This window comes from Zingiber officinale, chromosome 1B, assembly GCF_018446385.1.
Source record: "Zingiber officinale cultivar Zhangliang chromosome 1B, Zo_v1.1, whole genome shotgun sequence".
Classification (NCBI taxonomy): Eukaryota; Viridiplantae; Streptophyta; class Magnoliopsida; order Zingiberales; family Zingiberaceae; genus Zingiber; species Zingiber officinale.
The window spans coordinates 169,150,615-169,294,793 of NC_055986.1; the positions used below are offsets into that span (position 1 = coordinate 169,150,615).

The 144,179-nt window shown below is 39.0% G+C and overlaps 6 protein-coding genes and 2 pseudogenes across 13 annotated transcripts; 4 read left to right on the forward strand and 4 right to left on the reverse strand.

Annotated features, from left to right (window-relative positions):
• The first annotated feature begins 5,162 nt into the window (after positions 1–5,162).
• On the forward strand, positions 5,163–40,955 carry LOC122045005 (annotated as a pseudogene).
• A 2,979-nt stretch (positions 40,956–43,934) lies between these two features.
• On the reverse strand, positions 43,935–50,086 carry LOC121991310. Of its 3 annotated transcripts, XM_042545338.1 has the most exons (8): positions 49,990–50,086; positions 47,600–49,306; positions 47,231–47,476; positions 45,457–45,537; positions 44,989–45,127; positions 44,465–44,895; positions 44,211–44,302; positions 43,935–44,085 (listed from the first exon to the last, which is right to left on the reverse strand). In XM_042545338.1, exons 2-7 carry the CDS (start codon positions 48,854–48,856, stop codon positions 44,246–44,248), a joined length of 2,211 nt encoding a protein of 736 aa, XP_042401272.1. In that variant the 5' UTR covers positions 48,857–49,306; positions 49,990–50,086; the 3' UTR covers positions 43,935–44,085; positions 44,211–44,245. The 3 variants fall into 3 exon arrangements, with proteins under 3 accessions (XP_042401272.1, XP_042401260.1, XP_042401266.1); XM_042545326.1 differs by lacking the exon at positions 43,935–44,085 and having other exon boundaries at positions 44,125–44,302; XM_042545332.1 differs by lacking the exon at positions 43,935–44,085 and having other exon boundaries at positions 44,125–44,302; positions 49,960–50,084.
• A 3,071-nt stretch (positions 50,087–53,157) lies between these two features.
• LOC121991333 lies at positions 53,158–62,759 on the forward strand. Of its 5 annotated transcripts, none has more exons than XM_042545347.1 (7): positions 53,158–53,454; positions 56,533–56,614; positions 57,142–57,386; positions 58,422–58,568; positions 61,342–61,377; positions 61,883–61,913; positions 62,015–62,759. In XM_042545347.1, exons 1-7 carry the CDS (start codon positions 53,422–53,424, stop codon positions 62,548–62,550), a joined length of 1,110 nt encoding a protein of 369 aa, XP_042401281.1. In that variant the 5' UTR covers positions 53,158–53,421; the 3' UTR covers positions 62,551–62,759. The 5 variants fall into 5 exon arrangements, with proteins under 5 accessions (XP_042401281.1, XP_042401286.1, XP_042401290.1 ...); XM_042545352.1 differs by having other exon boundaries at positions 62,018–62,759; XM_042545356.1 differs by lacking the exon at positions 61,342–61,377.
• A 2,080-nt stretch (positions 62,760–64,839) lies between these two features.
• Positions 64,840–68,819, forward strand: LOC121991367. The gene is made up of 6 exons (XM_042545380.1): positions 64,840–64,958; positions 66,460–66,731; positions 66,830–66,936; positions 67,056–67,188; positions 67,470–67,664; positions 68,320–68,819. Exons 2-6 carry the CDS (start codon positions 66,474–66,476, stop codon positions 68,608–68,610), a joined length of 984 nt encoding a protein of 327 aa, XP_042401314.1. The 5' UTR covers positions 64,840–64,958; positions 66,460–66,473; the 3' UTR covers positions 68,611–68,819.
• Positions 68,820–70,286: 1,467 nt separating this feature from the next.
• On the forward strand, positions 70,287–71,358 carry LOC121991388 (non-specific lipid transfer protein GPI-anchored 1-like). Its single transcript, XM_042545399.1, has 3 exons — positions 70,287–70,746; positions 70,958–71,017; positions 71,090–71,358. The coding sequence occupies exons 1-3, from the start codon at positions 70,407–70,409 to the stop codon at positions 71,236–71,238; spliced, it is 549 nt and encodes a 182-aa protein (XP_042401333.1). The 5' UTR covers positions 70,287–70,406; the 3' UTR covers positions 71,239–71,358.
• On the reverse strand, positions 71,310–77,664 carry LOC121991377 (CBS domain-containing protein CBSCBSPB5-like). The gene is made up of 14 exons (XM_042545389.1): positions 77,287–77,664; positions 75,417–75,585; positions 75,200–75,332; positions 74,946–75,116; positions 74,729–74,807; positions 74,497–74,610; positions 74,352–74,418; positions 73,816–73,921; positions 73,679–73,737; positions 72,566–72,669; positions 72,351–72,487; positions 72,190–72,275; positions 72,015–72,104; positions 71,310–71,808 (listed from the first exon to the last, which is right to left on the reverse strand). The coding sequence occupies exons 1-14, from the start codon at positions 77,412–77,414 to the stop codon at positions 71,620–71,622; spliced, it is 1,632 nt and encodes a 543-aa protein (XP_042401323.1). The 5' UTR covers positions 77,415–77,664; the 3' UTR covers positions 71,310–71,619.
• Positions 77,665–135,608: 57,944 nt separating this feature from the next.
• Positions 135,609–139,524, reverse strand: LOC121991397 (C-type lectin receptor-like tyrosine-protein kinase At1g52310). 2 transcript variants are annotated; one of them, XM_042545413.1, is made up of 4 exons: positions 139,246–139,524; positions 137,957–138,382; positions 137,126–137,696; positions 135,609–136,375 (listed from the first exon to the last, which is right to left on the reverse strand). In XM_042545413.1, exons 1-4 carry the CDS (start codon positions 139,355–139,357, stop codon positions 135,796–135,798), a joined length of 1,689 nt encoding a protein of 562 aa, XP_042401347.1. In that variant the 5' UTR covers positions 139,358–139,524; the 3' UTR covers positions 135,609–135,795. The 2 variants fall into 2 exon arrangements, with proteins under 2 accessions (XP_042401347.1, XP_042401342.1); XM_042545408.1 differs by having other exon boundaries at positions 137,126–137,699.
• Positions 139,525–139,732: 208 nt separating this feature from the next.
• Positions 139,733–140,581, reverse strand: LOC121991413 (annotated as a pseudogene).
• Positions 140,582–144,179: the final 3,598 nt, after the last annotated feature.

A 144,179-nucleotide genomic window follows, 5' to 3' on the forward strand; every position in this document is an offset into this window, starting at 1 on the left:
TTCGCAGGTCTGATAGAGTACGTCGTCAGCCTGAGAGGACCAGGATGACATTATGCTCGTTGAGAATAAGTCTACCTCCTATCAAGAAGCTGTGATGAGACCAGATTCTGAGAAATGGCTAGAGGCCATGAGATCCGAGATGGAATCCATGTACACCAACCAAGTATGGACTTTGGTTGATCCACCTGAAGGCGTCAAGCCCATTGGGTGCAAGTGGGGCTTTAAGAGAAAGACTGACATGGATGGATTTATCTATAAGGGTCGTTTGGTAGCTAAAAGTTTCAAACAAAATTCATGGTATTGACTATGATGAAACTTTTTTCTCCAGTAGCGATGTTTAAGTCCATTCGGATCATGTTTGCTATTGCAGCATACCACGATTATGAGATCTGACAGATGGATGTCAAAACCACGTTTCTGAATAGAAACTTGCTCGAGGATGTGTACATGACACAACCTGAGGGTTTTGTAGATCCACAACATACTGGCAGAGTATGCAAGCTGCATAAGTTCATTTATGGACTAAAACAAGTTTCTCGGAGCTAGAATCTTCGATTCAATGATGCGATCAAATAGTTTGATTTCATCAAGAATGAAGATGAACCATGTGTCTACAAGAAGGTTGTTGGGAACACAGTTGTCTTCCTTGTATTATATGTGAATGACATACTACTCATTGGAAATGACATCCATTTGCTGTAGTCTGTAAAGATTTGGCTGGGGAATTGTTTCTCAATGAAGGACTTAGATGAAGCCGCCTGTATTCTAGGCATAAAGATCTATAGAGATAGATCTAAGAGATTGTTTGGCCTAAGTCAAAGTACATATATTGACATGGTATTACTATGACCTAAGTCAAAGTCCCTCTTCTAGAGAGGAGAGAGACCGCATGGATAAGATCCCTTATGCTTCAATCATAGGATCTATCATGTACATCATGCTATGTACTCATCCTGATATTTCGTATGCTTTGAGCATTACGAGCAGATACCGGTCAGATCCAGGTGAAAGTCACTTGATAGCGGTCAAGAATATTCTTAAGTACTTGAGAAAGACTAAAGAATATTTCTTGATATATGGAGGCGATGACAAGCTAGCTGTAAAGGGTTACAGTGATGCCAGCTTTCAAACTGACCAGGATGATTATAGATCGCAGTCTGGGTTCGTGTTTTGCTTGAATGGTGGTGCTGTGAGCTGGAAGAGTTCGAAGCAGGACACAGTTGCTGATTCTACAACAGAGGCCGAGTATATTGCTGCATCAGAAGCAGCAAAGGAGGTAGTTTGGATCCGCAAGTTCATTACTGAGCTTGGGGTGGTTCCTAGCATAGCCGATCCTATAGAGCTCTATTGTGACAACAATGGAGCAATTGCACAGGCTAAGGAACCTCGCTCACACCAGTGGACCAAACACATACTACGGCGCTTCCATCTCATTCGAGAGATCATCGATAGAGGAGATGTGAAGATTTGCAGAGTACCTATAGAGGCTAACATAGCTGATCCCTTGACCAAGGCTTTGGCACAGAGAAAGCATGGTGGTCACACTAGGTCATTGGGCCTTAGAGCCTACACTGATTGACACTAGTACTAGTGGGAGATTGTTAGTTAGAACCCTAGAGACAATTATATGATGATTGTTGTATGGACTCGATGTATCATATTCCTATATATTTATAAGGCATTTTCTTTATGGTTATTATACTTACTTGTATTGGTGTCAAATAACTAAGTATAATAGCATAATTGAGTTGAAGGTTCTTATCTATATCAATCGATTGGTTGAATCGATAGTGAGATGATATAGAGAACATTACTCTTAATCATTTCTAGTCAAGTATTAACATTCAGAGACAATATTAATGCGACGAGACTAGCATGTAGGTCAACTCGATGACTTGATCTCACAAGTCATGGATATAGAGATATCAAGTTGACACATGGGTATACATTGGAGAATGTATGCTGAATGACCCGCCATGATAAAATATCATAGATCGTTATATGAGTGTCATATACTTTCTCATGTGACTATTAGTATGACTATTAGTCCTTGGACTTGAAGTCACCATGGTTCCCTACATAAGGAGTTACATACTTTGGCTTCGTCAAACGTCACCCGTAACTGGGTGGACTATAAAGGCGATTACTGGGTATATAACAAATTATGCGGAGGGATGTGAGTGATGTAGATCAGATCTATCCCTCTTATATGACGGGAGTGACATCATTATTCTTGATAGAATGAGACCGCTAAGTGTATGACCATGCCCAAGTGAGTCAATATGAGATATTGAGTTCATTTGATTAGAGTGAGTCAACTTGGAGTTCAAGATATAGATTGATTAGAAGATGACACGGTCTATGCCTCAAATTGATCAATCTAGATGTCAAGGATAGAAGGACATTGTCACATATTGTGAGGGTCACAATTAGTAGTCACAAGGTGATGTTGGATCTCAACATTCTTGTAACTTGGGTAGTAATGATGTGTTGCTAGAGACCGCTCATTTCTTATGTTTCTAAATGGGTTTAGGAACATTGTCAACATTACAAGAACCTATAGGGTCACACACAATGGGCAATTAGATGGAGAATATGTTCATATGATGAACCAAGAGGATTAGGTTCATGTGATGAACCAAATTGAATTAAGAGTAATCCAAATTAGACTAATTGAGTTGGACTCAACTTGATTCATGTGTTGAATGAGTCTAATTTAGATTATGACTCATTAAATCAATTTAGTTTAACGAATAGAGATTCATTAAATTAAATTGGCTTGAATCAATGGTTAGATTTGATCAACCATGAGAGAATTTAAATTAAGTTTGACTTGACTTGAGAGAGAAGATGAAGAGTCAAGTTTGACTTGACCAAATGCCATGTCATTGTGACTTGGCATAGGGCCGGCCAATGATAATGTGTCACATCATCAAGGCAACTTCATGGTATGCCACCTCATGAGGGAAACCAAGAGTCTTGACTCTTGAGATTCCATGGAGGTTACAAACCTCATTGAAGTGGTCGGCCACTTTTAGTGATGGAATGAATTGATTTTCATTCAAAGCATCATCTTCTTCCTCCTCTCTTCTTTTTTGCTCTCCCTCTCATCCTTGCCGAGACTCCTTGGGGTGTTAGCACACTTTAAGGTTTCCTCTCCATCTCTTGTTCGTGTGGATACTTCTAGAGGTGTGTACACTTGAACACACTTGAGATCCAAAAAACCTTGGACGAGCGGGATTTGCGAAGGCTTCGCTTCAAAGGTATACTCACTTTCTTGTAGATCTAGTGTAGATCTAGGATAGGAAACATGCACATGTAAATTTTTATGTCTTCGCACGGATCCGTGGCAAGACTTCGAGGTTTCCGCAACACAAAAAACGGTTTTTGCGGCCCAAAAGTCCCAACACACGAGACATGGTTTGTAGCATAACAATTATACATATATATAATTCGTTCGAACTCGTTCACGCCTAATGTGATTTTTTTTATTTTTTTTTTAATGTTTTAGTTATGTCAATAAGATTTTGCTTTTAGATTTAGGGATTGGATCATAGTATTAAAAACAAAAAAGCTCTAAAATCGAAAACATATTTGAGATTTGCATGGTAAGGTCCTCAGGAATATATCCGAAGTGGACCCGGCCCAGGCATGTAACCGGGTCAATGGGCCAATTACCTGTTGACCCGGTTAGCGGGCCTAAACCGTAACTGACCCGGCTGGGGGCTAGGCTGGTTACAGTTCACGGATAAATTAACCGGAACCGCTGATTCAGTTGAACCAAAACTTAACTCATTGTTCAATTTTTTTTTAATATATATTGTTTTTCAATTATATATATATATATATATATATATATATATATATATATATATATATATATATATATAGGTGTCTGGAATTAATCCATGTGCGCGTGTGTGAATTGGTCTAGGCACCTGGAATGAATCCAAATGCTCGGACTCCCTTAGTATTTTTTTTTATTTTATTTTGGGATATATTATATGTATTTAGGATTCAAAATTTTAAGATTTAGAAGTTGAGTTATAATGAATTTGAATCAATAAGACTTTTCTTCTAGAATTCAAGCTTCCCTCTTGGTTTATAGTATTTCAAATTAAAAATTTTAGATGCTCACAGGATATATTATATGTATTTAGAGTTTAAGATTTTAAAATTTAAGGATTGGGTTATAACAGATTTAAGTTAATAAGATTTTCCTCTAGGGTTTTGATTTTCTTCTTGGATTATAGTGTTCAAGATAAATAATTTTACTTATAAGGTATAATATATGTATTTAGGATGTCTTAAAAAAATATTTTTAAAAATTTCAAAAAAAGTTTTAAAAAATTTAAAAAATAGTGTCGGAGCGTAGGATTAAACCAAAACTAGAAAAACCAATATATCTATAATTGTTAGTTATATTTTTAATAATTAAGTTTTTGTTTTCATTAGGGGTGAGTCAGATTTAGGTTGGTGAGTTCGGATTAGCAGATTGACGAGTTGGAACATCATAATCCAAATCCGACTTGATTAATATTTTGGATCAAATTGTTCAACCCAAATTCGACCCGTTTATTTGTATTTGTTTCAAATCAGACCCAAAATGACCTATTTATAAAAATATATTCATCTTTACTCGAACTTAATCCGAAATTGACCCGAAATGACTCATTTTATAAAATCATGCTTATTTTTAACTCAAACTCAACCAGAATTTAATTTGAAAATATTTATAAATGGATTCGCGGATTATAATTGGGTCATTTCAAGTGATCCGAACCCGACTCATTTATTAATCGTGTCAATCAAGTCAACCCGAACATGATCCAAATCCAATAAGACATGACCCTAATTTGATTTTTTCGTGTTGGTTTAGATCATATTTTCATATCGGGTAATAAATTACCACCCCTAATTTTCATATATCAAAAGGAGAGTCATAGAGTAAATAATAATAATTTATAAGTTATTAATTCAATTAAGAGAATTTTATTAGTTAATTTATAAAATTTTAAGTTTTAAAATATAATAATAATTTTGAAGTGTGGTAAATCATGATGAACCATGTATGAACTATGAATCGATGATTTTAAGCCGTGAATCGTAATTATCTTGAACAATTAAGATTAAGGATCTATCTCCTAACTACCGTCGAATCGATGGTTTCAGATCGTCAAACTGTCAATGGTGGAATTATAGTTATTCACCTTTATAAAATTTTAAATTAAAAAAAATATTTTAGATGGTTATGAATTGTGTGGCGCAAGTGTATATGATATAAATTACAGTTTGATAAATTCAATTTTATCCCAAAAAAAATATACTCTATCAAATCACATGTATCTGAAATTTCAGGAAAAAAATCAATGTTATTGAGAAAAAATTGGAAAGAAATCCTTGAGACAAACCCTAAAATAAGACTATAAAATCTGTGCCTTATCTCCTGAGTCCATGTGTTTGTCTTTTTAAATAATAATTAAATAATGGACAAATATTTATTTACTAGTTCATGTGTTTGTTTTTTTAAATAATAATTAAAATTGTTGACCGATTACGAAGTTGAATTAAAATAATCAGTTTTTTCTTTAAAAGAAGACATAATTAAAATAATTTGTTTCTTTAATTTTGATTCTTTCGATCTGATAAATGGATTGCTGATTTATTTTCTGAAACAAAAAATTTCTTTATGAATACAGTTTGACAAATTAAATTTTATCAAAAAAAAAAATCTATGAAATCACAGTATCTGAAATTTGAGGAAAAAAAATTAGGATTATTGAGAAAAGTTTGGAAACAAAAAATTTCTATATGAATATAAATTAAATTTTATCAAAAAAAATTCTATGAAATCACACACCAGAGTATCTGAAATTTGAGGAAAAAAATAACAATTATTGAGAAATATTTGGAAAGAAATCATGAGAAAACAGATTATAAAATCCGGTCGTTATCGGCGCCACATGATCATCAACATCTCTATTAGATTTTCCTCCCGTGGCTGGCGGCGGCGGCGGCTGGGTTGATCTCCCACTGGATGTCTTCTCCCTCATCTTCTCCAAACTCTCCCTTCCTCAATTTCTCCGCTCGGCCGCCGTCTGTGTTTCGTGGTCGGCTGCCGTCCGCGATCTGTCCACGCGCGGCAGATGCTTTAAGTTCCGCGGGCAGAGCCCCTGGCTCGTGCTTAACCACAATCCCCGCGATGACCCATCTGCCGTCACCTTCTACGCTTTCGACGAGCGAAGGATGTACACCATCCCCGTTCCGGATCCTCCCATAATCGACCGACTCTTCCTCGGCTCTGCTCACGGTCGGATCATCACGATCGACGTCCGCCTTCAAGTGCAACTGCTGAACCCGATCACCGGCCTGCAGATCGACCTCCCTCGCCTCTTCTCCTCCGAGGGCATCAACCCCATCCGCGACACTGCAGGGCGCCTACTCGGCTTTGCGATTCCGAAATCAGTGAACGAAGAAGAGCAGGTACGGCGCGGAATTAGTTCTATCCGTGGCAACTGGATTTTATATCAGTGTCATCTGAAAGCAACCCTATCTGCTGATCCATCGCTCGGAGATGGCTACACCGTCGCGCTCATCCAATACCCTATCTGCAGGTAAGGTGCTTCTAAGACTAGAAGCGAAGGACTTGGGAGACTTCACCGTATTCTTGGACGGCCGCAACCCAATTTGCGTTTCTGCCTGTGATTTTCCACTGTTAGCACCTAATTCTATATATTTTACAGATGACGATATAATTCGAGATCCAATACTCTCTGCCTGCCATCACGGATTGTTTCACATAAGATATTTGCAAGGGTATTCTACCTACGCTTTTCCTATAACTTGGGCACGTCTATATTGGCAGCCTCCTTCAAGCTCCATTAATTAGTCAGTTGCTTATGTAGGTAGTGTTTGATGTTATAAACATTTGTATGCAGTGTCTTTCTTTTTTAAAAAAATATATGGTGTTTGAATGTATGATTTTGTATTTTTTTTTTAATCATTAAGTTTCCTTATCTCCTAGTTTTCATCCTATTCACCAGTATCCATCAGAGAATTGGATATTTATTTTCATATTCATTCATGATCAAATATCTTATATATTAATAGTTTTTTTTTTCATTCCAGTAAACCGTTGCTCATTCAATAAATAATTGTGAAGGCCAACCATCATCCTAGTGTTGATTTAAAAACAAAATGTAGTGCCAACTACTTAATCTAATATTTCATAAAGAAAATATATCTTAAAAAACTTAATTAGTAATACTTTCCAAATTTGAGAAAAATATACATTTGAGTTTGGTTAATAAATTATTAATTAATTTCCTTGGGAATAATTAAATTAACTCCGTTAATGTTTCAGCTCACATCTCTTTAATTATCCGTCAAAAAAATGAAAATAAAATAATTACAATTCCGAATAAAAATTCTATCCCCACTTGCTATTGCAATGGGACCCACAGCTTATCACAGCGGGGGAGTTTTTAATTCTGATCATTAAATTTTATTTTTTCTGGGGCCGTGTTGAACATAAAATAAATCCCTTTACCGTTCTAATAATGTCATTATGAAAATTAAGATTTTTAATATTCCGCTCATTAATTGGATTAATTTTTTTATTTAATTTTTTTTGTTATTATTTTAATAAATTTGGCACATCAATAGGGTACTATAATTTAATATTTTGATTAGGAGTATAAACGAATCGAATCGAACCGAATATGAAAAAAAAAATCTAAGATTTGAATTCAGCTCGAATTAATAATATTCGAATTCGAACTCAATTCGAAGTTCGAAAAGTTTAAAATTTTTCGCTCGAATTCGGTTCGAAATAGAATTTGGATTCGAGTTCGATTTCTACAGATTCAAATATGTTCGTGAACTATTCGAACTATTTCTAAAAAAGAAGTATTTGAAATGTCCGAAATTTATTTATTTAATATATAATTATATTAATAAAATATTAAGACTCACGAGCGGCTTGTCAACTATTGAATTAAATAATTTGAGCTCGAGTTTAGCTTGAAAAAAAATTCGAACATGTTTGAGTTCTGCTCGAAATTCGATAAGTTCGAATACGAATCAAATATTTATTAAGCCGGCTCGAAAAGCTTGTAAATCGGCATGATTCGTTTAATCCCTTAATTTTGACAACAGATACCCAATATTATTTAGGATGAGATGAAAATTCCAGTATTTTCAGCCTGATCCTCAGTCTTATCAGATTCATCAGCAGGACAGGTATAATTCATTTGTAGGATTCGGGTATGGGAATACACAACAAGGGATTTCTAAGTGGCCTCAACATTATCAGTCATATATTCAGCATCAGCCTGAGCAGGATTTTAGGGAGCAGTCACAACTATTTTGTCAACATCAAGAAACTCAATTCAAGCCAAGAACACATTCATCGACACAGTTACAGTTGCTATCAGATCAACTTACTGCATCAATTTCTGAGGAGATGGATTGTAGAGTTTGTGATATTCCTAACTTTTATTTAGCTACTCTACTTGACTCTTCTAGTTTTTTACATCGCGATGTTGTAGTTGATTCTAATGATATTATTGTTGATGATGTTCTGGTTCCAGATATTCTTGATGTTGCAGGTGTTATTTTTGATGATGGAAGTGTAGGGGAGACCCAAGAATCGCTTCCTTCGATTATTCTACCACCAGTTGAGTCTACTGCTATTTTACTTAGTGACGATGGAAGTGTAGGGGAAACTCAAGAATCACTTCCGTTGATTGAACCTGATCCAGAGCCAGATCTTTTACCTGATCAAGATGATGCTACATTCACTGTTTTTGAACCTCTAGGTACCTATCAGGATGGTAAGGATGATATTTCTTCTGAATTTTTAGGAAATACCATGGAGGTAATTCATTTTGATTGTAGTGGATGTGATATGTCTTTAGATTCATGCTCTGTTGATTTTGTTATTATTTCTAGTCTATCTGACACAGCATGCGTGCAGGATTTGCATCCTCTTTTTATTTCACAGGAATTTTTCAGATATTTCATTTGCAGTAAATCATTCAAGGATGCATGCTACCATTTGAGGAAAGCCCTAACACTATATGCAATAATGAAGCTTCTGGAGTGGACACTCCAACTGAACCATCTTCGGCCACCGGAGAAAATTTATGAGGAGTCAAAGGTGGAGGGAGCGATCTTCACTTCACCTACATTCATTCCACTTCCAGAATGGCTTCTGGAACTGAATCGACTCCGACCACCAGAATTTCAGGGGAGTCTGTTCCATCTCATTTCTTCTTTTCCTTTTTGCTTGTATATATTTGTTTGCGTTATTCTCTTTTTCTTGATAGTTCATTTTTAGTTTATCTAGTCAGGGTTTTCATAATAAATTCCCTATGCACTCTTTTTATCATCTTAGAAATTGTGAAAGTTAGTTAAATTTGATTGTCAAATTTGATGATTTATTGTCATGATTGGATTCTTGGATTACATGTGATTACAACTTGATAATGGATTTCATGTTGGTAGATTGAGATGATAATTTTTGATATACCTAGTGAGGACATTTTTGAGCCTATTATTCCTATTGATGTGTGATGCACTTGTGGTTAATGCTACTCTATAACTTGCTTAATTCTTTCAAGACCACATTATCATAGATTTGCATGAGTTTTATGAAGGCTATCTCACTTTCTTTTATCCATGCCTTTTGTTATCACATGCTTCTTGAATAAATTCATATCATTCGTCATTTTATTCTTTTCTTCCTTCCATTTATTTCCCCCATTTACTTCCTTTTATTCTTTTTTGGGATGTGGATATCTTGGATGTTACATGATGAGTATTTTGCCCGGGACGGTCAAAAGTTTAAGTGTGGGGGAGAGAAATAGCTTAGTAGAATTTAAGAGAGGCATAGGTGAACCATGCTTGATCACCATAGGTAAACCATGCTTTGTATCTTTTATTGAGATATTGATGATGTTGTATAATGTTACATAACATGTTGAGAAAAAAAAAAGGAAAAAAAACAAATCAGAAAAAAAAAAGAAAAAAGCAAATCTAAAAAAAAAAAAAGGAAAAAACCAGAAGTGAAAAAAAAAGTGAAAAAAGAAAAAAAAATTGAAAAAAAAAAGAGTTTTAACATGTTTGCCCTTTTATATTTGTGTGTGGTAGAACTTTATAGAGAGACAATCTTTATTGTAGCAATATTTAGATTTTATTGTATATCATGAGTAGTGATTTTTATTGGAAAGCTATAGTAGAGGTTGTCTACATGTTTATTGGAGTTGTGAAAAATGTTGACATGTGTCATTTTTATTCATTTGTAGTAGAATTTTTGTGAGTGACAATTTTTACTTTAGCAATATTATTATATTAGTGAAAGACGGTAGAATTTTGTGAGTAACAATCTTTATTGTAGCAAAATTTGGATTTTATTATAGATGATGAGTGATTGTTTATTGAAAAGCTATTGTAGAGATTGTTCACATTTTTATTGAGTTGTGAAAAGCTAGCTTGGGAGTTTGGATGAGATATATTTTTGGCATTATTTTCTTGTACTCATCTATGTAACATTCCAATATATTCATGTCTTCCACCAATAACTTACTTTATCTTCTTCATCTCTTTTCTTATACTATCATTTGCTTGATTCATGTTTCCCTTAGATTTCAATAATGCCTTCATTATTTTATTGTGCACTCTTATGTTTATAGTGGTGGAGATTAGAAGAAAATCAAGCTTATGGTAGTGCATTTATCATGAGTAGCTTGAGTAAGCTCCACTATTACATGTATATGAGAAAAGAGCCACAAACACTTTCCTTGTGAGGTTATTTTGTTATCATTCTCAATTTATTGATTATGAATTGAAGTTATCATGTTTGTTAATCGATGTATGAATTGAATCCATGAATGCTTTGGTCATTTGAATTTGACAATCCTAGATAATTTCTTTTCACTATTTTCTATGTATGATTAAGAATTATTAAGGGAATGCATTTTAGTTATCTTTCTTGTTTTATTTACTTTCTCGAGACGAGCAAGAATAAGTGTGGGGGAGTTGATAACTAGTATTTTGATGCATTATTTTGGCTCTTATACTTAGCATTTTTACCCTCTCGTATGCTTAATTCCGCATTTATATCATGTTTTATGAGTTGAGATTTATTTGGAGCGTTGATATAATTTTTCCTATATTTTTTGGTATTTTATTTAAAAGATGCATCTTGTTTTGCAGGGGAGTAATTTGGGCCGTTGATCGGGATCAAATAATCCAAGGGCTCATGTTATTCCAAGTTGAATCAAGAAGAGCCAAATCCAATCAAACCCAATCCAAAAGCTTCAATCCAAACCCAATCTTAAAGCCCACTTTTAAAAGCCCAATTATATTTATCTTATTGGATCCGGATCTTCTCATTAATCCAAACCCAAAACCCAAAACCCCATTCCTTCCCCAAACCCAATCCATTAAGAAATTTCCCTTACCTCACGCACGACACAGTAGCCCCTCGCTCGGCTCGCGTTTTCCTCTTCCAGCGGCTAGGGCACACCAGCCACCTCTCCTTCCTTTCTTCTCTCCGGCCGGCGGCACCACTTCTTCTCTTCACCGCCGCCGGCCGGTCCTCCACATCCTTTCCCTCTTCTTGGCGTCTGCATCGGCTAGGGCACGCGAGTCCGACCCCCTTTCCTCCTTCTCCCGATCGAAGACGACGAAGCTGACGGCGACGATTTCCGGCGGATCTTCAGCAGCGACGATCACAGGGCTTCATCAGAGTGGTTACTCCTGTGGGTTCTTCATCCATCTCGCATCCTAGTCAGGATTCCTGCCGGACACGGTGAAGAAGGTGGTGACTCACCGACGGGCAGCGAGCTTTGGTTCTTCTCCGACATCACTCCATTCCCTGCTCCTTCGTATTCCTCATCCACCTCGCATCCCCTGTTGAGTGAGTTCTGCCCGACACGGTGGAAAAGGCAGTGGCTTACCAGCGGAGATTCAAGTTCGGTTCTTTCCTAGCATTCATCACATTCCTTGATTTCCAGCCGGAGCTCAAGGTCTCTGCCGGAAACGGTGAAGAAGGCAGCGATTTAGGGTTCCAGCAGCACATATTTCCCCTTCGCCGGAGAATTTCCAGCCGGACTTCTTCCAAGCTCTGATACCACACAACTCGTACCTGCTGGACACGGTGAAGATGGAAGCGTAGGGTTGACAGTTCTTGCAAGTTTTCCTTCATTTCCAACAGCTTTCCAAGGAGAGGTTTCTTCGAGGATTTCGCGCTTCCACCGTCGCGAATTGTAGTTCCGACCAGCAAAGTCAGCCATCCACCGGATCCAGGATATTTCCGAGTGACAGCGGTCTTCTTCCTCGGTGATTCTGTAGTGATAGACAGAGTACTTTGTGCGTGTTTGACTGTGGAGAAGTGGATTGGTTAATTAGGATTTACTTGCTTTGTTTCGTTAATTCTGTTGAATTTACTTAATTACTGTCTTGTTGCTTCATTTATGCTTGTTTGTGTTCTTTGTTATGTTTTCATGTTAGTTCTGTTGATGATTATGCTTGTGTCGTAGTGTGACAATGCGATGTAAGTATGTTCTTCAATGGTTAGATAGAATTGTAGGTTAGTTTTAGTTATGCTTGTTTTACTATCTGTTATGCTTGTTTGTTATGCCTGTAGAAGGTGCAGCTTGTAGCGTAGAGTGACACTGCGCTATAGGTTCATCTTTGCTGGTTAGTTAGGATTTCAATTATTGCATTAGGTTTAGAGAACAAAACCCCCAAACAAACCCCTTGGTTCGATCTTGTCTGAAAACAAACGTCCTATCATTGTTTCCACGTGAGAGACGACCCGGTCCTCTACTATACTACCTTAGTGTAGGTTAAGGGGTTCGGTAGATTAGAAATGAATTAATTTGATTTACGAGTGTGACAGATTCGCTTATCAATGTGCCTGGGCCCAAAGGGAATAAGGAGAAGGAGGGCAGTTTGGTCATTTGATTGGAGTAGGGTTTTTGTTTTAAGAGGCGCACTGTTCATCATCCAAGGGGGAGGCTTCGTGCTTTGTTTTTTCCGCCGCTACCGAGCAGAGAGACGGGGAGTTGCTGCCTCTGCCTAGTTCGCTACCGACCCCGCTCACGACACTACTCCTCCTCCACTTCTCCGACGACGGCCACCCTTGGCCGGCGAGATTGCCTCCTCTCTGCTCTCCCTCTCCTCTCGCAGGCAGACGCGACTGTGGAGGGTCGCGATCCACCCCGCTCCTCCCTGACAGGTTCGTCTTCTCTCTACTGCTGGGCATGCCGACGGGGCCGGGGGGGAGTGTTGTCGCCACTCATCGAGTCGACGCTGCCAGGGTCGTCCACGCTGTCATGTTGCCTCCCACCTCCGACACCGCCACTGCCTCTCTCCTTCACGCGCCTCACCGGTGACGCCAGCGACCGCCGCCTCCTCTCTCTCATTCACGTAGATGGCCAACGAGGCGAGCAACAACCACCTCCCTCTCCACGCGACCGCTGCTGCCGCCACCATAGACCGAAGAAAAGGCTTCTTCTTGGTCCCTCGCCGCAGCTGCCGGAGAGATCCGTCGGCGACGATCGTCTTTGGGCCCTCTCCTCTTTTCTGCGCGCTGATGCCACTACGCCATCTTCCTTGTCGCCTCTCTCCCTCGCGCGCGGCGCTGCCCTCCTCCCGCGGACCACTATGTTGTCTCCCTCGACCAGCTCTGCCACATCTAGCGGCCGCCGCCGAGTCCAGCGACCACTGCCGACACTTCTATTGGCCATTGCCACTCTCCGATGCCACCTACAGCGACAGTCATCAGTCGATCCAGGACCACCACTGATCTCACAGCTGTTGTCATCCTCCGATCCACGCCGACGGGTGCTTTTGGTACTGTGCTGGCCTGCGAGCCACCGCTGTATTTCGGCCTATGTGTTGTTATGGTGTGTCCGGCCTGCGTGCCGATATTATATCCCGGCCTGCGTGCCAGTGTCATTTCTCGGCCGACGTGTCGCTATTAGCTTTCGATCGGCCTGTTGTTTGCTGAATCTAGGTCACGCTCGACTCCCGGCGGGCAGATCTAGCTCCTCAGATGACACATTCATCTATCCTTTAGGGTCTGACGACTCGATCAGCAGTGTGACTAGCTCACCGATCTATCCGAGGGCGTCCCCGGGGCCATGGTACATCATCGTACTCGTCCTACATTTATTTCATTGTTCTGCTATTATTCGATTGCTTATATATTCGTGGGACCCGCTTTGAGCATCGGGGTATCAGGGACCGGGGCAACCCGGTCACTGGTTACAGGTAGCATTGACCGGAGGTCTTCCGATGACTTGGTCAACACAGAAGACAGCTCACCATCCGGGTTATGGAGATGCGGTCAACATACCAGACACGTCATACCGACAGTTCCATCTTCTTAGATCCCGACAGGATCACTTTGCATTCGTCTGTCAAAGCGACTAATCCAATGTCTAATCCTAGTGATCTCCTACCATTATAATCTTCTCCTTTTTGGATACCTTTTGAAGGTGAAAAAACCTCTTACAATAAGTTCTTATAAGAACATAACAACCTAGGGCGGTGTTGGGACATTCCGGGAGCTAGAGGAGGGTGAATAGTTCGCTCGCTTCGTCGATGATAATCTTTTGCAGTGGAAATACTCGAAGCAAGCTCTCAATGATAACACAAAGAATTTACTTAATATCCACCTCAAGAAAATGTGTCTAATCCAAAGATTCACACACGACATGCAAAATACTCCTTATCGGAACAATCCGGAGGTGGAGAAACCTTGTACAAGACTCTCAATACAATAAGAAGAAGATAGAAGCAAATACAAATGAAATCTTACAAGATTTACAATAATGATGCTTTCTTCTTATTTGGAAACGCCTCTTGATATTTGGAAATACAGCAACACTTTGCTCCAAGACATTCAAGAACCAACGGTGGGAATTGGAGAAGAAGTGGAGTGAAGAGTTATTACGTTTGAACTTCGTTGTCACCTTTATATCTGTGCTTCTAGGGTTCCTAATCGATTGGGTCTGCTCCCAATTGATTGCCACGTCAAATCCGCGCGATCCCAATCGTCCAAAACTCGTAACCTGTGTAATGTGTTGGTGTAATCGACTTAGTTTTATTGGTACGATCATGGTTTTGATGTGTGTGTCAAAGAGTTTAAGTTAGACTTTCATATGTGTTTGAGTCATGCAGAACTTGGTGAAACACATGAGGAATTTGGTACGGCCAAGTTTGGGAAGCTCATCCAAAGACTCAGATCCTTGAGTCGGAGAAGGATGGTGTGGAAGACATCCAAGGGGCCGTCAGACGAAGAGCAACGGAGAGAAGCCGAAGAAAGCGGATTTCAAAACAACATGAAGGATGGTACAGAGAGAAGCCACGGACTCGGGTGCATCTAAAGGACGAAGACACATTACTCTTCTCTCGGACTCGGGTGCATCTAAAGGACGAAGACACATTACTTCTAGTCTATAGACTCCCAAAGTAATGTGACATGCATTTCTATAAAAGTACCTCGATTATCTTTCGTATCCTATTATTTCTCTTTAAATGGATCATTCTCATGCTTCATCCCACAGGCACGTGAAAAGTACTTATCACTGAAGAAAAGCACAAGAGCAGATGTAGCAACAGTCTTAGAAGATGTACAATATAATTATGTATATATTTATATTTGTTGCAAATGTTTTCCTTTTGAGTGGATTAAGGTAACACTTTTATTTACGTTGCAGGAGCTTCACAGTGCTAGATCTTCGTTTGAGCAAGCTAGTTTTAATCTGGTATATCTAACTATTTACATTTTTTTTTACAAAATTCTCATAGTCAGAAAGTTCTACTCTGCCTTGTTACAAATGCATGGTGTCATATCGTGTTTCCTTATTATCGCTAGGTTACTGCTACTTCTAACGCAGAGGCAAAGAAGAGATGAGTTTTTGGAGGCTGTTAGTGGAACTATGGATGCCCATCTTCGTTACTTCAAACAAGTAATGCATTATTTCTCTGTTGGATTTTCATCATTTTCACAAATGATTTCTCTTACATTCATTTTAGGGATATGAGCTACTTCACCAGATGGAACCATACATCCACCAGGTAGATCTATAAGATTACATTCTGAATTTGTAGTCATGATTTTCCCTATTTGCTGCTCATGTTGCCGTGCATTATAGCTTCAGATTCTATTATGAGAATCATTTATTATTGTACATCTACTCCAGTGCTGGAGCAAATTCATTCACACGTCTCATCATTTCATAGGAACTGCTTGTTTGCCCGTCTCAAAACATATTGTTGAATCATGTTAGGATGCCTTTGAAGTGTTTTATGCCTTTTTCCATGACATCTGACACTGGAATTTCAGTACCTGCCAATGGGTTTAAATAATGACATCTGTGAAAATAAAATCTTTATTGATCATGTCATTCACCATTAAACTGCTGGTTCTCGTTGTTACTTATATGTGAATCTTCTTGCCTGTTTTTTTTAGTTCACATTTATGGGCTTGCAACTCCATGTTTAAGTAATCCATTAGACAAGGTTATCTCTCAAAGCGTTCGTCAAACTGATGAGGTGACTGGAAGAGAAGATACTTTGTTCTTGACAGTCGAGGCATGTTATACTATTATTGCAAGCAATGGAACAGATCAACTGTATGTTCATTTATTTTGTATAATTGGTTCGAATCTCGGTAAAATCAAGATAAATATCTTCTTTATGTATTAGTCATTATTCCAAAGGTTAGTAGTCGTCCGTGATTTACCTCCTTTATGTTGATCTTGGGACGGATTGACGGAGACGCTGGGGACGAACGTATTCACCTTTTATCATAATTTATGTTGTATAATTACTAAAAACAGTAGTCATATTATTATCTTTGCACCTAACTTTCCTACTGTTCTCTGCTTTGGTCTTGCACATTTTGTGTGCTTCATGCTTTTAGGGAAGTAACCATTGTACCTTGAGAAGTCACAACTTGTCAGATCATGGTTCTGGGTTACTGATTCATTGGTTTTCTTCTCATCATCAAGGCGGAGTACATGATGAGAAGTCTGTTGCATGCCATACCGTCAACCTGCTAACTTCAACAATAAAAGTTGATACAGACCAGTCAAACCTTCGCTTCTGCTTCAGGATCATTTCTCCAACAAAGAATTACACATTGCAAGTAGAATCTTAGGCAACTACTTGTTGGTGCAGCGGAGGCCGGCAAGAGGGGGGTGAATTGCTAAAAACACAAAATAAAAATACCCTCCTCGGATTTTAACTCAGAAAAATAATAGTAAAATAATAACAATTAAATTAACAGAAGTAAAAAGAAACTCCGCAATTAACCTGGTTACAACCAAGGAGGTTGTTAATCCAGGGCGATGAAAAAGCGCACTAGAAGAATCTCCTTAGCTGAAGGCGGAGAAGCCTTTTACACACTAACGGCTCAGAACTATTGCTAGGAATTAAGTACAGAGTTGATTGTCAAAGTTGTTTTTGAATTCCTAGCTCCAGGGGCCTTTTTATAGCTCCTGGAAAGTCTATCCCGAGGGTCCAAGGCGCCTCCAACAAGGTTTAAGGCGCCTCCAGCTTGGTCAGCGGATAAAACTTTATCCGCAGCGCAAACGGTCAAAACAGACTGTTGAAGGCGCCTTGAACAGGCTTAAAGGCGCCTTCAAGCTACAGTAACTTTCTGCTACAGTAATTTCCAGCCACTTTTGACTCCTTTTCTTCTTCGCTTTGTCTTCCGAAGCTCCGTTCTTTTGGGTGATTGCGGCCAACCGGAATAGGGCTCACCCGAACCCAATTCCCGGCCTTTTCCTCGAGCAGCCTTCCGTCCCGGCTTAACGTCCCTCGAACGCCGCGCACGCTCTTCACGCCCATCGAAGTACTCTTCCGCAGCTCTCTCGTCCTTCGGACGCACCGAGCCCGTCGGCTCCCTTCCCGTGCCGTCCTTCTCGCTAGCTGCGTCTTCCGCTCGACTTCCTGTGTTCCTAAGCTCTTGCACACTCAGACACAGGGATCAAACACAACAGGACCTAACTAACTTGGTTGATCACATTAAAACTACCACGGGGTCCAACAATCTCCCCCTTTTTGATGTGCATCAACTCAAGTTCAAGTTAGGATTAAAATAGACATACAGAGTAATTTTAAAGAAAAAATTACTAAACTAACAAGTTAAGCATAATTTTTGCAATTCGTAAAATTGCAACACTTTTTATAAAAATAATAATATAAATTTTAAATTTTTCTAACTCCCCCTAAACTTGTACTTTTCTCTCCCCCTTTGATCACAGCAAAAATGGGGTCCTAATTAGAGGGAACGTTTAAAAAAAAATCTAAGTTAAAAGACTTTTTGAAAAAATCCAAGTAAATGAACTTTTAGAATTTTCCAGAAGAATATTTAAAAAAAATTCTAATGATTTTCCAAAAAAAATTCAAGTCAAAAAGAAAATTAAGTCTTTAGAATTTTTCAAGAAAAAATATTTCTAAAAATGAATTTATAAACAAAATTTTCAAAAATGTTTGATTAAATTTTCAAAGCATTATTTAATTCTAATTTTAAAATACTTTTTCAGAAAGTTAATTAAACCTTTCATTTCAATATTTCAGCTTCCAGGTCGTGGCGAGGCACTAGGCCTTCTTGGTTATTGGAGCAACAACCACTTCCTTGACAAAGCTTTATAAAGAAATTTACTGTTTAATTTTCTTCTCTGAAAGCGCTAAGTTTAATATTTCAACTAAGATCAGATATTATGATTTTTAGATTTCCATTTTAACTTCTCATAAGTTCTTAATTCATAGTGTTTTAGAATTATGGCAAAAAATATTGAGCTGGCAAAAAATCTTGAGCTTGCAAAAAATTATACATTTTCTATTGTTAGTTTGTCAAAATCTTTTAATTGACAAATTGTGTCTTTTAACTCAATATTCTTTAATAGTTTTTCAGTTTTTAATTTAAAATATTCTTTCGACGAAATAATTTGTAATTCACGAAAACCTTTCGGCAATATTTCAATTGAAGCAATTAATTTGCCAGGAGGTGGAGACCATACCTGACTTACCTTGTCGGTGGTTGATTCTTCTCCTGTCGAGTTGTTTTCGTCTTCTAATGTTTCTCCCCCTTCATCGATGCTCATTTGTGATGAGCATTCTAGGTCTTCAAGTTGGAGTTCGGTTACTGGTTCTGTCTCGGCACTTACCTCAGTTTCGGACTCTTCTGACATCGGATCAGTGTCCATCGAGGAGTCGGATTCAACTTCAATTTGTTCTTCGTGGAGTTTTAAGAACTTTTCCCAAAGTTCTTTTGCGCTATTGTACTCTCCGACTTTGTCGAGATCTTCATTTGGTATTGTGGTTAGAAGATGAAATTCAGCTCGTGCATTTGCCATAAACTCGTCACGTTGGTTCTCGTTCCAGAGGTATTTCTCGAGCACTTCTCCGTTTGCTTTCTTTGGTGCTTCATAACCAGATTTCATTATTAGATAAATAGAAAAATCAGAGTTAAGGTATACCTCCATCTTTTGCTTCCATGAAGCAAATTCCCCCTCGAATGCAGGTGGGTAGTCACTGTTTCCGGCCATCGTTTTGATCGTTGTGCGTCAGTCGGCGGTTAGTCCTTCTTAGCAGTCTGGCTCTGATACCAATTGTTGGTGCAGCGGAGGCCGGCAAGAGGGGGGTGAATTGCTAAAAACACAAAATAAAAATACCCTCCTCGGATTTCAACTCAGAAAAGCAATAGTAAAATAATAACAATTAAATTAACAGAAGTAAAAAGAAACTCCGCAATTAACCTGGTTACAACCAAGGAGGTTGTTAATCCAGGGCGATGAAAAAGCGCACTAGAAGAATCTCCTTTGCTGAAGGCGGAGAAGCCTTTTACACACTAACGGCTCAGAACTATTGCTAGGAATTAAGTACAGAGTTGATTGTCAAAGTTGTTTTTGAATTCCTAGCTCCAGGGGCCTTTTTATAGCTCCTGGAAAGTCTATCCCGAGGGTCCAAGGTGCCTCCAACAAGGTTTAAGGCGCCTCCAGCTCGGTTAGCGGATAAAACTTTATCCGCAGCGCAAACGGTCAAAATAGACTGTTGAAGGCGCCTTGAACAGGCTTGAAGGCGCCTTCAAGCTTGTTTAAGGCGCCTTCAAGCTTGTATTTCCAGCCGCTTTTGACTCCTTTTCTTCTTCGCTTTGGCTTCCGAAGCTCCGTTCTTTTGGGTGATTGCGGCCAACCGGAATAGGGCTCACCCGAACCCAATTCTCGGCCTTCTCCTCGAACAGCCTTCCGTCCCGGCTTAACGTCCCTCGAACGCCGCGCACGCTCTTCACGCCTACCGGAGTACTCTTCCGCAGCTCTCTCGTCCTTCGGACGCACCGAGCCCGTCGGCTCCCTTCCCGTGCCGTCCTTCTCGCTAGCTGCGTCTTCCGCTCGACTTCCTGTGTTCCTAAGCTCCTGCACACTCAGACACAGGGATCAAACACAGCAGGACCTAACTAACTTGGTTGATCACATCAAAACTACCACGAAGTCCAACACTACTAAGCCTCAACTCATTGTTCTAACTTATTTTTTTGTGTGACATATAGTACATGCCTATAGCAAAGGGAGCATATTATTTGTGCTTGTTCCAAATGAACTAGTCTGTTGTTTTTGAAGTTAATTTGTAGGCAGCCTACATAAAAGTTAATACATTGATAGTTTTTAAGCTGTCTACATCAGAGTTAATACATTAATAGTTTTTAAGACACTGACAGCAAAGTTATTACATCAATATCACATTATTTTGTCGTTTTTGGTTGATGCAGGCAGAGAGTGTTATGGATCAGATGAATTGGATTGAAAAAATAATCGGTGCCATTGCTTCTCTGCTGAGCTCTCAGTCACCTGAACAGGTAGGCGATGAAGCATTTTTTATCCTTGCATGTATGCCGAGTGACGGTCACTTGATTTTTCCTTTTTGTTGGTTGGAAAATTTCAGTGTCTCACAAATCTATCAAGTGGTTAGATATCTTAAAATTAAAGATAAATTCTATAAAATCGTAGTTAGATCTGTTATGTTATATGAAGTTGAATGTTGGACTATGACTTGAGCACGAGCACATGAGCAGAAGATGAGAGTTGCAGAGATGAGGATGTTAAGATGAATGTATGGACATACGAAGATGGACAAAATAAGAAATGAGAGCATTAGAGAGAAAGTCGGAGTTGCATCTATTGAGGAAAAACTCCGAGAGACACGTTTAAGATGGTACGGACATGTACTTAGACGATCAATAAATGTTCCAGTTAGACAATGTGAAACTATGATAAACATGCATATCAAACGAGGAAGGGGAAGACCAAAAAAGACTTGGTTAACAACAATAAAACAAGATAAAATTTATTTAAATATAGATGATGATATAATAGGAGATAGAGCTCAATGACGTAAAAGGATTCATACAGCCGACCCCACCTTGTAAGAAAAGACTTAATTGTTGTTGTTATTGTTGTTGCACAAACCTATCAAGTGGTGGGAATTGTAGAGCACCTAGTGAAATTAGCTCGTTCAGCAGCTCAACTGATCTTGAACAGTTTGTAAATGAATATTCATCAATTCAAAAGACCAGTTTTAGTGTCCCTCAGACTGTTCTATCAGAAGCTTACAGCAACATAAGTTCAACTTGAAGCATGATAAACCAATTGATGCACTACAGAAAGTGTGTGGTAACAACATGTGTGCTGATTGTGGTGCTGCTGAGCCTGATTGGGCATCCCTGAACCTTGGAGTTCTTCTTTGCATTGAGTGTTCTGGTGTTCACCGAAATCTTGTCGTGCATATATCGAAGGTAAGTCTTGGATCGATGTCAAGTTAGCATACAAAAGTTCTGTCTAGAATTCAAAGTTAGACTACTTGCTAATTTGCATGGAATTATCTTAAGCTAAAATCTCTTCTCTGACTTTAGTTGTTTTGTGAAATTTAAATTACTATTTCCTGTTGAATGATCCTTAGTTGTTGAAGCCTGAACAAGTGTTCCCTACCTTAAAAGATGAGTTTATTCAAATCAGACATGTACAGAATGCTTGTAATTAGGGCAGTCTCAGTCATACTGATGAGAAATAATTGAAGCTTATGCTGATGAAGCTTGCACCTCTATTCAGACTGGAAAAACTACAATTTAACCTTCTGGGAATTTTCCTTTAGATAGAAGAGTGCAAGGTTTTAGATACCTTAGTGTATTGAGTACACTGGATATTTTACTAATCTGAGCAACAACTGAGAGGTGGACCATCCTTAAATTATGGTTCTTTTTTAGATTTAGCTTATGTTGAAAGATTTGGGTTAAAGGTTGATCATGTATAGTAGTGTTTGTGATCAGTTGTATTTTCATTTATTGGGATAATTTTAGAACATATAAAATTGCTATTGCAGGTGAGATCTCTAACACTTGATGTTAGAGTGTGGGATCGTTCTGTTAATAATCTCTTTCGATCACTGGGTAACACATTTGCAAACTCCATCTGGGAAAAATCTTTACCATCAACAACTAATGGCAACTTAGAGGATGTCTCTAGGTAATGATAATGAAGTCCTGGATTGCAAATGTTTTTTTTTCCCTGCAGTTTTGGTTGTTATTAACTTTTTTTATTCAGCTTTTGTTTGCTTAACAAAACTCAAGAGCATTCCTCTATGAACAAGCCTAAACATTCAGATCCAATTACATGAAAGAAAAGTTCATTCAGGCAAAGGTATGATGCGGTCTATCTCTATTCTATTATTTTTGCACATGTTTATGGATACATCAACTGGAAGAAGGCTTTGTGCTTTACCTTTTTGCATATGTTTAGGAAACATTTTTCTTCATGAACTTCAATCTGCTAAGGTTTATTTGGACATGTTAACTAATGTTATGTACTTGAGTGTTAGTTATTTTTGGCACGTCATAGATTTTCGTTATGATAATAGGACTGTGATTTCTTTTTTATTTGGGATATAATTGCCAACATTTATCACATGAAGCAACTAAATATGCGAACTCCTATTTAATGGATATATGAAAAAGGTTTTGACAATAGGATAAGATATTTTGACTTGGTTTGGTTCTGAGACTTTTATGTTGCATTCTATTGTTTGTTATATAGGAAAAGCTGAAAGTTTTCACATTTTTGCTTGTCATTGCACTTGAAAAAGTTGAACATGGTGTTTCACTAATACCTTGATTGCCGGACAATGTTGAATGTTGTATTTTAATTGTTACTCTAGATAGAAAAGTTCGTTTTTCATTAAATTTTAAAAATGAATTCCAAGAATTGTTTGGAGAAACAGGATCCTTTGGCCAGTAGACATTATTACTAGGGATATCTCCATGACAATCTTGCTTTGTAGATACTACTGAGATGTGAATACTTTTTGTTAAAATTATTAGCTGTGGCAAGATGTTGTTTTCATATTCATTTTGTATTTCTAGATTGGTTTCAATATCATCTTTTTGTTCAATTTTGTTACCCTCAAATTCTGAGGTCTGCATGCATGTATTTTGATTTAGAATCATCTACTATTTTTTACAGTGGCCAGTTTTTTAACATAGAAAGTTTCAGACAGATGGCATCACATTTATTTGATTTCAAATCTCCATTTTCCAATTCGTGTTTCAGGAACTTGTAGTGAGAGGGGAAAAAAAAATATCTAATAGAATACTGATACATCTTTTCTCTCACCAGTATGCAGATAAATTCTTTGTTCAAAAAACAATAGGAGATCAGCTTTCAGTCACACAACAAATGTGGGATACTGTCTGTGCTAATGACAAGAAAACAGTCAATCAACAATAACATATTGTGGCTTAGATGCAGATGTGCATGTTTTTTATGGTCTGACATCAGCAAATACATCTTTAACACTCACAAAAGCTATGCTTCTGCAAAATCAGACAACTGCCATGGAAGATCATAGTTCTAGCTGCTTATTAAGTGATACCTTGCATAAATCTTCTACTATGAATTCTATTGACTCAGCAGGCAATAGTGACAACATCTATGAATTGGATGAATGCTTTGAAGGCTTCACTCTACTTCATCTTGCATGCCTAACTTCAGATATGGGCATGGTAGAGCTCCTACTGCAGTATGGTGCAAATGTTAATTCCACTGATGTGAGAAGGACACCACTTCACCATTGTATTCTTATAGGCAGACATTCATCAGCCAAACCTGACAAGGTGAGTTGTCCTATTCATATACTTTTGAGTTCATGACAACATCTTATTTGAAATAAGACTTATTGTAATTATTTTTCAGATATTTATTATTTTCCATTTTTTACAGACTAAAGAAACTACTAGTGCATGTCTTCTCATCATCAAATTTGGTATAATTTTCATACTAAAATGGTGTAATTTCAACACCAAACACTATTTCAACTCCAACCCATCAACACCATATCACTCCTTAGAATATTCTATTATTCTTATTAATTTTTTTATATGATAATTATTATATTTAAAATTAATACTTCTTAATATTTAATATTTTAATTTTTTTAAAATTCAATATACAACTAATATATATATATATATATATATATATATATATATATATATATATATTATTTTTAATTTTATTATATAATTACTCAGGCATAAATATATTTTAAAAACATTATAAAATCACACACAATTAGGATAAAATATTTTACTATTTTATATTTAATACAAACAAGAATACTTAATTGAAAATACAATATTACAAGACTTTAACTTTCAGAATTACTATATTGTTCCCATAAATGCTCAATTAATGCATTTCGAAGGGCAATATGTGCTTCTTTGTCTTTGATTTGTCTGTATCGAGCTAGAAACTCTTCAAATCGAGTACCATCATCTACTGCGGGTTCAACATCTGGAGTCGGCACCTCAAAGTGTTCCACGATTGGTGCATTTAAATCACGTTCATCTTCAATTATCATATTATGCATAATAATACATGATGTCAGTATATCATGTAAAATATTTTTCTACCAAAAACATGAAGGTCCTGCAACAATTGCAAAGCGTGATTGGAGCACGCCAAATGCTCGCTCAACATCATTTCTACACGCTTCTTGCTTCATTGCAAATAATTTATTCTTTCGACCTTGTGGAGCATGAATCGTTTGAACAAGTGTTGACCATTTTGGATATATACCATCAGCTAAATAGTAACTCATATTGTACTCTTTTTCTTGAATGACATAACGAGTAGGAATTGTAATACCTGCAGCAAGATTAGCAAAAAGATGAGAAGGCTAAAGTACATTAATATCATTGTTCGATCCTGGCAACCCAAAATACGCATGCCAAATCCACAGATCATAATCGACTACAGCATCTAGAATAATTGTTGGCTTTTCACTACGACCAGAATATTGTCCTGCCCAAACTGTTGGACAATTTTGCCATCTCCAATGCATGCAATCTAGGCTACCTAACATACCTGGAAAACCCCGTAGCTCACCAATATGAAGTAGCCTAGCAACATCGTGAGCATTTGGAGATCGTAGGTACTGCCCTCCAAAAACTTCATCAACAGCATGACAAAATCATTTCACACTTTCAATAGCAGTTGATTCCCCTATTTTAATGTACTCATCAGTAGCATCTGCTGGTACACCGTACACCAATATCCGAAATGCGGCTGTTATTTTTTGCAAGCGTGACAAACCAAGTCTTCCAAGCCCATATCTCTTTGTATAAAATAGTTGTCATGATTAGTAACAACATCACAGATACGCATAAATAAATTCCGTCCCATTCTGAATCTTCTTCAAAACATTGCATCATTATACAATGCATTTTCGGCGAAATAATCATTGAATAGATTACGATCAGTAGCTTCACGATTACGATTGATCATCTTATGACCAGGAATTGAGCCTCGATGCATGCTTTTGTTGCTTTCTTCATTGAGATAATTCAAGATAATTTGATTATTGGTAGAAATCACCTGAGCGATCAGTTGTTGCCTTGCACCAAAACTTTCTGCATAGTTATCATCATCAAAGCTCGAAGATGATAAATTGTTATCCATTTTCTGAGATAATTGAATGGATGAGGTACATGTTGCTTTTGGGGTATGTATTTATAATGTATGTTATAAACACATTTGGACAAATATGCACAGATGACGTGACACAACGATGACAACATCGGGACAAGTTTAGCAGGCGACGTGATCGGCCATTGAACACACATTTTTGTGTGCCAAGATGATGTGACCTAACAATGAACACATTTGGACAAATATGCACAGATGACGTGACACAATAATGACAACATCGAGACAAGTTTGGCAGGCGACGTGACCGGGCATTGAACACACATTTTTGTGTGCCCAAATGACGTGACCTAACAATGAACACATTTGGACAAATATGCACAGATGATGTGACACAACAATGACAACATCGGGACAAGTTTGGCAGGCGACATGACTGGGCATTGAACACACATTTTTGTGTGCCCAGATGACGTGATACAAAAATGACAACATCGGGACAAGTTTAGCAGGCTACGTGACCAGGCATTGAACACACATTTTTGTGTGCCCAGATGACGTGACCTAACAATGAACACATTTGGACAAATATGCACAGATGACGTGACACAACAATGACAACATCGGGACAAGTTTGGCAGGCGACGTGACCGAGCATTGAACACATATTTTTTGTGTGCACAGATGACGTGACCTAACAATGAACACATTTGGACAAATATGCACAGATGACGTGACATAACAATGACAACATCGGGACAAGTTTAGCAGGCGACATGACCGGGCATTGAACACACATTTTTGTGTGTCCAGATGATGTGACCTAACAATGAACACATTTGGACAACCTTGCACAGATGACGTGACACAACAATGACAACATCGGGACAAGTTTAGCAGGCGACGTGACATGACACTGAATCAAAATTTGCATAATTTTATATTCACATTTTTTCACTATATAATAGCTTACCAGATATTGGTATAACACATTGTATGTCAACAATATTTGTGAGAGTTTCTCTTCTACTAAAATGAGTGCAACCCCCCGACAAGCTTCATACTCATTTGAAGAAGATAAACACTTATGTCATGTTTACCTTCATATTTCACAAAATCCAATCATTGGGATCAACCAATCGAAGGATCAATTCTGAGCAAGAGTTGAGAAAGAGTTTCATGCAGATCCAAATTTTGTGCATCATAGCCGACCGCCAAGATCTTTGCAAAAAAGAATGCTTCTTATGCTAAGTGCAGTATCCAAAATGAAAGGTTGCATTCGACAAATTGAACATCTCAATCCTAGTGGAGCATCGGAACAAGATATTGTAAGTTACTATGCTCATATTTATTTTAGACTATCTAAACTTTAAAATCTAAGCCTAAATTTATTAATACATATCATTGTCTTCATAACTGATGTTTAATTATTTTCTTGCAGTTAACTTGTGCCAAAATATTATTTGCAGAAGACCCAAAATACACAAAGGGTTTCAAATTTGACCATGTCTGGAATATTCTCAAAGACATTGAAAAATTTAGCACTGACACTATGAATACTGCATCTGATCCGGTGGTAAGAACAGGGGGCCCGTTCGGTGAGGTCAACGCCACGTGGAAGTCAAAGCGGCAGTTGTCCGTCCGGAAAGGACCGGGCCTGACCGGACGGCCGACCGGCCGTCCGGTGGATTCGAACGTCAGGAGGGATGGGTCCGATCGGCTGTCCGACCGGACGATGTTCGGCTGATGGTTAAAGGCGCCCTATCGAAATTAGGGTTCCGGCGTTCATTGGAAAAGGTCGCAGGGCCGAGCGGACTGTACGCTCGGCCAAAGCCATAAAGTAACACTGCTAATAGTCTCCACAAAGCACGTGGTGGGGGACCTCCCCAAGTAAACCACCGCATATGTCCGGCCGGATGTTAAGGGAGCTGTCCGCCCGGACGATAGATCTGGAGCAAAGGGGAAAAGGACAAAGGAGGTTTTTTTCTGACAGCAGGTATGTTTCACGTGTAGGCCATGCTCCAAATCTTGTGACAGGGGATTCCGATGTCCCATCGAGGACATGCTGAGACTGTAGCAGTATGGGTTAGGGAAACTCACTAACAAGCCCTTACTGAGGTATGGGCCATGGACACGTGTGTAGGATCGAAAAGAATTTAGATATCTCCACAATAGCATGATATTGTCCACTTTGGGCCAAAGCCCTCATGGTTTTGCTCTTGGGCTCTCCCCAAAAGGCCTCATACCAATGGAGATATCTTTTCTCTTATAAACCCATGATCTTTCCCATGTATTTCCAATATGGGACTATGTTTGCAACCTTGCAACCCCAACAATCCCCCCCTCAAACAAAGGATCATGGGCTTCCCACGTCCGATCCTCGACCCACCAGGTCTTCCTGCCCCTCGGTCTACTCGACCTACTAAGACTTCCTGCCCCTCGGTCTACCCGACCTACTAGGACTTCCTTGCCTAGCCACAACTAGGACTTCCTGCCCCTCGGTCCACCCGACCTACTAGGACTTCCTGCCTGGTGTCTGGTCCTCTTGATCCGAACATAGGAGCCCCCACTTTCTTTGTTCGAGGTCAATATTGTACTCACATGGTTCAATCAGACCATAGCTCTTGTGCACAGTCGGCGGTTAAACCTTCTGGCAGTCCGGGCTCTGATACCACTTGTAGGATCGAAAAGAATTTAGATATCTCCACAATAGCATGATATTGTCCACTTTGGGCCAAAGCCCTCATGGTTTTGCTCTTGGGCTCTCCCCAAAAGGCCTCATACCAATGGAGATATCTTTTCTCTTATAAACCCATGATCTTTTCCATGTATTTCCAATATGGGACTATATTTGCAACCTTGCAACCCCAACAACGTGTACACCCCGGTAGGTGTGCACTCACTTCTTCACTGCCCTATATAAAGGCCCTCATTCTTCGCCGGAGGTACGCATTCTAGGAGTCTTGGAGCCACTTTCTTTCTGTTGAGCTTCGCCTGACTTGAGCGTCGGAGGGTCGCCACTGGGAACCCCTTCCTGGCCCGACTTCTGTGCAGGTTCGCCGGAGCTTCGGAGGCCTACGCCATCGACTAGGGGAGCGCGCCACGTGCCTAGCGTCTGTTGATTCAGCATTCGGACAGGATCAATTTGGCGCCGTCTGTGGGAACGCTCCTGCATCCGAACGGGAACAATGGACGATGCTGGACGACAACACACGGTGACGCTCTCGACGGAGGAGCTAGACGCTCTGATCGAGATAAGGGCCGCCAAGCTTGTGGAGCAAAAATAGAAAACCACAGCCAAGCGGCCGGAGCAGCAAGCAACGTCTGCTTCTGGGGGCCGAGCGGAAGCACCTCAAGCCACCGTTGCATTTCATCGAGCCCTATTCCGCACTCCAGAAGCCGCAGCAGCTCATAGAGATCGGGGATCTTCTTCGGACGAAATGCCTAGACGAGATGCCAGAAAAGGGAAAGCCCTCCGAGCGGACGCATCGCCCGAGAGGATCAATCGCCAATTTTCGGAGGCTATTCTACGAGATCCTCTGCCGAAGCACTACGTCGCTCCGACGATCGGGGAGTATAATGGGACAACTGACCCAGATGATCATCTGGGTAAGTTTGATAACACAGCTACGCTCCATCAATACACAGATGGAGTAAAATGCCGAGTTTTTCTTACCACTCTCTCGGGATCGGCTCAACGGTGGTTTCGGAGGTTGCCGGACGGATCCATCACAAGCTTCAAGGAGTTCCGAACGGCTTTCCTCCACCATTTTGCAAGTAGTCAACGCTACCAGAAAACAAGTCTGAGCCTGTTCGCCATCAAGCAAGAAGCCCGTGAATCGCTCCGAGCTTACATTCAGCGGTTCAACAAAGTGGCGATGGACATTCCAACGGCCACCTCGGAAACCATGATGAATGCCTTTACACAAGGCCTAGTGGATGGGGATTTCTTCCGATCGCTCATCCGAAAGCCGCCCCGAGACTATGATCACATGCTACACCGGGCGAACGAATATATCAACGTGGAAGAAGCGCAAGCGGCCAGGAAAAAAGAAACTCCAACCGAGCGGGCTCCCCCTGCCGAGCGGAAACAGCACGCCGCTTATCAGCCGCCTAGAGGACCAAGGGCCGAAGCAATCCGATCCCCCCACGCCAGATCCCATGTGCAAGAGGTAGCTGCCGCCTGGCCCAAGCCAAAGAAGAGATGGACCCCGATGTTCTGCTCCTTCCACCGGACGGATACGCACAACACAAGGGATTGTCGAAGTCTTCCCTTCGTGACTCATCCCGTGCCCCGGAATGCCGGGCGACGGTCTCCCTCAGTCGACAGGAGACAGAGAACTCATGAAGCCGATCGGACACGAGCTGATAGGCCACAGCAGCAACAGACTCCCGATCGGCATCGTTCCCCAAGGCAGGAGAATCGCTGAGCGTCCAGAGAACGGTCTCGACCGTCCGCTCGAGAAGAGGAAAATAGAAGCAATACTTCCCGAGGCGAGATTAACCTTATTGCTGGCGGGCCGACCGGAGGAGACTCCAACCGAGCTAGAAAGGCGAGCGTCCGGCAGCTCCATATTCATGCAGTCGGCTGTAGCCGAGAACGAGCGGAAGGACCCGAAATTAGTTTCGGGCCCGGGGACTTGGAAGGAGTTGAAATGCCCCACGACGACGCTCTACTCATCAAAGCGGTAATAGCTAACTACACTATTCACCGCGTATTCATTTGACACAGGAAGCTCGGTCAACATCATATTTAAGAAGGTGTTCGATCAACTACAAATGGACCGAGCCGAGCTGTTACCCATGACAACTCCGCTCTATGGGTTTACGGGTAACGAAGTTCAGCCGGTCGGACAGATCCGGCTGGCTACCTCGCTGGGAGAAGAACCGCTCAGGAGGACAAGGACAATAAACTTCGTGGTGGTCGACTCTCCCTCGTCCTACAATGTCATTCTGGGACGACCGGCACTCAGTGAATTCCGAGCGATCGTCTCAACCTTCCACCAGAAGATCAAGTTCCCCGTGGAGGACAAAGTGGGAGAAGTACGGGGAGATCAACTAGCAGCTCGGCGATGCTACATCGAGATGATCCGAGCAGAGGCCAATTTCGCTCGGAAGGCGCCCCGGGTCGAGGTAAACGCCATCACCGAAAAGCCACCCTCTTTAATTTATGAAGAAAAAGAGGAAGTGCAGATTCACCCAACCCGATCAGAGGCCACAACCTTTATAGCGTCCGATCTGGAGGAGAAACAGAAAGAAGAACTGATCCAATGCCTCCGAAGAAATCACGATGTCTTCGTTTGGTCGACACATGAGCTGCCCGGAATTTTGCCGAGCATAGCGCAGCACGAGCTACATGTCCAACCGGACGCACGGCCAGTAAAGCAAAGAAAAAGGGACTTCAGCGCCGAGCAGAATTCCATCATCCGAGCGGAGGTTGAAAAACTTCTGGAGGCCGGCCATATACGCGAGGTGCAGTTCCCGAGCTGGTTGGCTAACGTAGTATTAGTCTCCAAGCCAGGCAACAAGTGGAGAGTGTGCATAGATTTTCGGGATCTCAACAAAGCTTGCCCGAAAGATTTTTATCCTCTGCCCCGGATAGATCAGCTGGTGGACTCTACGGCCGGCTGCGAATTAATCTGTATGCTCGACGCCTACCAGGGCTATCACCAAGTGCCGCTCGCCCGTGAAGATCAAGAAAAGGTCAGCTTCGTGACGGCCGACGGCACTTATTGCTATAATGTAATGTCATTCGGATTGAAGAATGCGGGGGCCACATATCAGCGCTTGATGAATAAAGTATTCAGAGAGCATATCGGACGGAATCTAGAAGTTTATGTGGATGACATTCTCATTAAGTCCATCCGAGCGGCCGATCTCTTCAAAGACATGGAAGAAACCTTCTGAGCGCTGCGCAAATATGGAGTCAAGCTAAATCCCCAGAAGTGCCTGTTCGGAGCAAAAGGAGGGCGCTTTCTGGGGTACATAGTGACCGAACGGGGAATCGAAGCAAATTCCAGCAAGGTGAAAGCTCTACAAGATATGCCGCCTCCAAGAAATACAAGGGAGGTGCAGCGTTTGACCGGTCGGATAACCGCTCTGTCCAGGTTCATCTCCAAAACCGTCGACCGGAGCCTTCCTTTTTTCAAGATCTTACGCAAAGCTACGAAATTTCACTGGGACGAAGAATGCGACCAGGCGTTCGACGATTTGAAGGCATATTTGAACTCTCTCCCGATATTAGCCAAGCCGACTGTGGGTGAGCCGCTTCATATGTACTTGTCTTCAACCGAGCATGCAATCGGCTCAGCTTTAGTGAGGTCGAGCGGAGAAGAGCCTGTTTATTTCCTTAGTCACATTTTAAAAGATGCTAAATCCCGCTACACTGGGCTCGAGAAGCTGGCTTTCGCTCTGATCCTTGCCGCTCGGCGCCTTCGTCCATACTTCCTGGCGCATACCATCATTGTCAAAACCAATAGCCCTCTCGGACGTGTTCTACTAAATCCAGAGGCATCTGGACGGCTCATCAAATGGACGACGGAGTTAAGTGAATTTGATATCCAATACTAGCCCCACTCGGCGATCAAAGCGCAATCCTTGGCCGATTTTGTGACTGAGGTGCAAAGGTCGGAGCCGGAAGCTATGTGGAGAATATATGTGGATGGGTCGTCCACTCGGCTCGGAAGCGGGATTGGAATATTGTTACTCTCCCCTCAAGAAGAGAAGATGCACTTATCCGTCCGGCTGGATTATAAAGCTACCAACAATGAAGCAGAGTATGGGGCCCTCATAGCCGGCTTGCAGGCAGCTCGGCATGTGGTCCACTCGGATTCTCAGTTGGCCGCTCAGCAGCTCTCTGGTACCTTCGAAATCAATAGTGCTCGGCTCAAGCTCTACGCTGAAGCCTTCGAGAAGCTCAAAGCTGACTTTAGAGAAGTTATTGTCCAGAAGATACCTAGAGCAGAAAATCAAGCAGCCGATGAGTTAGCCAAACTCGCGAGCTCAGTAACGCCGGTCACCATTCAGCAATCAATTGAAAAAGTACTGTTGGTGGCGCACGTCGACCGGATGGAAGGCCTCACATTTCCATACGACTGGCGGAGACCCATCATAGAGTTCCTCCGCTCGGGAGCCACACCGTCCGATCGGAATGAAGCCCAGCTGCTAAGGAGAAGAGCCGGTCGGTTTACACTCATCGGCGATCAGCTTTACAAAAAGGCTTTCTCACGCCCACTGTTGAAATGCGTGAGCTCGGAAGACGCGGCTTACATCCTCCAAGAAGTACATCAAGGATCATGTGGAGGACATCCGGGCGGACGGTCACTAGCTAAGAAGATCCTGCTAGCCGGATACTTTTGGCCGACCTTACAAGCAGACGCCGCTTGAACAGTATCTACGTGCCTTTCGTGCCAGAAGTACCATAACTTCTCCCACCGACCGGCCGAGGAAATGAAGACATCAACCGTGTCATGTCCGTTCGATCAATGGGGAATGGATATTGTCGGTCCATTTCCGATGGCAACCGGGCAGAGGAAATTTTTGCTAGTGGCGGTCGATTATTTTTCCAAGTGGGTGGAGGCTGAGCCGCTGGCAAAGATCACCGAACAGATGGTCAAAAAATTCATCTGACAACACATCATCTGTCGGTTCGGCATCCCTCACCGATTGGTTTCCGACAATGGGCGGCAATTCACAGGGAAGGTGCTAGAGGATTGGTGCAAAAGGTACGGCATCGAGCAACACTTCACGTCCGTGGCTTATCCCCAAAGCAACGGTCAAGCCGAAGTAGCCAATCGGGAAATTCTTCGTATTCTGCGCGCTCGGCTCGACCATTTGGGAGGAAATTGGCCGGATGAAGTGCCGGGCGTCTTATGGGCCATCCGAACGACTCAGAAGGAAGGGACAGGCGTCACACCGTTCCATTTGGTGTATGGCGGCGAGGCGGTTATTCCGGTTGAAGTCGGCGTCGAGTCTGTCCGAATCCAGAGCTATGATGATGACAACGCCGAACGGAGGAACATGAAGCTGGATTTGGTCGACGAAGAGCGAGCCAAGGCGTCCGTTCGGTTAATGGCGTATCGGCAGCGGATGAAGCAAAATTACAACGGCCGTGTAATCCCCAAATCATTCCAGGTTGGTGATCTTGTCTGGAAGAAGGTCAAGCCGGTCGGCGACGTCGGCAAACTGGAGGCACCGTGGGCAGGCCCCTTCAAGGTTATTGAAAAACTCCGATCGGGCGCACATTATTTGGAGGATGAAGACGGGCGGCAGCTGGATCGACCGTGGAGTGCGAATCATCTCCAGCCTTATCGAGTGGGGTGAAAGGTGCACGAATGTAAATCATTTTTGTATATATTAGTCGCCCATGTCCTTGTAATGCAGGAAGCAAAATTAATGCAAAGGATGGCCAATGGAATCTCCGATCGGCAGCGTCAAAATTAACCTGGAATACCGTCAAGCTCCGACGTTAAATATCGAGAGACGAGCCGGCGTCTATAAACCCTCCGAGCGGAAGACCGTCGAGCTCCGACGTTAAATATCGAGAGACGAGCCGGCGTCTATAAACCCTCCGAGCGAAAGACCGTCGAGCTCTGACGTTAAATATCGAGAGACGAGCCGGCGTCTATAAACCCTCCGAGCGGAAGACCGTCGAGCTCCGACGTTAAAAATCGAGAGACGAGCCGACGTCTATAAACCCTCCGAGCGGAAGACCGTCGAGCTCTGATGTTAAAAATCGAGAGACGAGCCAGCGTCTATAAACCCTCCAAGCGGAAGACCGTCGAGCTCCGACGCTAAATATCGAGAGACGAGCCGGCGTCTATAAACCCTCCGAGCGGAAAACCGTCGAGCTCCGACTGCAAGTGTCCAAGTTCATCGCCAATATTGTTCGACCGACTCTACGTTCCGCTCGGCTCAATGTCCCAAGGTTCTTGTCGGCTTATAGCGAGCGATCCTTGCTAGCAAAGCGGAATGTTACGCGTCCGGAATATTTGCCCGAGCAGAAGGGCATGGCCAAGTACTTCACAAGAATGCCTTTCGAATGCCAGAGGTGTGATAATAGGTGAGTGGGCAACACACATATTAATTAGCAAAAGGACAAAGTGCAAAAAGATAGAGTGCGCGAAAGGAAAGCATTGCATTAAAAATAAAATCTCAGGCCGGGCGGCCTAAGTACAAAAGGGACCATATTTAGCCGAGTGGCCAAATTACAAAAATTACTCGATATAATCGTAGAGGGTCCTGGGAATGTTATCTAGGAGCGCCACCTGATCGCCGGCCGGAATATTGGTGGACTCCGGAAGAAGGCCCTTCGACTTCAGATAGGTCATAGTGGCGGTCATGGCCAAGGCTGAGTACATCCGCTCGCAAATTTTCTCCGAGAATTCGGGCGATCGGATGTAGCTCTGTCGCAGAACCGACTCGGCTCGGCTTCTTGATATTCTTTGAAAGCCGCCTGGGAGCCTGTGAGGGCCTCGTTCGATTCTTAAGCTTTTCCGCGTCGGCCGAGCGGCTCCTCCGTCAACTCTTTTATCTTCAGCTCCGAGCCCCGAGCCTCAACGTTCTTCTTCTCCGGATGGAGATAGTTGTATTCTTCCGAGTGGTGGCCTGGTTATTTTTGTGTCAAGCGACTTGACTTGTCGCCGACTCGGCCAAGGCGTGGGCATGGTCGGTCGTCTTCTTCTGCTCGACCGTTTGCTTGAGCTCCTTTTGCAGCTCGGAATAGGAAGGGCCTTGAGAGCCGGACGTGCGGCCTTCAGTTGCCGTAGCTCTTCATCCACCAAGGCCAAGCGGTTGGAAACCGCAATTTCCTCCACCCATCTCTGGCAAAAGAAAATTATAGCTGTTAGCGGTCGATCGGAAAAAATGAACACCAAAGTTTGTAGATTACAGACTTACCCCTATGGCCTGCTGCATATGGCTGTTAGCCAAATTTACGAGGGGTATCAGCGCAGTGCGGGCCCGAGCATCGGCCCACATCTCAGCTAGGGGCCCTTTCAAGGTGATGGTGTGCTCGGGCGCAGATGGACGGTCGGCCTCTGGAATCAGCTCTTCAGTCGGAAGATGAAGAGTGACCCGAATCGTGCGGCCATGACCGGGGGTCGTCTGACCGGCGGTCGGGAGGGGATCAGAAGCCGGCGTAGAAAACTGGGAATGAATGGTCGAGCGCTGGGCTGAATGGTGAGCGGGCGGAAGGGTGCTGATTGGAATAGCCTCCACTGGAGCAGCTGGCTCGTCCCAATTCGAAGGCGTCCGGTCGGACGAGATGGTTTCGGTCTCTGGCGCCTTGCCCCGAGCAGTTGCAGTGACCCGCTCGGACGGTTGGACCGCGGAGGTTGCCGACCGTAGGGGAGTCTCCACTCGATGCCTCTTTTGTAAGGGCTGCTCCTCCTCCCGAGCGGAACCTTCCTCGGGGGCAGTTAGCTCTCCAGGAGGAGTAGCTCCGCTGGCCACGTTTTGCTGAGAAGCGGGAGCGGTCGACTCAGCCTGAGTCCCGCTCTCCCCTTCGTGAGATCCGACCGGCTGGATACCCAAAGCTTCAATTTCTCTGGCCGCCGCGGCTTCCAGAGCGGCCGCCTTCCTCTTCAAAACACCGGCCATGACCGAATCCATAACGATGTCCGCTGCAAAGAAAGGAAAAGAAATCAGTTAGAAATCAAAGCAAATGCCCAACCAAAGTTCTTACCGAAGCCGGCCGGAAGAGGGGTCCGTATAGGACTCAGCCCGAAGATGTACATCACTCCCTCGTGGAGAAGTTTGTTGATGTCAAGTCGCAGACCGGCCAGTATGTTTGCAGCGTGGAGGTAGTCCGGTCGGGTCTTGAACTTCTTCAACTCGGGAGTGGGGGGCAGACTGACTTGCCACTGGGTCAGGAAGTTTGCCTGATTGGGCATACGGATGTAGAAAAAATAATCCTTCCAATGTTTATTGGAAGTAGGAAGTTTGTTGAAAAAGACCAAGCCGGGCCGAGCTTGGAACATGAAGGTGCCCGGCTCGGCTTGCTTGGGGTAATAGAAATAAAAGAAGACCTCCGGTCGGAGGGGGATGTTGTGAATCTTGAACAAAACGACAACACCGCAAAGGAGACGGAAGGTATTGGGTACTAAACTACCGAGCGGCACACCGAAAAAATTACAGACATCTATGATGAAAGGATGTACTGGAAAACGAAGACCGGCGGTAAACTGGTCTCGGAAGACACAGAAAGCTCCGCGCGGCGGCCTGTGAGGCCGAGCGGAAGGACCAGCTAAACGAATTTCGAAATCCTCTGGGATTTCAAAATTGTCGGTCAAAATATCGAAGTCCCGCTGTTCGAATCGGGACTGCATGGTGGTGTACCATGGGCCGAGCGACTGATCGGCGGGATTAGAAGAACTAGCCATGGGCCGATCGAAAGGAATCAAAAGGCAAAAAGGCAGGAGGAAAACAACAGCAAACGAAAGGAGGTTTCAAGGATCGAAACTGAGGAAGAAATGCGGAGTAAACACCGGAAAGGGATCGCGAAAAAGGCGCCGGAGAGCGTCGGAGAGCAGAAACAGGATCGCCGGAGCTCCAAAGCGCAGGGGGCAATGGGTGGAATCGCGGAGACAAATGAGGAAGAGAAGGAAAAACGAAGAATTTATAGGGTGAGGGTCGGGCGGCCTCCACGGTTGGATCCAGGTGACGGGAATCAAAGCATGCATCGGGCCGTCCATTTCGAATCGCTTCGATCACATCAAAACACCATGTCACCGCTGCCGTGCGCAGATGGCATTGCTCCACGTGGCATTCAATCATTCGGAGCATTTAATGAAAGCATGATCAACCTTAATGTCGAAGATTGGCGCAAAACACGAGGAGATCCGGTGAATGCCATCGTTGACTCGCTTAAGGCTGTCTCTATGGTTGGCCGAGCGGAGGAGCCGTTCGGCCAGATTCGTAGTCCAGTCAGTCGGACAATTCGCCTCCTTCGACTAGACTTGAAGGGGAGGCAAGTGATCCGGTGGTAAGAACAGGGGGCCCGTTCGGTGAGGTCAACGCCACGTGGAAGTCAAAGCGGCAGTTGTCCGTCCGGAAAGGACCGGGCCTGACCGGACGGCCGACTGACCGTCCGGTGGATTCGAACGTCAGGAGGGATGGGTCCGATCGGCTGTCCGACCGGACGATGTTCGGCTGATGGTTAAAGGCGCCCTATCGAAATTAGGGTTCCGGCGCTCATTGGAAAAGGTCGCAGGGCCGAGCGGACTGTACGCTCGGCCAAAGCCATAAGGTAACACTGCTAATAGTCTCCACAAAGCACGTGGTGGGGGAACCACCGCATATGTCCGGCCGGATGTTAAGGGAGCTGTCCGCCCGGACGATAGATCTGGAGCAAAGGGGAAAAGGACAAAGGAGGTCTTTTTCTGACAGCAGGTATGTTTCACGTGTAGGCCATGCTCCAAATCTTGTGACAGGGGATTCCGATGTCCCATCGAGGACATGCTGAGACTGTAGCAGTATGGGTTAGGGAAGCTCACTGACAAGCCCTTACTGAGGTATGGGTCATGGACACGTGTACACCCCGGTAGGTGTGCACTCACTTCTTCACTGCCCTATATAAAGGCCCTCATTCTTCGCCGGAGGTACGCATTCTAGGAGTCTTGGAGCCACTTTCTTTCTGTTGAGCTTCGCCTGACTTGAGCGTCGGAGGGTCGCCGCCGGGAACCCCTTCCCGACCCGACTTCTGTGCAGGTTCGCCGGAGCTTCGGAGGCCTACGCCATCGACTAGGGGAGCGCGCCACGTGCCTAGCGTCCGTTGATTCAGCATTCGGACAGGATCAGTATCCATGGAATCGCGACAACAAAATGCATGCTAGTTCATCTGAACAACAATTCTTCGAGGAAGCATTTCATACACCTTCATCTCCTTGTGTGTCTGTTTTTGATCTTAATATCACTGATTCAGATAGCGGTGCTACTTCTAATAAACGCCCTCCAAAGGTGAAAAAAGCAAAAATGAAGAAAAAGAATGATGAACAAATTGCAAAGGTAATTAATATTAATGTTCAACTCGTTGAGGCAATGAATGCAAGTACTGCTACTACTACAAAAATGGCAGATACTATGCTTTACAAGGAAGAAACCAAAATTTTATTCAAAGATTTGAACTCGATCTCTAACCCGATGATGTGTGAATATATTCGCAATGAGCACATTAGAATTATGCAAAAGAGAATGCAAGTACAAGGATCTCATTCAGTTGCACATCAAGAAGAAGGATCTCAAACATCTCTAATACAGGGAGAAGGATCACAACTTAATCAATATCAAGGTGAAGATCAAGAATCTCATAATCCTACGAATATTTTCAGGCAATTTCATAATTATTTTAGTGGAATGGGGAGTGATCTTCCTGAATATTAGTATTATAATATTATTAAAGTAATTTTAAGTTTATGTATGCTTTATTAGTATCGTTTGTTCCATATACTTGTTTGTTAAGCTTAGTTATTCATATTTTTAAGTTTGTATTAGTAATATTTTAATTTAATGTCATTACTATCTTTATTTTGTATGTCAATGTAATGGGTAATGTATTTTATATTTATGCATATAAATTTTTTTAATATTTTATTGTATTATGTTTATGAAATTAGCGATAATTTATACATGTAATTATAATTAAAATATATTAAATAAAATTAAAATAATAATTTTAATAAATTAAATATTTACAAATATACATAATAAAATTTAAATATGCTATTAAATACACTTAATTTAAATTTATAATAAATAATAATTACATTTAATTATACTATAAATAAAGATAAAGAAAATAATAATTATTAATTAATTACATTTGATTTTATAATAATATAATAAAATTCAAAAAAATAAATCTCTCCATCACCAAATATGGTGATGTGAATAGTGCAACACCTTATCACCATATTTCGGATGAGATTTGGTATATGGGTCGGAGCAATTTGGTGTTAAATTTACACCAAATTTGGTGTTTTGGTAATGGGTTGGAGATGCCCTAAGTATAAAATCTTGGGAGCTAGGTTTGTTCCGAGCTCCATGTTTGGATGGTTTATGACCATCTGGATAAAAGACAGTGCAACAACAATTAGTCTGTACAACACAATAAGATCTAGTGCCAAATTCTTTGTAACTATTCAACGTGTTTATTGTTCTTTTAGTATTTTGTATTTGGGGATACATGCCCAACATTAAAAATGACCTGTTTTGATTAATTGCCAAACATATTGCTGGCATTAGATTGCCAACCAAACAACTTTTCAGGAAATTGTTACCATTTTCAAAATTGCAATGGTGCAGTACTATGTTATTCAGACTCGGGCATGAGTATGAGACTACTACAAAAGTAGAGTAAGAACCCAAATTATTAAAACACATCAGTAGAGTATTAAACAATCCTCAAGAAGCTCATTGCTTATGGTTTGAAGTGATTCTTTTTTGTCTTTATCTTCACTAGGCAATAAGAACACAGTGGTAATTTACACGACAAATTAGTGAATTCCTTTGTTAAAAATATTGAGACTGAATCTATATCCATCTTAGGAGAATTTTGGGAATTCCTTTTAACTATGCATAATGTCTGCACCATGTTTTCCTAATTCCAAGGTCACTTTCTTTCTCTGCATTTTCTCACCAATGACTGGTCTGAGTTCCAGAAATATGTTCTAATAAGATGTGATATTGTATTATTTTCTTAACTTGGATACATCGGAATACCTCAGCTGCATGTGTTAGACCTACATATAGTGCCTCTGTTTGCTATTACTGATTCTTATAGAGGAAAAAAATTGGCTTTATATTTCGTTCGTCTGGCTAATAGTCTTATTAAAATGCAGGGGAGCTGACCCAAACGTGACAGATGAAGATGATAAAATTGCCCTTCAGTTTGCACTTGAGGGTGGAAACATTGATGACGATAAGATATTTGTTCTCTTAGAGGGCCCTTACAGATAGCAAAGATACGTGCCCGAGCTGTTAGAATCACAAACTCAGATCTTTCTTCGATTGTTTCTGATTACAGGGAACAAGCAATTGCAATCTGCAATGTAAGGTATTTCTTTAAATATTGCAGCTAAATCATCCCTCAGAGTGGATCAGATGGATTATTCCTCATACCAATAGATGCTTGCACATCCTTTGTTCACCCCCTGGTCTTCATGGTAGGGCTCCCACAATGCCCTATGTTTGCCTATTTATTCAGGTTGGTAGTGCGCGTATTTGAATGGATGATGTCGTTTTTTGTACTGTCTTTCTTCATGTTTGTTGTTGATTAACTTTTCCATTCGCCCTTGTTAAAAAATTTAAAAAAATGTATTTGTTGATCCTCCTCAATATTGGCTATCATTTTGACTGATGGGCTTTGTAGATATGGATTTGTTCTATGGAAAGTTTTTAGTTTGGAAGTCCAAATTGCTATCACTGTGGTTCATACTTTCTCAAAGTTGGCAACTGTCTTATTTAGCACTATAGTAAAATTTAAGTTAATTTGATTTATTTCTTTTGTATTTTTTTTCTCTTTAAGTAGGAGACATAATGAAGGGGAGCCTTGAAGTAACGGTAAAATTATTATTTTATGATCAAAAGATCACGGGTTTGAATCTTGAAAATAATTTCTTGTAAAAAACAAGGTAAAACTATGTACAATGAATATTTTTCCGAGACCTCGCATAGCGGAAGATTTGTGCATCGGTCTATCTTTTTTTTTTTTCTTTTTTAAGTAGGAGACGGAATATATTTCTACTTGCATTTTTCTTTAGTAAGAAAAGGCTACCAATATATTTGAGATCTAATGTTCTTTTTCTGATATTGTCTATAATCACATGAAAGAATGCATAAATAATTTTTTATAAAAAGTAGGATAAAATTACATACAATGAATTCTTTCTTGGGACCTCAAATAATGGAAGCTTCGTGTACTGGTCCATTTTTTTTTTTTTTAAAGTAGGAGACAGAATATATTTCTGATTGCATTCTTCTTTAGTAAGAAAAGGCTGCCAATATATTTGAGATCTAATGGTTCTTTTTCTGATATTGTCTACAATCACATGAAAGAATGCTTAAATATTCTTGATAGACCTTCTTCGCCTTAGTAAGCGTTTGTTTATTATGGTCGGAGAAGGTGAAAGAAACCACAAGAATATTCATCTGAGTGCTTAAGCTTTGATTTGTACATGGAATTTCCTCCATTTTGTTTAAATAAAAAAGTTTGACCCTATTGAATTAACTTGTTTGAAGGATAGTGATCCTGTTCGAGAGTGAGTAGACGGACGCTGAGGAGGTGGTGCTCACGTTGACTAGGCGTTGACTGAAGACAACGTGAATCTCCAACGAGCTAAGCCTGCAACCACAGAATCGTTAGTACCGAGCCAGGGAGGGCTTCCCCGGCGATGACCCTTCGACGCTCATGTCAGTCACCAGTAGCAAATGAATGAAGTAGAGAAGAAAGGAACAACAGCGTGACTGTAACTACAGTAGTAAAAATATACCTCCGATAAAGCTTTGGGGCTTTTTATATAGAGCTCACAGGAGGCGTGTGCACGCTTCCCGAGGTGTGTACGTTTCCCAAAACATACCTAGAAAGGTCGTGTTAGAAAAACGTATCTGACGTCATACCTTAACAACTTGAGCATATCCCTGACGTGATAGTGGAAGCTTCCACCGTATAATTCTGTCTCACCATGTCACCGACCATGCCGCCTGTCGATGACACTGGTCCCTAGGAAGATATTGCCAACTGCTCCCTTTGTCTATTATTGGGTTGAGCGGGAGACCTGCCGTCCGGGTGATGCAACGTCTGGGCCAGGCGTCCGCTCGGTCAATGAGCTGTTGCTGGCTCCACCCTGCGGGCGAGGGAGTCTTGCCTGTCAGGTCGAGGCTGCGTCCACTGCCTAGCTGAGCGGGATGACCGCTCGACCTTCGTCTCTCCCTGCTTTGAGCTTTATGAGCGTCAGAAACTCGGTGCCTAATCGAGCCATCGGAGTGTCAAACCGGCTACTCTTCTTGATCGGGGAGGTAGTTCACGTTGACCACTTTAACCTCCTATCGAGCAGGTCCCTCCTAACTACCGGATCAGATAGCATTGCTCTAGTATATGTTCTTCCTTTGGTAGCATTATATAATATATTCTAAATCTCAAACAATAAATCATTGATTGCTTGATATATCATTCTTCACAAGGTGTGATATTTGAGAATTCTATTTATTTAAAACCTTCTCTTTTTTTTTTTTTTTTGATTAATTGCTTAAACGACCACCTAACCGTTACATCGTAACCCCGAGGACAACGGATGAGGAAAATATCTAAAAACAATAACTTGATTATTAATGAGTTAAAACAATAATGAAATTTATCAACATCACGTCATAAATATTGAAATATACACTTATATCAATGGGAGGGAAATTTTCAAGTATTTTTTATTATCAGAAAAGAATATTTGTCTTTTTTTTTCCAACAGACATTAGGAAAACCTTATCTAGTATATTTTGATTTAATAAATAAAAAATAATATATTACATAAGGCCGCAACACTTCTTATTTATCATGATTTAAAAAAATGAAATTAGAGATGGATTGGCGCCAAACTATGCTTTTTTTTTTTTGAAAAAAAAATATAATTTCGATGGATCAATACGTAATAAATTTAAAATAATTTTCTTCTCTTTATTTCCTTACCTAAATTTCTCTCAAAAAGTGTTTTTTACTCGCCCATTTTGTCAAGGATTGATTCATTGAGTGTTTAAATATTAAAGTTAAGTGGTTTTTTTTTACTTAGAGAAAAAAAAGGAAAAGAATTTATCGGTTTCTTTATTCCATTTGATAGGAAGGAAGAATTTTCAAAGGGTAATAATTTAATGTCATTTAAAATTTTAATTAATGTCTAAATTTTTTTATTTTACCTGATATGATATTTATTTATTTGTATAATTGCCACTGATATCTAACCGAAATATAGAAGAATTTGAAATCGACAGGTCAAGAACATTGATGAGCGTAGACAAAATATTCTTCGATTTGTTCCTCCAGTTTTACGATTCGGAAGTCTTTGCCTTTGATGAAGTAACAAGGCGAAGCTCAAATGAACTGTTAAGAAAGAGCAGGAATAAGACGAACAGCTGAGAATTTTGAAGATTAATTACAAATTTATTTGTTAGGTAACGAAAAATATGTACAAGTAGCATTAGAGAAGAAAGGTGAGTGATATGTACAATTTGTGGGGGCACAAATGAGCCCTGTGCCCCAGTCAATTGCTCAAGTCGAAGTACTTTGGATCGGCAGGGAAGTGGTGCTCCACCCGCAACTGAAACAAGAAATTCGATCGAAACATCGGTCAGAAACCGATCTAACCAAGCCATGACAAAATATAGCATTTCTAGTGTTTTGAGGTTCAAATAACTAGAGATGTAGTAGAATGCAGCAGTTATAGAGCAAATATAACATGCACCATTTTCTTAGTTCATACCTTGCCCTCATCTGTATCTGAGTGCCGTTGTGGAAACACAACCCGGAGATCATTGTACAAGTAGAAACGACGCCCTTCCATTGCGTCAGCTTGTGTTTCGGGAACAGAGTCAGGGTTAGATTTGCACCTGTTCAATGACCTGGTTGATTTCTTAGTAGCAGGGCATAGAAACCGCAGATGAAGCGCGTAACGGAGAGCACCAGCGGAGTTATCGTTGATCTTTGAAGAGATATGAACAGACTTTTTGCTAGCTAGGGGGCAAAGATCTATCTTAGAGCTATCATCTTCAGCTGTTCTAGGATTTATAGTATAACTAAAATCATTTGGAAATCCACGACGGTCATCTGGGGGGAAAAGCTGTGAGTTTTTTCTTCCTTCTGGTGGATTAGCAGTTGGGTCGTAACTATCAATATCATCTTTGCTCCTGCAACCTGAAAGGCAAAAGAAGTATTGATCTTAGCATTCAATTCTACATCTTTTCATCTATGAAACAACGAAGGTAAACTTAAGTGGATGAACTCTACCGTAACACTCTCTCTGGCTATTGTCATTGGATTTCAGTTCAGTTGTAGAAGCAACTTTTGAGTCTTGTTCCTCAATACCTTTCGCTGAGTTATTTGGGGATCCATGAGATGCCAGAGTAGCCTTCTGGCGTAAGAAGGTCTGTTTCAAATCCATAAACAAAGGCTAAGTACATCACTAATAATTTTGCTGTAAAAATTAACTGCAGATCAACATATTAACCAAAGGAACCGTGTTAATACATTGTCAAAATGCCTAAAGCCTAAATTAGCTAACTATTTTTTGACAGAAAAACATAAAATTAAAAAAAAAAAAACAATGGCAAATAGTTGAGAGTTACAATCATCTTCTTGTTCCTAATTTACTGAAATAACGTGTCATGACACCATGGGAATGAGTCAAAACAAATAATAGTAAAAGGCAACGTCGAAGTGAAAGTAAGAATTGTTAACATGAGCTGATCTTCGTACCTTTGTATTTGGCGGCATGTCACTCAAATCATAATTGCATAAAAACGTGTGCAGTGGGGTCATCTCAGGATTGCTAAGAAGCTGTTAAAAACACATATCAGGAATCCAGTTGCAAGAAAAATAACAATCTTTTCTTTTCAGATAGTAAATTATCAATATTGGTCTTGGATGGGCACAAGCACACTGCTGGTGGAGCAGCAAAAGCAGCAACAAAGAATATTTATGAGAGAAATCAATGCCTACAAATACTAACATAAGGCTGGCCAGTCAACTTTTACTTGTGAGAAAAAACTCCTCAAAAAGCATATTTCAAGATGAATATGCAATATCAGGGTCAATATAAGTTTGTCTTTTTTTTTTTAACAATTAGATCAACTATTTTGATTGCTTGAGCATGAGTACCAATATATCCATTTTTCATTTAATCTCATAAAATTATCTATATCAGCACATCAGCACAATACTCTGGCAGAGTTGGAGTAATGTTCCACCCTATTTTTCATAATAGGGGAAGGGAAAGGCAGAACCTTTGCCTTATCTATTATCAATCTAATAGACAGTATTAACTCTGTTGGGGATACAATCAAACTCTTACATCGGAAAGATATAGAAAAGATCATAAATTTAAAAAGATGTAAGATGTTTCCATTGACATGAGACCTTTTGGGTAGAGCCTAAAAATAAAGTCATGAGGGTTTAGGTCCAAAGTGGACAATATCGTGTGTGGAGATATGTGAATATCTTTTCGGTCACAACAAATGGTATCAAAACCATGGTCCGGACCAAATGTCATATGGGGTGACCTTAAACGAAGTTGATGGGGAGCCTAGAATAGGTTAGGGTGACTTGATGCTCGCGGGGAGACCCGACGCAATCAGAGTGACCCGATGTTCGCAGAGAGGCCCGAGTAGGTCAAGAGTGACCGAATGTTTGCAAGGAAAGCCTGAAGCAGGTCAAGGTGACCATGCTCGTGGGGAGGCCCGAAGCAGGTCAAGAATGACCGGATGCTCACGGGGAGGCCCGGATCATGAGTGTAATGGTGCTCCTTTGTTTGAGGGGAGGATTGTTCGGGATACAATCAAAGTCCCACATTGAAAAGATATGGAAAAGATCATGAGTTTAAAAGGATGCAAGATATATCCATTGGAACGAGGCCTTTTAGATAGAGCTCTAAAAACAAAGTCATGAGGACTTAAGGTCCAAAGTGGACAATATACTTTCCACAATGAATATCCTTTTGGTCACAACATTAACTACCATTTTGTTTTTACCGTAAACGTTTTGCTAGTTATCAAATTAAACAACATTTCAAAGTAGGACCAAATTGACAATGATGGGTCAGTAGATAATATACTAGAATTGTATATTTATCCAGCTTGACAAATTGAAATCGAAAAGCGCAATCATAGAGTAAAGTGTAGTTAAAAAAATTTAAAGGGTAAAGAGAAAAGTTCCCATAACCTTTGTCCCACCAGGTATGCCCAGGATGAGAACCTCCAGCATTTTTTTTTTCATACCTCAGTTGCACCGATTCATGAATGAATAGGAACTATGATTATACAATTATGCCCTTGAAGTAGTAATTTATATCAAAAGCCTATTTCCATATTGCAAACAGCATACCATATGACTGAAAAAACAAGTATGTTTGCATAAATGATACCAAGCCAATCTTTTATGTTGGTAATAGAAGTAGACTCAACATCATATCAAGTTTAACAGACCTAACTTACTTGAACATCAACAATAATTTTAATTCTAGGAAATCCAATACCAGTTGTAAGCAGCCTTTCATCGGAATGCGCAACCGACTTTTGACAACTCCAGAGTCATTGCTCAAACTTCTAGTCAATTTTGGGCCTCTACCCTTATTAGATGACAAGGTGCCAGCAATATCAATTGATGCATAGTACAATAATGATATATCATCAACACTGGTCACTGAGAAAGGAAGTTTCTGAGACTTTGGTGAAAAGGTACCACCAGTTACATTTAGCACAGCCAGAAAACCATCAAAGGCCTGTCAATATTTAGAAGCAAAAAGGCAAATGGTCAAATGCAATAACAATGTGCTCTATATGTGAACCTTAGAAAGCTCTAGCATATGGCATCAGCTGAATGAAGTAGAAATCGGATCTAGTACCTGACAGACTTTTCCAGATGAGAATCGACCAGATAAGAGAGACTCTTCAAATGACCCAACCAAAGACCTCCTCAAATGAGGCACAGTTGAGCCTCTAACATGATTCGTGCAGTGGGTTACAAGAATGGACTGTGGATCATCATCTAAGCTCTTATGGCCCCTGCAAACAGGAGAAAATGTATCCATTTCATCATGCAATATACTAGGTTTCTCAAATATATTGTGCATCTTAGAACCAATCTCTTCATGTGGGAACATTATTTTGGTTTCATTTACACAATTTGATCCTTGAATAGCCTTTGAATCGAAGAAGTTACTTTCCATGCCCTTTTTTATGTGCCTTTGTACTTCCTTAATTCTCATTCTTTCAGACAATCTAGGACCCAGAGGAGATAAGGAAATTGGTGTTGAATTAACCTTCTCTGGAGAAATAGCTAATGCACCAGTGGAAAGTCTTAGCTTATTCCTATGATTACTAGGATTAACCTCCCATATATGATGAGAATGAGAAAAAGGTTCCTTGTCAAGGACAGGTCCATCAGTGAAAAGATTGCTCCTCGATGTACTACTATCTGAAGTATTTGGAAGATCAGAATTTCTTGAGAAGGGACAGTCTGAAATAAGTTGAGAAACCCCAACATTTAATTTCGTAAGATCTTGTGAGGGCAAGAGACTATAATCCCTAATAAATTCACATGCTTGAGAATCAACAGAATCAATATCTAGCAAATCACCATGGAATTGTGTCCTAAGCACACTGCTCAGAGGAGACAACAACCGCTTGCGTGGTTGGGATCCTTGGGAATAGATTGAAATGTTTAAATTTATAGAAGAATGGTGACTTTGGTCCACAGTCACATTCTCAAACCCACTAGCAGAGGAACTCAACTGGCTTGATTCAAAGCCAACCACCCTAAATGCAGGTTTCTGGACAACATGACGGATATTAGGTAATAACCTATCATTTGAATCATTGGACTCGATCTTCAAGCCTTGAATGTCTGCAGCTTCAATGATAGCATTTTTGTATTCAAACATCCAATTTGTTTTTTCTGGATCTTCCAAGATGGATTTCCTCCGAATATTGCTAGGTGAAGATGAAAATTCTCCGACATCATCATAATTTGTGCTTTCTGCATGTACTCCATCCAAATTGCAGTTGCAAAAACTAATACAGTGAGGTGGGGTTGACTCAAATGCATTTGCCAATCTCCTACCTTCATCGGCCTCTTCTAACTGTACTTGAGGCAAGCCCATTGAAGTAACTAATAAGGTCAAAGCCTACTTCCACTACCTTCTGCCCTTGTTTCCCTTGTGCAATTTTGAAACTCAATAATATCTCCAGATAGTAGCATGATTCTTCCTCCAGTCATAAAATTTAATCCATTTTCCTTGTGCCTTTCTGAACTAATCTAATTCCACAATGTTACCAGGCGAAAGCAAGATCATTCGGCACTGAAAAATAATCTTAGACCTCACCTCAGCTAGTCAGGGATAGCTAAATTACTGTATACATAATGCCTAGGCTGCAATAAGTTAGCACGCACCATCTCCAACTTAGTGCCAACGATAATGAAGTCCATGCAGAATTAGCAAGTAAAACTTGCAAAAGACTTGTTAATTCGAGGGAATCAAGAAAGGAAAACTGACTTAAAGTCAGCAACAAGATGTGCTGATGAGCATCTATACAAGATTGCAACTGATACCCTGAAAGGTAAAAGAAAGAGAAATGGATCATCAAAGAGTACATAGATAAAAGAATCATGTTAAAAAAATGCAACGGAGGAGAATATATACGCATGAAATAATTGAGGGGAAAAAGTTTTTTTGCCTTAAGTTTTACTACACCTACTCCGAAAAAAATACGAATACTGAGATTTTGGTACCAAAGATAGGAACCAAATGATCTGATAATTCTCGATATATTCTTTTAAATCAAATAGTAAAGAGTGAAAACGCGTGAACAGTGCAAAAGATGAAAAAAAAAATCCTCAATAAAAATGAAATTTTGCCAAAAAAAAAAACAAAAATATGAGGAAAGAAGAAACAAACTTCACTTCAAAGCAAGAACAGAAACTGAACAAAAAAATGTCAAAAAACTAAAAACCTCATGAATGCCAAATAGCAGCTTCTTACATACTCCAAATACGTAAAAAAAAACGACGAAGAGGAACAATTGCAAAATACAAGGCGATGAAACCATCTTGTATAAATCAAACAGGTGCCTTTCACGGCACACATTCCCTCTCCCTCAATCCCACGCCATGTCCGACACAGAAGCATAAACTGAGCCGACGATCGGTAAAAGGAATAACGCTAAAATTCAGAGATCAAAACAAAAAAAAAAAAAATCCAGAAACCTAGCGGTCAGAGACGGATTCTGCTCTCACCACCAAAAGCCCGATTCAATCACGAGAAAGCAGATTAAATTCCTCATCCAAAGAAGCCCCAAACCAATTTCTCTCTCTCTCTTCCATTCTTCCCTATTATCGCGCACAAATATATATATATAATTTCACGAAATTACCAATGTACCCTCGTGAGTAATTATATTAATTGGTCGATATAATTAGATAATTATCTTAATATTCTAATAAATGATAAAAAAAGTAATACATTTATCGCCCGGCGTACACTTTACTTGTTCGTTCACCTTCCATATGATTGGTGACGTCGGTCGCTCAATCTGGGCCCTGTAAAAGATCCAGGCCACAGAAGCGTCCGATACGAATGGGTAAGAGTTTGGGTTACGATTTAGCCAGTTCATTAGACCGCTAATCCTTGCTGCGTTGCTAATTCGCACGGATTTAATGAAAGCTAGTCGTTTCCTTTACCTTCCCTGCCATTGGTACCGTCGCTTGCGTAAAGGCTGGGCCCACTCCAAGATCCAGCCCACAGACAGACACGTCCGAGACGTCGCGAAAACAAGCAACGCTAGCGGAAAAGATGCGGCATCCGGCCGGTTCAGTAGACCGAAAACACATTGGACCGGGACCATTAACCGTTACTCTCGTGACCTTCACCATCCCTGCGATTGGCCGCGCCGCTTGCATATTTACGTGGGCCCCACTCAGAAATCAGAGGCCGCGGACGATCGGACACTGATGGGTAACGAACGATGGTGCGCATAAAAGATGCGTAGCCGGCTTCTCCACGCTTCGTCATCCGCCACGGACAATTATTCTAGAATATGTTTTTGAAAAATTATTTATCTAAAATAATTTCTGAGAGAAGCTTTTACCTGAGCAAATATATTATTATTATTTTTAATTTTTTTTTTACCATAATTTGTTTAGCAGTTTCACATAATGATGGAAATCAACGTGTTAGCGTACAATTTGCCTTCCCCTTCCATGAGTTCCGTGACCTAATCCCACTTTTATTTTATTATGACAGGAAATTAATCACTTCTAATTATTTATATGTGAGATAATTTCTTTTAAAAAACTATTAAAAATAGCACATTACTTGTAATTGTGACTTAAAATAACTTTTTGCTTTCTTTTCTACCGTTGTAATTAAAATTATTCTAAAATAATTAAATTTTAATTTAAATTATAGTAAAAATTAATTACACTCCGTCTATCTCTGAGATATATAAAGAAAAATAAATTATAAAATTAATTTATAATCGATCCTCAAGTAAATAAATTTTTTATCCGAGAACATGTAATTTATTCAAATTACTCTGAGATCGTATAACTTTAATCAAAGGTATTTATGCTCTTTATTTTATAAATATTTAAATACAAATCAATAACCTACTAGTAGTAAAGAATAATGGCATGACATGGTTTCCTAAGAAAGTTATTATTAATAATCTTCCAAAAGGTGTTCAAGTTTCATTAAATAAAGACATAAATAATATTTATATTTTATTAAATATCCTTTTTAAGGCTAACATATATGTTTTACTACGAGTGACAATTAGGATCAATTTGGATGGGTAGATTGATAGGTTAGAATATTAAAATTTAAATTCAATTTAATTAATATTTTGAGTTAAATTATTGGATCTACACTTAATTTGTTTATCTATATTTAACCAGATTTTGACCTAAAATAAATTATAACTCGAATCCAATCCGAATACGATCGACCTAACTTGAAATGATCTATTTATAAAAATATGTTCATCTTAACTTGAACTCAATTCGAACCCGACCTCAAAAGACTCATTTTATAAAAATATGTTTATTTTAACTTGAACTTAATCAGAATCTGATTCGAACCCGAGTCCAAAATATTTATAAATGGCTTCGTGGATTGTAATCAGATCATTTCAAGTTAACTCGAAATTGATCCGTTTATTAATCGTATCAATCAGGTCAATCCAAACCTAATCTAAATCTAATAAGACCCGACCCTAATCTATTTTTTACATATTCAGTTCGGATCGTGTTTTCATATCGATCAAAAATTGTCACCCCTATATTTTATTATTTAAAATTATTATTCAAATTACATTTTATTAATGAAGGGAAATGTAATGATGAGAAAATATAAATAAAATCATCAAGATTTGCATGCAGCCCCCATTGGCAAACTTAACTATGCATGCACTCCCTAGCTATTGGAAAAAATCTTTGTTTTCACTCTCTAGTCTAATATGCTTACCTATTGTCCCTGATATTTTAAGTATAAAAAATCTAAAAATGAGTATAAATCTTCTTAAATTCAGTATATTAAACTAGAATCTAGTATATTTTCTATCAAATTGAGTATAATTTTTTTCGACCTCAATTGGATGGAAAATATACTAGATTTTCTTTAAATGATACTCAATTAGATGAAAAATATACTAGATTTTCTTTAAATGGTACTCAATTAGATGGAAAATATACTAGATTTTCTTTAAATGATACTCAATTGGATGAAAAATATACTAGATTTTTTTTCAAATGGTACTGAATTTAGGAGAAATTATATTAAATAGGAAAAAAGTCGTACTCAATTTAATAAAAAAATATACTCAATTCTAGTTTAAAATACTGAATTTAATAGGAATTATACTCATTTTTAGACTATTTATACCTAAAAAATATGAAAGACAATTTTAATAGAAAATATACTAGATTTTCTTTAAATGATACTCAATTGGATAGAAAATATACTATATTTTCTTTAAATGATACTTAATTGGATATAAAATATACTAGATTTTTTTTACGTGTTGAATTTAGGAGGAATTATATTAAAACAGGAAAAAATATGTTCAATTTAATAGAAAATATACTCGATTCTAATCTAAAGTGTTGAATTTAAAAGGAATTATATTCATTTTTGGACATTTTGTACTTAAAAAAAAATGAGGGGCAATTAGATCATAATATTTACATGAGGAAGTTGAAGCAAATAAAACTTTATATGCAAAGAGTGAAAATAAAATTTTTTATGAATGAAGATTATATGCAAAATTCAAATTATGATTCAAGATTTTTCCCTACTTTACTCTTCTTTTTTTAAATGTACCCAAATTATAAAAAGAGTAAAGTGGAGAAGAACTGCTAAACCTTTGGGGCGGTTTGAAATCTACCCCCGATTTACTAGTTGAACCGGAAGATGTAACCCGGTCCATTTTCTCTTTCCCCACGGCAGTTGCTTGTTGCTTTTCCGGCGACGAACTCCCAAATCCCCCAACTGCAAAGTGGAAATCCTTCGCCTTCTCCTTCCTAATCTCTACCTCCCCTCTGTTCCCCAGAGCAAGTGAGAGATCTGTCGGGGGAAAGGAGGCAAAACCAGCTTCGAGGAGGCGGAAACATTAGTCCCCTTCGGCGAGCATCAACTATGCGAAGGATGCGGCGCTTGCGCGCCATATATCCATGGCTGCGTGCACCGCACTTAATTTTTTGCAGGTTCTCCAATGATCTCATCTTGATTTTTCATCTTCAAATGGGGAGTTTTATTTACTATTTCATTTTATTTAACTCCAAACTTCAACTTTTTTTGTCGCTCTCTGTTGGTTAGTTTCGGCATTTCCTTTGTTTTACTAGCATGACAACTTGAGATGGCTTGCGATTAGTTTGGAACTCACATTCTACAGAAATTGAACTGGCAAAGAGAGCAAACTGTCTTAAGGACTCCCCGAAGTTCAAGATGTCTTTTTATTTATTGTCGGATATCATAATACTTTGTTGTATTATTGTTATTTATTAGCTGTAAGTAGGTGTCAGTATCAAAATAACTTTGATTTTTGTAGTGCTTATAATTATTTGATTTCATCATTTTGTGTTAGTCTTAGCCACATGGATCTTACCACTGAACTTTATCCAATATTATATCATGCGATCTTTAGATATCTAAAACTACTTTCTACTATATTAGCTTATGTTTTCTTTTGTCTTTCATCATTATTTACATATTTATTCTAAATAGTTAAAAAACTCATCTATTTGTAAAATCTATTGATCATTTTTGAACATGTTTATACCATCTAGACATATTTTTGTTTATTTTATCATCTATTTGAGATACACAATTATAGCCTTGTAGTGTTTCAATGATATGAAACGCCTGATTGGTTATTTGTCTAAACTAGGCAATCTTTTCCCAATACCAATAAGGAAATTACTCACTAAATCTTTACCTTTAAGCTAACCGTAATTAATGATTCTCCAATCTCAAAAGGCCAATCTTAGGAAATCACGATTGACTCCTACTTTGATAATGGTATAGCATGGGAATTAGGCAAATGAGAAATGGTTTAATCACTACACCCAAATTGGGGAGGAGTGCAAGTGTTTGTATCACCTCATCAAGAGGTGGTATTAGTAATCTCTTTCCTTCCATGGGATGAAGGCATTTGGTTGATATTTCCATTATTGATTTGATGTTTTCCTGACTATGCTTACAAGCATACTAGGATCGATGATGCCTACACAATATAGGAAAAAAATTGATCACTCAAACTTTGTCATTTTCTTCTATTGCAATTGAATTCCCCCTATGTAACAAACAATATGTACTATGGTAGCATGGTTTCCAACATCCAAAAGGCTGGTATCTAACATCCAAATGTGTATGAATTAACAAGTCGTATCTAAAGGAACAAGTGAAAGAGATTAGAACATGCATCCTATCGTGCAAGACCCCACAACCTATTTCAAAAACAATCTCTTATAAAGCAGTGTAAGGCTAAAAGGTCCTTCCCCGGGATCCCGTATTGGCGGGAGCTTCATGCATTGGGCTTCCTTTATTTAATATCTTATTGTGCAAGAAGTAATGGGGTGTATTGTGGTTACATTGATGCATGATAGTTGGAGAACATTTGCGGATGATCATTATCATATACTGAAATAGAAACGTGAGATATTTTACAAATCCGATGCGATTGTAGAATATCATGGTATTTCGTCATGTATCACCTAATGTATAGTGTAGCTCGGGAGATGATCTAGAACATATAGTGTGGATTGTCATTGACAATAGTGTCAATTTTATGAGGGCTAGAGAGTTGTTAGAGCAAGAACATCATGTTATTTTGGACACCATGTGACAAACTGCATTTATTTAGCAATGGCGAACCTTAGTAAATTATAGTGAAGAAGGTAGTGAAAATGGGCCAATGGTTAACAATTTTTTTATATATAACCGCTGAGTTCATGGATTGGTGAGTAAATTATTGACAGAAAGATTCTACGATTCGGAGGAACTAGGTTTGCAAGTCACTTCCTCATGTTAAGTTGTTTTCTTGGCTAAAAGAATTGAAGGTCATATTCACTTATGGTGATAGGGAAACCTCAACATTCTAGCACTACAAAGGATATAGATGCATAAAAAATTGATAGGTATGCTAGATTTTGTAACTACACTGCAAGATTCTTATGACAATATTGATTCTTAAGACTGATGTTTTTACCCTAGTTCGTTTCACTATTGATATCAACCTTGTGAACTATGATAAATTGAAAGAAGATAGAGACAATTGTGAACTTTGAACTTCTTACTAATTGTTTTCTTAGAGTGCCTTTGGAGAATTTTTCTATTTTACTTGGAGTCATCTACAAGTATTTGATAGAGTCATGAGTTCAAATGCCCTACATAGTTCTTTCTAAAATATTTTACTCTTGAGTAATAAGGGTATCATGTGTCCTCTCAAAGTGTTGATGTCTGAGTTTTGTTGTTCTACAAAATGTAGATGGGTAAGATCAAGAATAAGGTTATTCACTTGTCAATACAAGACAGCCAAAAGTTGCTAGCAATATGTTTGTAGTTTTGCCAAATGTAAATACTGAAGGTGTGGTAGGTACATCCCCTTATGATTTTTCCTCGTCTACCAATGTGCATAAAAGTTTCTTTTTATGTGGTGCATTGCATTTTCTCCCGACAAGAGCTTTATGGAAGCAAATTGACTTGTTTGGGAACTCATGAATGCGACGGTTGTGACAAATAAAAAAAGTGTATTTATATTAAAATAAAAAATACATGTACGTTTTTAGAATAAAGAGACTCGACATTCTATTTCTATCTCCCCCTTCTTCAAAATGATTGCCACAATCTAAATTCTTGTTGTGCGAAACCCTCACTCTAGACAAACCCTTGATTTTGTTTGTCACAGAGTTGTGTGAAACTTCCTTAGCAGGTATACTACTCCTTCGGTGAAAATATTCTTAAACAATCTATCTTACCTAAAACGACTAATGATTTCATTTACAATTTGGTCATCTAAGTTCATGGTGTCACCGCTGTGAAATTCTCGGATATTTGTTTATACAGATTGGTATTTCACATGCTATTTTTGGTTTTTTTCTTTTTTACGTTCTTCTCATTGTGTTGTTCTCGGTCGGTCTCTGGTTAGTTTATTTTTGTAGTTGTTGTGGTTGTTTGTTGTTGTCTTCAACTTGTCTCCGACTTCAAAATTTGAATTGGTCATTTGTATCTTGTTTCCACTTCTTCGGATCATCACTTTGTTTTAATCTTGAGATTTTAATCAGGAAAAAATGGAAGTATCTTTTAACCAACAGATTTTGGTGGATGAACTTGCAAAGCTCTACAACTCACAGAGGCAAATTGATGGTATCCTTCATTTAGGTCGTATAAGTTAGTTTGGTAAGGTTGACTGTTGAGAATATGGTTAGATTAACATGTTATTTTTGGAGAAAGGAAACATTTTAAGTTTTAAATATTATTTTTATGAAGGTCTTTTTTGGTAATTGATCTATAGGGATTGTGATGAAATGTACCTTAGTCAAAGTTTTCTATTTTGTATGTTCTTTATGCTTGCTCTATATGTTCTTTTATCCATATGCATGGTGAAATGCACTGATATGAAGCCTTTTCTTCCATACCATCTCAGCAATTTTTCCTATTTCGTATGTTCTTTATGCTTGCTATATATGTTCTTTTATCCAATATTCATGGTGAAATGCACTGATATGAAGCCTTTTCTTCCATACCATCTCAGTTATTCCATAAGAAACTAAAGCAGAAACTTTAACATAACTGCAACCTCCAGATCTAATACTTTTTTCTGCAAAGTAAACTTAAACTTTTTTTCTTAATAATATGTTGAGGTTGAAGTTACATGCTTAACTCTAAACAAGATTTATCAAGTTGGTGCATTAGCTTTAAGCAAAATGCGAAACAAGTTGTTGAAACATGGCTTCAACAATTATTTAGTTGCCCAAGAGAACAGATAGTAGCTTTTCTGCATCTTGCTAATGAGATTTTGCGAAAGTGCGGGAAAAAGGGTATAGAGTTCATTAATGAACTCTGGAAAGTTCTTCCCAAGGCTTTAAGTTTTGCTTTGGGTAAAGGAGATGAGTGTGCAAAAGCTGTACTAAAATTGGTAACTTTTCTTCTGCTTTAGATTTCTTTTTCATTTTTTATTGTTATGTTATGAAAGCATAATGCCATCACCATGTTTGATATTTAGTTCTTGGTATTTCCGTTAATCCACTATAACATTCATATATGTACAGTGCACATGATTTTTATAGGAAGATTGCATTCATTCAGTAGATTTCCAAATTTATACTTAATATTTTTGGATGTTGTTGATTAGATCTGCATAAAATCATGAATTACTAAATTTGATATGTCTTAGTCTAGATATTAGGTTGTAACTACTGCATGGATTTATGTTTTTGCCTATTGCATCATTAGTTTTTTTTTGTGTGCTCATTAATGACATAACTATAGAAGAACCAAACCAAATTAGGTTTGTATGTTGTAACTTCATCATAACAAATTGTCTTTAATGCTTTAGAGGATTCTTTTTTCTTTTGTTTTTTGGAATTGGGTCTTCAGTACGTTAAAGAGTTGCAATTTGGAACATACCAAGAATACTTGCTTTCTAGTAGATATCTGTCTATGCAGGGTTAAATTATTATTTTCTTGCTTGGGGTCCTAATAGACAAATGCGTTCCATCATAAGCCACAAGGAATGGAGATCTCAAAGGAAAAGAATTTTTTTCTGTCAAAATGAACAGTATATGCACTAAGTGAATGAAAAATGTGAAATCTCTAGGTTGTTTATTCTTTCATCACATCATTGTTCCAACATCTAACTTAATCTTCAACTCAGTACTTGTAACCATCTTATCTAACATGGGACAAGAAGTTAACAATACGAGATCTGAGATTTTAGAAATGGTTGTACTGCTTTGTAGTACTTAGTAAGAGATTATTAGTGTTTACTGGAATAGGCCTACTATCTTATAAAGTGCCCTTTTATGCTGGAACTACTTGAGAGATTCATAAATTTGTTTGCTCTGTCATCTAGTATTTATGGAGTATTTTCTTGGTTTTTAGGTCTTTATCAGTGATCAACACTAGGCTTTGTTGATATTTTTCAGAGTTGTTAAGTTACTAAGTTTTCCAGGTTTGCATATGGGAAGAACATGAATTTTTTGGTTCTAAAAGCAAGGAACTCAGAGAAAAAATTGCGAGAATCATCTCTGAAACAAGAAAGATGGATGGCAAGGCTGAGTTGGAAGATGCAAGAAAGATGAATGAGAAGACTAAGTTGGTATGGAACTTAAATGCTTCCTAAATTGTATGTGCATATTCATCACGGTTCACATTATAAACACATATGAAGCATTTGTATGTTGGACATGTTCAGGAGCATTCCAATGGGGGGCTTTTACTGAAAATAATTTATGGCTATTTTCATGTTTATGATGAAGATGCTTGGGTTAGAAAATGCCAAGTTGATATTATATTCATTGATAAAATAGAAAAAGAACTTGGGACTGCCAATGGTAGTAAATCAAGTAGACAGTACAATTTTTTTAATCTGGTTTGAAGTTAGTAGGTCAAACATTTGTTCACATCAATAATATAGATCAGCTATGCCACAAATTAGCTAGCTTTATGTGACCAAGGATTAAACAATGTGTATTGCATGGTTTGACTAAAATTAGCTAACTTTTACAAATTAGTTAACTTGACATATTGACTTTTTTTTTGTTGTTCGGTGATATTAACATAACAGTTCACCTTTTGACTAAAGGATTGTTATAAATCCTCTAGTTTAGCCACTTTAAGCTTTATTTTATTTTCTTATCTTAAATAGCTGACCTTCCTTATTAAGAAATTTCTTGAAGTTGTGGCCTAAAGCCGTCAATTTGGATCGGGCCTATTGGGTTGCCCGCTTTGCTAAACAACTTAAGCGGGTTGGGTTGAAATTTTATCAACTCATTTAAAGATGGGTCATCCACGCACGCTTGTCCTTATGGCTGGCTCGAGTTGGCCCACGGGTTGAGAATAATTTTTTTTCTTCAAAACTTAAAACTAAAGTGGAAAACTCAATGGGCTCGTGGGTTTGGCCGTCTAATCCGCAATCCAAACTTAAAAATTTCAACCTTTTCTTATTTTTGGTGGGCTCGTGGGCTGGCCGGCCTAACCCGCAATTTACCTTGGGTTGGGTTAGGATTTCCCAGTCTGCTAGGATGGCAAGCCAACCCATCAGCCCCGCCCCGCCCCACCTTGACTGGTTTTTGGCGGGCCAGTGAACCCGGGGGCAGCCTGTCTGAACCAGTGGCATCATTGTTTTATTAGATCGTAAATTGCATATCATTATTTCACTTATATTTTAAGAATTGTATTGTAAAATGAGAAATAACATAAGTTGTCAACCAAGGAAACAAGATATGAACGACATTTATGTGATCCTACATTTCTCTTATCATAGTGATTTCATTTGGGTTAATTGTTTTCACTGTTTAAACTTTTGAGTTTGTAACAATTATATAACCAAAATAAAAAATTATTACTTTTACATAACTTTATGAAATGTAATAATTGTCACCATATGTTAATTTCTTTCCAAAAAATATCTGTCCACTTGGCATGCCCACATAGTTCTATTTGGCAATTGATTGAAAAACAATGACTTAGGAATCTGCCATGTAATTAGCATCATTCCATCAAGTATTTTGTGATCTTATGTGATTTGATTGTGAAATAAAGTCACATGGGCATGCCACATCTATTAATGAAATGGCTCTTTGGACAAGTTAACAAATCTCTTTGCTTGTTTTCAGCATGCTTAGAAATAAATCCACTAATAGTAATTGCTGTACTCCGTCCAATAAGAAAATTGACACTTTGTTAGGACCACCATTGTCCTATAATGCTTAAGATAAAGCACTAATAATACATCCATCTAGGCTTGTACCCTTCATTACTACATAGCTCTCTGTGTGGTATTAAATTGGAGAATCATAATCTATGTGAAAATCTCCTCACATGAGGCTTGATGTCCTTTTCAAGACCTAAATTCTATCTCACAGCCTAATATCATTCATTGGCAGAATTTGAGATCCAATGTTGAATCTATGCTAAACACCTAACCTAAAATTGTGTATTAGACTCAATTTGTTTCCAAGTTTTAATGTTCCAAGAGAATTGACTAGTTAACTTTCTTAGGCACAACTTGCCCAAAATACTTAAGCCCAGACTAGCTAATAGAAATGTTACTCATCAAGCTTACAATGATATAATCCCTTTCAATAGCTCATAGCTCTTCATGTGAGACTAAATTGGAGTGCCATAATTATTTTGAGACTAAACTTGCTTGATATCATTATTATGAAACATCCAAACTTGGTTAACTCATATCTAGACTTTATTTGGGTCACTGAAAACTTAAAACTCATTCTAACACAAGGTTCAGATGGCAATTGAAATTATGACCATTAACTTGAAATAAAACCTATACAATTAAGATGCAAAATCAAGATGTGCCTCTTCTTCATTGGTGGCATGGAGCCCAAGTTGATTGCTGATGTGGCAAAGAGACAAAATAATTATACATTTATTTTTCATACTGAATTACAGATAAATAACTCTATGTTCTAGTCTGTTTTTTTATATTACTTGCTTTTATGCTTTGTTATATCATCATCATATCATGTGTATGACTCTATTGCTATACTGCTTCCATGTCTATGCTTTGTAAATATGTATGGACTTTGTTGCTCTCTACATGCATCTTCATAAATCAAAGCTATATGTCTGCTCATTTTTTTTCACATATATGTATATGTTAGTTGCTTTTGCATGTTTCATTTCTCCATAGAACTTTCAAATGACTCTAGTATGATTAGGTACCATAGCCTCACAGAGAGTTTGAGAAGTGTTGAAGTTGTGCTGCAGATGGAACACGATAATCTAGAGGAATGCATAGGGCAATTAAAAATAACTAAATCCTCAAGAAAAAATTTGATTATATATATATATATATATATATATATATATGCACATATATCAGTTTTTCCATTTTGAATGTATTTCAGGAAACGAAGACTCCACAATTTCATCATCTCCTTGAGGTACACTTGTCTGTATCATAATTGCTGCATGATCATAAAATGAAGATTTTTTTCAACGTAGAGTATGAATACGGGCTATTGTGTTGACAATGACATGTGCACCCGAAGTAGTGATAGATAACACAGTTATATGCAAATTAAGTAAACTTACTTTTAATGGTGACGTTGATATAGATATGAGATTCTTGTCCAAAAAGATTGATCAAATCAATCGTGTGAGGGCATGATGAATCATCTTAGGTTTGACATGATTCCATTGCATGCCAGTCAAACCTATTTTAGCACTACAAGCCAGGATCACTCTTGATTTCTCCCTTCTCTGGGACTTCGTATTGGCGGGAGCATCGTGCACTAGGCTTCCCTTTTACACTACCATAATGAAATTGCTAAGTGATAGAAATAAGCTAATTCTCATATCTTTCATTTTCTGTTGGAATCCTGGAAAATTATTGACATAAGCATTTGATACTGCAACTCATCATCCTTCTTTCTCTATGTTTTCTAGGCTACCATCATATCTCGACATACGAAAACAGGTATTGTCTCTTCAATACTCAAATATTGAACTCCTGATAATTGAGCAAAAACCCAAGGAATCTTTATTTGAAGCCTCTGATACTGTTATTGTTTGTTCCAGTAGGTACTGGTATCTCATCTGAGATGGAAGCAAAGCCCACCTCCTCTAGCTCCTATGCCAAGTTGCAGTATCTGCTTTCTTCTCTTGTCTCAGCTGGCGTCATTGGTCTAGGAGAATCTCCTGTTCCGAAGAAGAAACTTAAAACCTCTGAACCCCTGCCGCAGCCACCAGTGCAACTTGTTCCACATCTTCAAAGTTCTAGAATGGAGTTACCACTGCTGCCTCCACTTCCATTTCCATCTACTAAACCAATTGCTTTACCAACCCAAACTTTGTTGATTCAGACCTCTGCTGGGTCTTCTAACGGTGTACCTTCCCGCTATAACTCAGCTCCTTCACCCCTCTCAAACTATCCACCACTGGGCAAGCATTCAGGTCCAAATTCTCTGAACTCAAACTACAGTTTTCTAGTAATGGAGGGGCGCAATCTTTCTGTTCGGCCACCATTACAAATGCTACCGCCTCTCTTGGCTCAGGAACAACGGACTAGTTACCTGAAAGCATTAGTGGCAAAGTATGGTAGAATGCCAAAATGATCGTTGGCTACTTATTCAACTCTAAACAGTCACATGCAGCCACCCGAACTGTTTTCTCTACAATATTCCAGCAATTTGTCATACATTCAAGTGCAAACATTTGCCAGCAACTTTCAAAGCTTTTCTTTTTCTGAATAAATTGTACTCAAGTTGAAGACACCATTTTACAGGTTTTTCATTTATAGAATGAGATACTATGATTTGCTGCAGTTACTTGCAGTCCTCGTGCTCATAATTAGATGTGTTTTGAGTTATTTACTCGGCCAGTCATTTGAGCCAGGCTCACATTCTACTTTTGATGGGAAAACACATCAACTTAAATGCTGAACTATTCCAATTCCTTGTACATCTTGTAGACTGTTTTAAACGAGCTAACCAGATCGAGGTTTGGCCAACACTTACGCATCAGATCGAGGTCAACATGTTTCCATAAACTCCAAGACATGATTCCATAATTCATGGAAATTTCCTCCCTCAAACTCTGACTCAAAGTCTCACAACTCTGTAAACTTAATTGTTTGAACTTCCTTGGGATTGAAGTGAAGGAAGAAGAAAGTAACCAATTTACTGCATAAATCATGCAACGAGCACGTAGTCGAAGAAACGTTGAACAATTGAACCTTGCCCTTCAAGCCAACCACTCTACATAACATCTCCTCTCCCTGCCAATTCCTTGTGGGAGCACAAACCAATGAGGCATGCCATGGCAGTGGCTCTGCTTCTTTTGCTCGTTCTGCAACCAGTCAGAAGAGCTAAAGGTACACTGCCAAAACAGAGTGAGCTACTGTTCAAGTGTACTAATCAACTCACACTCTGCTATCTTTTTCTCGGCAGGAGGAAGAAGCAGCACAACAAGACACTTCTTTGTCCCCGAAACAGATTCGACGACTCGAGCAAACGATGCAGGGAGACGAAGAGAAACGATGCCGAGGGAGGTGCACCTGGACTACGCTCCTGCAAGCAGATGGTCTCCCATCCATAACTGAACCGTTCAAGTGCTCATGGAAGCTACCAAAGACAGATTTTGTAGCTTGAACAAATTTTATCTGTTCATGACTATCCTATATATGGTTACTATATTGTGCCAAAATATGGAAGTCCTAACCTTAATAATTTCTCCATTAGTATCTAAACTGAACTGCTATCAGAGTAAGTTCTACTAAACCATCTTGGATGAAGATGACTGAGAGACAAGGCAACAACTCAGTGGTTGGCTTTCCCTCATCATTTCCTGGCCCAGCACCATCAAATGGACACCATTATTTTATCTGAGTTTGGATTCTAATTTTGATATTTGGAGAGCCTCTTTTTTTGACTCGTCCCAATTGTTGCCTTGGATGTTAAGTGGTAGGTAGCTGGTGAGTCTCCTCTTGCAAAATCTCCCTCATCATTATAATAATTCAGTAGCAAGAATATGATTGTTGCAGGTTTTGCCATATGCTTCAGTTCGGTACGTGAGCCAGCAAAGTTTAGCTGGTTGCTGGTGGTTGGTTACTCCTCATCATACGCTACACAACTGAAACCATAAATAAATAAATAATTTTTTTTTTTTTAAAAAAGAAAAAAATAGTTTTAAAAATCATTAATGCGACCGGGAAAAAAAACACATGCAGCAGCAGGCTGCCTTATCGCCGCCCCACCGCCACGTCTCACGGTTTACTCGCCTTTTCTACCTGCTTTTCAGTTTGCCAGAGGCACGTCGGTCCCGCTGCCTGCTGCGGTGGCCTTTCCGAACGCGAGGCGGCGGCTTTTTTTCGCCCTTTGGGTCCCGGACGATGGGAGCAACCGCGCACCTACAGAGCGACACGTCAACTCGCCTTGATTGCGGTGTTGGGTACATTTGTGGGTATGTACGGGCATCTCGAGGAGACAGGAAAGCACGGCGGTCGCAGTCGTCGCGCCGATGGTCGCGAAAGGAGGAACGACAAATTTTGTTTTTAAAGAAAAATAAGTTATAGATAAATATTCGAATTTTAGTATTAGTTTTTATGATTTATTTATCGTATTAATTTAAATAAATTTGTGGAGTTGGAGATGGATAAAATTATATTGTAAAATAAATTAAAAACTCGAATGCGAATGAGCTTGGTCCTTTATGTTGAAAATAATTTAAAAAATATTTTTAAAAATTTCTCCATTTTTTAAAAAAAATCTGTCCATTTGCCTCGCCGGCCCTTTGCTTTCCACTGGATAATCCTTTGGGACCCACGGCGCCTTAACTGGGTAAGGAAGCGGGTGGGTTGACGTTGCAAGAGCGGTCTTAATTTGATATTTATTCAATTGCCAGTTGCCACACCGAAGCATTAAATAGTACCAAAAATACACTCAGGCGAATCCTCCTCCGCTTCTTCTTCTTCTTCTTCTCGCTCTGCCGTCTTCACTTCGACCGGACCTCCTCCGGCGACTTGGTAATATTCTCTATCGCTCGCTCTTCTCTGCTTGGAAGGAACGCTGTGGTGGTTTTCGATTCGACATCTGTTGAAATTTTTGTTTTTTTGCACAGATTTGTGCTTTGGATGTATGCTTCGACGTGATCTTTGACCCATTTGCTCGTTTCTATTTTGGAATCGAATGCCTCTAGTGATCCAGCGCTGTAGTTTTCCTCTCGATTCGCTTTGTTATTTAGGGCGAAGGGTTTGATCTTTTCTCGGGACTCTGTTGGCTGGAAACCTAGTGGGAGAACGGTTATTGTTTTTGCGCTTCATTTGTACGCTCGGAGTTTTTTTTTGGCTCATATTTCCGATTGGCTTGTTCCAGTCAAAGTTGTGATCTAGCTGTACAGAACTTAGTGTCGGTGGAATTTTGTTGTTTGTATTGAATTAGTTTTAGATCTCAAAAGAAATGTGAAAAGTTTTCTTTTGAAATTGATCGTGTTGCTCATAGTGTATGCTCCGGTTAGCGAGGTGGTTTTGGTCCCTTAGATTACCTTTTGCGTGGAATACAGGGATCGTTGTGCTGATTTACTGTCGTTCTAGGTTTTGAATGCTGTGCCACTACTTTGTTTTCTGGAAAGTATTGAATCACCCATAGCGAAGCTATTCTAGACCAAACAGCTGCGTGCTATCGTTACAGAAAAAAGTGGAATTAGACCTAAATAGGAGACGAATGCCTAGTGATGAATTTCATATGTCGAGTTTTTTTGTTCTTTTTCCACTGTTAATGATGGTTTTATCTTATCTAAAGGACATTTGAAGAATACTGCCATTAAAACACAAAGTAGGGAGTGTGAATATCAAGGTTATACGAATATTTGATTAACTACCTAGGTACATAGTGCTCTGTCAAATTATTCATGTTTTATTTCTTATATTTTGAGTGCATTATTTTTTGATGAGAGTATAATGTTTCATGCACCTTCCATCCATTAGCTATTTGACTGCAGTACTCGATCAGTAATGTAAATTTCTCATAGTGGTGCTTCTTGAGGGACAAAAACAATCGTTACTTTTAGTTGGGTTCATTTTCCCATGCTTGAGTTCTTGATATTAAAATCTAAGAATATCATAGTTTTCTATTTTCTATCTTCTTAGGGATGGATAAGGTTTACCTTTAGATTGATCAAAAAGTTCCTCCATAGTCTTAATTTATGTGATGTGATGATCATTGCATCCTGTAATGATTTGGTTGACCTTTTTGTAGATTTAATGGCTTGCATACCCACGTGTTAAGATATAACATTTCTACAACCATTTCACCTTTTCCAAGTTCTTTGAGAAAACTGTAGACTAATAGTTTAGGGTTTGAGGCAGATGTAAATTTTTGATATTTTGTAGCACATGTGGAGTTTGTTTTAAATGAAAACTTAAAGATTCTGTTTCACATATCATTATGAACTTTATCAACGGATAAGAGAATTTGCTTTTGATGTGTTACCCTCTTCCTCATACGCTTTTCTTTTTCTTTATTCAGATTTATAGGTGAGGATGTCTACCAAAGCCCTCAGGGATCTTAATATAATCCCCGCATCCGGATTGGACAAGACTATTGATAGCAAAGGAACTTTAACAAAGTTGTACCCTGAGAATGGATCTGAATTTCAGAAGAAAACTCCTCCCCTCTGTTCTGTTCCAGCAATTAAAATCGATATGGGGACAACTGTAGCAGAGATAGGAAATGCAGAAGTTGAGTACATAGAATCTGAGAATTTGAGTGATGTACCAGACTTGGATGCATGTTTTAATGTATGTTTTTATTCTTCAAAATGTTCTTGCCATCCAACAGCATGTTCAACTTTGACCTATGAAAGCACATTTATCTCATTTCCTTTTTTTTTGTGCAGACACTGTTTAGCAGGTTAGACTCAAAGGACTGGGTTTCTGTATGTGAAGCCCTTAATAACGTGCGCCAGTTGTCGATATACCATGAAGAAAAGCTTCTCGAGATCTTGTCAGTTATCTGCTCTTATTTGTCTTCAGTGTGTTTTTCACATAATTAAGTCATTAGCCATTTCTCAACTGACATTTATTATCTTCTTTGTTGCTTCTTTCTCAAACCTTTTATCGTAGAGGATCTGTGATTCCGTTGATTGTGAAGTCACTGAAAAGCCCTAGAAGTGCTGTTTGCAAAACTGCAATTATGGCATCTGCTGACATATTTAAGGCTTACAATGATAAAGTCATTGACTCAATTGATTCTCTGGTAAATTTTTGAGCATTTAACCAAAAGGCATTCTTTTTAATTGATATTTACCCAAACACGTCTTTATTAGTTTTTTTTAAAAATCAAAAACCTTCCCCAATCTATATTTTTTTCCCTCACAATTCACCTAGTTATGATGATTATTTCCTCCAAACAATTTTTGGACCTGCAATTCCAAATCCTAAGACTCATAAATGTTCTAAACTTTTTATTGATCTTGTAATATCAATTATGTTAGTTCCTCTACCAGATACTAAGGCCCTGGATTTTTCATTCTTCAGCTTGTCCAATTGCTTCTGAAGTCCTCACAAGACAAACGGTTTGTATGTGAAGCTGCTTTGGCCGCTCTCATAGCTATGACCACTTCTGTTTCTCCCACACTTCTGTTGCCAAAGTTGCTACCTTATCTCACTGATAAAAATCCACGGATACGAGCAAAAGCATCTATATGTTTCAGCAAGAGTGTGCCCCGACTGGTAAGTTTCCTTCCTCTTCAGAGTGATGATTTCATTTATTTTTTTTCATCCATCTATTTATTTGCAAATATATTCAGGGAATTCATGTTTCAATACATTATGGATTTTTTCTAAAAAAGCACGAGAGATTCATTCTCACTGGGGTTATTTTTGTGTACTTTCTACTAATTTCTTTTGCACCAGATTCTGATTGGATGTTGGAAGCTTCAGCTAATTTAGATTCTAAATCCATTTAAATTATGTTGGGATGGCCATATTCCTCAAAACGGCTTCTTGGTCCTGGCCTGTTAGAGTTGGGCTATGAACCTGAGCTAAAGCACAAACACAAAAGGGTCAGGCTGGGTTATCAGCAATGCTTTTTAATTTATTTTGAAACAAATGAGTTTCAAAAGTACTTTTGAACCTGAGCTACGCACAAGCACAAAAGGGTTAGGCTGGGTTATCAGCAATGCTTTTTAATTTATTTTGAAACAAATGAGTTTCAAAAGTACTTTCCTATCTAATCTTAGCATCCATACAAATAAGCTAACAATCAGATTAAATTTTGCACCGAACACATCATTATCTTTTCATGTGTGTGTTGTGTGTGTTTAGTTGGTTCGTTTGATGATTCACATGAATAACCTTTTGCATTCTAATCATATTTTAATTATAGGGAACCGAAGGAATCAAAGCTTATGGAATCGACAAGCTCCTTCAAATTGCAGCATCCCAGCTGAGCGACCAGCTTCCTGAATCGCGAGAGGCTGCGCGAACACTTGCTATAGAACTACAAACAGTTTATGTAAACTCCCAAGCATCCTTCCCCCGAAACGAAGACTCTCTCGACCCAATGGACACTGAGTCCTGGGAGGCCTTTTGCCATGCGAAGCTCACCCCTCTACGCGCTCAGGCGATTCTCCGTGTTACATCGACGACTTCAAAAGAGGCTCTCGTGTTGGGTTAGCTACCGCTTGTGGTTCAGCGACTTATTGTCTATTTAGGCGATTCCACTGCTTATATTATGCATTCGATATTTTTGTACATGTTATAATGATAGGAAATATATGTTCGGGGCACTTTGTAAAATTGATCTATTTTTTTACGATTTGAGTTGTTTTTTTTCTGAGACAATTAATCTGCAGTAAATGCTACGGACAGAAGTTCCGTGTGGTCTCTGTCAGAACATTAATGTCAGCACAGAATCCAAGTCTCATCTAAAGTTTAAATGAATAAAATTGCTAAAGAAATTCTATTTTGAGTAAAAATAAAGAAGCCTTTTTTTTTTTATCAAATTATAATAGGACGCGCTCTATGAGTATTATTATTATTTCATATCTGAATTCACACGGATGTGCAGTTAAGTCTTGAATAGTATGAAAGTTTATATATAAATATATATATATATCGTTAAATAGTAGTGTGGGATTATATATATATAAAAAGTTATGATTGGAAATCCGTTATGATTTTAAAAAAAACGGACGTGGCCTTCTATTTTCTAATAGGACTATGGGGGACGGAGCTAAAGAGGGGACTCCTTTTAATATAAACATATATATTTCATCACTTTAATTTGGAATTTCTAACTCCGTCGTCTATGGTCAATCCGTCGTCTATGGCCAATGTATATGGCGGGCTAATATCATCTGACCCTGTCCTGAAGCTGAGTAGATGATCATCAAAAAATAACGCTGAGATGACTATTTCATCTACGCTGATGATACCTCGCTCCTGCAACCACAAGTCGTTAGTGTCAAGTCGGGAGGAGATTCCCGACGACAGCCCTCCAACGCTCAAATCACACACCGACAAGCGAAGAAAGCAAAGGAAGCTAAGAAGAAGTAAATGGTGGTTCCAGAAAACATTTTTTTTACGTACCTTTGCGGAGGCTGCTTGCCCTCTTATATAACGCTTCGACGGGTTGACTACACGCTTCCCGGGCGGATGCACACCCCCAAACTTTCCCCAAAAGCTAACATCGAGAAAGGGTCCTTGACATCTTATCATAACGGGGCAAAAGCATCTCTGCCAAGGCGGTGGAATCTTCTTCCGTACGATTTTCTATCCATCCGCGCCATCAGCGAGCGGCATCGACTCCCAAAAGGATATTTTGTCCATATGCACCACTAATCGGCGACACTGACTCCCAAAGGGATGTTGGCACGTATACCCTGTCTTATTTAGTCTGACTGGACTTCCCTTAATCGATCCGACCGGCCTTTTCTTTGGCCTTATGCGCCTATGTCTCAATCGGTCGGCATGAATGTACTTTGACTCACTGGACTCCGCCTTGATCGGTCCGACCAGCCTCTACCTTGGCCTCATGCGCCTGCCTGTGCCACTCGACGCGCTATCCCTTGCCTCGACACGTTATAGGCTTGGCCAACCCCCTCCGAACTCTTCTGATCGGATAGGGACGAAGGGCCGACCGGCTAATATCTCAGTTGATCACTCTTTGACTTTAATTTCTACCAAAGCGCTGAACTTCCTTGGAGGTGGACCCTTCTAAGTCATCCCCGGATCACCATCCGCATTTCATTCCAACTGTTCGGCATCATACCTGCCACACCTACTGAACATTTAACGCATCTCGCAGCTCATGAAAACCAGATAGATGGCTGAGCAGCCATTACTGCTATTAAATGCTCACGAGCCTCCCCGTCCTCATATTTCGCCAGCTTCGGCCTTCCAAAGCAACCGAGCACCTCGATCGAACCCTCCTCCTCCTCCTCCTCCTCCTCCTCCCTTCGATACGTGGCCATGGCTGGCGCCGACACTGCTTTCCTACTCGCTTTCCTCGCCTCGTCGGCAGCGTTCGCAGCCTCCCAGGACTCGTCCATGCAGCAGAAGTGCGGGCAGGAGTTCACCAAGGTGACCTCCTGCCTGAACTACGCCACCGCCAAGGCCGACGCCCCCACGGCCGCTTGCTGCAGCGCCGTGACGGACATCAGGAACACCGACGCGGCCTGCCTCTGCTTCATCATCCAGCAGACGCACTCCGGATCGCCCGCCGTCAAAAGCCTCGGCCTGCAGTTCGATAGACTCCTCCAGCTTCCGGACGCCTGCCATCTTGTCAACTCCAGCGTCAGTAACTGCCCAAGTAAGTCGACCACCTTTACTTACTGAACCTTGTCTAGTGCCATTCAATCGTTGAACGTAAAAATAGCAAGCGATCTAATTGAACATCCATTTATGTTAGAGCATATCTGGACTATCACACTAATTAGATGGACTCTTCCAACAGTTTGGTAGAGAATCTATAAATGTTTAAATGAGCTTTTCTTACCTTCCACTTGTGACTTGTTTGGCAGAGCTTCTGAAACTCTCTCCCAACTCGCCTGACTATGCCATTTTCACCAACTCCACAAAAGGTTACAAGGTTCCTCTTCCTTTTGCCAGAGCTTTAAACTTGGCACAGATTGAAATTGATTCTTTGTGTGCAGTTGCTTCCACTTCCATATCCAACGAAACTGCAACTGTGAGCAATAGCAACACTCCGAATGGGGTCAGGCGTCAGGTCGACTGTGTTAGTGTTGCTGTGATCGGACTGGTTTCCACTATCGTCTTCTCCATTTTCTCAGTAGGAGCTTGAAGAAACTCCGGCGGAGTGGTTCACATCTCATTCTGTGCAAAACAATGTCTGTATGAATGGAAGTCAAAGAATGAGGAATAAATGTCTGGGACACTCTTCAATTATCTTCTTAACATCATATGAGTTCGTACCAAATTAAATACACACTATTTAAGATCTCTATACTCCAACCATATTCAACATTTCTGTTTCATCCTGAGGATTCGTAGTAAAACAATCGTTTCCCTCTAATTCCAATCCTCAAACACCTTTCCTGTCTTCAGGATAAATAATAACAAGTACGTGCGTCGTGCTTTATTATTGCACTCTTCCAATATTTGTCGAACTCTTTTCTTTATGGTTACAAGAGTTTGTGATTGATCCGGATGTTTAGTTTTTCATCTACGATGCTGACCTCTTCAAGTAGGCCATGACTCCGATGCCTGCAATTAGTGCTGCTCCTGCAGCCACTGTGCTGTATGCGCTTGCCCATGCATCCTTCTGTGCGTACTCCAGATTCCCAGTGCCTGATCCACCACGACCTTTCTTCCTCTGGCCGATGCCAGCGTAATCCAAATGCAGCCTCAAACTCTGCAAGATAAATGGACCTGACATGTTTGTTCAAAAATGATATGGCAAAGGGGAAATGGTCCGGAGAAAAACAATGGCAAGAAGGTTTAGGGTATCTTTGAAATTTCAACTGTATTCTATTGGATGGAAGCATAGGGTCCTCATTAATACCAAAATAAGCGTATTCAAGTATAATGTCTAGGCATCTCAAACAGCATGATTTTTACCTTCCAACCAGCTTGTCTCGCATGGTCCACTGCTGCCGCAAGGTCACTATCCGATGCAAGAATAACTTGGTCGTGGTCCTCATCTTCATACTAGGTCGATCAAGGAAAATATTCTTATTGACCAATATGCTTGATTGTTCCAATTAGTTAAGGAGTAAAGAATCCTAAATGGTACCAGTATTTGTGGTAGATGGTTTTTATCAATATCGCCACCAACCCTCTGGAGTATGCAAGCTAGAAGGTCTGTCAAGCTTTGTGTTTCTGCAGCAAGCAACAAGTTCCGTATAAGTTTTTCCAGAGTGAAACTGTTTCTTTAATTTTGATCAAAGTGCCTACCACAGTTAAATCTATGCATTCTTCCCTGTTTATCTTGTAGCTTAAAGCCAAAGGTCGTTGACAAGCTTGAAGGTGGGTAGAAAGCAGATGATCTAACTGTATCTTCGGTTTCTGATGCAAATTTTAGAGATCCTTCACTAAAATACAGGCAAGGTATAAGTTATGATGACAAAGACAATGAATGGGTAAAATAACATGGATGGAAATATGTATACCTTCGAGAATCATCTTCATCCAAAGGTCCGAGAGACAAAGCAGAATCCCAGAATTTCTGCATCATGGCACTCGCGTTTTCATTTGCTGCACCTGTGTTTCCAGCCTACACAGGATTAAAACAAAAGAAAACTAAATAACGGAAATCACATTAGCAAAAAATTGGATGATAGGCAACAAAATGAAGTAGGAATTCTCCAAAAGCACCTGACTAACTGAAAGAACATTTTCAACGGTTCAGCCAGGCTGTAAGACTGTTACTCATCCATAGACTAAAGAACTAAAATTAATATCCATTTGCTTTCATTAATTTGTAATCTATAATCAGCCGTCCAAAAGAATTAAATCCATCATTCATGCAACTAGTGGACCAATTTGATAGTATGTAGATGAATCAGCTAAGTAATTAGTTGAAAATATCAATATATTTAGACAAGAGATGATAATAGGACGGTGAGACGTTGAAATATTCAAACACATTTAAGAACCAACATGCTCAGACCGCATGAGATATTTCTGAGAATCATAGCTACTTGAAATTGAAAACCTTTGAATACCACTCAAAACATTTTTCAATAAAATTTAATAAAGACATATGCTGATGGTAGTCTATTTACTCGATGAGCTCTCTAATAAACTGAATTTGATTATTTGAGCTGGTTTAAACAGACTTCGATAAATATTTAATGATATCCAGTAATAAATGTAAAATAAGCAGGTTTGATCGTACTCAGATACAATTTGACCTATGAAATTCTAATCAAGCAACTAAAATTTGGTTTGTTTAAATCAGTGAGACCCCAGTATAATATTTAATATCAGGGAAAAGGATTGAACTTGACCTTTTCCAGGCAATGTAAAAGCCCACTACTACAATCCATGGCCATAGATAACCATGATCTATTCATGGACCAAAAAAATAGGACAGGAGAGGGACCAATGTGGCTTGGCATTTAAGTAGATACTAGATAGTGATATCTCACTTCCGCTTATTTAGTAAAGCTCAGCATCTAAGTAGTAAAATCTAAGAAAAACAAACACGACTAAAAATGATATCATAAGAAATATAAGCACGACTAAAAAGGATATCTCAAAAAAGTTTATAAACAACTTACAGTGGCTATTGCAGCATGGGCAATATGAATAACATCAAGAACTGCAACAATATTCCCGTCTGCTCAATAAGACAAACTATATCAGTCAAAATCAAGGGTAAGACAACAACATTTGATTTTCTCATGGGTAATTATACCTTTATCGACAACAGGTAAATGTAAAAATTTCCCGTCATGCATGATATGAAGAGCATCAAGAATTGCTGTGTCAACCTTTGCACATTCAGGATTTGGTGTCATGACCTGAATGTAAAGATTAGCAAATTGGTTATTAATACATCTTCAGCAGATTTCTCTTTGTGGCGATGAAGAATAAGAAAGAACATATTGAAGCAAAAAAAAGGTAAAAGAAAAACAATTAGAAATAGGTTCCCTTAGAAATCTGAAGTAACAAACAATTCAAAAAGTCAAAGCTTGATCAGTTTAATAAAATTATTTTATCATCTATTCTTTACTGGCATTTGTAGCATTTGTGGGTGGCAAAAAAAGTACAAGGTCTTATGAAAAATTTGGAACTGTATTAAACATATTTAGGACAAAAGAAGACTACAAATGCCAAACTAGAGGACAGAGCGAGAACAACATAGCCAACAAAAAAAAACAAATAAAAGATCATAGGCAATTGAAACATATGAAAACTAAAAATAAGAAAAACAGGTGACCAATGAGATACCTTTTCCACAGGGGTGGATTCTGGTGAAAGATTTTGGGCAACTAAGCGCATTAAAATGTCTCTTGAACTGATAAAAAGAAAGAAAGAAAACTAATTCAGAGAAAAAAAACAACCGAATAAAAAAGTTAAATTGACAATAGCATACGTCAGAATTCCCTGGGGTTTATTTTCAATTGTCACAACTGCTGAACTTATCTTGAACTCAAGCATCTTCTGGGTTGCAGTTAACACTGAATCAGTAGGTGAGATGGTAACAACCCTAGAAAAAGATTCCCTATCAGCTAATTGACAACATTTCATCTACTTACTCAGCTACTTGCAAATGAATGTCGCATTTCCTTATAAAAATGTAAATTTTGAAAAAGAATATTACCTACTTTGAATTCTCTTGAATGATGGTTGACAAAGATGGCTTAAACATCCGCTCTCGAAGAGTTTCAATAAATGTATTGGGACCTAATAGAACAGATTAAAGATATTGATAAACACATCTATATTTTTTTCTTGAGAAATGACAGTATGAACAAGAATACTTTATTTGAGCCCAGCTATAAGACAAATATCTAACTGCTATAAGAAATAGAAACTGCACACCAGAAACAGAAGTCCCCCAATGCTTTTCTACCCCTTCAACTGCAGCTGCAATGGCCTTTCCCTTTTCAGCTGCCCTTTCCATTCGTGCTATCGCATCATATAGGCATTTTGCAATGTCAAGCAAAGCAATGACTTCACCTTTTTCTACAACTGGCAAATGCCTGAACTTTCCTATAAGTAGCAAAGTTGAAAGAGTAAATACAATTTTAACATAAAATGTCAGAGGTGCCAATCAAATTTTGAGGATCACACACCTTGTACCATCTTCTGTAATGCTTCCACAGCGAGTGTGTCAGAAAGAACAAACATTGGATTTCTAGTCATAACTTTTGACACGGGAGTTTCATCAAGTTTTAGCTCCTTGGCAATGACTCTTGTGGTAATATCCTTTAACAAAGAAAAAAAACGTAATAATATGAACTCTGATATATTCCCTTGCTTTTTTAAAACTCATGCTGACAATGGATGGACCTTGTCTGTAAGAATTCCACACAATAGTGCATTTGAATCTGTCAACAAGACAGCATCAACCCTTCGTACAGCCATCCTACGACAAGCTTCATAGACAGTTGTACTTTCAGGGATAGTCAAAGCCTTGGACAAACGTAATCTCTTAACTGTTCTTTCTCCACTCATAGTTCTGCCATCAGATTCGAATTTCAAAACAAGGTAGGAAGGTATTTTATATCAAAATTATGTAAAGATAATATACACAGTTAGTTAACCTATCAACAGATAGAAAGATCTACAAAATACAAAGCACAATTTTATGTAAATGTCTCAGAAGTTCTTTTGATGTTTAAGATAGAGGAAATGCTTTACAATATGAAATATTTTGTAACAAACTTTAGTGAAATGGAAAATAAATCTTGTTTATTTCGTGCACTATGGTTTCACCTTCAAAATAAAGGAAAAAAGGTTAGTTGTTCTAGATGATCCAAACTTGAAGCATGATTTGCCATGGATTGTCAATAACAGCCCAGCTGCGTGAGGCAGGAGAACACCATTTTGCCAATGTAATTGGGAGATGGTATGATAATTCGTTTTTGTAAGGATAAATAGGTATCTCACTACAGTTTTGGCAATAGGAATAATGAAGTGTTCCAACAACACTGTGTTATACCTACCGCAACAGGTTATCAGGTTATAGCAATTAGCTGAGACATTACCTCCAATGATCAAGCCCCTTTAGTTAAGCTACTACAAATGCATTGAGACACTGGACTACTTGATACCTCCTCTAAAGATGAACTGTATACTACTGGCTCATTGAGATAGAAGAATGGATAATCGGCACATTCTTATTACTTGTTGTTAAACTCAAGGGATTGATGTTTCATGAAGAAACTAAATAAAAACAAATGGCACTATGCCATATAGTTCAAGAAACCACTTGTACAGTTTTTGCTGTGATAGTGATCCAGCATATGAGAATTATATTCTATTTACTGCACATGGTTGCACCCTTTGTTTGGTTGTGGATTGCACAAGCCTTAGTATGCCTTCCATCCTCTATAAATTATCTATGGGCCAATTCATCAGTTACATGAGCTACTGAATTGATAACATACTGGGAAAAACATTTGCTTTGGTTGGCTCTAGGAAATTGTGTGGATGTGATTCTAGGATCTCTTACGTAGAACTCCCAAGCTTTTTATGTATGTTTACAATCATTCAGTTCATCTTTAATATATCCAATAAGAAACTTCCCTATGATGGAAACATATTTTAGGCCTAGACGCACTGTCCTGTAAACTATTTCTCTATTTTAATTCAAAGGGTGGCAAGAATATGTTAGCTCTTGGTAAATCATAATACTTTTCACTTAGGAGTTGGAATTTCAATAACCAGTATCTCACCATTTATGCTTTGTTTACTGTTTTGCTGATTTCATCTATCGATTAAAACATGGGGCGTACAACAAGTTGGGGAAATGGATGGATGAAAAGTGAAGAATGGGTGAATGAAAATAAAAGGAAGTATGTTTTCACTATCTCTACTAATTTGAGGATGAAACCGACGTAAAAACTTGAAACTTCAACGGTTCAATGCACGGACAAAAGAAACTCGTTTTAGTCATTTCATCAAGTTGACAAAATAACGAATTACAACAGTGTCTATATGACAAGAACTGCTATGAAAGATTTTTTTTCCCTCCAAGGCAATAATCATATAGTTCAAGATCATGAAAAGAACTCAACATCATCAGGCACAAACGAAAGTAGAAGACGAAATCCATCGAAAACATCCGCCGTAAGCTATTAGAAGATGAAATCAACTAAAAAAAAGAGAGAATCGATGGAGAAGAAACTAGATCTAAATGAGGGAACAAGAAACGCACGGAGGTCGAGATACAGAACTCCGCCGTCCAGAGTCCGAGCCGTTCTCCGTAGTCTTCTTCCTTCCCAGGGAGCCGGTCCCCGATACGCTCCTCCTAATCGACCCGCCCCCGACGCTTTGCCCGTCCATATGATCCAAAGATCAACGCGGCCGACTCTTAACCTTTCCTGGCCTTTTCCGGCAACTCCGGCGTTGTAGCTCCAAGAGTAACTCCTGCACTCCTTCCCGCGAGCCGACTCGGATCGCCGGCGGCCGAGAGAGAATCGGACTCGCGAGAAATCGGTAGAAGCGACTCCGCCTGATGCGATAAGTCTCGCGACGCCTCTTCTCTCCTCTCGTCCTCCCAATCTGACGGGAGGCTAACCTTCCTTCAATTTTGTTTCCTCATTTTTTTTTTAAATAAATCACCCCGAAAACATTCAAAATTATGTACCCGACAAAGTACATCAGAACTTTGGGCCCACCTACTGGCCAATCGAAGTAAGGGTTCGGAACAAAGTAACGCCATACAAGTCGAATCTATACGAGCGTGCGGGTAAGAAATCGGTAAGATTCGATTGGGTGATGATAAAGGCAACGAATTATTGTTCGCCACGTATTTTAGTATTTGGCTAATATTCTCGAGGTAGTCAGTTAGTGTGCATAAACTGTCTCCCAGTGCACTTCCGTTATCTAACCATTTGCATTTGGTCCAGTTAGGCTTTCTTTCTTCTCGATATCTCGATATTTGATTAAACTGATTTATTTATTTCAATTCTCTAATCTATATGAAACTATTAATTTATTTTCACATTAAATTAAAATAAAAACTCACAAATATTATTTACTTCTTCTTTCTCTCTCAATTGTCGACGTACTCGCACCTTTTACTTCGAGTCTATGCGACTCCAAACCATTGGTGACATAGTCCCCGACTTTCCCTTCAAATCATCGACGACCTGACCTCCCCTTACTTTGACCCTAAAGCATCTCCATCGACGTTGAAAGTCAAAATCGAAGAACCCTACTTTCAACTTCAACCTAAGAATCATTAATAAGTTATAATTTTCTACCCTAGATTTCAACTAATTTGTTGTTCTTATGTGAAAAATCAAAGTTTTAGGTCATGAGTGTTTTAGTTCACGAGTGTTTTCGATTATATGAGGTTGAGGTTGAATAAAATTCGATTTCTATTTTGGAATTGCAGATTTATGAATGAGTTTGGATTGCATTTCTTCAATTCAAGGAAAGAATGAGATATGTGGCTATTTTGTAGTAATTATTAATAAATAGAGTATTGTACCCAATTTAAGTAGTATGATGCTCAAAATTTGTGAGGTTGAATAAAACTGGGTTTGTGAATAAGATAAGATTTAGAGTTTAGTTTTCTGTTTGGGTTTATGTTATTTAGAGATGAATTGATGACAAATTTTTATTGTTTTGTTCTTGAATAGAAAAATTCTTAAATTATCAAAAAATCTCTAGAAAAAATTATTGAATTATATATGAATGAAGCTTTGATCTTCAGTTTTTATATGATTGAATCAAGTGTTATATTTTTATAGATTAGGTTAAAATGGATTCTGGAAGTGGGCCTTGTAACCTTACATTTTTGGGCAGTTGTAAGTGCAAGAACCAGTTGTTTGTGATTTTAATTTTCAGTGGTTGTAGTTTGATGGATATATATGCGAGTCTTGGCAAAAAAATGTGCGAAGATTACTCCCGAATCTATGATTCTGCAATACCTAGTTCCGCAACATAAGATGTATGTACCTTTGAACGACGATGATGATGTGCTCAATATGATATATTTTCATATGTGTATGAAGCTCAGCATAACTGATTTGAAGGTAGAGAGCAGAAAAGAACATGTCGACGATAGCCTAAATTTGAAGAGATAACATATATTATATCCATCTTCATATTGTGGTTTTGATAATATTATATGTTATATCTAGCACAAGTGTATATGATATAGTTGAGTTGACACTATTAATCATATCAAACTGTTAAGGGTTGGCGAGGAATAAATACAATCGAGGAGTGATGAGGAGATCGAACATGCCCCATAGCCGAATACTATAGATGATTGGAGTAACTACATCCATGGTGAAGGGCAAAATTTCAAGGATGTTGCTTATTTTAGAAGATGTGTTAAAAGCTATGTTGTTGCTACAAGACGGTCATTTGTTTATAGAAAAAATGACCGCGAGAATGTAATTGCTATTTGTAGTGAAAGGGGTTGTGGATGGAGAATTTATGCTTCAAAATATAAAGCAGTTACTATATTTGTGATCCGAAAATGTAACCTGCGGCATACATGTGGTAAGAACAATTTGTGTAGTAGAGGGCATCCTAAAGTCGATGCAACTTGGATTGCTAATGTGGTGAAAGATAAATTGAGAGGAGAGCCCTCTTATCACCCTTGTACGATTCAAGAAGACTTGCAAAGAGATTATGGGGTAGAGTTAGACTACCACAAAGTGTGGAAAGGCAAGGAGTTAGCGATGCATGATATTCATTGCACAAAGAAGGGATGCTATGATAGGCTAAGATGGTATTGTCGTGTTATTTGAGAAACAAATCTTGGCAGTGTTGCTGAGTGTGAGATTGATCTCGTAACATCTAAATTCAAATGGTTATTCATTTATTTCCATGCATGTGCAGTTGATTTTCTTACTAGTTGTAGGCCATTGATAGTTTTGGATGAGACTCATATAAAGAATAAGTATAAAGATTATATCCTAGTTGTTGTGTCGAAGGATGCCAACGATGATCTTTTTACAATTGGTTATTCTGTAGTGGATGCGAAAAATGACGCTAATTGGGAATGATTTTGTTATCATTTGAGAAGTGCCCTAATTTCGTGTCAAAACATTTCGTTCAATGAGTTCTCTTTTTTGTCAGACAGACATCCTATTGTTTGAGGCATTTAGTGGATAATTTTGTGAAACATGTAAATAATTAATTACTTACTTTTGTCCAGATACATGTTTTGAATCTGAAATGATTTTTTCCCCTCATGCTAGGTGTTGCGAAGTTATCCAAAACATAACAAAAAGCATTGGTCTTCGGTATTCAAGAAAGCTGTGAATGCTCCATCTTTGCAAGAGCATAAACAACATATAAACAATATCATTAACTCCATGCCACTTGCCAGAGGATTTATTGTACATTCTCATCCTCAAAGTTAGGCAAATACTTTATTTCTTAGTGATAGATGGGGTGTTATGAATAATAACATAGTTGAGTGTTGGAATAATTAGGTTAACCCAGTTCATTATCTCCCTATTGTAGCTATGGTGGACCATATACACATACATATCATGAACATAATGCACCGGCGATGTGAATCAACATTGGCGATGGTTAAGGAATTAAGTCCGAGAAAGGAGAAGGCTATTGCTAGAGTATATCTTGAATCTCGAAATTTGAGAGTGCATTGGTCATGTAATTAGAGGTTTGAGATAGTTGATGGTTAAAAATCCTTTACTTTTGATTTAATGGATAAGAATTATTCATGTAGTGTTAGAACCCCGTGGTAGTTTTGATCTGATCAACCAGGTTAAGTTAGGTCCTGTTGTGTTTACCCTTGTGTCTAAGTGTGTAGAAGCTTAGGAATACAAGAAGTTGAGCGGAAGACACAACTAGTGAGAAGGATGACACAGGAAGGGAGTCGACTAGGCTGATTTTAGCCGTTGCCAAAGGATAAAGCTGTTGGTGCAACCTTAGGTCAAGGTTGACCTGGTTGACCCGACTCGAGGTGACTTGACTCGAGTTGTATTTTGATGTTTGACTTGGGAAGATTGTCGGTGCAACCTTAGGTCAAGGTTGACCTAGTTGAGTTGCATGTTGATGTTTGACACTCGTGAGAGAGTTCTATTCTTGATGTGAGACAAGAATAGATGGTTGGGAGATTATTGGTGCAACCCTAGGTCAAGGATTGACCTGGTTGACCTGAAAAGTCCAAGTATGGAGACTTGACACTGGAAAAGTCTGAGCAGGGGGCTGGGCACGCGAAAAGTCCAAGTATGGAGACTTGGCGCTGGAGAAGTCCAAGCAGGGAGCTTGGCACGGGAAAAGTCCAAGCAGGGAGCTTGGCAAAGTAGGAAAGTCATAACTGGGATGTTAGGCAGTGTGGAAAGTCTTGGTGAGTGAAGCCAGGCAGTGGGAAAGTCCTAACTGGGATGTTAGGCAGTTGGAAAGTCCTGGTGAGTGAAGCCAGGCAGTGAGAAAGTCCTAACTGGGATGTTAGGCAGTGAGAAAACCCTAGTGAGTGAAGCTAGGTGAAAGTCCTGGTGAGTGAAGCCGGGCAAGGGAAAATCCAGATGGATCAAGGGTAATCGGACATCTGGTGATGGGAAGTCCAAGTAAGTCATAGGAGTGACCGGATACTTGGCACGAAGAGGAAAGTCCAAGTGGGTCAAAGGGATTGACCGGACACTTGGTGGGGAGTCTTAGCAGGTCAAGGGAGTGACCGGATGCTAAGCATGATGTACCAATAGGTCAAGGTTGACCGGATATTGGTTTGGAAGGTTTGAGACTTGGTTTGGGCAAAAACCAAGCTCTGGATCGGTCTGCAGACCGATCCAGCGATACGTTTGTGTATCTGATCGATCTGGTGACCGATCAGATGACAAACAGAAGGTGATCATGGTTCTGTGGGCTTACTGATCACAGCCTTCCCTTCAAGTCGAGTCGACGGAGGCCGAGTCCGATCGACGGGACCATTGTGCGAGTTGATTCCCTCTCGATCGAGCTTCGTCGGAGGACCGATCAAGATAGGCCCGATCCTCCCGACCGGCCTTCGAAGGGCTTCCTGATCGGTCGCAGACCGATCAGGATGTTGCCGATCGGTCCACAGACCGATCAGGGTTCTAGCCGTTGCGACGCAACAACTAGTTTCTTCGCTGTCTTCTTCGCAGGTATAAAGGGGTCGAGGGCTGCTGCTGCATAAGAACTCCTTCTCTTTTCCTTGAACTTCTGTTCTTCTGCTGCTAAAGCTTCTGCTTCAACTGAGCTTTGATTGAGCTCGCCTCCGAAGCTTCGCGTGAGCTTCCAGTCGTCGACAAGCTGCTGCGTTTGGGTTGTGAAGTTGATGCTTCACCTCCAGTCGACAAGAAAGCAAGCAATTGGTAGAGTGCTATTGTATTCATATTGTATTGCTTTTCTTACTGTTCTTGTACTCTTTGTTTGCTGTTGCAAACGTTTGTGGCGAGGTTTCTCCACCCACAAGGAGTATATTGTATTAGCCGGTTCTCCGGGGACTCATCCACCGACGGATTGACTGGACTCGTCCACCTTACGGACACGCCGAGGAGTAGGAGCCCTAATCTCCGAACCTCGTTACATCCTTGTGTTAAGGTTTGGTTTTTTTCTCTTTCGTTTCTTTGTATTTTCCGCTGCGCTAACACGTTTTGTAGAAAGAAACGACGATTTGGGGTCGGCTATTCACACCCCCCCTCTCTAGCCTCCGTACGAAGGATCCCAACAAAAGCTTTATCCTTTGGCGCCTCACCGGAGGTGCCTTCCAGCCCTGTGGAAGAGGCCTTCAAGCCATGGATAAGATTTTTCAGGGGCGATAAAAAGATGTTGGTCTCCGTGGGTGTTTTGATGTGATCAACCAAGTTGGTTAGGTCCTGCTGTGTTTGATCCCTGTGTCTGAGTGTGCAGGAGCTTAGGAGCGCAGGAAGTCGAGCGGAAGACGCAGCTAGAAAGAAGGACGGCACGGGAAGGGAGCCGACGGACTCGGTGCGTCCGAAGGACGAGAGAGCTGCGGAAGAGTATTCCGGTGGAGCGAGAAGAACGTGCGCGACGTTCGAGGGACGAGAAGCCGGACGGAAGCCTGCTCGAGGAGAAGGTCGGGAATTGGGTTCGGGTGAGCCCTATTTCGGTTGGCCGCAATCACCCAAAAGAACGGAGCTTCGGAAGCCAAAGCGAAGAAGAAAAGGAGATAAAAGAGGCTGGAATTACTGTAGCAGAAATTACTGTAGCAGGAACCTTGAAGGCGCCTTAAACATATTGAAGGCGCCTTGAAAGGCTTGTTTAAGGCGCCTTGAGCCAGGTCAGTTTGACCGTTTGCGCTGCGGATAAAGTTTTATCCGCTGACCAAGCTGGAGGCGCCTTGAACCTTGTTGGAGGCGCCTTGGACTCTCGGGATAAGATTTCCAGAACCTATATAAAGGCCCCTGGAGCTAGGAAAGTAACAACAACTCAAGCATCCAACTTGTAATCAATTCCTAGCAACTAAGTGAACGTTCTAAGTGTAAAAAAGGCTTCTCCGCCTACACTTCCAAAATCTGTGCTAAATTAATATATTTTTTAAGGCTTTAAGAGAGAAAATTAAACATTTAAATTCTTTATGGAAGCTTTGTCAAGAAAGTGGTTGTTGCTCCAATAACCAAGAAGGCCTAGTACCTCGCCACGACCTGGAAGCTGAAATATTGAAATGAAAGATTTAATTAACTTTCTGAAAAAGTACTTAAAAATTAGAATTAAATAATGCTTTGAAAGTTTAATCAAACATTTTTGAAATTTTTTTTATAATTCATTTTTAGAAATATTTTTTCCTGAAAAAATTCTAAAGATTTAATTTGCTTATTGACTTGATTTTTTTTTAAAAAAAATCCTTAGAATTTCATTTTCGAAATATTCTTCTTGAAAATTCTAAAAGTTCATTTACTTGGATTTTTTTTTTAAAATTCAAAAAGTCATTTAACTTAGATTTTTTTTTTTCAAAAAATTCATTTTGGGTAGAAATATTTTTTCTGGAAAGTTCTATTTGAAAATTCATTTACTTAGATTTTTTTTTTAAAAAAAGTTCCCTCTAATTAGGACCCCATTTTTGCTGTGATCAAAGGGGGAGAGAAAAGTACAAGTTGAGGGGGAGTTAGGAAAATTTAAATTTTTTCTTTCTAACTATGTTGCAATTTTATTTTATTACAAAACTTGTGCTAAATATGTTAGTTTAGTGATTTTTCTTTAAAATTACTTTTTGTGTCTATTTTTACCCTAACTTGAACTTGGGTTGATGCACATCAAAAAGGGGGAGATTGTTGGTCCCCGTGGGTGTTTTGATGTGATCAACCAAGTTGGTTAGGTCCTGCTGTGTTTGATTCCTGTGTCTGAGTGTGCAGGAGCTTAGGAGCGCAGGAAGTCGAGCGGAAGACGCAGCTAGCGAGAAGGACGGCACGGGAAGGGAGCTGACGGACTCGGTGCGTCCGAAGGACGAGAGAGCTGCGGAAGAATACTCCGGTGGAGCGAGAAGAACGTGCGTGACATTCGAGGGATGAGAAGCCGGATGGAAGCCTGCTCGAGGAGAAGGCCGGGAATTGGGTTCGGGTGAGCCCAATTTCGGTTGGCCGCAATCACCCAAAAGAACGGAGCTTCGGAAGCCAAAATGAAGAAGAAAAGGAGACAAAAGAAGCTGGAATTACTGTAGCAGAAATTATTGTAGCAGGAACCTTGAAGGCGCCTTAAACATATTCAAGGCACCTTAAACATTGAAGGCGCCCTGAAAGGCTTGTTTAAGGCGCCTTGAGCCAGGTCAGTTTGACCGTTTGCGCTGCGGATAAAGTTTTATCCGCTGACCGAGCTGGAGGCGCCTTGAACCTTGTTGGAGGCGCCTTGGACTCTCGGGATAAGATTTCCAGGACCTATATAAAGGCCCCTGGAGCTAGGAAAGTAACAACAACTCAAGCATCCAACTTGTAATCAATTTCTAGCAACTAAGTGAACGTTCTAAGTGTAAAAAAGGCTTTTCCGCCTACAGTAAAGGAGATTCTGCTAGTGGAGCTTTTCATCGCCCTGGATTAACAACCTCCTTGGTTGTAACCAGGTTAAATTCTGTTTCTATTTCTTTTTCTGTCTCCTTAATTTAGTTATTATTTTATTGCTGATTTTATTTCTGAGTTAAAATCCGAGGAGGGTATAGTTTATTCTTGTCTTCAGCAATTCACCCCCCTTTTGCCGGCCTCCATTGCACCAACAAGTGGTATCAGAGCCTGACCGCCTCAGAAGGACTAACCGCCGACAAAAGCACGAATATCAAGACGATGGCCGGAGCGAACATTCATCCCCCGAAGTTCGACGGAGACTTCGCCACATGGAAGCGCAAAATGGAGGTATTTTTTAAAACATATTTTGATATTCTTATTACAATGAAATATGATTTTGCAGCGCCGAAAGATAAAGAAGAAAACACATGGAGCAAGAAGGAGCAAGCCGATTTCATCGCCAACGGAAAGGCTGAGTTCCATCTACTCAGTGTACTGCCACCTCAAGAGGTAAATCGGATCGGAAGCTACGACTCCGCGAAAGATCTCTGGGAGAAATTCTTGGAGCTTCACGAAGGTACCTCCGAAGCGAAGCTAGCCGGGCGCGACATCCTCCGGAACCAGTTGACAAACCTCCGGATGAACCAAGGCGAGAAGGTAGCGTAGCTCCAAGCAAGAATCAAAGAGCTGATCACGCAACTAACCAATCTTGGAGAAGAGGTAACCAACCGGGACTCTATCCGGTACGCGCTCAACGCCTTCCCGAGAACTCCCGATTGGGCTTCCTTAGTAGATGCTTACTACATCTCTTAGGATCTCGAGGTAAGTACATTGGAACAATTGTTTTCAACCTTCGAACTTCACGAATCCCGACTTGCAGAAAATCTAGTAGAGAAGTCGAACCTCAACATTGCCCTACGAGCCGAAAAGGACGATCCTGACTCTGAAGCGACAATCGCCGAAAACGAAGCTGCATTAATGGTAAGACGTTTTAATAAGTTTTTTAAATCTAACAAATTTAGATCGCAGTCAAGTAAACATCGTCAAAACAGAAGGACAGTCCGTTGCTACAACTGCAACGAAGAAGGGAACATGAAGGAAGACTGCCCAAAATTGAAGAGCAAACAGAGGGATAAGGAAAGGAGCAAGAAGCCAGCTCGAACCAAACACAACCTAAAGGCCACGTGGGATGATTCGTCATCCTCCGGATCGGAAGTCGAAGAATTCTCGGGACTAGCACTGATGGCCAACCATCAGCTAGAAGAAACGTCCAACTCAGAGATGAGCATCGACGAAGGGGGAGGAACGTCAGAAGAGGAAAGCTACAGTGAAGGGGGAGCATCACCGAGTCAGATAAGTAAGGTACGCAATCTAACCCCGACTTAGTCCTTTAAATTTATAAAAGCACTTTCTAAAGAGTTAGATAAATTTGAAAAGGAAAATGAAAATTTGAAATTAGAAAATACAAAATTAAAAAATGATATTGAAAAATTGAAAAATGATGCAAGCTTAAAGAAGTTTCCAAATTCAAAAATTAGAATTTATGGTAAACTAAATTGGTATATTAGAAACCATCAGGGTCAACTTAGAAAAGTACCAAGAAACTATGTACCCCCTAAATTTTTGAATAACCCTATAGGAAGGAGCCTCTATTGGATTCCAAAATCTGTGCTAAATTAATATTTTTTTAAGGCTTTAAGAAAGAAAATTAAACATTGAAATTCTTTATGGAAGCTTTGTCAAGGAAGTGGTTGTTGCTCCAATAACCAAGAAGGCCAGTGCCTCGCCACGACCTGGAAGCTGAAATATTGAAATGAAAGGTTTAATTAACTTTTTGAAAAAGCATTTAAAAATTAGAATTAAATAATGCTTTGAAAGTTTAATCAAACATTTTTGAATTTTTTTTTATAATTCATTTTTAGAAATATTTTTTCCTGAAAAAATTCTAAAGATTTAATTTGCTTATTGACTTGAATTTTTTTTTAAAAAAATCCTTAGAATTTCATTTTCGAAATATTCTTCTGAAAAATTCTAAAAGTTCATTAACTTGGATTTTTTAAAAAAAATTCAAAAAGTCTTTGAACTTTGATTTTTTTTTTTCAAAAAATTCATTTTGGGTAGAAATATTTTTTCTGGAAAGTTCTATTTGAAAATTCATTTACTTAGAATTTTTTTTTTTAAAAAAGTTCCCTCTAATTAGGACCCCATTTTTGCTGTGATCAAAGGGGGAGAGAAAAGTACAAGTTGAGGGGGAGTTAGGAAAATTTAAATTTTTTCTTTCTAACTATGTTCCAATTTTATTTTATTGCAAAACTTGTGTTTAATATGTTAGTTTAGTGATTTTTCTTTAAAATTACTTTTTGTGTCTATTTTTACCCTAACTTGAACTTGGGTTGATGCACATCAAAAAGGGGGAGATTGTTGGTCCCCGTGGGTGTTTTGGTGTGATCAACCAAGTTGGTTAGGTCCTGCTGTGTTTGATCCCTTTGTCTGAGTGTGCAGGAGCTTAGGAGCGCAGGAAGTCGAGTGGAAGACGCAGCTAGCGAGAAGGACGGCACGGGAAGGGAGCTGACGGACTCGGTGCGTCCGAAGGACGAGAGAGCTGCGGAAGAGTACTCCGGTGGAGCGAGAAGAACGTGCGTGACATTCGAGGGATGAGAAGCTGGATGGAAGCCTGCTCGAGGAGAAGGCCGGGAATTGGGTTCGGGTGAGCCCTATTTCGGTTGGCCGCAATCACCCAAAAGAACGGAGCTTCGGAAGCCAAAACGAAGAAGAAAAGGAGACAAAAGAGGCTGGAATTACTGTAGCAGAAATTACTGTAGCAGGAACCTTGAAGGCGCCTTAAACATATTGAAGGCGCCTTAAACATATTGAAGGCGCCTTAAACATATTGAAGGCGCCTTAAACATATTGAAGGCGCCTTAAACATATTCAAGGCACCTTAAACATTGAAGGCGCCTTGAAAGGCTTGTTTAAGGTGCCTTGAGCCAGGTCAGTTTGACCGTTTGCGCAGCGGATAAAGTTTTATCCGCTGACCGAGCTGGTGGCACCTTGAACCTTGTTGGAGGCGCCTTGGACTCTCGGGATAAGATTTCCAGGACCTATATAAAGGCCCCTGGAGCTAGGAAAGTAACAACAACTCAAGCATCCAACTTGTAATCAATTCCTAGCAACTAAGTGAACGTTCTAAGTGTAAAAAAGGCTTCTCCGCCTACAGTAAAGGAGATTTTGCTAGTGGAGCTATTCATCGCCCTGGATTAACAACCTTCTTGGTTGTAACCAGGTTAAATTCTGTTTCTGTTTCTTTTTCCGTCTCCTTAATTTAGTTATTATTTTATTGCTGATTTTATTTCTGAGTTAAAATCCGAGGAGGGTATAGTTTATTCTTGTCTTCAGCAATTCACCCCCTCTTGCCGGCCTCCGCTGCACCAACAAGTGGTATCAGAGCCTGACCGCCTCAGAAGGACTAACCGCCGACTGAAGCACGAAGATCAAGACAATGGCCGGAGCGAACATTCATCCCCCGAAGTTCGACGGAGACTTCGCCACATGGAAGCGCAAAATGGAGGTATTTTTTAAAACATATTTTGATATTCTTATTACAATGGAATATGGTTTTGCAGCGCCGAAAGATAAAGAAGAAAACACATGGAGCAAGAAGGAGCAAGCCGATTTCGTCGCCAACGGAAAGGCTGAGTTCCATCTACTCAGTGTACTGCCACCTCAAGAGGTAAATCGGATCGGAAGCTACGACTCCGCGAAAGATCTCTGGGAGAAATTCTTGGAGCTTCACGAAGGTACCTCCGAAGCGAATCTAGTCGGGCGCGACATCCTCCGGAACCAGTTGACGAACCTCCGGATGAACCAAGGCGAGAAGGTAGCGTAGCTCCAAGCAAGAATCAAAGAGCTGATCACGCAACTAACCAATCTTGGAGAAGAGGTAACCAACCGGGACTCTATCCGGTACGCGCTCAACGCCTTCCCGAGAACTCCCGATTGGGCTTCCTTAGTAGATGCTTACTACATCTCTTAGGATCTCGAGGTAAGTACATTGGAACAATTGTTTTCAACCTTCGAACTTCACGAATCCCGACTTGCAGAAAATCTAGTAGAGAAGTCGAACCTCAACATTGCCCTACGAGCCGAAAAGGACGATCCTGACTCCGAAGCGACAATCGCCGAAAATGAAGCTGCATTAATGGTAAGACATTTTAATAAGTTTTTTAAATCTAACAAATTTAGATCGCAGTCAAGTAAACATCGTCAAAAGAGAAGGACAGTCCGTTGCTACAACTGTAACGAAGAAGGGAACATCAAGGAAGACTGCCCAAAATTGAAGAGCAAACAGAGGGATAAGGAAAGGAGCAAGAAGCCAGCTCGAACCAAACACAACCTAAAGGCCACGTGGGATGATTCGTCATCCTCCGAATCGGAAGTCGAAGAATTCTCGGGACTAGCACTGATGGCCAACCATCAGCTAGAAGAAACGTCCAGCTCAGAGATGAGCATCGACGAAGGGGGATGAACGTCAGAAGAGGAAAGCTACAGTGAAGGGGGAGCATCACCGAGTCAGATAAGTAAGGTACGCAATCTAACCCCGACTTAGTCCTTTAAATTTATAAAAGCACTTTCTAAAGAGTTAGATAAATTTGAAAAGGAAAATGAAAATTTGAAATTAGAAAATACAAAATTAAAAAATGATATTGAAAAATTGAAAAATGATGCATGCTTAAAGAAGTTTCCAAATTCAAAAATTAGAATTTACGGTGAACTAAATTGGTATATTAGAAACCATCAGGGTCAACTTACAAAAGTACCAAGAAACTATGTACCCCCTAAATTTTTGAATAACCCTATAGGAAGGAACCTCTATTGGGTTCCAAAATCTATGCTAAATTAATATTTTTTTAAGGCTTTAAGAGAGAAAATTAAACATTGAAATTCTTTATGGAAGCTTTGTCAAGGACGTGGTTGTTGCTCCAATAACCAAGAAGGCCAGTGCCTCGCCACGACCTGGAAGCTGAAATATTGAAATGAAAGGTTTAATTAACTTTTTGAAAATGCATTTAAAAATTAGAATTAAATAATGCTTTGAAAGTTTAATCAAACATTTTTGAAATTTTTTTTTATAATTCATTTTTAGAAATATTTTTTCCTGAAAAAATTCTAAAGATTTAATTTGCTTATTGACTTGAATTTTTTTTAAAAAAAATACTTAGAATTTCATTTTCGAAATATTCTTCTGAAAAATTCTAAAAGTTCATTAACTTGGATTTTTTTTAAAAAATTCAAAAAGTCTTTTAACTTTGAATTTTTTTTTTCAAAAAATTCATTTTGGGTAGAAATATTTTTTCTGGAAAGTTCTATTTGAAAATTCATTTACTTAGAATTTTTTTTTTAAAAAAAAGTTCCCTCTAATTAGGACCCCATTTTTGCTGTGATCAAAGGGGGAGAGAAAAGTACAAGTTGAGGGGGAGTTAGGAAAATTTAAATTTTTTCTTTCTAACTATGTTGCAATTTTATTTTATTGCAAAACTTGTGCTTAATATGTTAGTTTAGTGAATTTTCTTTAAAATTACTTTTTGTGTCTATTTTTACCCTAACTTGAACTTGGGTTGATGCACATCAAAAAGGGGGAGATTGTTGGTCCCCGTGGGTGTTTTGATGTGATCAACCAAGTTGGTTAGGTCCTGCTGTGTTTGTTCCCTTTGTCTGAGTGTGCAGGAGTTTAGGAGCGCAGGAAGTCGAGCGGAAGACGCAGCTAGCGAGAAGGACGGCACGGGAAGGGAGCTGACGGACTCGGTGCGTCTGAAGGACGAGAGAGCTGCGGAAGAGTACTCCGGTGGAGCGAGAAGAACGTGCGTGACATTCGAGGGATGAGAAGCCGGATGGAAGCCTGCTCGAGGAGAAGGCCGGGAATTGGGTTCGGGTGAGCCCTATTTCGGTTGGCCGCAATCACCCAAAAGAACGGAGCTTCGGAAGCCAAAACGAAGAAGAAAAGGAGACAAAAGAGGCTGGAATTACTGTAGCAGAAATTACTGTAGCAGGAACCTTGAAGGCTCCTTAAACATATTGAAGGCGCCTTAAACATATTGAAGGCGCCTTAAACATATTCAAGGCACCTTAAACATTGAAGGCGCCTTGAAAGGCTTGTTTAAGGCGCCTTGAGCCAGGTCAGTTTGACCGTTTGCGCTGCGGATAAAGTTTTATCCGCTGACCGAGCTGGAGGCACCTTGAACCTTGTTGGAAGCGCCTTGGACTCTCGGGATAAGATTTCCAGGACCTATATAAAGGCCCCTGGAGCTAGGAAAGTAACAACAACTCAAGCATCCAACTTGTAATCAATTCCTAGCAACTAAGTGAACGTTCTAAGTGTAAAAAAGGCTTCTCCGCCTACAGTAAAGGAGATTCTGCTAGTGGAGCTTTTCATCGCCCTGGATTAACAACCTCCTTGGTAGTAACCAGGTTAAATTCTGTTTCTGTATCTTTTTCTGTCTCCTTAATTTAGTTATTATTTTATTGCTGATTTTATTTCTGAGTTAAAATCCGAGAAGGGTATTGTTTATTCTTGTCTTCAGCAATTCACCCCCCTCTTGCCGGCCTCCGCTGCACCAACAAGTGGTATCAGTGCCTGACCACCTCAGAAGGACTAACCGCCGACTAAAGCACGAAGATCAAGACGATGGCCGGAGCGAACATTCATCCCCCGAAGTTCGACGGAGACTTCGCCACATGGAAGCGCAAAATGGAGGTATTTTTTAAAACATATTTTGATATTCTTATTACAATGAAATATGGTTTTGCAGCGCCGAAAGATAAAGAAGAAAACACATGGAGCAAGAAGGAGCAAGCCGATTTCGTCGCCAACGGAAAGGCTGAGTTCCATCTACTCAGTGTATTGCCACCTCAGGAGGTAAATCGGATCGGAAGCTACGACTCCGCGAAAGATCTCTGGGAGAAATTCCTGGAGCTTCACGAAGGTACCTCCGAAGCGAAGCTAGCCGGGCGCGACATCCTCCGGAACCAGTTGACGAACCTCCGGATGAACCAAGGCGAGAAGGTAGCGTAGCTCCAAGCAAGAATCAAAGAGCTGATCACGCAACTAACCAATCTTGGAGAAGAGGTAACCAACCGGGACTCTATCCGGTACGCGCTCAACGCCTTCCCGAGAACTCCCGATTGGGCTTCCTTAGTAGATGCTTACTACATCTCTAAGGATCTCGAGGTAAGTACATTGGAACAATTGTTTTCAACCTTCGAACTTCACGAATCCCGACTTGCAGAAAATCTATTAGAGAAGTCGAACCTCAACATTGCCCTACGAGCCGAAAAGGACGATCCTGACTCCGAAGCGACAATCGCCGAAAACGAAGCTGCATTAATGGTAAGACGTTTTAATAAGTTTTTTAAATCTAACAAATTTAGATCGCAGTCAAGTAAACATCGTCAAAAGAGAAGGATAGTCCGTTGCTACAACTGCAACGAAGAAGGGCACATCAAGGAAGACTGCCCAAAACTGAAGAGCAAACAGAGGGATAAGGAAAGGAGCAAGAAGCCAGCTCGAACCAAACACAACCTAAAGGCCACGTGGGATGATTCGTCATCCTCCGAATCGGAAGTCGAAGAATTCTCGGGACTAGCACTGATGGCCAACCATCAGCTAGAAGAAACGTCCAGCTCAGAGATGAGCATCGACGAAGGGGGATGAACGTCAGAAGAGGAAAGCTACAGTGAAGGGGGAGCATCACCGAGTCAGATAAGTAAGGTACGCAATCTAACCCCGACTTAGTCCTTTAAATTTAAAAAAGCACTTTCTAAAGAGTTAGATAAATTTGAAAAGGAAAATGAAAATTTGAAATTAGAAAATACAAAATTAAAAAATGATATTAAAAAATTGAAAAATGATGCATGCTTAAAGAAGTTTCCAGATTCAAAAATTAGAATTTATGGTAAACTAATTGGTATATTAGAAACCATCGGGGTCAACTTAGAAAAGTACCAAGAAACTATGTACCCCCTAAATTTTTGAATAACCCTATAGGAAGAACCTCTATTGGGTTCCAAAATCTGTGCTAAATTAATTTTTTTTTTAAGGCTTTAAGAGAGAAAATTAAACATTGAAATTCTTTATGGAAGCTTTGTCAAGGAAGTGATTGTTGCTCCAATAACCAAGAAGGCCTAGTGCCTCGCCACGACCTGGAAGCTGAAATATTGAAATGAAAGGTTTAATTAACTTTCTGAAAAAGCATTTAAAAATTAGAATTAAATAATGCTTTGAAAGTTTAATCAAACATTTTTGAAATTTTTTTTATAATTCATTTTTAGAAATATTTTTTCCTGAAAAAATTCTAAAGATTTAATTTGCTTATTGACTTGAATATTTTTTTAAAAAAATCCTTAGAATTTTATTTTCGAAATATTCTTCTGGAAAATTCTAAAAGTTCATTTACTTGGATTTTTTTTTTAAAAATTCAAAAAGTCTTTTAACTTAGAATTTTTTTTTTCAAAAAATTCATTTTGGGTAGAAATATTTTTTCTGGAAAGTTCTATTTGAAAATTCATTTACTTAGAATTTTTTTTAAAAAAAAGTTCCCTCTAATTAGGACCCCATTTTTGCTGTGATCAAAGGGGGAGAGAAAAGTACAAGTTGAGGGGGAGTTAGGAAAATTTAAAATTTTTCTTTCTAACTATGTTGCAATTTTATTTTATTGAAAAACTTGTGCTTAATATGTTAGTTTAGTGATTTTTCTTTAAAATTACTTTTTGTGTCTATTTTTACCCTAACTTAAACTTGGGTTGATACACATCAAAAAGGAGGAGATTGTTGGTCCCCGTGGGCATTTTGATGTGATCAACCAAGTTGGTTAGGTCCTGCTGTGTTTGATCCCTGTGTCTGAGTGTGCAGGAGCTTAGGGCGCAGGAAGTCGAGCGGAAGACGCAGCTAGCGAGAAGGACGGCACGGGAAGGGAGCTGACGGACTCGGTGCGTCTGAAGGACGAGAGAGCTGCGGAAGAGTACTCCGGTGGAGCGAGAAGAACGTGCGTGACATTCGAGGGATGAGAAGCCGGATGGAAGCCTGCTCGAGGAGAAGGCCGGGAATTGGGTTCGGGTGAGCCCTATTTCGGTTGGCCGTAATCACCCAAAAGAACGGAGCTTCGGAAGCCAAAACGAAGAAGAAAAGGAGACAAAAGAGGCTGGAATTACTGTAGCAGAAATTACTGTAGCAGGAACCTTGAAGGCGCCTTAAACATATTGAAGGCGCCTTAAGCATATTGAAGGCGCCTTAAACATATTCAAGGCACCTTAAACATTGAAGGCGCCTTGAAAGGCTTGTTTAAGGCGCCTTGAGCCAGGTCAGTTTGACCGTTTGCGCTGACCGAGCTGGAGGCGCCTTGAACCTTGTTGGAGGCGCTTTGGACTCTCGGGATAAGATTTCCAGGACCTATATAAAGGCCCCTGGAGCTAGGAAAGTAACAACAACTCAAGCATCCAACTTGTAATCAATTCCTAGCAACTAAGTGAACGTTCTAAGTGTAAAAAAGGCTTCTCCGCCTATAGTAAAGGAGATTCTGCTAGTGGAGCTTTTCATCGCCCTGGATTAACAACCTCCTTGGTTGTAACCAGGTTAAATTCTATTTCTGTTTCTTTTTCTGTCTCCTTAATTTAGTTATTATTTTATTGCTGATTTTATTTCTGAGTTAAAATCCGAGGAGGGTATAGTTTATTCTTGTCTTCAGCAATTCACCCCCCTCTTGCCGGCCTCCGCTGCACCAACAAAATGTTAGTTAGAGCTCTAGAGCCAATCATTTGATGATTGTATGGACTCATGTATATCATATTCATGTATATATATTAAGGCATTTGGTTTTTGGTTATTATGCTTATTTGTATTAGTGCCAGATAAAATAAGTATAGTAACGTCCTAGAGTAGAAAGGTTTTTACCTATATCAATCGATTGGTTGAATCGATAGTGAGATGATATAGGGAACACTACTCTAAATCATTCCTAGTCGAGTATTAACATTCAGGGACAATGTTAATACAATAAGACTAGCATGTAGGTCAGCTCGATGACTTGATCTCACAAGTCATGGATATAGAGATATCAAGCTGACACATGGGTATGCATTAGAGAATGTATACTGAATGACCCGCCATGAGAAAGTATCATGGATCGTTATATGAGTGTCATATACTTTCTCATGTGGCTATTAGTATGACTATTAGTCCTTTGACCTGAAGTCACCATGGATCCCTACATAAGGAGTTATGTACTTTGGTTTCGTCAAACGTCACCCGTAATAGGGTGGACTATAAAGACGATTACTGGGTATGTAATAAATTATGCAGAGGGATGTGAGTGATGTAGATGGGATCTATCCCTCCCATATGACGGGAGCGACATCAATATTCTTGATAGAGTTAGACCACGAAGTGCATGGCCATGACCAAATGAGTCAACATGAGATGTTGAGCTCATTTGATCGAGTGAGTCTACTCGGAGTTCAAGATTTAGATTGATTAGAGGATGACACGGTCTATGCCTCACATTGATCAATCTAGATGTCAAGGATAGAAGGACATTTGACATATTTTGTGAGGAGTCACAATTGTTGGTGCAACCTTAAGGTCAAGGTTGACCTGGTTGACCTGACTCGGGTTGACCTGACTCGAGTTGTGTTTTGATGTTTGACGATGTTTGACGAGAAGAGAGTTGTATTCTTGATGTTTGACAAGAATAGGTGTTTGGGAGATTGTGGGTGCAACCTTAGGTCAAGGTTGACCTGGTTGACCTGATTCGGGAAAAGTCCAAGCAGGTAGTTTGGCACGCGGAAAGTCCAAGTATGGAGACTTGGCACGGGGAAAGTCCAAACATGGAGTTTGGCACGGGGAAAAGTCCTGGTGAGTGAAGCCAGGCAGTCGGAGAAGTCCTGGTGAGTGAAGCCAGGCAGTCGGGAAATCCTGGTGAGTGAAGCCAGGTGAAAATCCTAGTGAGTGAAGCTATGTGAAGGTAAAAGTCCTGGTGAGTGAAGCCAGGCATTCGAGAAAGTCCTGGTGAGTGAAGCCAGGCAGTCGGAGAAGTCCTGGTGAGTGAAGCCAGGCAGTCGGGAAATCCTGGTAAGTGAAGCCAGGTGAAAATCCTAGTGAGTGAAGCTAGGTGAAGGTAAAAGTCCTGGTGAGTGAAGCCAGGCATTCGAGAAAGTCTTGGGAGTTTTAGCAGGTCAAGGGAGTGACCTGATGCTAAGCATGAGATACCAATAGGTCAAGGTTGACCGGATATTGGTTTGGAAGGCATGGGACTTGGTTTGGGCAAAAACCAAGAGCTGGATCGATCGCTGGATCGATCCGGATATCAGAGTTTCTGATCGGTCGAAGACCGATCGAAAGCGCTCGATGGCATTCAGGAGTTACCGATCGGTCCATGGACCGATCAGATGACGATCTTGAGGAGTGCGAGGAACCGCACTCAATAAGCCCTGATCGGTCAGCAGACCGATCAGGCTATACCCTGATTGGTCCCCATGACCGATCAGAGCACGATCAGTAGCTAGCGAAGTTCGGGAGAAAGCGCTGGTCGATCTGTGGACCGATCAGGCACACTCCTGATCGGTCTGTGGACCGATCAGGGCACTAGGCTTTGTGACTTCTTCTTCCTTCTTGCTGCGCTTGAGCTTTGCTGAGCTCTCTGTTCGTAAAGCTTCGGTGAGCTTCCCCCGGGTCAGTTGCTGCTGTTCTTCCGTGAAGTTGCTACTTTGTCAACGGAAACCAGTCGAAGGCAAGCAAGGTGTTTACATTCATATTGTTTGTATTTCTTGCTGTATTTCTATCTTGCTGTTGCAAGTTGTTGTGGCGAGGTTTCTCCACCCATAAGGAGTTTACATTAGCCGGTTCTCCGGGGTCTCATCCACCGACGGATTGATAGGCTTCGTCCACCTTACGGACACGCCGAGGAGTAGGAGTTTCATCTCCGAACCTCGTTACATCGACGCGTTGAGGTTTGATCTTCTTGTTTTCGTTTCTTGTTTTTATTTCCGCTGCGCTAACCCTAGTTTGTAGAAAGAAACGCGAGCATTTGGGGTCGGCTATTCACACCCCCCCCTCTCTAGCCGTACGAAGGATCCTAACAACAATTGGTAGTCACAAGGTGATGTCGGATCTCGACATTCTTGTAACTTGGGTAGTAATGACGTGTTGCTAGATACCGCTCATTACTTATGCTCCTAAATGGGTTTAGGGCATTGCCAACGTTACAAGAACCTATAGGGTCACACACTAAGGACAATTAGATGGAGATTTGGTTCATATGATGAACCAAGAGGATTAGATTCATTTGATGAATCATATTGGATTAAGAGTAATCCAAATTGGGCTAATTGAGTTGGACTCAAGTTGATTCATGTATTCAATGAGTCTAATTTAGATTATAACTCATTAAATCAACTTAATTTAATGAATTAGATTCATTATATTAAGTTGGCTTGAATCATATGGTTGGATTAGATCAACCATGAGAGAGATTTGATCAAGTTTGACTTGATTTGAGAGGAAGAGAAAAACTCATGTTTGACTTGACTTTTTTCCACATCACTAGTGAGTTGGCAAGATGTGGACCAATAGGATTGCTCCACATCATCAATGTGTGCCACCTCATGGAGGTTACAAGCCTCCATAGCATTTAATGTGGCCGGCCCACATTAAATGAGGAGGTTACACTTGTTGCCATGTCATTTAGTGAGGTGGCAAGATGTGGACCAATAGTGTTGATTCACATCATTCTAGAGTGCCACCTCATGGGGGTTACAACTCTTAATGGTCTCCACATTAATTGGAATTAATGTGGGGGTTACACCTCCTAGAGTGGCCGGCCACTTGATGGCTAAGGGGTTTTTTGAATTTCCTCTCATTGATTCATTCACTCTTCTTCTCCCTTGGGTGCTCTCTCTTCTCTTTCTCCCATTCCTTGGCCGAACACTCCATTGGTGCTAGCACACCTTGTGTTTTGGTCATCTCCTTCTACTTGTGTCCGTGTGGATACATATAGAGGTTGTCTACTTTGACAACTAGAGATCCGGCGACATCTTGGACAAGCGGGAACGCGAAGGGCTTCGCTACAAGGATAATGATCTTAACTTTAGTGTAGATCTAAAGTTTTTACAAACTCGTACAAGAAAAAGGTTTTTCGATAATTTTGTTTACGAATCTTTGCACGAGATCCATGGCTTTGGGTGACTCGGGGTTTCCGCGACGCGAAAAAGCGGCAGAACCCAACAGTGGTATCAGAGCCATGTGCAAAGACTTGTACGAGTTCGTTTGTATTTTTATGAAAAATATACCTTCTGTGATTTTCTGTAAAAATTGAGTTTTTAGAGTTTCTATGAGTAATTTTTCCGTAGAAGCGAAGCACAAGTGTCTCGGCACTTGTAGGCTTCGGCTACCGGAAAGTTTTCTTTTAAACGGCTTCCTTTTGCCCCAAATCCGTTTGGGACAGCGGGGTCGGGTGCCATTAGATCGTAAAGGAGCAACTCACGATGGTTAGATCGTGGGTAGGGGCATTGCCCCTAACACCGTAAGGGAATTTGCTCCGCGATTGCACCCGAAATCGCTAAAAACGAACCCGCCGGGAAGATTTTTCCGAAACGGCAATGTCTCGACCCAAATAGTTTTGGGACAGCGGGTTTAGGCGCTGTTGGATCACAAAGGAACCCTCGCGATGGTTAGATCGCGGGTAGGGGCGCTGCCCCTGGGCCCCGCAAGGGGATCCGTTCCGCGATTGCACCCGAAACCGCTAAACGGGACCGCCGGGAAATTTTACTCATAAAAATTGTAAAAATTATTTTTAAAATTACAGAAAAATTATGAAAAATATATAATTTTGAATTATATATTAATTTGTGATAGTCATGGCCCAAAATACCCAATAAAATTGGATTTTTGTTGTAATTCATAATACGGCCTGCGTGCCGTCATATGATTGTGTGTGCTGCATTTTTATTTTTTCCACGGTCTGCACGTCGTGCCTTTCTCTTATTCTGGTTGTAAATTAGATTTAGACTCGAATGTAACTCGAGTTTCAAATTGTAATGTACAAATTGGAGCGGTGGAGGGTCCACACGAGACGGAGTTCCGAGGCGGGCACGAGCAACACAAGGTGGTCAAAGGGAGGAGCTTGGAGAAGCTGTTGACCCTAGGTTGACCATTCGATCTTCTCATTGTCTTGAGAAGATCGTAGTAGGGCCATGACTAAATCACAAATAGATTAATTAATTGTTATGTATTTGATGCATGTTTAATAATTAATTAATTAATTAGTGCCTTAACGATTAGATTAGATCTAAGTCGTGCACATGATGCACCCTTGAGATTAGATTAGATCTAAGTCGTGCACAAGATGCATCCTTCTCGATTAGATTAGATCTAGATCGAACCAACTCTAAATGCCTAACCGTGCCGTGATACCTATCACTACCTCGATCACATGTATTGTTGAATCTGCCAAAGCAGAGCAATACATATTATCTTGGTAGGGTACGGAGGGACAATCTTAGTCCCGCCTATCAATGTATGGGTGAATACAAACTCAATTAGATTGAGTATTCCTAGTTACTCGGTTGGATCGAGTCAACTATAGGCATTCTTCCAATAGTTGGAAAGGTAGGACAAAATCACGTTTATATTAACTCTCGGGCGTATTAGCCAAAGCTAACTCGAGTTTTAATATAAATGCGGATATTGATTCTATAAATAAGAGTTGCATAGAGATGTAATTGGTAATCGTTACCTACCGATCATACTAAGCCTTGGGCGTATTAGCCAAAGCTAACTCAAGGGTTAGTATGATGTGGATTTTGTCCCACAAGAATTATAGAATTCAATGGGAGCATCATTTAATTAAAGGCCTAATTAAATGATTTTTAAAGAATATGATATTTATTTTTGCAAATTTTCTGTTGTAGATAACCATGACGTCGAACACGAATTCCTTCTCCCTGCGATCTGTCCTTGAGAAGGACAAGCTCAACGGAGCGAATTTCCTGGACTGGTACAGGAACTTGAGAATAGTTCTCACTCAGGAACGTAAACTGTACGTTCTGGAGCAGCCCATTCCAGAGGCTCCTCCTGCCACTGCCACGCGAGCTGACCGGGATGCTTACAAGAAACATCAAGATGACGCATTAGATGTGTCCTGTCTAATGCTCGCGACCATGAACTCTGAGCTTCAGAAGCAACACGAGTTGATGGGCGCTTACGATATGGTTGAGCATCTTCGCCAACTATATCAGGGACAAGCGAGGCATGAGAGATTTGAGATCTCTAAGGCACTGTTTCAGTGCAAGATGTCAGACGGGGCTCCTGTAGGTCCTTATGTACTCAAGATGATTGGGTACATAGAGAACCTACAAAGACTGGGGTTCCCACTTGGCAAAGAGCTGGCCACTGACTTGATCTTGCAGTCCTTGCCGGATAGCTATAGTCAATTCGTTCTCAACTATAACATGAACGAGATTGACAAGCCACTGCCCGAGCTACTTAGTATGTTACGAACTGCTGAGATTAACCTTAAGAAGGTTAATTCTAATAGTCCGAGCACAAGGCAAGGGCAAGCCCAAAGGTAAGGGAAAGTCCCAAACCAAGGGCAAAGGCAAGACACTGAAGCCTAAAGGAGGGGTCGCCAGGATGCTACCGCTTCCACTGCGGCAGGGCACTGGAAGAGGAACCGCAAGGTATACTTGGAGGATCTTAAGAAGGAGCGAGACTTCCACTTGGTATATATGTTATAGAAGTCAATCTATCTATTTCTACATCATGGGTATTAGATAATCGGATGTGCTTCTCATATTTGTACCTGATGTGCAAGTACCGAGAAATAGCAGAGCATTGGCAAAGGGCGAGGTGGACCTACGAGTAGGCAATGGAGCTGTTGTTGTTGCTGTAGGAACTTATCTCTATCTCGCCTCGGGCTTGTACTAGATTTAGATGATTGTTGTTATGTGCTCTTACTAAGAACATAGTTTCAGTTTCTTGTTTAGACAAGAAAGGATACTCTTTTATAATAAAAGACAAATGTTGTTCTGTTTATTTAAAAGATATGTTCTATTGTAGTGCACCACTAATAAACAAACTCTATATTCTAGACCTTGAGAGCCCTATCTATAACATTAGTACCAAGAGGTTCAAGTCAAATGACATGAACCAAACCTACCTCAGGCCGCTTAGGTCATATAAATAACAAGCGCTTATCCCAGCTTCATAAGGATGGTTTCTTGGACTCATTTGATTTAGAATCATATGAGATATGCGAGTCATGCCTACGAGGCAAGATGACCAAGACTCCTTTAGTGGGCACAGCGAGAGAGTGATCTGTTGGGACTCATACATAGTGATGTATGTGGCCCTTTCAATGTCGCCGCTAGAGGCGGTTATAGGTACTTCATCACGTTTACTGATGTAGATACGGTTATGTGTACTTGATGACACATAAGTCCGAATCCTTTGAAAAGTTCAAAGAATTCAAGAATGAAGTACAGAACCAGCTTGGCAAGAGTATTAAAATACTTCGATCAGATCGAGGTGGTGAATACTTAAGCCACGAGTTTCGTGACTACCTAGCTGAGTGTGAGATTCTATCCCAACTCACTCCTCCTGGAACACCACAGTGGAATGGTGTATCCGAAAGGAGGAATCGTACCCTATTAGATATAGTACGATCTATGATGAGTCACACAGATCTTCCGACATATCTATGGGGATATGCTCTAAACACGGCAGCTTTCATTCTCAACCGAGTTCCATCCATGGCCGTGATAAAGACACCATATAGGATATGGACTGGGAGAGAAGCCCAGGTGTCTTTTATGAGGATTTGGGGCTGAGAGGCTTACGTACGACGTCAAGTCTCAGACAAATTAGGACCCAAATCCGACAAGTGCTATTTCATTGGATATCCCAAGGAAACTAAGGGATATTACTTCTACATTCCCAGTCAGCACAAGGTAGTTGTGGCAAAGACTGGGGTCTTTCTAGAAAGGGACTTTGATTCTAGAAAGACTAGTGGGAGCGCGTTCGATCTTGAAGAAGTTCAAGATGCGAACAATAGCACTAATGCCTTGATGAAAATTGAATTGGAACCACAAAGTGTTGTGGATGATGTTGTTCCACAAAGAGTTGAGGAACAACAACCAGTTCAAGTAGACATACCTCTTCGCAGGTCTGATAGGGCACGTCGTCAGTCTGAGAGATACTCATTTCTCTTGTCTGACCATGATGACATTGTGTTCATAGAGGATGAGCCCACCACCTATCAGGAAGCTGTGATGAGACCAGATTCCTAGAAATGGCTAGAGGCCATTCTCGGAGCTGGAATCTTCTATTCGATGATGCGATCAAACAGTTTGGTTTCATCAAGAACGAAGATGAGCCTTGTGTCTACAAGAAGGTTGTAGAAAACATAGTTGTCTTCCTCATATTGTATGTGGATGACATACTACTCATTGGGAAGGACATCCCTATGCTTCAGTCTGTCAAGACCTGGCTAGGGAGTTGCTTCTCAATGAAGGACTTAGGTGAGGCATCCCACATTCTTGGGATACAGATCTATAGAGATAGATCTAGAGATTGCTTGGCCTAAGTCAGAGTACATACATTGATGAGGTACTCCTACGGTTTGCCATGCAGAACTCCAAGAAGGGATTTCTGCCGATGTCACATGGCCTGAGTCTCGAAGACTCAAGGTCCCTCTTCTAGAGAGGAGAGAGACCGCATGGATCAGATCCTTTATGCCTCAGCCATAGGATCGATCATGTATGTCATACTATGTACTCGACCTGATGTCTCGTATGCTTTGAGCATGACTAGCAGATACCAGTCAGATCTAGGTGAAAGTCACTGGATAGCGGTCAAGAATATTCTTAAGTACTTAAGAAGAACTAAAGAATATTTCTTGATATATGGAGGCAATGATAAGCTAGCTGTAAAGGGTTACAGTGATGCTAGCTTCCAGACCGATCAGGATGATTAAAGATCACAGTCGAGGTTCGTGTTTTGCTTGAATGGTAGTGCTATGAGTTGGCAGAGTTCACAGCAATTCTACAACGTTTCCATCTCATTCGAGAGATTATCGATAGAGGAGATGTGAAGATTTGCAGAGTACCTACAGAGACTAACATCGTAGATCCCTTGACCAAGGCTTTGGCACAGAGGAAGCACGATGGTCACACTAGGTCATTAGGCCTTAGAGCCTATACTGATTGGCACTAGTGCTAGTGGGAGATTGTTAGTTAGAGCCCTAGAGCCAATCATTTGATGATTGTATGGACTCATGTATATCATATTCATGTATATATATTAAGGCATTTGGTTTTTGGTTATTATGCTTATTTGTATTAGTGCCAGATAAAATAAGTATAGTAACGTCCTAGAGTAGAAAGGTTTTTACCTATATCAATCGATTGGTTGAATCGATAGTGAGATGATATAGGGAACACTACTCTAAATCATTCTAGTCGAGTATTAACATTCAGGGACAATGTTAATACAATAAGACTAGCATGTAGGTCAGCTCGATGACTTGATCTCACAAGTCATGGATATAGAGATATCAAGCTGACACATGGGTATGCATTAGAGAATGTATACTGAATGACCCGCCATGAGAAAGTATCATGGATCGTTATATGAGTGTCATATACTTTCTCATGTGGCTATTAGTATGACTATTAGTCCTTTGACCTGAAGTCACCATGGATCCCTACATAAGAAGTTATATACTTTGATTTCGTCAAACGTTACCCGTAAAGGCGATTATTGGGTATGTAATAAATTATGCAGAGGGATGTGAGTGATGTAGATGGGATCTATCCCTCCCATATGACGGGAGCGACATCAATATTCTTGATAGAGTTAGACCACGAAGTGCATGGCCATGCCCAAATGAGTCAACATGAGATGTTGAGCTCATTTGATCGAGTGAGTCTACTTGGAGTTCAAGATTTAGATTGATTAGAGGATGACACGGTCTATGCCTCACATTGATCAATCTAGATGTCAAGGATAGAAGGACATTTGACATATTTTGTGAGGAGTCACAATTGGTAGTCACAAGGTGATGTCGGATCTCGACATTCTTGTAACTTGGGTAGTAATGATGTGTTGCTAGATACCGCTCATTACTTATGCTCCTAAATGGGTTTAGGGCATTGCCAACGTTACAAGAACCTATAGGGCCACACACTAAGGACAATTAGATGGAGATTTGGTTCATATGATGAACCAAGAGGATTAGATTCATTTGATGAATCATATTGGATTAAGAGTAATCCAAATTGGGCTAATTGAGTTGGACTCAAGTTGATTCATGTATTCAATGAGTCTAATTTAGATTATGACTCATTAAATCAACTTAATTTAATGAATTAGATTCATTATATTAAGTTGGCTTGAATCATATGGTTGGATTAGATCAACCATGAGAGAGATTTGATCAAGTTTGACTTGATTTGAGAGGAAGAGAAAAAGTCATGTTTGACTTGACTTTTTGCCACATCACTAGTGAGTTGGCAAGATGTGGACCAATAAGATTGCTCCATATCATCAATGTGTGTCACCTCATGGAGGTTACAAGCCTCCATAGCATTTAATGTGGCCGGCCCACATTAAATGAGGAGGTTACACTTGTTGCTATGTCATTTAGTGAGGTGGCAAGATGTGGACCAATAGTGTTGATTCACATCATTCTAGAGTGTCACCTCATGGGGGTTACAACTCTTAATGGTCTCCACATTAATTGGAATTAATGTGGGGGTTACACCTCCTAGAGTGGCCGGCCACTTGATGGCTAAGGGGTTTTTTGAATTTTCTCTCATTGATTCATTCACTCTTCTTCTCCCTTGGGTGCTCTCTCTTCTCTTTCTCCCATTCCTTGGCCGAACACTCCATTGGTGCTAGCACACCTTGTGTTTTGGTCATCTCCTTCTACTTGTGTCCGTGTGGATACATATAGAGGTTGTCTACTTTGACAACTAGAGATCCGGCGACATCTTGGACAAGCGGGAACGCGAAGGGCTTCGCTACAAGGGTAATGATCTTAACTTTAGTGTAGATCTAAAGTTTTTACAAACTCGTACAAGAAAAAGATTTTTCGATAATTTTGTTTACGAATCTTTGCACGAGATCCATGGCTTTGGGTGACTCGGGGTTTCCGCAACGCGAAAAAGCGGTTTTCGCGGCCCGAAGAACCCAACACAAAAGACCCCTGGACCTAGGAAATAGACAACAAATCTTGTATTCTTTTCCTAACAATAGTCTGAGCAATTAACGAGTGTAAGAGGTTTTTTCGCCTTCACCGAAGGAGATTTTTAGAGCTTTCATTATTCTTGGATTAACAACCACATAGGTTATAACCAAGTAAACCCTGCGCCTCTTCCTTCATTTTCTTGTTGTTTATTTTAATTATACTATTGCTGCTAATCTAGGTTGAATGGTTGAAAAAGATGTTTGTTTTACTTTTTGACAGATAAACTCAACCCCTTCTTGTCGGCCCTAACTGGTCTACCAAGTGGTATTAGAGCCATGGTTCAGACCAGATGTAATGTAGGGTGGCCTTGAACGAAGTTGAGGGTAGTCCCGGAGTAGGTCAAGGTGATCAGATGCTTGTGTGAGGTTCAGAGCAGGTCAAAGTGATCGAATACTTGCAGGGGGCGAGTAGGTCAGGGTGATCTGATGCTCATGGGGAGTCCCGAAATAGGTCATGAGTGACCAGATACTCATAGGGAGGCCCAAAGCAAGTCAGGGTGATCGGATGCTTAGGAAGAGGTGCTGGAGTGTATACTAAAAGTCTAGCTTTTGTAAACATTTATTTTTTAAATAAAAGAATCATATTGGTCAATATCTGCATTTATTTGTTAAATGTAATTGTTCAAATAATTTATATAGTAGATAACATGGAGTGTGGTGTCACACTCAGAAGATCATGTTGTCGGTTCTTTATAAATTATAAATAGTTGCTCACGACTAAGATGGAAAGGAACAAACCATCGAAATAGTCGTAGTGTAATTAAGTATTAGTTTATCTTGATTAATAAATTACACTGATACACTCTAAGTGTATTGAGTTGACCATTTAGGTAAGTTTTTTTGTACTGACTTAATAAAAGAACTAGAGCTTAGTTATTATGGAAGTGTGTGTTCTTAATCCTAATATAATAACAAGCACATATATTTAATATTTATTTCTTTGACTTATCAAATGGTGAGATTTAGCTCGATAAATCAATATGCCCGATAAGTTGGGAAATGATATTACTTATAATGTGTGTTGTTGATTATAGAAGGAATTTGTGTCCTAGTTATCTAGGTTGAGAATGTCCCCAAGAGGAGCTCATAAGGATTGTCATGTTAAACCCTGCAGGTGGACTTAGTCCGACATGACAATGAAGTTGAGTGGTACTACTCTTGGAGCTAGATATTAATTAAGTGAGTTGTCAGTAACTTAATTAGTGGACATTTGTTATCTTAAACACAGGGAGACTAACACACTCATGATAAGAAGGAGTCCATAATGTAATTTGGGATTGGTGCGGTAGTATGATAATAACTCTCTAGTGGAATGAGTTATTATCGATGAACTTGAGTTGTGTGTTCGGGCGAACACGGGATACTCAAGTTCATCGGAAGGCCAAAACCAATTTCTCCTCTAGGTCCCTGTCGTAACCTCATTATAGCCTCAAGTCCATTCAAATATAAGGCTCTTCTTGATGTCTAAGAAGGGGGCCGGTCCAATGCTTGGTGACCAAGCAAGGGTCGGCCACATCCTCTTCTATAGGGGCCGGCCCTTTGCTTGGTGACCAAGCATGAAGGAGCCGACCACAATAATGCAAAAAGGGAGGGTTGTTTTGAATTTTTAAAATCTTCTTTTTGTAGAAAATTATAAGTTTTAAAAGAGAGATTTTAATTTTTAAAACTTTCCTTATTTGAATTAGGCCACATGTTTTAATAGAGAGTTTTAAAAGTTGTAAAACTTTCCTTTTTTAACCATTCTCATGGTTTAAGAAAAAAAGGAAGATAAGTTTTAAAATTAAAATTTTCTATCATCATGTTAAAAAAGAAAATTTTATAAGAGAAGTTTTAAATTTTAAAACATGGTTTTAATTTTTAGAACTTTCCTTTTTTAACTTCTACTTTAGGAAAGAGTGTTTGTAAAATTTTATAAGAGTTTTTCTGCTTGTAAAATTTTATAAAAAAAATAATTAAAATTCCTTTTCCTCTTATGGGGGTCGGCCACCCTTGCTTGGTGCCCAAGCAAGGTGGCCGGCCATGTTTAAAATTATAAAATCATCAAATTTATTTTTAGTGATTGATTCAATAAAGAGGAAAGAAAAGGAAAATTAAAAGGGAAAAGGAAAAGCTAGAGGAAGATTTTAATTTTTGTAAAAATTCTTCCCTTATTTACTTTGGACAACTAATATAAAAGAAGGGGTGAGGAGGCTTCAAGACAATACTTCTTATTCTCTTGTTTGGAGAACCTTAAGTGGCCGACCCTCCCTCTCCCCTCTCTTTTCCCTTTTGCTCTCTTCTCCTTGGTGGTGGTGGTGGCCGATTTTTAGAGGAAGAGGAAGGAAGCTTTTGGGTGGTGATCATCTTGGAGGTTTGTCGCCTACACGACGTCCAAGGTGAGGCGAGGAATACGACAGAAGATCTCGAGGTCATTAGTTTACAAAGAGAAGGTATAATTAGCAATTGTTATTCCGCATCATGCTAGTTATTTCTTTTTGTAAGAATTCCAAACACAAGAGGCATTAGATCTAGTTTTTCGAATTAGTTTTTCGAGTTTGTGTTTTCTTCTTTTTCGAATTTGTGATTCGATTGTTCTTTTTGGTTAACCTAGAGTTATTTAAAGAAATTAAATATTAGCTTTCCTTAAAAGACTTTGTCTAGGCGGTGGTGGTTGCTCCCATATCCAAGAAGGCCATGTGCCTCGTCATGCAGTCCTAGAAGCTAATTTTGAAAATTAATATTTAATAGAATTAATAACATAGGTAGATTTGAATCAATAGTGTTAAGTTCCGCTTGCGATTCAAATCTAAACCATTAAGAACAGATAAGTTAAATTTGGAATCAATGATGTTAAGTTCCATCTACTATTCCTAATTTAACTTCTAAAGAACACAATAGGTTATTTAAGGAAAGGTTCGACACTTGTATAAAAAAATTTTGTACAGTGGAACCGGTACGTTTTCCTAGGACTAACCAACAGGAGGCCCATAGCATGTCAGAGTGACCGGATGCGAATGCTCGCGGAGAGGTCCAGAGCAAGTCAGGGTGATCGGATACTTACGGGGAGGTCCGAACCATGAGAGTAATTGTAGTCCTTTGTTTGAGGGGGAGGATTGTTGGGGTTCAATCAAAAGTCCCACATTGAAAAGATTTAGAAAAGATCATAAGGTTAAAGGATGTAGGATATCTCTATTGGTATGAGGCCTTTTGGGGAGAGCCCAAGAGTAAAGCCATGAGGGCCTAGGCCCAAATTGGACAATATCATACCATTGTAGAGATATGTGGACATCCTTTGGGTCCAACAAGTGGTATCAGACCTAGACCACCTTAGAAGGACTAACCGCTGACTGAAACAAAGAGACGATGGCCGGTGCAAGCATCCATCTACTAAAATTCGAGGGAGACTTCGCGGAATGGAAATAATGGATGGAGGTATTCTTTAAAACAGATTTTGAGATTTTGTTAATTATGAAATATGATTTTATAGTTCCGAAAGATAAAAAAGAATACCGGTCGACAAAGAAGGAGCAAGCCGATTTTGTGGCGAATGGTAAAGCAGAATTTCGTCTGCTCAGCGTCCTTCCACCCTAGGAAGTCAATCGAATCGACAGCTACGACTTCGCCAAAGAGCTCTGGAAGAAGTTCCTAGAACTTCATGAAGGCACTTCAGAAGCAAAGTTAGCAAGGTGAGACATCCTCCGAACCCAGATAACAAACCTGCGGATGAACAATCCGGTATGCGCTCAACGCCTTCCTAAGAACTCCAGAATGGTCATTCTTAGTAGATGCATATTATATCTCTAAGGATTTCGAGGTAAGTACACTAGAGAATTTGTTTTTCACTTTTGAACTTCACGAAACTTTATGTGCAGATTCTAAAGAAATCGAAAAGTCGAACAACAATCTTGCCTTAAGAGCCAAGAAGGAAGGTCCTGACTCCGAAGCGTCAGTCGACGAAGATGAAGCGACGCTACTAGTAAGAAAATTTAATAAATTTATTAAATCTAATAAATTTAAATTGCAGACAAGAAAGTATTATCGAAACAAAAGGATGGTACGATGCTACAACTACAACGAAGAAAGGTACATTAAGGATGACTGCCCAAAACTGAAGAACAAAGATATATAAGGAAAAGAATAAGAAGTTAGCTCAGCCTAAACATAATTTAAAAGCCACATAGGATGATGTCATTCTTCGACTCTGAAATAGTATCCTACGCTGGACTAGCCATAATAGCAAACCATCAAAAGGAAGACGAAACCAGCTCAGAGATGAGCATCGATGAAGGGGGAGGATCATCAGAGGAAAGCTACGATGAAGGAAAACATCAGAACTTAAGGTAAGTGAGGCACACACTCTTTCAGCCGAACAATCTTTTCAGTTCATTAAAGTTCTTTCTAAGGATTTGGTAAAACTAGAAAAAGAAAACTATAATTTGAAAAGACAATTAGCAAAAGCATGTCCATTAAATTTGTTTGATAATTTAAAAATAGAAAATGATAAACTAAAAATAGAAATAGAATATTTGAAAAATTATGCATGCTTAAAAAATTAAAATATTAGGAGATATAATAATTTGAACTGGTATATTAGACATCACCAGAGATAAATTAGGAATATTCTTAAAAATTATGTACCTCCAAAATTTTTGATTAATCCAGTAGGTAGGAATTTATATTGGGTTTCAAGATCATACCTAGACTAAAATTCTTTTAATTATAAAAGAGTTAAATTGAATATTAATTTCTTTAAAAGACTTTGTCTAAGAAAGTGGTTATTGATCCAATATCCAAGAAAACTTAGTGCCCCATCACAGCCTGGAAGCTAATTATTAAAATAAATATTTAATTTACTAACTGTTAAAACGATTTACTCTATTAACAAAGTTAGATTTTCTTTTCAAAATGTTTTTTTTGTTAATATTTTTTAAATACAAAGTATGACTTTATAAAATTTTTTAACCATGCTCTTTACTATTTTATTAAGTACCCCTTAAAATTAACTTCAAAATATTTTAACTTCTTATGTTATTTTTTTATGTGATCAAAGGAGGAGGAATAAATACATGTTGGAGATTTTAGGGGAAGATTTTAAATTTTTTTGAATTTTGTAACATTATACTTAATTTTCCTAAAATGTTATTATTGTAATTTCTTTACAATACTTTTATTACATTATTTTTACCCTAACTTGAACCTGGGTTGATGCACATAAAAAAGGGAGAGATTGTTGGAATCCTGTGATAGTTTTGATGTGATCAACCAGGTTAAGTTAGGTCCTGTTGTGTTTGACCCTTGTGTCTAAGTGTGCAAGAGCTTAGGAACATAAAAAGTCAAGTGAAAGACGCAGTTAGCAAGAAAGATGACACTGGAAGGGAGCTGATGGGCTCGGTGCATCCGAGGGACAAGGTGCTGCGAAAGAATACACTGGTGGACGAGAAGGGCGTGCACGATGTTCCGAGGGACGAGAAGCTGAAGCGGAAGCCTGCTTGAGGAGAAGGTCGAAAAATGGGTCTGAGTGAGCCCTATTTCGGATGACCACGATCACCCTGGCGATCGGAACAGCAAAAGAGCGAAAGGAGGCTGAAATTGCTGCTGGAGGCGCTTCAAAGTGAATTGAAGGCGCCTCCGCACCTTCACTGTGGAAGGCACCTTCCATGGATGGAAGGCGCCTTCGATGAGCAGTATGAAGGCGCCTTCGACCAAGCTGATTTTAACCGTTGCTAAAGGATAAAGTTTTATCCTTTGGCGCCTCACTAGAGGCGCCTTCCAGTCCTATGGAAGGCACCTTTAAGCCACGGATAAGATTTTCCAAAGGCCATAAAAAGATCCCTAGACTTAGGAAATAGCCAACAACTCTTGTATTCTTTTCCTAGCAATAATTTGAGCAATTAACGAGTATAAGAGGCTTCTCCGCCTTCACCGAAGGAGATTTTTGGAGCTTTCATTGTCCTTGGATTAACAACAACCTAGGTTGTAACTAAGTAAACCCTGCGTCTTTTCCTTTATTTTCTTTTTATTTATTTTAATTATACTATTGCTGCTAATCTGAGTTAAACGGTCGAGAAAGCGTTGTTAAAATAGATGTCTATTAACAAAAAAAAGGCGCTCATAGACATCGGCTAAAAAAACCGATGTCTATGAGCGAAAATCTGCGCTCATAGACACCAGTTTTTGAAAAAACCGGTGTAAAATACTCAAAGACATCGAAATTTGCTTAAAACCGATGTTGTTCCATCGATGTCTATGAGGGTTTTTCTTGTAGTGAAGGTGTTTGTTTTACTTTTTGACAGATAAACTCAACCTCTTCTTGCCGACCCTAATTGGTCAACATGCAGAGCTTGGCAGATCAATAAGCTTCCATGCAAGCACGCTTGCGCCGCTATTGAGTCGAGGTCATTGTATGATCTTCGTGACAAATATTTCAAGACTGGAATGTATCGTCAAGCATACAAAAGAGTTATTAATCCACTCCTAACTTTTGACATTAACGAGTCAAAGCTTGATGAAGGAAATGTAATCCACGCTCCTGATGCGCGCAGTCAACCAGGTCATAGGAAGACTAAGAGGATACCATCTTAAGTTGAAACACATGTGTCAAAATGTAGTTGTTGTCATCAAAAAGGCCACAATAGATGTAGCTACAAAGAAGCTATAAACCAGTTATTGTTTCATTAAAAATGGTGTTTAAGTGTTTGATTTGTCATTTATTAGTAAATATATGACACTTAGTTTATTTGTGGGTAGCCTGACTAATATTTTTTTTTACACTTCTGTAGGAAAAAGAAACTGCTAGAAGGGGAATTAAGCATGATCTTACATATTATAAGACCTACACCGAGTACTAGCATTGGTGATTTATGCATTGTATGATGGTTCTATTTTTGAAAACCTTATGCAAGACTTGGTTCATCTATTTATATAGTATACTATGATCTATTATGTTTTTATAAGTGAACATGTATGAGTTGTGGTTTATGTTGACTTTATATCATGTAATAATTACTGTTGTGTTTGTGAACGATGTTAGGAGAACATGAATAATATGTGCTTGTGTTTTGATATTTAATATGTGTTATTTTGTATACTTTAGTTCAAGTGGTGGGATTATGAATGAGCATGTCCAATTTCGGCAGAAAGTACAAATGTTGATAAATTGGATATATGATGTGCAAGGGTGAGTACAAATATTGAGAAATTAAGTATATGATGATAATGACCAATTAACTAAAATATGGTCCCATAGCATGTTTGGTATTAACAAATTGGATACATGATATGTAATGATGTTCCCTTAATAAACATTCAGGAATGTGTGCTATACAATGCACAATCCCTCAATAAACTTAAATTTGGATATATTATACCGAATCAAATAATGTTTTTAGTGGGATGCCACAAGAGTGCCTAACCTTCATCTAAATGTACTCGATAGTTTATAAATTGTACTAGCATCGTGTAAATATGTACCTAAATTGGAGTCAATTGTGCTTGAATTTTTTTTGGATAATAAATTTTAAATGAGCTTACTTAGTATGACAAAATCTCCATAAGCAAATGAGATGGTCATATTCAGCTCTCATAAGTAAGAAAGGAACAAGAAACAAGTTCATGCAGAAAACAATTATGGGTACATTCATCCAAGTATTTTTATAAGAGATACATTCATCCTACTTAAACAAGTCTATTAAATTAATTAATCACTAACATGCAGAAAATCCAATTTATTTATTAACTCTTCATACATGTCAATGATCATGCATTTTTACGGTACTCATTAGCTAACTCTAGCTGAATATTGATTAACTTTGATAGTTTTTCAGTTTGCTTCTTTATTTGATTAGAACATGAAGAGGCAGTTGAAGTTGACGCCCTAGTTGAGCTCGAACCTTTTTGGAAGTAGGGGTGAAGGATGCACATTGTCTCTCCTTGTATGAATTAAAAGCTATCGATGCTTCCTATTTACTCAGATATGATTTGTGCAATGCACTGTTATATTTGTTAACTTGAGCATAATTTTCTTCCCAACTGTCATAAACATCGGGGTTCTGTCCAACAAAAACAACATACATTTTTTTTTCTATATTTACAATAAACAAGCATTTCAACCATAAACCCCTTCTAAAATAGTATGTTGAAATAAAATCTTATGGTTAACCATTTTAGCACTCAAATCTCTCTTATCGCCGCCTCCTATCTTACTGTCCTTGCCTCTGTTACCGTCGTCGTCAATTTTAGGATATAGATCGAAGTTTGCGAGAGGGAGTTGGGAGAGAGAGGATCGATTTTAGGGAGTTGGGTGGGTGGGTGGGAGATGAGAGATTAAGGTTTGGTAGGGTTTTACTGCCTCTTCTCCGACTTTTGAGATTTTTTACTCATACACATGAGAATTACGTGCACAACAACTGTTAAGTATTTTATTTTAACAGCTTGGTAGGGACATATTTCAGATGAGGGGGCTTTGTATCTGAATACTAAAATCTTGTATAATTATACTCAATTAAACTACATTTATACTCAATTAAACAATATTTATACTTTATTTAGGATAATTTGTACAAAATTAACTGTACCTAATTTATACATATTGATGATTGATCAACCTATTGTAGATAGTGCTCAATTGGATTTATATGTACCTTATACTAATAATAAAGTGGATTTATACATGAATTTCTACAAGAAATAAGTTGAATCCATATTATATGATCAAGCATGTACACAAAGTGATATGATCAAAACAACTCACAAACATTAACTTCTTCTAGAATTTAGTTATGGGTGTATATCACATGATGTAATATCCCATATATTTTCCTCTTCTATTTATGTTAATATGACTTTTGTCCTACCGATGGAAATAATCATCATTAGCGATGCTATTGACCACACTAAATGTGAAATAGTAGGTTCCACAACATCCTAATTAATGCCTATATCACATTCAATTGTAACCGATACTTTACAAATTGTACTAAAATTGTGTACATATACTTTAGTTTGGTTAAATTGTACCTAATAAAGTGGATTATGTACCTTATACTACAATTATACATGAATTTAGATATTTTATGGATTATACATACCTTATACTAATAAAAAAGTGAATTTATAGTAGAATTTCTACAAGAAATAAGTTAAATTCATATTATATGATAAGCATGTACACATGGTGATATGGCCAAAGCAACTTACAAACATTAACCTCTTCTAGAATTTGGTTATGGGTGTATATCACATTATGTGAATATCCCATATATTTTCCTCTTCTATTTATGTTAATATGACTCTAATAAGTTTGCCACATAGATTTTGGACTCTTTGTACCTATATTTTGTCACATGTCTCTAATAAGTTTTGATAGTCCTATTGTAGATAGTGCTCATTATTGGTGCAATATTCCTCGATCAGGGTTAACCAAGTTGACTAAGCTTGAGTTGACTCAAGCTTGAGTCTTGATGTGTGAGTTTCCATATTTGACAATATATGGAGATTGCAGGTGCAATCGTTCGATTGGGGAGATTGTTGGTATAATTCTCCTCCGATCAAGGTTTGACTAGTTATATGTGAAGAAGAGTCAAGTAGGTCAAGTTTGACCGGTTACTTGACTAGGAAAGTCCTAATTGTTGGTTAGACAAAGGTAAGTCCAACAAGAAGGTTGATAGAAGTAAAAATCCAAGTTGGTCTGTGTTTACCGGACACTTGGTGATAAAAGTCCTGGTAACTGAAGCCAGATAGTGGGAAAATCCTGGTGAGTGAAGCCAGATGAAAATCCTAGTGAGTGAAGCTAGGTGAAGTACTTGTGAATGAAGCTAGGCAGGTGAAAGTCTCAATGAGTGAAGCCGAGCAGTGGGAAAATCCTGGTGAGTGAAGCTAGGTGAAAATCCTAGTGAGTGAAGCTAGGTGAAGTCCTGGTGAGTGAAGCCAGGCATGGGCAGTCATGGTGAGTGAAGCTAGGCAAATGGAAAGACCTGGTGAGTGAAGCTAGGTACGTGGAAATCTAGGTGGGTCAAGGTTGACCAGACACTTAGTGTTGGGAAGTCCAAGTAGGTCAAAGGTGTGATCGGATACTTGGCACAAGGAAATCCAGTTGGGTCAAGGATGATCGGACACATGGTGGAAGGAAGTCCAAGTGAGTCATGGAGGACCAGACACTTGGCACGAGACGGTAATTCCAAGTGGGTCAAGGTTGATCGGTCACTTGGCATGAGGAGAAAAGTCTAAGTGGATCAAAAGATTGACCGGACACTTGGTGAAGAAGTCCCAGCAGGTTAAGATTGACCGAATGCTAGGCTGGAGGAGTTCCAACAGGTCATGGTTGACTGGATGTAGGATTTGGGAACTCTTGAGCTTATGTTAAGCAAGTCAAGAGTGGTCAATCGATCAGCCGATCGATTGAACCAAAGCCCAATCGATCAGTCGATTGATTGGGAGAGTGCTATGATAAATAGCAGTCTAATCGATCGACCAATTGATTGGGAGTGTTTATCGCGAGCATAGAATGCAACCCAATCGATTGGGCATCGCCAATCGATCGACTGATCGATTGGGCACCACCAATTGATTGGTCGATCGATTGGGCACCACCAATCGATTGGTCGATCGATTGGGGCTGGAATTCTCGCACGACGCAAGAAAAGCTAAATCGATTGGACGATCAATTCAGGCCTTTTCCATCGACATCACAGATGCACTCTGAATTGATCTACTGATCGATTCAAGCCTCCCCAATCGATTGGAATATGACCGTTGCACAAGTAGCGAGCTTTGGACGGCTGGGATGGTGCAGATCTTGTTGGGACCATTGGTGGCCGACTAGAAGGGGGGTTAAATAGCCCTGCACAAATTAAAAACAAAATACACTTCTCGGACTTAAAAGAACACTTGCATAAAAATAATTAAATAAACAAAAAGACGAGGCTCACAGTTTTTACTTAGTTACAATCGGAGAGGTTGTTAATCCAAGGAAATGAATCGCACTAAGTATCTCTTTCAGGCGGAGAAGTCTCTTACAACATTCAAACACAGTAAACGAGAAGCTAAGCTAACAAAGAGAAGCGCACAAGTGTTGTAAATCAAATTGCTTGTTGTTATTGAGCTTCTGGACCAAGGCTATATTTATAGCCTTGGTCGGGGCGCCTGGAAGCGTTCCAGGTGCCTGGAGTAGGATAGAAATCTATCCTCGACGTAACAGTCAACATCCATGTCGATGGTTATATGATTTGGGTTCTGGGCGCACGGAATGGGTCCAGGCGCCCGGACCCTCAAAGTCAACCCTATTGACATTTTTGGTCCGGGCCCTCTGCTCTGGTGTTGCTTGCCTTGGTCCGAGTCTTCCGCTCCGTCGTCGCTCGCTTGGGTGATTTGGGTCATCCAGAATAGGGCTCACCCGAACCCAACTTCCGGCCTTCTCGAGCAACCTTTCGCTCCAACTTCTGGTCCCTCGAAATCGTCACATGCTTCCTTCTCGTCGACCAGCGTACTCTTCTGTAGCTTCGTCCCTCGGATGCACTGAGGTCGTCGGCTCTCTCCCGTGCTGACCTTTGCACTAGCTGCATTTTTTGCTCCCCGAGCAATCTTCCGCTCCAACTTCTCATCCCTCAAAAACACCGCACGCTCCCTTCTCGTCCGCCGGTGTACTCTTTCGTAACACCTCGTCCCTCAGACGCACTGAGTCCGTCGACTCTCTCTCGTGTCTTCCTTCTCGCTAGTTGTGTTTTTTGCCCGACTTCCTGTGCTCCTAAGTTCCTGTATACTTAGACACAGAGATCAAAACCAACAGGACCTAACTTAACTTGTTTGATCACATTAAAACAACCTTGGGGCTCCAACAATCGTCTCCTTTTTTATGTGAGCAACCCAAGTTAAGCTAGAGTAAAATAAAGTGAAAGTAAAAAAAAAATTGCAATAAAGCAAAAAAAGTAGGAAATTTGATTTTTAAGCTACCTCCCCCTAGACTTAATTTTTTTCTTCTCCCCCTTTGATCACATAAAAAATGAGGTTCCATAAAAATCTAAGGGTAATTCAACAACAAAAAAAAAATTTACAGTAGTTTTTTAAGTGTAAAATTAAAGATAAACAATTTTTGTGCAACTTATAAAATAAATTTTGATAAAGCAAAGTTAGTAACATAACTTAACAACTTTAAGTTAAATGGATTGAAAAAATAAGAAAAAAAAAATTCTAAGTTAAAATTATTTGCATAGAAAAATTTATGAATTTTCTAAAAAAAATTGAATAAATATTCAAAGCATTTTCAATTTAATGCTCTATCAGTTAGTCAATTAAATATTTTATTTCAATATTTGGCTTCCAAACTGTGGCGAGACACTAGACCTTCTTGGTTATTGGATCATGAACCACTTCTAGACAAAGCCGTATAAGGAAATTGAACATTTAACTTTCTCGCTGAAAGTTGTAAGTTTAATTAAAGTTCAAGTTAGACAAGACTTTGGAACCCAATATAGATTCCTTCTTATAGAATTAATCAAGAATTTCTTAGCAATATATTTCTTTGAAATTCTTCTTATTTGTCCCTTATGATATCTAAGGTACCAATTTAATCCATAGAATTTTCTAATATGTTGATTATCTGAGCATGCATGATTTTTCAAAAAATCTATTTGTATTTTCAAATTATCATTTTCTAATTTTAATTTATCATTTTCTAATTCTAATCTTTTAAAATCTTCTAACAAACAAGATTTATCTAAAATTAATTTCAACTTTTTATTTTCTTTTTCTAGCATGCAACCATCTTTAGTTAATAATTTAACAAATTTAAACATTTGGTCAGGTGGTAGGGACCGTACCTGACTTACCTTGTCGATTTCTGATCCTCTCCTGTAGAGCTGCTTTCTTCCGACATTGCTACCCCTTCATCGATGCTTTCGATGCTCATTGAGGAAGAGTTGACTTCGTCTTCTGGTAGGTACTCGACTATGAGAGTTGTTCCGACAATTTCCTTATTTTCAGCTTCTGATGACGACTCAGTGTCCATTGAGGAGTTGGAATCGACTTCAACTAGTTCTTCGTAGAGCTTCAAGAACTTTTCTTATAGTTCTTTTACACTTTGGTGGTTGCCGATTCTGTCGAGATCTTCAACTGAAAGTACACTTAAAAGATGACATTCAACATTACCATTTGACGTAAAATCGTCACGCTGCTTTTTGGTCCAGAGGCGTTTTTCGATTTCTTCTTCATTCGTATTCTTCGGTGCTTCATAACCATATTTCATTATTAATAAAATATTGAAATATGTTTTAAGAAATACCTCCATTCGTCGCTTCCAAAACGGGAACTCCCCCTCGAACGTTGGTGGGTAGATGTTAGCTCCAACCATCTCGTTGCTTCAGTCGGCGATTAGTCCTTCTGAGGCGTCCTGGCTCTGATACCATTTTTTGGGCCCATTGGTGGCCGGTTAGAAGGGGGGTTGAATAGCCCTGCACAAATTAAAAACAAAATACCATTCTCAGACTTAAAAGAACACTTGCATAAAAATAATTAAATAAACAAAAAGACGAGGCTCACAGTTTTTACTTGGTTACAACCGGGGAAGTTGTTAATCCAAGGAAATGAATCACCCTAAGTATCTCTTTCAGGCAGAGAAGCCTCTTACAACATTCAAGCGCAGTAAACGAGAAGCTAAACTAACAAAGAGAAGCGTACAAGTGTTGTAAATCAAATTGCTTGTTGTTATTGAGTTTCTGGACCAAGACTATATTTATATCCTTGATCGGGGCATCTGAAAGCATTCCAGGCGCCTGGAGTGGGATAGAAATCTATCCCCGACGTAACGGTCAACGTCCACGTCGATGGCGATAAGGTTTGGGTTTTGGGCGCTCGGAAGGGTTCTGTGCCCTCTACTCCGGTGCTGCTCGCCTCGGTCTGGGTCTTCCGCTCCGACCCCACTCGCTTGGGTGATTTGGGCCATCCAGAATAGGGTTCACCCGAACCTAACTTCCGGCCTTCTCGAGCAACCTTCTGCTCCGTCTTCTCGTCCCTTGGAATCATTGCATGCTTCCTTCTCGTCCGCCAGCATACTCTTCCGCAGCTTCGTCCCTCGGATGCACCGAGCCTGTCGGATCTCTCCTGTGTCGACCTTCTCGCTAGCTACGTCTTTTGCTCCCCGAGCAATCTTCCGCTCCAGCTTATCGTCCCTCAGAAACACCGCATACTCCCTTCTCGTTCTCCGGTGTACTCTTCCATAACACCTCGTCTCTCAGACGCATCGAGCCCGTCGACACTCTCCAAGGCCGTTATTCTCGCTAGTTGCGTCTTTTGGCCGACTTCCTGTACTCCTAAATTCCTGCACACTTAGACACAAGGATTAAAACCAATAGGACCTAACTTAAATTGTTTGATCACATCAAAACAACTTTGGAGTTTCAACAAATCTGACGTGACAATTGATTGGGAGCGAGCTCAATCGATTGGGAGCCCTAGAGGCGTAGTGTATAAAGCCGTGGCGAGCTTTCTTCTTAGCAGTTCTTCTCTCGAGCCTTTCTTCCAGCGCACGATCTTCTCTGCCTACTCTCCGCCAGTTCTTGGAAGCTCTTGGGAACAAGTGTTGTTGCACTTCCAAGGTTCAAGAGGCGATCTACATCGACAAGGTCAAGCAAGAAGAGGTTTTTTACTTTGTATTCTTGTATTTTCTTCTTACGTGTGTTGTATCTTGTTATGTGGGTTTGTACGAGGTTTCTCCACCTCCAGAAGTTACTAAGAAGGAGTATTTTTCATAGTGGAGAGCATGTTATGTGTGGATCCTTGGATTAGTCACCTCTTCTTGAGCTAGATACCAAGTAAATCCTAGTGTTAGTGTTTGCTTGAGTGTCTTCCATTGCAACAACATCATCATCAAGCGAATGGAGCTATTCCCCCGCCCCCCCCCCCCCTTCCTAGCTACAAATCGACCCTAACACTCATTTTGATAGCAATTATACTAGATTTAGTAAACATTGTGCTGGATTTAGAGGGAAGTATACCCGATTTTGGATTCTTTGTACCTATATTTTGTCGCATGGATCTAACAAGTTTTGATAGTCCTATTGTAGATAGTGCTCATTTTGATAGGAGTTATACTAGATTTAGTAAACATTGTGCTGGATTTAGAGGGAAGTATACATGATTTTGGACTCTTTGTACCTATATTTTGTCACATGGCTCTAATAAGTTTTGATAGTCCTATTGTAGATAATGCTCATTTTGATAGGAATTGTACTACATTAGTAAACATTGTGCTGGATTTAGAGGGAAGTATACCCAATTTTGGACTCTTTGTACCTATATTTTGTCACATGACTAACAAGTTTTGATAGTCCTATTGTAGATACTACTCATTTTGATAGGAATTATACTAAATTTAGTAAACATTGTGTTGGATTTAGAGGGAAGTATACCCGATTTTGGACTCTCTGAACCTATATTTTGTCACACGGCTTTAACAAGTTTTAATAGTGCTATTGTAGATAGTGCTCATTTTGATAGGAATTATACTAAATTTAGTAAACATTGTGTTGGATTTAGAGGGAAGTATATGTTAGGATGTATACTAAAAGCCTAGCTTTTGGTATAAATATTTATCTAGAAATAAGAATCACATTGGTCAAATGTCTACATTTATGATAAATGTAATTGTTCAATTAATTTATATTGTAGATAACATGGTGTGTGGTGTCACACACAGAAGATCATGTTATCGGTTCCTTATAAATTATAAACAGTAGCTCACGACCAAGATGGAAAGGAACAAACCATTGGAAGGTCGTAGTGCAATTAGGTATTAGTTTATCTTAACTATATAATTACACTAGTACACTTGGAGTGTATTGAGTAGGACCATTTGAGGTCGTTTCTTTTATACTGACTTTATAAAGGAACAAAGACCTCAGTTATTATGGAAGTGTGTGCTCTTAATCCTAATATAATAACAAGCACATATATTTGATATTTATTTCTTTAATTTATCAATGGGTGAGATTTAGTTCGATAAATAAATAAGCCCGATAAGTTGGGAAATGATATCACTTATAGTGTGTGTTGTTGATTATAGAAGGAAACTGTGTCCTAGTGATCTAGGTTGAGAATGTCCCCAAGAGAAGCTCATAAGGATTGTCATGTTAAACCCTGCAGGTGGACTTAGTCCGACATGACGATGAAGTTGAGTGGTACTACTCTTGGAGCTAGATATTAATTAAGTGAGTTGTCAGTAACTTACTTAATTAGTGGACATTCGACATCTTAAACACAGGGAGACTAACACACTCATAATAAGAAGGAGCCCAAAATGTAATTTGGGATTGGTGCGGTAGTTCAATAATAGTTCTCTAGTGGAATGAATTATTATTGATAAAATTAAGTTGTGTGTTCGGGGCGAACACGGGATGCTTAATTTTATCGGGAGACCAAAACAAATTCCTCCTCTCGGTCCCTATCGTAGCCTCTTAATTATAGAGTACTATACCCACCTATACCCACCTTCTTACCCATCCCATAGGGGCCGGCCAAGCTAGCTTGGAGACCAAGCTAGGGCCGGCCAAAGTTTGGTTCATGGGTGCTTCAAGGTGGCCGGCCCTAGCTTGGGTTCAAGCTTGGTGTGGCCGGCCCAAATTTAAATAAAAGAATTTTTATTTTTTGAATTTTTCTTATGTGGATAACATGATTTAAAAGAAAATTTTAAATTTTAAATCTTTCCTTTTATAAGATTCTACAAAAGATTAAGAGAAGAGCTAAATCTCTTTCCTTATTTGTAGATTAAAAGGTTGATTTTAATTTTGGTGAAAACTTTCCTATTAATCATGTTTATTATTTAAAAGAAAATTTAAAAATAAAAAAATTCTCTTTTATTAGTTTCTACAAAAGATTAAGAAAAGATTTAATATCTTTCCTTATTTGTAGATTAAAAGAGATTTTAATTTTTAGAGATAACTTCTTTTTATCCACGTGTTGAAAGAAAGATTTTAATTTATAAAATTTCCTTTTTATTAACCAATCATGAAGGAAAAAATTATTGGGAATTTTTTTTATAAATTTCCGGAAGCAAATAAGGAAGTTTTAATTTGTGTTTAAAATTTTATTTGCTTGGAAATTTTATGGTGTGGTCGACCATTGTAAATTGAAAAGAAAAATTGTTTTTAATTAAATAAATTTTCCTTTTCAATGGTAAAAGAATTAAGGAAGTTTTTATTAAATTTTCCTTATTTGCCAAGACCAAGGATTATAAAAGAGGGGGTAGAGAAGGCTTCAAAGCGAACAACTCTATTCTATTTTCTCCCTCTTTTTCTTCCTTGGTGTGGCCGGCCATCCTCTCCTCCTCTCTTCTCTTTGATGGCCGAACCTCATCCTTCTTGTGGAGATTCATATGGTGGCCGGATCAAGTTTAGAGAAGAAGAATAAGAAGGAGAGAAAGAAAGTTTTGTTTCTAGCATCCCTTGGAGCATGGTGGTGGTGGCCGAACCTCTTCATCCTAGGAGAAGTTTTGATGGCCGAAACTTGTAAGGAAGAAGAAGGTGCTTGGTGGTTCTCATCTCGGAAGATCGTTGCCCACACAACGTCCGAGGTTAGAAGAGGAATACGGTAGAAGATCAAGAGGTTTTTCTAAAAGATATAACTAGTATTTTTCCTTTCCGCATCATACTAGTTATTTTTGGAAATAATACCAAATACAAGAGGCATGCGATTCTAGTATTTCGAATTTGTTTTCGAGGTTGTGTTCTTTTATTTTTTTTCTTTTCCTTGTGATTTGATTGTTCTTTTCGGTTGACCTAAAGTTATTTAAGGAAATTAAATATTAACTTTCCTTAAAAGGCTTTGTCTAGTCGGTGGTGGTTGTTCCCATATCCAAGAAGGTCATGTGCCTCGCCACGTCAGTACTAGAAGCCAATTTTGGAAATTAATATTTAATGAAATTAATAACCTAGTTGATTTGGATCGAACGTGTTAAGTTCCGCAGGAGATCCGAGTCTAAACCTAAAAGAACAAATAGATTAAACTTTGGATCAAACGTGTTAAGTTCCGCAGGCGATCCAAGTTTAATTTAAAAGAACACATGGTAGCTAGGAAAAAGTTCAGACCTTTGTACAAAATTTTTGTACAGTGGAACCATTAGGTTTTCCGAGTAGCAACCAACAATTGGTATCAGAGCTAGGGTTTTGCCTCTGTGTATTTGGTATTAGTTTAATTATGCACATGTCATACATAATTTAGGCAGGATAATAGTAGGATGTGCTAACTTTGTGGATGCAGGATCCAACTATTATGGCTTATAGTTATTATGTGTGTGATTGGACCCTTGGACATTTCAAGGGCATTTATTGTGTGTGCATGATTGTATTATAAAATACAACAGGAGCTGTATTTAGTTTTATTAGGATTTTATTTTTGATCTAGTTACATGTATATTCCTTTTATGGAATATAGGATCGATGGATGTAAATTTTATTTTATGTTCGATCTAGTTTACATGTACATTCCTTCGAGGAATATAGGATCGAAAAATGTAAAATTCTATTTATGTCGCGGATCAAATCTTGCAAGGCGTGGAACCTTTTGAGGACCAGAGGCGCAACGGAACAAGGAGCAAGATGGATGCGACAACTAGACCCGGTGGCGGTGGCCAAAGATGGCAGCAGCTAGGGTTGGCGACACACGGAGGACAGCAATAGATAAAAGCCATAATAGTTGAAAATTAGTTTTTTTATTTATTGCTTTTTATGCTGTGTTGTGTGTGCTTGTTGGTATGCATGCTAAGTAGGCTAGCATAGTCAAAATTCCTCACTTTAAATAACTAAGTGGGAGAGGGATTTATTTTTAAATAAATTCCACGGTCTCCATTACTGGTTTATAAGTGATGCAACAAGCTTGCGCGTTGGCTCTGAGTGCCTTCCTCCATATCGGATGAGCTTGTTTGCAGATCACTAGCTTAAACTTCCATTTTGGATGACTATAGGAAGTTAATTAAGAGCGTGTGATCTTCCCCATCGGAAGGGGCACAATCTTATTAATGGACTTAGTGTCAAGTAATGGTATACACTTAGGCACATCTAATAGTATACTCCCCATCGGAGTCACTGCTATTATTTGTGTGACCGAAAAAAACCAACTATTAATTTGTCAAATAAATAGGTTGACAAGATAATAAAATTAAAAACTCCTCTTATAAATGTTTGATTTTGTATATATCCACACTATCGTGGCATACAAAATTCAACGGTGTTTGAGGTAATTTTATTTTGTCATAAAGATTTATTGACAAGATAATTAATGGGTAAAATCCTCCTCTTACAAATGTTTAAATTTTGTATACGTCCACACTATCGTGGCATGCAAAATTCACGGTGTTTGAGGTGTTGGTGAATTTAAATAATATTGTTTGAGGAATCAATGTTATTTTAAATTCAAAAAGTTTTGACCAAATATTTGATCAAAGACAGATCAACTATTAATTTTATTCGTCATAAAGTAAAGTTGACGAGATAATAAAATTAATGGATAAAATCTATTTTTTGATTTTGTATACGTCCACACTATCGTGGCATACAAAATTCATAGGGATTTTAAAAGAATTGATCTTGACCAAATATTTTTGTGATTCTTAGGATTTAAAATGTTTGTCAATCCCCTAGTTGTTATACTATAGAAAAGACTTAGTAGTCCTAATTGTAATGATTGGAAATAGGACTTGGACATTAAGATAGACTGTCTTCTTAGAACTAAGAACAATTTAGGTGTATTTAATTCATTAGTTGAAACATGTCTAGTGGTGTTATCTACCAGAACCTGGAGTGTAGATACAGATGCCATTAATCATGTCTGCAATTCATTGCAGGGTTCCAGGAAACCCGACAACTAAATGAAAATAAAAACACCGTCCACATGGGCATTACTGCAAAAATAGCAGCTGTTGCAGTGGGAGAGGTTTATTATCTAATAGGAATAAAATATGGATTATTAGAAATTGTCTTTACATACTAAGTTTAGAAAGAACTTGATTTCAGTTTCTAAACTATTATAGAATAGATATTGTGTCTATTTTGATAACAAAGTTGTTATCAAGAAAAATAGGGAAGTTATCTATTCTGGTATGTTGGTTGACAATTTATAATCCAATAACTCCCACGATGCAACAAATGGAAATTAGTAACACATCTTCTAACTTTAAGAGAAAGTAACCTTCGGAAATGAACCAATTATATCTTTGGCATCTAAAGCTAGGTTATATTAACTTAAGTAGGATTCATTGGTAGCTGATGAACTTTTGGGTTCATTGGTAGTGGAAATCTTTCCAACTGCGAGTCTTACTTGGAAGGAAAAATAACCAAGAAGCTTTTAAGTCTAAGGAGTATGGAGCCAAAGATATGTTGGAATTGTTTCATTCTGATTTGTGTGATCCTATGACTATCCAGACAAGAGATAGTATCGAATATTTCATAGACAACTATTCAAGATACAAATACATTTACTTAATGTGCCGCAAGACTAAGTGCTTTGATTAGTTCAAAGAGTACAAGGCTAATGCGGAGAAACGTCAAAGTAAAAGTATTAAGGCACTACGGTGAGATCGTAGTGGCAAGTACCTCTTGGGAGAATTTAGGAGTCACTTATCAAAAGTAGGGATTCAATCCCAACTAACTGCACCTGGTACACCCCTACAGAATGGTGTAGAAAAAGGAAGATATAGGACTCTTATAGAAATAAGTAGATTGATGATGAGTTATTTGGAAAATTACCAAATTCATTTTAAGGATATACTCTGGAAACGGAAGTGAACATAGTACCTTCCAAAGTCAGAACTCTCTACTCATATAGAATTGCTAAATAGGCATAAGCTTATTTTGAAGCATATTCGGATTCGGGTGGTCCAGCACATATGCTGAAGAGAGATAATGATAAGTTGGACAGGAATTCACTTATTTGTGGGTTATCCTAGAGAAATGAAAGTAGGATTATAGTCTTAAAAATCAGAAGGTCATTGTTAGCATCAATGACCGATTTTTAGAAAATGACTATGTAATAAATCACGTGCCCATAAGTAAATTTGTTCTTAAGGAAATAATAAAGGACATGTCTAACCTAGTACCAACTGTACAAGATGAAATATCACAAGAAACTGCAACACATATCACAAATGATACACAATTGTAGAAAGTGCCTCGTCGTAGTGGGAGTGTTGTTAGGCAACCTAAAAAGATTCATGTTTTGGGAGAGTTTTTGGACTCGATCCCTGGAGGACATGAACCTGATCTCTGGACATATGACGAAGCACTCCAAGATAAAGATGCAGCATCTTGGCAAAGAGTAATGAATAACAGAATTAGAATATATATGTATTCTAATAAAATCTGGAAGCTTGTAGAACCACCAAATGGTGTAAAAGCCTTTGGGTATAAAAAGGTCTATAATAGGAAAAGAGGAATAGACAGGAAGGTAGAAACTTTCAAAGAAAGGCTTGATGAAAAAGGAAACTTTTTCATTGGTAGTCATGCTTAAGTCTATCTGGATTCTTTTATTTATTTGGCAAGTGGATGTCAAGACAACATTCCTTAATGGAAGTCTTGAAGAAAGCATTCATATAAAGCAACCAGAAGGGTTCATTGCAAAGGACTAAGAGCATCTTGTGTGCAAGCTCAATCAGTCTATGGACTGAGACAAAGCTTCAAAGGTCTTGGAACATCCGGTTTATCAAAGTTATCCAGACCTATGGATTTATTTAGTAACCGGATAAGTCTTGTGCATACAAAAGGTGTGATGGAAACGTGGTGGTATTTCTTGTACTATACGTAGATTACATTTTTGATAGTTGGAAATAATATCAAGGTGTTATCGGAAGTAAGGGTATGGTTGTCCAAGCAATTCGTTATAAAGGACTTAGGAAAATAAGCACATATTCTTGGGAACAAGGTTCGCAAGAAAAAAATGTTGTGCTTATCTCAAGCTTTATATAACAAGCTCGTTTTAGCATGCAAAACTCCAAGAAAGGTTTTCTACCTTTTAAGCATGGAGTGTCTTTATCTAAAGATATGTCTCCGAAGACATCAAAGGAGATAAAGGACATGAAAGCAGTTCCTTATGCTTCGACTGTGGGAAGCATAATGTATGCAATGTTGTGTACGAGACTGGATATCTATTTTGTCGTGGGCATAGTTAGTAGATATCAAAGAAACTCTGGACAAGGACATTGATCTGCGATAAAGCATATATTGAAGTACCTTAGAGGCACTAGAGATTATATGCTAGCTTATAAGGCAGATAATTTGTTCCCTGTGGGTTGCATGGATTTTAACATCCAATCGGAAAGGGACAATAGTAAGTCAACCTCGGGGTTTTGTGTTTACTTTAGGAGGTAAAGTCATAACTATGGAAGAGTGATAAGCATAGGTGTTTTTCTGGACTTCACCATAGAAGCTGAGTATATGACAAGCCTCTGAGGTAGCCATAAAAGCTAAATGACTCAATAACCTCAAGATGGACTTAGATATGATTTCTGGTTTGTCCAAAGATTATTACAATTCATTGTAATGATATTGGTGCAGTAACAAACTCGAAGAAACCATAAGTCTATAAGGCAGGTAAACACAATAGAGCGCAAGTACCACCCAATACGAGAAATCGTATAAACGAGGAGAAGTTGTTGCTACCTAGATTACATTAGATGATAACCTATAGATCTTTTCACTAAGGCCTTTAAGGCAAGAGCTTTTGATGAGCATGTTGAAGAGTTGAGAATCAGATGTATGGAAACAGATATAGCAGCTTAGTCTTTTAGTATAAGTGGGAGATTGTTAGGATGTATATTAAAAGCCTAGCTTTTGGTATAAACATTTATCTAGAAATAAGAATCACATTGGTCAAATATCTACATTTATGATAAATATAATTGTTCAATTAATTTATATTGTAGATAACATGGTATGTGATGTCACACACAGAAGATCATGTTATCGGTTCCTTATAAATTATAAACAGTAGCTCATGACCAAGATGGAAAGGAACAAACCATTGGAAGGTCGTAGTGTAATTAGGTATTAGTTTATCTTAACTATATAATTACACTAGTACACTTAGAGTGTATTGAGTAGGACCATTTGAGGTCGTTTCTTTTATACTGACTTTATAAAGGAACAAAGACCTCAGTTATTATGGAAGTGTGTGCTCTTAATCCTAATATAATAACAAGCACATATATTTGATATTTATTTCTTTAATTTATCAATGGGTGAGATTTAATTCGATAAATAAATAAGCCCGATAAGTTGGGAAATGATATCACTTATAGTGTGTGTTGTTGATTATAGAAGGAAACTGTGTCCTAGTGATCTAGGTTGAGAATGTCCCCAAGAGGAGCTCATAAGGATTGTCATGTTAAACCCTGCAGGTGGACTTAGTCCGACATGACGATGAAGTTGAGTGGTACTACTCTTGGAGCTAGATATTAATTAAGTGAGTTGTCAGTAACTTACTTAATTAGTGGATATTCGACATCTTAAACACAGGGAGACTAACACACTCATAATAAGAAGGAGCCCAAAATGTAATTTGGGATTGGTGCGGTAGTTCAATAATAGTTCTCTAGTGGAATGAATTATTATTGATAAAATTAAGTTGTGTGTTCGGGGTGAACACGGGATGTTTAATTTTATCGGGAGACCAAAACCAATTCCTCCTCTCGGTCCCTATCGTAGCCTCTTAATTATATAATACTATACCCACCTATACCCACCTTCTTACCCATCCCATAGGGGTCGTCCAAGCTAGCTTGGAGACTAAGCTAGGGTCGGCCAAAGTTTGGTTCATGGGTGCTTCAAGGTGGCCGGCCCTAGCTTGGGTTCAAGCTTGGTGTGGCCGGCCAAAATTTAAATAAAAGGATTTTTATTTTTAAAATTTTTCTTATGTGGATAACATGATTTAAAAGAGAGTTTAAAATTTTAAATCTTTCCTTTTATAAGATTCTACAAAAGATTAAGAGAAGAGCTAAATCTCTTTCCTTATTTGTAGATTAAAAGGTTGATTTTAATTTTGGTGAAAAATTTCCTATTAATCATGTTTATTATTTAAAAGAAAGTTTAAAAATAAAAAAAATTCTCTTTTATTAGTTTCTACAAAAGATTAAGAAAATATTTAATATCTTTCCTTATTTGTAGATTAAAAGAGATTTTAATTTTTAGAGATAACTTTCTTTTTATCCACATGTTGAAAGAAAGATTTTAATTTATAAAATTTCCTTTTTATTAACCAATCATGAAGGGAAAAATTATTGGAGAAATTTTTTATAAATTTCCGGAAGCAAATAAGGAAGTTTTAATTTGTGTTTAAAATTTTATTTGCTTGGAAATTTTATGGTGTGGCCGGCCATTGTAAATTGAAAAGAAAAATTGTTTTTAATTAAATAAATTTTCCTTTTCAATGGTAAAAGAATTAATGAAGTTTTTATTAAATTTTCCTTATTTGCCAAGACCAAGGATTATAAAAGAGGGGGTAGAGAAGGCTTCAAAGCGAACAACTCTATTCTATTTTCTCCCTCTTTTTCTTCCTTGGTGTGGCCGGCCATCCTCTCCTCCTCTCTTCTCTTTGATGGCCGAACCTCATCCTTCTTGTGGAGATTCATATGGTGGCAGGATCAAGTTTAGAGAAGAAGAATAAGAAGGAGAGAAAGAAAGTTTTGTTTCTAGCATCCCTTGGAGCATGGTGGTGGTGGCCGAACCTCTTCATCCTAGGAGAAGTTTTGATGGCCGAAACTTGTAAGGAAGAAGAAGGTGCTTGGTGGTTCTCATCTCGGAAGATCGTTGCCCACACAACGTCCGAGGTTAGAAGAGGAATACGGTAGAAGATCAAGAGGTTTTTCTAAAAGGTATAACTAGTATTTTTCCTTTCCGCATCATACTAGTTATTTTTGGAAATAATACCAAATACAAGAGGCATGCGATTCTAGTATTTCGAATTTATTTTCGAGGTTGTGTTCTTTTGTTTTTTTTCTTTTCCTTGTGATTTGATTGTTCTTTTCGGTTGACCTAAAGTTATTTAAGGAAATTAAATATTAACTTTCCTTAAAAGGCTTTGTCTAGTCGGTGGTGGTTGTTCCCATATCCAAGAAGGTCATGTGCCTCGCCACGTCAGTACTGGAAGCCAATTTTGGAAATTAATATTTAATGAAATTAATAACCTAGGTGATTTGGATCGAACGTGTTAAGTTCCGCAGGAGATCCGAGTCTAAACCTAAAAGAACAAATAGATTAAACTTTGGATCAAACGTGTTAAGTTCCGGAGACGATCCAATTTTAATTTAAAAGAACACATAGTAGATAGGAAAAGGTTCAGACCTTTGTACAAAATTTTTGTACAGTGGAACCATTAGGTTTTCCGAGTAGCAACCAACAGTATATGCGATTTAGACTCTTTGTACCTATATGTTATCACATGGGTCTAACAAGTTTTGATAGTCCTATTGTAGATAGTGCTCATTTTGATAGAAATTATACTAGATTTAGAGGGAAGTATATGTGATTTTGGACTCTTTATACCTATATTTTGTCACATGGCTCTAACAAGTTTTGATAGTCCTATTATAGATAGTGCTTTTTTGATAGAAATTATATTATATTTAGTAAACATTGTGTTGGATTTAGAGGGAAGTATACACGATTTTGGACTTTGTACCTATATTTGCCACATGACTCTAATAAGTTTTGATAGTCTTATTGTAGATAGTGCTTATTTTGATAGAAATTATACTAAATTTAGTAAATATTATGCTTGATTTAGAGGGAAGTATACACGATTTTGAACTCTTTGTACCAATATTTTGTACCTAATTAATAGTGTCATCATTGAGCATTATGTACAAGATCAATGATGCCTCTTAAAAATATTTCGAACAATAGTGTCATAGGTTATTGATCGACCTATTGTAGATAGTGCTTAATTAGCTACAAAATATATGATATTTTAATATAAATTATCTTGAATTTTGGATGATGTATACCTAATTTTTTTACCTTGTGTACCTATAAATTGTGTGCTAGGTTGTCATCACTCAATAAAATTTCTACAGAATAAAAACCACATGTCTATCATCATTACAACATAAAAACCAACAGTATGAGAAAATTTTTTGTCACATATGTTTTTCCATAAACAATCTAGAGGACAAGAAAAATTATCCAAATATTTTTTCAACAATTCATTATCATTTGATAATATCGTTGATGCAACACGTGCCCAATACTTGTCCATCTTCACATCATTAGAAAACCTCCAGAAATCATTAGTGTCACGGGATAGACACTCGACCCACATGTAGGCATAGATGCCATAATCAAGAGTGGCACCTTGATGACAACAATCTACTCTAATCACCTCCTGACTGCCTATGGTGAAACCTGAAAGATGAGCAATGCAATCAGCCAAAATTCATGCCTAAAAAATAGGGAATGCTTTAATAGTCGATCTTAAGAGTTATTTGAGTAGAATATTATCAAACTCACATATACTTTGGCTATCCCAGCTGAAAAGGAATCATGGTTTGAATTCCATAGTTTGAATTTTCCTTCAGATACTTCAAAAACCAACATATACCAATGCCACCTGTCATTAATAGGAAAATTATATATCTACATCTTGTAAATATATCTTCATTTAGATCCTACAGTCTTCTCTTGGTGGTCGATGTCAACCTGGCAAGAAAAGGTTCATATTCCATATTTTGTAACTGCCTATATTTGTTATATACCTCCAAATGCAGCAACACTTCTTGCTAGATATTTAAAACAAGAGTACAAATATTATTTTAATCCATCTTAATCTTATAAGAAGTACAATCAAATATCAACTGTGCTATGAACCTACACAGTAGTGTCTATACAGTATATCTCAAACCCATAAGCCAGACTTTGTTTTTTCATAATCCTTATATAAACGTTTATGATTTGACTATCAATAGGCTTACCAAACAAAAAAAAAGACAAAATACAGGTCTAGTCAAGCTCAGGAAGTCATCTTGCCAAATAACAACACTAGATGGAGAGAAAAATTATTTCCATTACAAATATTGAGAACAGAGTGTCAAGACAAAATTTAACATATTCAAATTAAACTTACTCCAATTTATCCTAAACAGAAATTCTGTGAACACCTTTCTCTCTTCTTTTGATCATTCTTCATGGCCAAAGAAATCACTTCTCCCTTTATATGCATCCATTTTATTTTTGGCAGGACTCTTGTCATCTTTCTGAACATCTACGATGGAGTTTATCTATGCTGCAATATATTTAGTAATATAAGTTAAAATCCATTCATGTTTAGCAACAATATATAATAACACACAAAAACTATTAGACTTCAAAATAACCATAGAAAGGTTATGCTCCATCTACCTATTTTATTCCCTTCCTCCTGCGTTTTGGAGTTGAGCTAGGAGGAGTCACAAACATTGACGTCTTTCTTTTCGTCACATGATCAGCTCTATTCCTCACAGTATCCACAATAGAAGATTGAAAAAGACTGATCTTTTATATTTTTGAAATAGCAACATCACTCCCAGAAACATGCTCTTCACTTGAACCGCTATTCTTTTCTACTTCCAATCTGTCACCATCAGATCCTACCAATCCAGTGTTTTCTTTATTCAATTGAAAAATAACATCTTTTACCATCAAATCAACATTATCATCCAAGTTAGGAGTTAGATTTTCATTCACTTCCACATTCAACTCAAATAACCTGGCAAGTTCAGTCTCACCACTGACTTCGACTTCAACATTCTTATTCTCTTCAAAATTAAAATTTCCTTTTTCACAACCTATTTTTTCACTAACTAGTTTTGGCTCTACATCATCATTACTCTTTTCTTCACTGCTTGGTTCAGTCATCATCTTCTTATTAGCTAATCCATGACATCTCACACAATGCTTTTACTATCAGAATAAGAGTAATGTAGTCAAAAAATTTCTTATCATCATTATTTAACATAAATAATTTTATTATTTCTATATTTACCAAAGAACTCCCTTTTTTGCAGCTTAATAGAATCTCCTTATCCGAAAATGGTATTATATACAACACCTTTTCATAATTATAAATAAAACATCACCTCTACAATCATATTTAAAAAAACATACTCAAAACATAGTAACTTGCCATGTTGAAATCAATGCCGGTAAATAATTTCTCGGCAGTATTACGTTGGATGGAAATCTTACTCCTTTCCTAACAAAACAACCCAGGAAAACACTATAAAGACCGTGTATGTTCAAATAAAGGTATTCTTTAATATAACCAAACTTGAATACACAAATATATTATTACAATAATATGAAATATATCACAATCGTACTTCAAAAATTAAAAACTCACTAATAGTCCAATAGTACAACTATTTACATGCTTTTTGCTTCCTTCCAGTCTATTGCCATTACTGATGGTATGTAAAATAAGTTGGTGACATACAAATCTATATGTTGCATCTCCCCACGAGTAATCAAAGAACCTCATCAAATTATCAATGTAGGACATAATAAATCGAGAAGTGGAATAGTTACCAACAAGAAAAATAATACAGTTAAAAAAAAAAGATAAATAAATAGCCTAACAAAATCATCCACTTCAAAATCTTTCTCTAATCCAGCTAATACAAGTATTTTATCATGAATTGTAGTCCTATTTATGTTGCTGACTTTTCCTCCAAATAACTGAGCCACAAATTTTGACTTCATGTTGGCATCCAAATCAATAGGTTGCCCCACATGGGCCAAACCAAGGATGATGCAACACTCGGTCGATGTGAATGGAACTACAATGTTATCACCAAACAAGAAAGAATGTGAAGACTACTGGAATCTGTTTAATACTAAATCTATTATGATACTACTAATTGACATCTCAATAATCTCGAGTCATGGAGCAAGTGGAATGCTTTTGATCCTCTTTTTTTACTTATTACCCAAATTGGGTAACACTTATCCAACACAGCTTTGAAATATGTCGATGAACAATATGAACATGATTGTTTGTTGCTCTTGCTCTTCTCAACAAATTTCCCCTTAATCTCCTTTAATTTTATAACTCTAGTTTTCTTTCTCATTTCTGCATAAAAATAAATTACTTAACAATTCATACTATAAACTATAATCCATGGAAAATATGGACATCAAAATGAGTATATTATTCAGTTTATTGATAATCACTACATAACAATCACATATCTCATTCAATCATTCGATTGAAAAAGAGAAAACACAAGTACATTCATAAAACATGTTGCAATTAGAAATCCAAAATCCATTTTTATTTAAACTAATAAAATCAACCACCCTCAAACAACAAGAATAATTTATAATTCATACCATAAAGTACAAATCATGGAAAATATGATCATTAAAATGCTTAAATTGAGTATATTATTCAATTTTTTGTTAATCAATACATAAAATAATATATATCTTTCAATTCTTCAATTGAAGCAGATAAAACACAAACACACTCAATTGCAATTCAAACTTCAAAATTAATTTTATTTGAGTCAACTGAATGGACAATATCAATAATTATAACAATTTACTCATTCATACCCTAAAGTACAACCCTATAAATTTTAGGCATCAAAATGCTTAAATTGAGTATATTACTCAGTTTATTGATAATTACTATAAAATTTGCACATATCTCACATTCCTTGAATTGAAGAAGATGCAATACAAACTCATTTATAAAATTACAATGCAGACACCTAACCCTAATTTTATTTAACCTCAACCTCACAAAATCAAAAATACCCATGAACTAAAGTTTCAATTTTTCGCAGAGGAATAATAAATTAGTTGAAATCTAGGATGCACAAATTTTATTTACCGATTATTCAAGAGTTTAAGATGATTTAGTTGGATTGTGTCGCCTCTTTGATTTTTGCCTTCAACGTCGATGGAGATGTTTAGGGACGAAGCCGAGGAGTGCGTCGTCGATGGGTTGAAGTCGCAAAGGCAGAGTGCATCGCCAAATTTTGGAGTCACGGAGGCTGAATACGTCGCTGATATTTGGAGAGGCAAAGTGATGCGTCATACATTGGGAGAGAATGCATTCAGTTGTGCATTTAAATCCAAAGAATTATATAATTTCGCCAAGATTAAGGAGTTGAAACAAATAAACGTGTTTAGTCAGATGTCGGAAACAAATTTCTACTGACACAAGGACTGAATGCAATTGTTTAAGATTGCATGGAGATTTTAGAATAATTTTCCCTTAAAATTAATCGAGTAAAGTCCAGATTATTATAAAATTCACAATTAACATAAAGATAATACAAACAGCATAAGATACTACTATCAAACTTGAAGCACTGCAATGTAAGAGTAACTTATAAGGAAGCTTGTTCTCGACAAGTCTTAGGTTATAACCACTATATATGTAAATTATCATCGGCTACAATGACACGCCATTAACTTCTAAGGCAGCTTTAAGCGATGAGAATCATAGTAAATTACAAACACTATTTAAATTAACTTCAGCGAGGATACTCCACCTCCAACGGCAACATTGGCGATGTTGCGCTGGTGCTCGTGCCGCTTCTTGGCTGCTCGGAGAGTGCTCTCAGACCCAACTGCTGCAGTTGATGCACGACATGCGACATCCTTGGCCGAACTGATGGGACAAGTTGGGTGCATGAGTATACGAGATCCACAGCCTTTTGTATCACCCCGACCTCTGGGATGTCAGATATGAAAGGATCGAGGAGTTCAACATATCTGTGGGACTGAACTAGCGGGGTCGCCCACTCAAATATTGTCTGCCAGCCCACGGATTCAACAGCCTGGCTTGGTCGTCGGCCGCTGATGATTTCCAGCAGCAGCACACCGAAACTATAGACATCACTTTTAGTTGTCAATTCGTTTCGATACATGAACTCTGGAGCAAGATATCCATAGGTTCCCGCTGTCTTTGTCCTTTCATGCATAACTTCCCATGGCACAATCTTGGAAAGACCTACACCCATCAGATGAGACCCAAACTCTTCGTCAAGAAGGACATTGCTTGCACGTATGTCGCGGTGTACAACTTGGGGCTTCACCTTGTCATGCAGGAATCTGAATTTGTGAAAATCAGTTAGTATGAGTATGAACTGAGTTCAACACAGCATCATCAACAAACCATGATTTGAAGTCAACAGCATGCATTTTACCTGCCATTTAGCACTAATGTACGACGATATAATTAATAGTTCACAACGACAAATCTAATTAGGTGGATCTTATCCTGCTATATCCTATAGCCATTGGACATGTCAGACGTTGATCAATTATATCCTTAATCCTAACTGGTCTTTCACACCTTCACCACATCCTGTAGGCATAACTAGAATGAATCAGAAGTGAATAAGCCTAAGAAGAACAGATGTGGAATTCTGTAGAAAAACTCTATAATTTAAATAAAGATACTTGTGACAAACCAAGGAAAAGGACTAAAGAGTTGTTCCTATCATGGTAGTTCAATATATCAAACATTGGAGAATAAAGATTCTGATACTTGGCCTCTTCATTTCCTCCTGTACTCATGTTGGACACTAATCCTTCAAGTTGACACTCAATTCCCCCATTTTGATTTGGTGAAACAATCATGTCAGACACATAGAACATGGATCTACATCCATGTGGATACTCATACAAAAGAATTTTTAAATTACTATCTTTCATACTTTGTAATTCATTTGCACAAAAGAATTGTCTTATAAATTAGGAGAGCACTACGTAGGCACCAAACGGCAAAACAAAAATACAATGGTAAGAAATGATTATATGCATATGCTTATCTTGATATTCATTTTCTACTATACTTACGCAATCCCTTGAGCAAGTGTTGTAGCAACTCTCATCCTCATGGCCCAATCTAAGCTTCGACCGCCTCTTGGCATGTGGTGCAGCCATCGATCCAACGGCCCATTGGCAACAAATTCATAGATAATATAGCGATCACCATGATCATAGCAACAGCCTTTTACAGCAACTAGATTAGGATGATGAAGTTTGGCAACCCTTCCAATCTCAGAATAGAATTCCTTCTTCCTTTGAAGGCTATACCTCTTCAGTCTCTTAACAGCCACTCTTGAGCCGTCAGGCAAGAGACCACTATAAGTTCCACCAGTTTTGGCATCACCAAGAAGTCTGTTTCCTTCACTAAAGTTCTTTGTAATTGATCTCAGCTCTTCGCTGGTGAATACTTTCCATAATGGAGGAACTAATGCAGCTGTTGAAGGACTAGAAATTTTGCGAGACCGTCTGCGCTTCTTGCTTCGCCTATATACTAGCAGCCATACGACAACAACCAAAGTGATGAAAAGGATTAATCCACTGACAGCTGCAAGGGCGATCATATACTCCATATGGCAAAGCTTGTGGGAACATTTGTTTTCTGCTGCAAATCAAAATTATCACTTGGCTAAATAGTGGCACAACAGAACAAATTCCATTGACTAACTAGCAATACAGAGTGGATGAAATGCTGAAACTGCAAATAAGGGGGGAAAATAGTAGACTTGATTCCAATGGGCGCACTAACAGTACTTACATAATGTTGCCATAATAGTTTAGACATAAACCAGAAATTTTATAAAATAATGCCAAATTTAGGAACTCGATAAAGAAAAGGATCATTAAAAAGTCATGTAGTACCTCGAGTAACCATGCAAATATAGTCATGTGATGTATTGCAGCTTTCAGCGACAAGAGCCACATGGCTATTAGGCACCAATGTACACAGATCAGGTGGGCTCATTCTGTTGCACGAAGCACTTGAACAATCAAAATGAAAAGATTTGCCAGGGAAAACAGATTCATTCCATCTCGAAATATTGTCAGACCATTTCCAGCGAAATCCGAGAGAAGAATTATAACCTCGTCCTCCCACCCAGCATCCTCTAATGCTTCCAGCGCATAAGCTTTGAGCAAAACTCAACTCATCAACTGAAGTGAGGGCTGCCAAATAGCCACTAAAATTCTGGCAGACTCTCTCTGATTGAACCCAAGGCAGAGAACCAGTCATATGCATAAAGCATTTGTTCTTACTGGGACTGACATGCCAACCATCAGGGCAGTATGCTATTGAAAGAAAGAATATATTAAAAGCATGTAAATCTACAACTTATAGAGTTAAGACAAATAATATATTTATAGAAAGAAAGGGTAGACAATAATAAAAATGCAGACATTCTCTTGTTAATGATAATGCCCTACAAAATTGAATTGTAAAAGAAATCACTGGAAATATAATTGTATTATTCATTTATTCACAATCTTGTTATCTTGCGTATAACACATTTTAATAAAAGGTACTGATAATATTGTTGCTTGAATAAGATATGAGACAATCTGAAAGCATGGGATGATACTATTAAAATGTCCTTGGTTGATTTTTAAGAGAGGACATCGACTTCACGGTGTGACTGGTATATACAATATTTTTATTATGTGATAATAGCAGATGACTCACACCTATAAAAATGGTGATCACCTCACAGCTATATAGATATGTCAGTGTCTAAACAAGTGCATATGTGAAATTGTTAGAGAATTCAATTGTTAACTTACCGTCATATTTGGACAAGTATATAAGTGAAATTCTTGCACGCCTGTATGCATATGCTAGTTGTTAACTTGCCTTCAAATCCTTATTAGAAGTAAAATAAACATAATTAATTCATAAAGCATGCGTCTTTCACTGATTAGCGCCTCCCTAGCACTTATATCATGCTCCAAATTCTACAAATATCGATCGTACCTACAGAACCAGCAAAAAACACTCCCAACTCCAAAATTCGAGCAAAAACCTACACCGATCGACAACTAAAGAAGCGAATTTGCTAAAACTGTAATTGATGTAATGTTGTAGTCATTTTTTCAGCATCACGCAACAAAAACCCAACTGGAATGAAAAAAAAAAAATGGTTAGGGTTACAACTCACGGTCTTGAGCTGAGACGACAGCAAGGAAGAAGCAGATGAGGAAGGAGGAGAGGAAGGCAACATCCCTAGATCCACCGCCACCAACACTGCCACTACCTCCTCCCTCCTCCATAGCAAAACGCGCTTCCCCTACTAAATTTCCAAATTCCGCCACCGCTCCCGGCGGCGAACCCCAAACCCACAGGAAATCTGGTAGCAGAGGGCGACGACGACAGAACGCGTAGAGAGAGGCGCGTAGAGAGAGGAGAAGTGAGAAGATCGCCTCCTCTTCCTCTTCTGCGATCTCGATGCCTCACTCTTCCGGTTTATTCCCAAGTCAAAGGAGACAGTGACGGTCCGGGCCAATCAACTGCTACTGTGGGAAATTTCCACAAAAGTAATTGAAATAATTAAACATAAAAATAATATTAATTAATTTAGAAATAAATGAGAAGTATAATAAATCACATAATTCCAATTTTATAATAAATTATCACAAAAAATTAAAATTCTTTTAATTCGACATGTGAACGCAGTGGCATTGGAGGTGGCATCACTTTCCACATTCATTGCGACCGTGGCAGCTCCAATAAACAAAAGAAGCAGATGGACCAAAGAAAAGAGCAAAGCAACAAGTGCGCCGCCGCCGCCGCCCTCAATGCAGCCAAGAGCCATGGGAGCCGCCGACCGGTGGCGGAGGAGCTCCGGTTTGGCCTGCCAACGACAGCTCGAACTGCTTCAGTGGAAAAGAAGGGAGGGAGAGCAACTCCGGGGAGGCCTTGTCCAACGGCTGAGTCAGAGTCCATCCAGTCCTATGTGAGTAACATGCTGAACGTCGGTCGGAAACCCAATCTCCATCTCCACCTCGTCGTCGTCCTCCTCCTCCTCCGCCTCAAATGCAAAGTAGTTGGATAAGTTCTTGAAGCTCTTGACTAGCTTTTGAAATGAAAGATTGCTGAAGGAGTTCTTCGGCTTCCCAGTCGGCTGTCCCTTAGCATCTCCACCTTCAAAACAATAGTTAAAGCAGAGGGGCTCTGAAGTGGATGACTCTCATGATAACAGCACAAAGAAGAGAAAAAGAATGCTACTAGATGTTGCTGGGAATCCCTCGGCTTGTGCTCTGTTTAGTCGATTTTCATGGACCGCGATGCTCGAATGGGAGGCGCAACCAACAGAGAAGGGGAGGATGACAAACCGAGCCATCCACTTATCGCTCATTGCATCATCAAAGAGAAAGAACAGATGAATTTAAGGTTGCTTAAGGGAAGGTTGGCTTTGTTAGCAAGAATAATGAATCATTTCAGGTGTAGGATTTACCCAAGTTTGGTTGAGGGGTGTGTATGAGGGAGAGAGGGACGGGAAGACAGGACAATCATGGAGTGGATTGAGTGCTCCATTATGTAGATAGAGGAATTAAACTTCTGGTCCACAATCTGTTTTTGTGTGTCACAGCTGCTTGACATGCTGTGACCAGTTGCTAACTTCCATTTCCCTGCAGAACCAACAAACAACTTGAGCATGTTACCAAAAAACATATCACCTCGGGATGGTCTAGTGGCTAGCGCATGAGGTGTTGTCATCATGAGGTCTGGGGTTCAAATCTCGACAAAACTGAGATAAAATGTCTCCCTTATGTGCTAGTCACTATTCCAAAGGCTGGTAGCCCAGCTAGTAGCCGCCCGTGTTTACCTCCTCCGTGTTGGTTCTGGGACGAATTGACGGGAGTGCTGGGGACGAGCGTATTCGCCTTTTGCCACTATATTACCAGAAAATACGGTGCGATAATAAAAAGTAGGACAGACTCTCAACGAGAGTTTGATTCTCACACAAGGCATTTCACATAGTTGCAGTGGTTGAATCACACTCATGATGCTGATAATTCTGATGGCTGATTGGAAACTTCAGTCGGTCACCTTAAAAATTAGTTGGTTTAAAAAAGAGGAGTAAAATCATGTCCTATCTCCGAATTTGTTTTTTCATACCTGCGTCACCCAAAAGGGAATTATGTAAAAGAGATAAAACAGAATTATCAAAATTGACCAGATCAAATTACCAAATCAAATAATATTAGTATTTGGATTATTCTAATAATTCTGTTATAATTATTAGAATAATTCTCAGAATTATTCTTAAAATAATTCTCAGAATTATTCTTAAAATAATTCTATTATTTATTAATTGGTCAATTGACCAAGTACTTTTTGAACATTATATATTGTATTGTCCTTAAGGCAAATATCAATAAACAATAGATTTTATTGCTTTCATATTATTTCTTCCTCTCTCCCTATTCTTCCTCTTTCATGGTATCAGAGTCATCTCTTTTTTATCTTCCCTCAATTTCTTGAGGTAGAGATCCAATAAACGGTGAACTTTTATTTTTAATTTTTCCCTCGGGCCTCTTCTTCTCTCCTATGTGTTTTAATTTTTTTATTCTTCTATATTTTTCAGAATAAACGAAAAATACTTATTTTCTTCCGCCGACAACCCCTTTGCTTCTCTTTTCTCTTCCTTAATCTCTGTTTTTTTCCCGTCTCAGTGGTTTTTCTCCACTACCATCGGACAAGTTATTTTTTACTTTAGATGTCAAATACTTGACGACATCAAAGAGACCAAAAGCAAAGTTCAGACCGATGTCAGATTTGTCACATCATTGGTCATACTGGAAATATATGCTCTAAAAGACTTGATTGGTCTCGGGTAAAATGTCAAATTTGTCTCAGAATTGGACATTTCGGTATTCAATGTCCTAGTCCATTTGACTCAAATTTTATTGGTGGTCCTACGACTTCAAGACAACCATCTATTTCACAAGTATATCCTAAAGTCCTTTCGTCTATGCCTACTTATGGTAAAACTCCAAAGTTTTCATCTACTGATTGATATATTGACATTGGAGCAACTCATCATGTCACATCAGATTATAATATCTTTATAGGCGTAATGTCATATTATGGCTCAGATACGGTTCAAGTAGGCGATGATTCAGGTTTGCAAATTGCTAATCTTAGAAACACATATGCTCATTTATCTAATCGAACTTTTCACATGCGCAATGTCTTTTATGTTTCATCTATCACTAAAAATTTACTTTCTACACGTCAGTTTTGTCTTGATAACAATGTCATTTTTGAGTTTCATCATAATCATTATCTTATAAAGGATAAAGGAACAAATGTTATTGTGTTTTTTGGGAGAATAAAAAATGGCCTCTACTGTCTTCAAAGTTCTTCAATCAAAGCTTTTGTTGGTGAACACACAAATAAATCGGCTTGGCATGCTCGACTTGGTCATCCTTCCCTTTAAATTGTTCGGTCAATCATCAATAGGTATGGTTTACCTACTTCCATTACCTCCTCTCCATCTCATTCATGTACGGCCTACATGGAATCTAAAAGTCATAAGCTACCTTTCTCTTCATCTGATCATGTTTTTAATTTTCCACTTGAAATAATCTATTATGATATTTGGGGTCCTACACCTATTTTGTCTAATCAAGGTTTCCAATATTATGTTACCTTCATTAATCATTTTAGTAAATATACTTGGCTTTATCCTATGAGAAGGAAATCTGATTTATTTGATATATTCTGTAATTTTCAAATTCAAGTTGAACGATATTTTAATCGTAAAATATTCTCATTTCACTCTGATTGGGGAGGCGAATATCAAGCTCTCCATCTTCATCTTATCTCTTGTGGAATTGTTCATCGAGTTTCTTGTCCTCACACTCCAGAACAAAATGGCTCTACTGAGAGAAAATATAGACATATTGTTGAAACTGTCTTAGCTCTTCATCATGCATCGGTTCCGCGCAAATTTTGGGATGAAGTTGTTAACACTGCGGTATATCTCATAAATTGACTCCCTACTCCATTGCTCAATTATAAATGTCCTTTTGAAAAACTTTATAATCAAATCTCTGATTACACTTTCCTTCGAATTTTTGGTTGCGCATGTTATTCATGGTTACACCCCTATTCTAAACACAAACTTGACTCTCGTTCACTACAATGCGTTTTTCTTGGTTATAGCAATTTGCATCATAGTTATCGTTGCTTACATATACCAACAGGACGAATTTATATTTCACGACATGTTACTTTTGATGAGTCTCTATTCTCTTTTTCGGTAGCTTCTTCAATCTCTCCTCCAGATACAAGTGACACCTTCTTAATGTCACTTAATATTATCAGAAGTGATTGCATCCTAGGTCTTGCTCCGGAGTTCTCTAATAACTCTCCTATACCATCAGAATCACCTCAGGTTGCTGCTCCAATCTTGGAAGCCTCGCCGATCGAAGATAATATGCTCTCTAGTTTTGGATCCTCGGATAATACAAGTCCATCATCTACATCACCATGTCATCCTACTTCCTCGTCGTCATCAACAAGTGATTCAAATGATAATGCTCCTAGTCGCATGCTTCCCGTTAGTGACATTTATGAGTGTTGTCCACCAAATGCAACTCGATATCCCCTTCCACGAGCTCTAGTGGTCTCTTCAAAATCTATTGAACCAACTTATTTTACACAAACAAACAATGATCTAAACTGACGTAGTGCAATGACTACAGAATTTGATACACTTCTTCGCAATGGAACATAGAGTCTAGTTCCGCGCACTCTCTCAATGAATGTTGTGGGCTCTAAATGAGTATTCCGTCTTAAGTATCGAGCTGATGGTTCTCTTGAACGACACAAAGCTCGACTTGTAGCCAAAGGATTTAGTCAACAACCAGGTATTGACTTTAATGACACTTTTAGCTCAGTCATTAAAATTACATCTGTCGGACTATTATTATCAATAGTTGTTAATTCTAATTGGCTTGTATGACAATTGGACATTTCAAATGCATTTATCCATGGTCATCTTGAAAAATCCTTATATGGTCTTCGATAAGCTCCTCGTGCATGGTTTCATCGACTATCTAATTGGTTGCAAGCTCAAGGATT

Coding starts and splice junctions, on each gene's coding strand:
- LOC121991310 (XM_042545338.1), bottom strand. CDS start 48,856: ATGGGCTTGCCTCAAGTACAGTTAGAAGAGGCCGATGAAGGTAGGAGA. Junction 47,477..47,599: donor CATCTGGAAAAGTCTGTCAG/GTACTAGATCCG, acceptor AAATATTGACAG/GCCTTTGATGGTTTTCTGGC. Junction 44,896..44,988: donor TAGCCAGAGAGAGTGTTACG/GTAGAGTTCATC, acceptor TTTGCCTTTCAG/GTTGCAGGAGCAAAGATGAT.
- LOC121991333 (XM_042545347.1), top strand. CDS start 53,422: ATGGCTGCGTGCACCGCACTTAATTTTTTGCAG. Junction 53,455..56,532: donor CCGCACTTAATTTTTTGCAG/GTTCTCCAATGA, acceptor GATTTTAATCAG/GAAAAAATGGAAGTATCTTT. Junction 61,914..62,014: donor ATCTCGACATACGAAAACAG/GTATTGTCTCTT, acceptor TGTTTGTTCCAG/TAGGTACTGGTATCTCATCT.
- LOC121991367 (XM_042545380.1), top strand. CDS start 66,474: ATGTCTACCAAAGCCCTCAGGGATCTTAATATAATCCCCGCATCCGGA. Junction 66,937..67,055: donor GAAAAGCTTCTCGAGATCTT/GTCAGTTATCTG, acceptor CTTTTATCGTAG/AGGATCTGTGATTCCGTTGA. Junction 67,189..67,469: donor TTGACTCAATTGATTCTCTG/GTAAATTTTTGA, acceptor TTCATTCTTCAG/CTTGTCCAATTGCTTCTGAA.
- LOC121991388 (XM_042545399.1), top strand. CDS start 70,407: ATGGCTGGCGCCGACACTGCTTTCCTACTCGCTTTCCTCGCCTCGTCG. Junction 70,747..70,957: donor CAGCGTCAGTAACTGCCCAA/GTAAGTCGACCA, acceptor CTTGTTTGGCAG/AGCTTCTGAAACTCTCTCCC. Junction 71,018..71,089: donor TTTCACCAACTCCACAAAAG/GTTACAAGGTTC, acceptor CTTTGTGTGCAG/TTGCTTCCACTTCCATATCC.
- LOC121991377 (XM_042545389.1), bottom strand. CDS start 77,414: ATGGACGGGCAAAGCGTCGGGGGCGGGTCGATTAGGAGGAGCGTATCG. Junction 74,808..74,945: donor TTGGGGGACTTCTGTTTCTG/GTGTGCAGTTTC, acceptor CTGTTCTATTAG/GTCCCAATACATTTATTGAA. Junction 73,922..74,351: donor AATCCACCCCTGTGGAAAAG/GTATCTCATTGG, acceptor CTTTACATTCAG/GTCATGACACCAAATCCTGA.
- LOC121991397 (XM_042545408.1), bottom strand. CDS start 139,357: ATGGAGGAGGGAGGAGGTAGTGGCAGTGTTGGTGGCGGTGGATCTAGG. Junction 138,383..139,245: donor TGTCGTCTCAGCTCAAGACC/GTGAGTTGTAAC, acceptor TTCTTTCAATAG/CATACTGCCCTGATGGTTGG. Junction 136,376..137,125: donor ACACTTGCTCAAGGGATTGC/GTAAGTATAGTA, acceptor TCACAAATTCAG/ATTCCTGCATGACAAGGTGA.